Here is a 117367-nt window from a genome sequence, read left to right on the forward strand (position 1 = left end):
GTGTACGTGGAGTAATAAATGTGTATTTTTAACGTTGCCAAGTATTTGCCATTTCTAGGTTACTGATGGGGGGGGGGGGGGGAGCAGAAATTGTATCTGGAAAAAAGTGGATGTTATAATTACATTTCTTATTTACACATCGCAGGCTGGAGTTGTTCAACATCCCAGTTACACCAGCCTGCAGCGTGCCACAGCTCCCAGCCCAGCCCCAGCGGCAGGCGCAGCTCCTGCCCACCAGCTGGCCATGCCCGCTGCTTTCCGTCTGCTGCATCTGCATGGGGCAGCGTGGGGCTGGCACTGGCAGCTGGTGGCTGTGAAGGCACCAACCACGAAAGCATTAGAATGGTGAAAGCTTGCCAAAGCCCAGCTGGACCCCCCGAGCCAGTGGGATGCTCAGTGCTAGTGTGCAGCCAGGGGTGGGATGAGAGCAATAGGAATGGGTGGGATGAGAGCAGTAGGAATGCGGCCATGATGCTGCTTGAAAGCTATAAAATGAGTGTTAAAAAGGGGAAAAGATGAATCCAGGCATTTATAGTGTCCCACTTTCTGGTGTCAGAAGGTATTTGTAATTCCCCAGGGAGAGTTATATCTTTATAGCAGTGGGACTGGGGGGCCCTTTCGACGCCGGGTTTGGGGACTCAGTGAGGATGAGGAGTGTTCCAGGCATGGTCACCAGCCTGGGTTGCCCCTGCTCATACCGGTCCCAGCCTGGGGGTACCCGCACCACAGCTGGGACTGAGCCAGGAGAGCGGGATGGGGGGGGGGGGGTGTGGGAACAGCAGGATGGGGCTGGGTGCACGTGGAGGGCGGTGGGGGTGGGTGGCAGGGGACCCTGGCCCTGCTGTGGTGGGGGAGAGCGTGATGGCTGCGGCTTGCTGCGTTTTAGTATTTCACTGCACAACCCTGGATTTTGTATCTTAAACTCGATTAAAAACAGCCCTGGGGAGCTTCAGGAGGTCTCAGTTTTTTCTCTTTCATCCCTCATCAGTACTTGGAATTATTTATTACGGTTGTTGGCACAGTGTGCTGGCTTGCTTCATCTCAGGGTAGAAAAGCATCTACAAAAGCTCTTTCTGACTTCAAAAGAAGTGGTGAAGGAACAAGACAAGTCAATATATGAGCCTTAATGTGGCTCGCTCGGCAGAGCCCTTTGCCAGCAGTGGCAGCCCTGTGCCCAGCCACTGGTTTGATGCCTCTGCTGTGACCCCTCACAGCATCCCTGGGTGCCCCCAGAGGGCCGAGGGCACGTGGCGCACCCGGCAGGCCAGGTCGCTCCTCCTTGTGCCGACGCAACAAGGCAAAGGTAAAAGGGTGAGGACAGTTCCCCAGACACAGTCCTTAAATTACAGGGGATAAAAAAGCTGATACAGACTTAAACCACTTTGGCAGCCACAAATGCAGGCAGCTGCCTGCCCCCTGCCCATTACTGCTGTGCCTAAGCCACGGCAACCAGTGCTTGCTTGGGCTCACCCTCAGGGTGGGGTGAGCAGGGAACGGACCCCGGCTCATCGCCCGACTTTGCCTTTCTTACTGCTGCGATTTATCTGTGCTGTTTCAGATGGCTGGACCTGAAGGAAGGGCTGGTGCAAGGTGCTGGTGCTCACACAGGGTGGGCAGGGGCGAGCCTGGCTCCCCAGCAAGGTACACAGAGGCAAGGTTTGCCACACGCTGGGAAAAAAGCAGCAAAAAGCAGGGAAACACAGTGATAATTCTGTGTCTGTCTGCCAGCTGATTCACGCCCTTAGGGAAGTGTCAGGAGTGTTTTTACGCAGCAGGCATGAGCCCTGCGGCACCCCTCTGCCCCAATTTCCTCTGCTGCGGCCGTGGGACCATGCCAGGGCAGCCGCATGCCTGCAGCCCTGGGCCACCCTGGGCCACCTCCCAGAAGCCCTCAGCCGGGCTGCTCGGCTGTGGGGTGCCCTCACCCTCAATTTTAGCTCTGTGTCATTTTTCTGCTACCTTAGCTGTGCAGGCATTCCAGGCCAATACGCTGCATTGCACGTTGTTTTGGTTTGGTCTGGGCAATTGTCGTCTTCGAGTTTCACTGTTTTTCCAAAACGTGCTGCTGCTCTGCCAGGGCACAGAGGCTGGTCCCCATCCCCACCTGGGCTGGGGGGTGCGCAGGGCTCCTGCCGCGCTGCCGCAGGGCCAGGCACAGGCTCGGTCAGGGGCATAAAGCATCATCCCGGTCCCATTCGCCCCTGCGTGCCTGACCCAGAGCCTGCAGGAAAGCTGTCCGCAGAAATTAGACCAAGCAGGGTTTTGTTTCCCAGAGCTCTGGCTGCATTAGCAGGTGGCTGGCTCTGCTGGGGCTCTGCTCAGCATCTGCTGGCACCGGGACACCTGCTCTCAGCCCCGTCCCCCAACTCTGGGGGCTGGGGGGAGCGTGCAGCAGTGCCAGCTCTGCACCTTAGCTCCCTGATGGAGGAAATCAAAGCACCCCCCCCCCCCTTCAAAGAGAAAGGGGCAGTGGGGATTTGAGCCCTCAGCTGGCAAGGTGGGTGGAGGGACCAAAACCACTTCTGCAGGGTGATGCTGGGAGAGCTGACGGTGTCCCTGGCTCCTGCCTGGGCCACCACCACCCCCGCGTGCCTTTCACTAACAAGCCTGACTGTTGGAAAAGGGGTATTTCCAGCAGAGATCACAGAACTTTCCTTGCTAAGTGCTACCAAGCTGGGGGTGCTGGGGGTCACCCAGTCATCCCAGTCACCCTGTGGAGAGGTCACTGCCAGCAGACTGGAAGTTTTATCCTGCTCATTCCTTACATAGTTTCCACTGCCATCACCTTAAAAATCTGTTCAGAAAGAAAATAAATATATGTTGTTGTCTTGGTGCAATTGCAGGAAAAACCAGAATGAAATGAATGAAACCAATAAATGAAATTATGTTTTTCAAAATTAAATATAAAATATATGAACAAATGCGTTCTCATATATGCTTGATACAGAAATTAATACAGGTCATTGCATTAAGCTGTGAGATGTAGGTCAGATCGGATAATCACAAAAAACCACCAAAAAGAAAAAAAAACAAAAATCCCTTCCTGGTTTAGATTTGTGAATTCAGGCAACATGTTCATTTTTAACTCATGGGTTAGTGTATCCAGAGCTGCTGAACGGTATGATTTCAGCTTCCACTTATGGAGCAGACGCTTGCTCATGTTTCCATGACTCTTTTGTTCCCTTTCTTGTTCCCTGCTTTCAGAGCTGGAAACCAAAGCACGACATTGCCCCAGGAAAATCTGTAGCTCACAGACATGTTACAGCATCTCTTCATGCATCTGCATCTCACAGGCATCGGCAGTGGTGTTGACCTAGTGGGAAAAACCAGACCACCCTCACAGTATTTCAGCTTTATCTGCAAACTGAAGGTTTTCAGCAGGCAGGCTGGGATTCTGCATTATTCCTACACAGCTAATAAATAAATCTCTTGTCATTGTCCAAGGGAAGTACAGTAACCTACAAGTCATGAACTGCTTTTACAAACCCTCATGCATAAAAACCCTAAGGAAGAAACCACAAAAATCGACTCAGATGCATCAACTGCTACTACTGCTTTATGATTTCCAACAAACTTTATTCAAAGCAAGGGAACAGAAAAGGAATGGCAAGCCACTCTGCTGGAGGTACATGCATAGCTTTGTGGCATAGAGGTTCACCTTTACTGTACATACCTTTAAATATAATAAACAGGCTACAATAACTTTATAAAAGAGCTTGTCATATGCAACTAGCCTTCAAAGGACCCTTGTTATTGGTTTTAAGACTTACACTCAGTTCCTGAAAAACAGTATAAATAATCTTTAAAAAACAAGCCCAACTTGTTTTTTGCAGAAAGATTGCAGCCCACCGGCCCATCTGCTGCAGCACCGGGTCCCAGAGCTGTCAGCACCCTCCTACCCTGGGGTGCCCGTACCCACCCCACTGAGGCTGCCCCCACCGCAGGGCTGGCTGCACACGCTGTGGTCCCGCACAGCCCCCTGGCTCAAGGCACAGTGACAGTGGCGGCTGCAACACGGCCAAGGCTGCGCAGCACGGCGGCGTCCAGATCTGCTAGGGAATGCTGCAGACAGACGGGATGCAACAGGCTGTATTAAAACCGTAGGAGTCAGAAGCGCTCGTTGGTTAAAAGCCCTTCCAGTAGAAAGGCCGGTCGATGCTACTAGGAAGGAGCATATTCCAGCCAGAATGCACCTTCCTTTCGCCCTGCCCACGAGCCAGCCGGCGGCACGGCCGAGCATGCTGCCAAGTGTAGGTCCAGGTGCCTGCATGCACAAGGGAAGGGCTTTCCGAGTGGCTACTGAAGAAATACAGACTGGGAGAAATCAAGATGGGAGCACTACCTCCCAGGGGCGGGGGTTACTCTATTTTCTACCTACGAGAAGAAGGGGCTGGGGCAGCTGACAAACGCTTGCTTTTCCTCCTGAGTTTGAGGGGGACCCCCAGGCTGCCCCGTCAGGAGAGCGAGGTGATGTTGGACCGGCCACCTGGCGGGGCGATGATTTTCTGAGCCGTGCGTCTGATAATGTGGTCATCTGCCTGTGACCCTAGGGAAGAGGAAAGGCATGGGCTGTGCTGCTGGCACCGCGTACAAGTCCCACTGCTTTAAATGCACAGATCATAAAACATTTCCTTTGTGGGAAATACTCCTACCGTTGTTATGTATCATTCTGGGCACTGTATTATCAGAGTACTGTTGGGAATGGCTTTATTTGCCTGACCACTTTTATTTTTATCGCTTCTTTCTGGAAACCGTTCTAAATGTCTTTCATGTAAATAAACAGTTTCTATATAATAAAATGCGGGACCTTGTACATTTATTAAACACTACGTCATCCATCTGATTTCAACCAGATAGAAAACAACATTATGACAGTTATTTTATGGCAGAGTATTGGCTTTCCAAGGTCCCTAAAGCTGCTGGGCAGATTGCTGCAGGATGCTGAGCTGAACGATGCTGAATTGCTGCTGCTTATGCAGAAAGACCAAATTAATTATCTTTCTGGTTCCTGAAAATTGAGTTAATTTGGCTAATCTCTACAAACCCAACCACTTCTAACCCCTGCCTGACTCACAGGGGATGCAGTTGAAGTCCTGACCCCTCAGGACCCTCTGACAGGCATGGCAGCATCCCCATTGACCCAGGCAGGGCTGCGGTGACACCCTCACCTTCAGCCTCATCCTCCTGCCCCCCCCACCATCGCAGCCTCCACCCCTCGTGGAGCCTGTGCTCACAGGCACCCCGCAGCCCCCCACCAAGCATTGTGATATACGTTCATCAGTGCATTTACACAGATACCGTAAAACACCCTAGAGATGTGTGCTGCACTGAGTCACTAGGCTGCGGCAACAGTAAGAACTGCTTTTTACTGAGCAAAAATTCAGTTCCTATTCCTCAGCTTTGCCCTGCCACTCGCACAAACCCAGGACTTTGTGCCACCCATGCAACTAGCCCCCCGCCACCTGCAGCCCCCCACCTTCCAGGGGACCCCCGCCCTACCAGACAAGCTGAATCCTGACTGATGGAGGTTGCGCACAGGAGGAGCCTGGGCTTTGCCTGCGCAGGGTGCGATCCTGGATGTTGCCGTGGGGGCCATGGCTCTGGCACTTGCGAGGACATCGTGGACCGGCCCGTCGTACAGCCCTCTGGGGACACCGTGGACTTCGGCCAGCTACGAGGTTGGGAGCAAGCAGAGGTGTCAGGCATGTCTTTAAGCGAAGGCGAACAAGAACCAGGCCCAACATATGCGTCCTGATTTCTTGTCCTTCCGTCTGTGCTTAACCCCTTGCTGAGGGTTTTTGCAGAGACTGCACTCCCCAACAGACCTGAGGTGGATTAGGTCCCTGAGCAAAAGCAATCCCATGAATGAGTTTGCCTGAGGCAGGAATGACCCAGCCTCTTTTCCCAAGCATATTTTTAAGATGCGCTACAGGAACCTTATTCCCTTCTACAGTATGTAAAAGCTTTGACTGGGCATGGCCAGCTCAGGGACTGGCTGGGCATCTGTCAGCGGGTGGTGAGCGACAATACTGGGCATCACTTGGGTTCTTCCTCTTTCCCTTTGGATTTTACTCCTCTCCCTTTCTCCCTCCTTTTCATTACAATTGTTACCGTGGTGGTTATTGTTACTGGTTTTATTAAATTTTACTTTATTTCAATTAATGAATTGTTCTTATCTCAACCCTCGAGTTTTACCTTTTTCCCAATTCTCTTCCCCATCCACTGGGAGCGGTGTGGGGGCGAGCAAGTGGCTGCGTGTGCTTAGCTGCTGGCTGGGGTTAAACCATGACAGATGCCCCCTCAGGGAGCAGGGAGCAGGCAGCCCCGGCAGGACTGGCAGCCGGGCACTTCCCACCCTCAAAGCCAAGCAGAGGATGCTGCCCAGACCCCGCGGGCACAGGTCCTGTCCCCCTGAGAAAAGGGACTCTTGAGAGGTAGCCAGGGTGCCTGCCGTGCAAGGGGATGTGCTCCCCACAGCAATGTCCCACAGGCGGGAGCCCTAACCAGTGCCACCCGGTGTGACCATCACGTTCTCCTGCAGGGAGGATGAGCTCAGCCCCGGGTGCTTGTAGCTGCTGGGGGAGCCAAAGCGTTAGCAACATCGACATTGTTACCAGCATTTCATCACAGCTTTGCTTAAGGCTGTTTCTCCTCCCAAGTGAAGCTGTGACAGCTCTTTGACAACTACAGAGCCAGAAGGGGCTTGTTTTGAAGACAAAAACTGCTGGGTTTCAAATTAAAAAGGCATGAACTGATAGGTTATCAAGACGTATATAACGTTTTCTGTAGAAATTTTTCTCTGACATGACCTTTGTCTTCATCATGCTGCATATCTTGTGAAGAAAATACCCTTCTCAATGTTTTCCAGCAATCTCCTTGACTGCAGCTTTTATTAAGTTGAGGACGGGGAGCTGGCATGGGCAGGCTGCCGGGTTGTTTGCAAAGAGCCAAATGTGTCTGCCGGAACCTGTTAGCCGAAGCCCTCACGCCTGGGCTGGCACTGGATGGCACCCCGCTGGAGCAGGGACTTCAGCTCACTGCCATCGAGGTTTGTGTTCAGCAAACTCCAGCCTTTATGTTAAAAAACATATGGGCACAGGGTGTCCATTTCCACAACAGACAGAGATGCAGCTCCACTGCTAACAAGGAGCCCAGGGACCCTCTGCCCCAGCCGATGGGACCAGCCAGCCCATCCTGCCGCTTCTCTGCGTGTGCAGGGGCATACAGGATGTGCCAGGGAAATGGAGACCACCAGCAGTACTGTCAGAGCCAGCGCCGGGCAGGAGGTTAACCGACACTCTGCCAGCCAGGCTGGGGATGGCTGCCCACCGCTGGGCAGTGCCGCAGGGGAGACCTGGCCTCCCACAGGGACCTAGCAGGGCCCTACCCATCCCCCGCAGACCTGCCATGGTCCTATGCCCATCCCACAGGAACCTGCCAGGGTCCTGTCCCCATCCCACAGGGACCTGCCAGGGTCCCATCTCCATCCCACAGGGACCTGCCAGGGTCCTATCCCGCAGGAACCTGTCAGGGTCCCATCCCCATCCTGCAGGAACCTACCAGGGTCCCATCCCGCCCTGACTCCAGAAGGCACCCCAGGAGGCACACCCAGGCACCCTAGGAAACACCCCCAGGTACCCCCAGTCATCCTAGGAAGCAACCCCTGGCACCCCAAGGCAACCTCAGGCACCGTGAGCCACCCCCAGGCACCCAAGAGCCAGGCGTTCTGACCACAGCTGCCAGCATCACTCTGCAGGTAATCTGCGGTTAACGGTTTCTGCTCTACCGTCACCTACAATGCATAATGAAAATGCCTAAAATAATACATTGAAAAGAGGAGGAAGGCAGAGCTGTTAAGAAGCTTTTTATATATTTTCACGTCTTCCTATCTTCCTAAGAAGCTGTGCTAGCACACCGCAGGGGCTATCCCACTGTTCATCCAGTAACCACCCAACGTTACAGCCACTGCCCGCTTGTGGATGCAGAGCAGCCACCAGTCACGCAATGGTGGAAACTTTTCGAATACGGGTAGGAGAGGAATCCCTCCCCTCTACCTCAATACACACCACGCAAAACTGGATTTGCTGGAAGCCGTATTTTTGCTTTCTGACTTTATAGTAGGCAAATAATATTAATAATACTACCACTATTAGCTGTATTAGCTATTAGCTGCCAAGCCACACAGCAAAGCCCAGGACATTACAAATATCCAAGGCCTAGAAGGAAATAACATTCATAATATTCTTGTTTCTGTTGCCTATTCCATCAGCAGGCTTGCTGTAGCGACTGCAATACAACAACGCAAAGAGATTGCAAAGAAAACACAGGATTATAGCAAATAAAATTCTCCTTACCCTGTTTCTTGCCTTTATCCTTTTATAAACAAAATCAGGGAATGTCTTTCTAGGAATGAAGCGACCTGACCCCTGGGTGACACACAGGTTTCCATCTTCAAGAACTACTTTTCCCTGACTTATGACCACAGTAGGAACCCCATGGCACTCTGTGCCTTCAAATATGTTGTATTCCACGTTCTGGAAAAAACAAACCAAGATATTCAATACAGTTAATGAGAAGAGAAGGTGATAGTTTAACTACTATACACACACACATCCCCATTTTTGTACACTGTTCCTTACATGTTTCAAATAATATTTGAAACGTATTTATGTATTTCCTTCATATTTCAAACTAAACTTGAACTAAAGCAAATGGGGATGGAGAAACTAAATCCCCGAAGCACAGCACTGGCGCAGAAGACGGGCAGCACTCCCGCAGCAAACCAGCCTGTCACTGCAGCAAATAAGCCATTCTTGCTAAGCCCCAGAAGAGCCCTGGTTTAGTTCTCCATCCCAAGTTCCTGTCATTTCTTCCAAGTCACTGCAAGTCTCCTACCAGAACAGGTCTGGGAAGTCAGGTCTGTTTCGTGGGAAATGCAAAACTGCCGCTTTCTTCAAACGCTCCTGTTACTATCACTAACAACCCCCCCAAATCCCAGAGTTTACAGTGAAAAAATGCGGCGTTATAAAAATGCAAAAATTAATTTTCTGGACCAAAAGAAAACCCATTTCTATTTTTTAAAGAGAACAATGGAATTTTTCAATCACAGTGATAATATTCTTTAATAAAAAACATTTTGGTGAAAAACCCACAAGTCATAATGTTTCTGCATTAACTTCAATCAGCTCTATCACCAACATTCCTCGCAACACCTCACCCTCCTCTCTCTTTTCACTGCAGCTTTCTGTCTGAGGGTCACAGTGGAAATTACCCTGGGGACATCCACAGCCTGGAAAACCCTGGCTGAAATGCCACCAAGATGCACCCGAATCTCTCCAGACTGAGTGACCCCTACGGACAGGCAGTGCTCATGGAGCCTGCGCAGGAACGGGTCTGGCTCTTTGGAAACGGTGCTGATGTATTAAACTATATTAGTAGTTTAATATGTAAAACAAGTTCAGCACCTACATTTTTATAGTCCACAGTAAATACATCCATCTTAAAATTTCTGTACTGGATGCAGACTGTCTCAGAGTCGTCGCTGCCACTCAGTTACAATACTATGCTTTGCAATCACCAAAGGATATTTTCATTTGCTTGTATTTTTAAAAGCAAATGCAAGGTCATTCATCACTTCATCCGCACAAACATCTCTCTTCCTGAATGATCTCATCTTTCCAACCTGAAAAATATATTGCTTTACTGGTCTCTTCTGACTCTAAAACCCAGCTCAAGAAAATAATTCTGTATTTACCGAATTGTGGGTTTTTGCTGAGATGATTTTAGTAGCCTTGGGGTTCCACAAAACCAAATCGGCGTCAGTGCCCACAGCAATGCGCCCCTTCCTGGGGTAGCAGTTGAAGATCTTGGCAGCGTTGGTACTGGTCACCGCTACAAACTCATTCTCGTCCATCTTCCCGGAGACCTGGGAGAGAGCCGTGCAGCGTGAGGATCCACACTGCGACCGGGCTGCAGTTACGGGGGCGCAGGGAGACCTGGCGGGGGGAGCTGAGCCTCATCCCTGTGGGCTCAGTACTACAATAGACGGGTTTTACTTTGCCCAGACTGACATTTTAGGTCTCTGAAAAACAAGACCTTCACTGGTAGGCTCTAACTCCCCGTACATGCATCTCAAGTTCACTAAAGATGGTTAAGGGTATTTGAAGACTGGAAGTGAACCTCAATAGTGCTTTTTATCATTTTTATTTATTAGCTTAAGATAAATTCTGTTTCTTTTTGAACAAAGCCCACCTAAGGCAGATGCTGCAGGGTGGCTTGGTTCCCAAGCTCCTGGAAGTCCAGAGAGAGGTGTCTGCTCAGTGGGATGCAGGCTACAGCCTCCCAGGGATGCTCCTTGGGAGGGCAGGGTGCACTGGTGTGCAGGGACATGGGACTCGATCCCACTGGCCAGACGTCCGTGTGCCGCAGCTCTCCCCCTACAGCAGGGCTCACTGCCCGGCACACAGAGGGGCTGTGGACCCTGTCCCCACCTCTGAGGCTTGGGGTTACAGGCAGCTGGCAGGCATGGCCACCAAGGGGTAGATGTCCCACCCCCAATCACCTCCCCAGGCCTCCCACGAGCACCAGGGAAGAGGAACGCTGCGTCTTACCCTTAGGAAAACGTGTTGGAGACACTTTCTCTTGTGACTGTGAGTGGGGGGTGGATGATCCCCATACTGGAGCCTTTGAAGACACTTTGAAGGCATTCGAGTGCCACATTTCCTCTCATTAGCAAGCTCCTCTGAAGTAGCAGTCTAGACAATGTCACACCTCCTGGCTCGTTTGAATTAACGAGGATGCCAACATCCCCCTAGCACTGCTCACGTGCACTTGCATCCATAGCCTTGCCAGAAATCAGCGTCTTTTTGGTACCTACCACACACTTTTCCCAAATTACTGACATCCGCTCTTCGATGCCGTTGGTTCCCTCGGGGATGAGGGTGAAGTTGTCCTTCCCCACTGCCTTCTGCGCGGTGGTGAAGGTGCAGTGAGCGCTGCCCGCAACCTGCAGGTCCCCGCTAGGCGAAGCAGAGCGGAGGAGGTCAGAGGAGGTACCCAACGGCGTGAACAGCCTCCTAGGCACTAACGCCACCTCCCCGGCCCCGCAACCCCACTGCCCTTGGCGGGCAAAAGCCACCCTCACCTGGAAGGCCACGAGTGGCACTAATGGCTGGCAGCCTTCGTGCTCGGTCTGTTTGGTACAGATGTATTTTGCCCACAAAAACAGTAAAGACAGGTGACATGATCCGTAAACGCCAATGTAAGTCAAGAGGCAATTTTTACAGGTCAGCAGAGGCATCTCACTCTATTTATATAGGAATTAAGCACTGGAATCATCTAAGAAATGTAAACAGCAGTCTCATAGGCATTATTTATATTCTCTCCTAAACTGGCCATTATTTTTACTAATTAAGACAATGTTTTAATCTTTCTACCATCCTTTTAAACCTCTGATTATTTTAGGAAATGGTTCTCCAAGCAAGGCTGCTTTTAGAGCAAGGTTCTTTTAAAGCAAGGATACGATTAAATAAAACGTTTGGGACAAACCCAAACGTTACGTACTACCATGTACTACAGGTGAAGGAACTGGATCCATGCTGGCAGGCAGGGCACAGCCGGGCAACAAGAGAACTGAGCATGATGGTTGGACTTGATCATCTGAAATCAACCTAAATGATGCTGTGATTGTATAGGCAGCTGGACGAGCCTGGGAGCACACCTCCAGACTTGGGTCAAAGCTGTGCTAAACTGAACTGTGCTTGTAATTTACTGCTTCTTCTAAGAACATACTAAATGCACTGAGGTATCTTTATGTACTATGTAAGATATACTAACATGACACACTTTTCTCTTGCTAACAACTGTTTATCCTTCCAGGAAAAAGATCATGTTTCAGGGAATTCTAAGAAATGTTTATTTCTTCTTTAAAATATATATTGTGTGCGATTTTTTTTTTTTACTACTATCTGGATCCATAAACATCTCTCGTCCCATTTCAAAAATTCCTCATGCATTACCTCTGGAGCTGATTTTTCTAACTCTACCCGCACCAAACTGTGTTTAATGCCAGAGGGAGCTCTACTGGCTGGTGCCACTCCGCGGGCTGTGCGGCTGCGAATGGAGAAGATTCCCGGGCTGAGCTGCAGGCACCTGGAGGCAAACCCTCCACTGTGAATGAATCACCACCTCTACAGATTGCCTTTCGCAAGGCGGCAGTGACAAACATGGATTTGCTGTGACACGTAAAACCCTGGCCCGTGGCAAAGCTCCAGCTGTGATTAACAGCTTGGCGGCTGTGTCCCTGGCTACAGCCCCAGCGCATGGGCATCTGTATTACCCTGCCTGTATTCCGGGTTCCCGGCGCCCACCTGGTCCCTGCACAGCACCAGGGATGCTCCTGCCAGTCCCCAGGGCTTTGCTGCGTAACTCAAGCCACTGAAACAACTCTGCACGAGGATGTGCCCTAAAAGCTTATGTTTCACACATTTTAAAATCTTGCAAATGCCCAATACTGCTTTCAATAAAATCCTTCCTTTTGCTTTAATGCTAAAGCAGTGCAGGAGGCTTTCCCTGGGACACAGTGAGACGGAGTGGCAGTGGCCACCATCCCTCCTGCGCTGGCCATCCTGCGGGATGCTGTGCCTTCCCTGAACCAGTTCTGAAGGAGGAACTGGGCAGCATGAGCCTGTTTTTAATAGGAAAAATCTGATAACTATTACGTGGTTTCATCACAGCAGAATTTAAACTCTTTTTGAAAGAGTCACCTGGCTCCTTGCTCAAAGATCACCCAAAGATTTATTCTTTTGACATGGAGAAGTGCAACAGCTGATAGACTATTTTTCCTACTCTGACAACAATAATCTAGCGGAAAGCTGAACTGTGTGCAAGCCTCTGCTGTGCTGCCCAGGTATGGGAGAGGAGGGGGCTGCCCCCAGGAACAGGGAGGCTGTTACCCACCGGCAGAAGGCGAGGGGGCCAAGCCAGGGCGGCCAGGGCTGCGATGTCCCAGCCAGCCCCCAGCTTGGCATGTGATGCTATTACTGCACGGGGCATTATGACGAGTGCAGGTGGGACGCAATCAGGGATGCAGTCACGGCAGCTGCGCTCAGGCACCCCTGCTGACACAGAACTCACCAGGACAAGAGAGAGGTGAGATGATCCGGTGTGGTGGGGTCTGGGCTGATGGGAGGAGACGTGACGAAGGCTGCAGCTTTAGCCCAGTTTTTACTCCAGTAGTGCGAGCCATTGGTGCCCAGGCTGGCGGTAATGGGCTCTCCATACACAACCGTGCCTGCCAAACAATCCAATTAATGAGTTCCAAAGCGCTGCATGTCCTGCAGCCTCTTTTCACGCAGTGTGGACAAATACTGTGGTTAACGATACAAGTCTTCCCAGTATTTCAGTTTTCTAAATTCACGTTAATCCTTTAAATTATCTCAGATGACTGGGAAAGGCTGTCGAAATAAGTTTTGAATCCATCTGTTTTCTCCTTAGACCAAACATGCATTCGTACCTACAAACCATCACGCCCTCCTACAAACCAAACCAGGGTCTCTCTGGCAGAGTCTCCCAGCTGGGGCAGAGGTGGCTCTGGACCCCCCACGGGCCTTCCACCCCGTTCTCTTGGATTGCGTCCCACTTTACCCACTCTTTATGAAACACCCCAGTTTCAATCTGGAGCTGGCTTCAGATCTTTTTCATTTAGTTCACCACAAATGCTTGCAAATAAATTATTTCCCTTTTTTCAGCTGCGTCTACTGAGATTCAGGTGTCACAAGTTTCAAGCACATCTCCCCACATCTTTCCAGTTCAGAGCAATTAGCACTGACACACTCTACGAAGAAAAGCCAGCCCTAAGTTTTAGCGCCCTTAGAATGTGAGAAAATTTGGGCTATAATGAATTCTTAAACTTTGCAACTAAAATGACACTTCCCAGACATATTGAAATAGGCTCAGTTCGCACGCAGCTATGAAAATAGTGCTTTACCTTTTCTCTTTGCTTGGGCCAGGACATCTGCTGCACCTCCGCTCATTATTTTGGTGATGTACAAGGGGCAGTTGGCTTGTTTCGCAATGGTAATTGCACGGTACACCGCCTCCGCTTCCACCTGCGCACACACAAACAGAGGCGCGAAACGTTTCAGGCACCTCGGCTACAGCTACACCCTGCGCAGGGCTGCCCAAGGGCTGCACCTTACCTCCTCGGGGCGGCTGAGGACATGCCCTTCTGGCCCTGTAATCCCCAGTTCCAGCAGCCTCTTTTGCTCCTAGATGGATGAAGATGAACGGGAAAGCAGTCAGTGATACAAACAGCCTGTCCAAAGCATCACAGGACACAAACTACTTGGTTCAGAAGTTCCTGAAAGCTGATGGAAACTCATGAATATGACAAGGGGATACCACTGACAACCTGTGATGCTCCACAAGCCACTGCAGCTACTTCCTAGGACACCCACCTTGTGCTGTGGAAACATTTCTGGAGTAAGAACTGTATGCCAGTAGCACCTTTGGAGCTTCCCCACTCCAAGCCCAGCTACAGTTCTGGAGGACAGAGGATTTTAACCCTATCGCTGCTTAATCGAAGGCTGTGCTAGATGTGATGCATGGCTCCAGGAAAGGAATGGATGTTTCCCCCGGACCTGAGGCTGCCTGAAGCTGCTCAGAGGAAGGAATGAAGGAGGATGGAGGAAGCAGAGACAGGTGCAAGGCACATGAGGCTGTCAGCAGGGAGCAGCAAGTGCCACCTCTCCAGAGCTTCACCTGGGAAGTCACATGCCCCATCCCTGGTGCACGTCGCCCCGCCGCCACGGGATGTGGCTCAGACCAAAGGCTCACTCCCTCGCAGTTCTGGGGGGAGGCAGCAGCAGGAGGGCAGTTTTGCACAGCAGCATGCCCCAGCACAGGGGCTGAAGCCGTGCAGCCCCACCTGCCTGCACCCACATCCTCTCCTACCTGGCTCTGGCTCCCCCACACAGCCACACACTCGTCCCACTGCCACAGCCTTGCGTCACGAGGGGCAGGAACCAAGTCCCTGTGTGACCCGATGTTAGCTGGGAACCCATGGTGACAAGCTGGGATGAACATGGGGCTGCACCTATGTTATTCACAGGGTGCTTGAAAGCAGATGCCCAGCACACACCTCACCCCGTTTCCTTCTGTGATGTTCTGTATTACGCAGTGCACCCACACAGCTGGCGTTAGATGCAAGGACGTTATCCAACACTACAGACCAGTTCTCACAGGCTTTAAAGGATCCTGCTCTTAGAGGTTGTTTATTTCTCTGTATTCCCATTGCAGATATCCTCCGACTTTGTCCCCAGGGCTTGACCGTCATCATGCTGACATTTCGTGAAGAAATACTTTTGAAGATACTGAACTGCTCGGGATCACATTATGTTTCACAAACAGCTGAAGAAAAGGTTTCTCAGACAAAATCCCAGGGAGGTGGGAATTAGCCTTTATCTTGTTTGTTCAAATAAGCCCGTTTCAAGGATTGGGATTCTGCTTTCATTTTAAAACCTTCACCCACATCAGACTGAACACTTGCGTGGCCATAAGCTAAGAGAACTGCAAGTCTACTCCTATCTTGTGTCATCCAATTGCAGTATGTATCTAAGATTTTATCTTCTAAAGGTAAAAAGGAAAAGTAATGAATGTGAGAAAAGTCTGTCATATTAAGGAAACTCCTGAGTGCCATTTGTGGGGATAAATATTTCCAAGTGTACCGCAACTTCAAGTTGCAAGTGATGCAAACCTCCTTCTTTTCTCAAATTCTCAAGACTTTTAAACAAGATCGATAACATGATAAGGTATCGCTGAAGGCAGTCACTCAGCCTTCAAGAAGACCCAAAACACACCGGTTGGGAATCAGTGAACAGTCCTTGTATAATTTCTGTGATGAAACCCAAGTGTGTGTGAGGATCTGGGGGGAGGATGCTGATTTTAGCAGGAGCCCCTGATCCTCCTGCATGTTCTCCTGCCTGCACACGCTGCCATCGCAGGGTCCCCTACTGGCCCTTTCCTTCCGAGGCATGGGTAACCGGGATGCTGGAGCAGTGTTTCTGCACTCCCCTGGCTGCATGAGGCTCGGTGCCCACACACATGGACCCACCACCAGGGCTGCTCTGCTCCAAGGCCACGAGCTCAGCTCAGTTCAGCTCTCGCCGGAGATCTTAGAGGGGAGCGACCGGGTTGAAACCCTGCTGACAGCAGGCACTGAAAAGTGCATGCTGGTCCTCTCCCCGAAGCAACCCGGTGTCACAACAGGCTGCTCCTCCCTCTCTCATCTGGACCAAGTTCTACTGAATTTGCAGTGCCAACTGAAGGCTAAAAGCATGCTGGCACAGCTCCACCTTCCACTAGACCCTACAGCCCATCTGTTCAAGTCAGCACTTTGCCGTAAACCCAAATACTCCGGTCAACCTTTAATTTAAATGAATATAAATACTGTACCTCATCGATGATATCTCCATTCTCAGCATGCACTTGGGCAATGGCCCCCAGGTCTCGAATAATGCAGAATATTTCATACATCTGCCAAGAGACAGTGGGTTGCCCAACATCAGATAAATCACCGCTTACGCTCGCAGTAGGGGTGATGACTGGTCCTGGACACTGGCTGGCTGTATTACCTGGGCATCAGTGCACTGAAGCTTGTCTTTGTAAGCCATAAAAACAAGGAAGGAGTTCACACCTTGAGAAAACAAAAAAGCACGCGAGTTTATTGCCCAGCTGAGAACTTGGTGACCCGGCACAGGCTAAGCAGGGCGCGTTCAAACCAGGGGGGGCTGTGCCAGCAAGGGTTAGACTGGAAGCAATCAGGGTAAGGGCTGAAATGGGAAATTTCCCTGCAAGAACTGAACCCCAGGAGCCATGACAGATAATACACCCCCATGCACTTGAACCAAAAGAACACCCCGCAGGCTGTTCCTGATTGTCGGTACTCTCTGGAACTTGCTCCAAATGCACAGAACCTAAGGCATTGCCCCCAGGCTGAGCTTTCCCTCCAGTGGTGGTTTCAATTTATGGTTTATCCTCGACTTCTTTCTTATAACTGTCTGTAAATTAATGTATTAGTGCTAAGATTAAATTGCAGCAAAGATGAGATGCTCTCATATTAGAGCACTGTTACTTAGTGCGCTTCTGTTTGGCTAGTGAAATGGATGGGCAGTGCTTTGCTCACAGCTTTGTGTGCAATCCTCATTTCTGTCATTTCTAGCTAAAGTAAAGGATGGTTCATGAAGCACCGGGTCAAAGCCAGAGAATTGCTGCTGCATTTTATATGGACAGAGGCAACAACTAACCCCAAACTACAATCAAATTACAAATAAACTGTATTTCATGTGAATATACATATGAAAAACACCCGGTATAAACCTGAAATAGCTACATTACTTCAGCCGCTCCACATTTTAATAGGAAATTCACTGCAATTTCTGTGTTAATTGACCAATTAAGCCCTTGCTTGCAAGACTGCAAATTACAATGAAGTCACTTAGCTCTACATTAGCATATCTGAAAGCAAAAAGTATTTTTTCCAAACACAGAAATAAGTATTAATGAAATGCATGAATTCCTGCTGCACTGCCTGCTTTCCAGTAAGCTGTGTCCAGTGGATGCTTCAGGATGTGCAGGAATTACAGGCACAAATGAAATCTCTATGGAAAGCCTAAAGCTTAGTTTTATTCTATAAGCCCCATCTTGAATGTTTTTATATACTTCAGATATACTTTATATTTCATACACTTTTTATGTAGATCAGGCAGCCTGAGCCAGGGTGCCCGGTGCCATTTAGTTTCCAAAATCGATTCTCATGACTGGGCTGTAAATCGCCCAGAGGTGAGAGCATACGACTCAGATATTATGGCATGAATCTGGTGTCTGTGCCCCCGCCCGCACCCTTCTCCGAGATGGCGGAGGACAGGAAGCCCACCCTGGACAGGGGAGGAGCACGGTCACCCCCCTGTACCCCGTTTATCGCGGGGTAAGCGGCGCACAGCAGCAACCACCACAGCCCACCCTGTGGCAACCTGCCTATGTGCCAGTGGTTATGATGGGGGTGGGGGGTTTGTGGCGTTATTGCCAGCATACTGCTCTTTCTGTCCTTACCCTTGTCCTTCACCAGGGCTTCCAGTTCCTCCTTCAGGCTTTCGTGCCAGCGAGGGATGTCGATGTGCAGCGAGTAGTCGCAGCAGGCCAGGCTATCGGCGCTCGCACGGCACCGCTCGTAGGCAGCCAGGAGGCTGGTCCCCGGCTCCGCACAGACATGGTCAACTGAGGAGACACTGCACAGCGTTAGCACGTGGGCCAGGGAAAGGGCCACTGAAACACATGGGGGGTGCAGCAGCCACCAATATTCTTGTGCGAGACTTTACTGCTGTGAAAATGAGACATCCTAATATTCATTTTTTATAGCATTCATTAAAGATGAACATTAATAAATTTCCCAGATAAAGTGAAGCAAGCAGAACCAACTCCAAGTTACAGCTACTATTACACCTGTTTTTCACACAGCCTACCTAGCACATCTGAGAGAAGCCGGTGACCAAAGCATGTCCTTGCACACTTTTGCACAATTCCCCCGGGCATTTTCCACGTGCAGTCACCCACAGCCCATCAGTCATGGCCCTTCTCTTATCTGTGCTCCTACCCCCTGCAGTACTGGCTATGAGATCAGTCTGGAGCTATGCCACACTTGCTGAGACTCGTCCTTCAGCCACACACTACAGTGGGCCTTGGGACCAGAACAGGAACAAAACAGGAATTAAAGTTCTCTTACATTAACACAAAAACAGAACCCATGCTCACAGAGCTGAAAAACTCTTATTAAAACACACTTGCAAAGCTATTAAAAGCATATTAAAAGGTGTTTAAAGTTTTCTTCTATTTTATTGTCTTATGAGGTGAAGCAGGAGCAGCTATATATTTTTAATATACACGTGTAGCAATGGCAGGAGGTTCCGAAAGGTACATAATTAGTTTTGTAACGCTTAAGAGTTCTGCACCAAAAATGAACCTTTCTCTGCTATGAGGGTAAATCACAGAATAGTTTGGGTTGAAAGGGACCTTAGAGACCACCCAGTCCCACCCCCTGCCCTGGGCAGGGCCCCCTCCCCCCAGCCCAGGCTGCTCCCAGCCCCATCCAGCCTGGCCTTGAGCACTGCCAGGGATGGGGCACCCACAGCTGCTCTGGGCAGCCTGGGCCAGCGCCTCGCCGCCCTCACGGGGAACAATTTCTTCCTAACATTTAGTTTAAATCTACCTCCTTTCAGTTTAAAGCCATTCACTCTTGTCCTATCACTGCAATGACAAAAGGCACGATGTACTTTGCTAAACAATGTTCTACTTAGAAGTCCGTTCAAATGCTGCTCCGTCTTACTGATCATTGTGGTGCCTCCTGCCAGGGCTGCTTTCGTGCCTTGGTAGAAGTCATCAGCAGAAGTCATCCCCCTGATGGGCATCTGCAGTCTGGTATGGACATCTATCCCCCCTGGCATCACAATCTGGCTGTAGGCATCAATTGTCTTTACCCCACCAGGAACAACCAGGTTTTCTCCAATTTGTCTGAAAAAGACATTAAGATCTCCTGTTCATTGGCAACAACTTTTAAGTGAAGATGCAAAAAACAACTTCTTCCCAGTACTGCTCTCAGGCGTTCACCCACGGGCAAGCACATGTGCACTGCCCAGGCCTCCTCGCACACTGGGAGAAGCAGCTGCACGCTGGGAGCCCCTTGAGCTCCGTCAGGTCTGGGACCGGAGCCAGGGTCTGCTGGAGAGCCCCACGGGTCCCACCCTGCCAACTCAGCAGCACCCATCCCATCCCATCCCATCCCATCCCATCCCATCCCATCCCATCCCATCCCATCCCATCCCATCCCATCCCATCCCATCCCATCCCATCCCATCCCATCCCATCCCCACTGGCTCCGGCTCTCGTTAGCAGCATGGGACCCATCAGGCTGTCACCTGAGGGACCCCACTCAGAGCAGAGGAGCTGCTGAGGTCTCTGTGCTGGGCTCCGCACCCGACTTCTCATGTGCCTTTGCAGCGCTTAACCTGGCTCCTCACTTGATCCCTGCACACCTTACGACAGAGCACAAACTGCCAGCACTGCGTGTGTCTTTCCAGCTGCAAAACTACATCAATGTAGCTCTTTCTTGATGCTATTCCACACAGCTATCCTTGTTTATCAAAAAGGGAACGTATTTCCAAGAGAAAAATGACAGAAAGGAACGTTGTTCCAATTCCAGGCACTGTATCATGGCTGGAAATTACATTACCAAATATAAATTTTTAACTTACTTTATCAAACCGTCTTCCACATAAATGTCTGCATAAAATGACTGATCATCGTTGACAATTTTTCCTCCTTTGATTAGAAGCTGGTCACTCTAGCAGAAAAAAAAACACACTTTTTTTAAGACTTCTTTATTTAGATGCTACTTCACTCATTCTGAGCTTTCATTAAGTCTAGGACTTAGTATCTTGCCCTTCAATCACACCAGTTTAGTGACTATCCAAACTACTCTACACCAAAGCCCAGCTGCATTTCGCAAAGGGAACGGTACAAAACTGTCAGCTGAGAGGAGCACAGATCTGCTACGAAGCACGGCACAAGCCGGGGGTCCCGAGGCAGCTCAGGCGAGCCCGCAGCTTGAGGTACCAGAAAAGCCCATGTCAGGGGGCTGAGGCATGCACCTCTGAGTGGAGCTGGCTGAAGGGAGTGTGCTCCAGCCCTTGCTCTACTGGCCTGCCTTGCTGGGAGCACCCCCCCCCCCGAGGGCCCACCACGGGCTCCTTCAGAGCAGGGTCAGAGACCGATCGATCGAGGCTCTCAGCAGTTTTCAAAGGTTTGCAAGGCAACATCCTGCAGCTCAGCCATGTACCTGCCTCCTCCATCAGCTCCTGCTACCAAGACTTCTAAGTGCATCTTATTAACCTGGTAATTTATTGACATTCATTAGTTTTCACAGCCTCATCGGAGGCAGATCATGCCTCAAGGACCTTACTCATTTCAAAGCAAGACACTGGTACATTTGTCAGAGTTGCAGGATCTTTAAACAGAAAAACTAGAAAGCACTGGCATTTAAGTAAATGTGGAACTGCAGCCTAAATTAAGAGGATCCTTTTCCTGCTCTCTGGTGTTGCTAGAAAAATTATTACCAAGGCTAAAATGGACAACACAAAGAGCATGACCTCAGCGCAACAACAACTGAGCGATGTAAAAGCACGTGACAATACAGCCCGGGAGACGACTTACAATACAGCAATGCGTGCTGATGCAAAACAGCCTGCAAAACGTTTTGGAGTCTTGTTTTAAAGAGCATCGCTGGCATATGAAAGAACTGTATTGTGTTTTCAAACATCGAGGCTTTTACTCCTTCCTTATTGTCTTCCCTTGTCCCATAAAATCGATCAAAAGAAGCCTCTGTGCTGGCTGCCCCACGGGAGAGCCCTACGGCCCCTTTGCAGGGCCCATCCTCATCCTCACCCTTACCCCATCCCTATTCTCACCCCACACCCATCCTCACCCCTTCCTCACCCCAGCCCAGCCCACCCCCACCCCCGCCACCCCACCTCCGGCCCCGCCCGCCCAGAGACCCGCTCCCGCAGCACGGGAACGCCGCTCGTCCTGGCTCACGCACCCACGGGATGCTTTCACGGGAACTGGGCCCCGAGCCAGCAACACGGGGAGGGGAAGCATCGCTGTCTAGAGATTTTTTCTTGCTCCCGCTGCGGAGCCCTGGCACCGGGCGACAGGACTCCCCCCGCAGCAGCCCGGCCGAAAGCGGCAGCCCGGGCAGGCGAGCGGCCCCGCCGGCAGGACGCCACCGGCCCCGCCGGGGGAGCGAACAAGGCCGGCAGATGCTCCCCAACCCCCGCCAAGCCCGTTCCCCGGAAAAAGCCTTTTCCAAACACGTTCCCAAGCCCCAACGGCCGGAGGGAAGTTAGGGAAGCGCGGGGCAGCCCCGCTGCCGCGGTGAGGGTCGCGCCTGCCTTTGTCCCCGGCGGGGCGGCCCGGCAGCGGCAGACAAAGCGCCGGGGCCGCCGGGCTCGGGCCAGTCCGCGGCCAACAAAGGGAACGGCGGGGTCCGGGGGGCTGCACCGCCTGCGTCCCGCTGCTCGGGGGGGCGGGGGGCGGCTGCGCTGGCAGCGGGGGCCGTCGGGCTCCCGACCCCCCGGTACCGGGAAGCGCCCCGGTAGCGCTCCCAGGGGTGTCCGGCGCCTCGGGCGGCCCCGCTCCACCGCCGCCGGCTGGGAGCGACCCGCCAGCCCCGGCCCCGCCGGACCGGGCTCGCTGTACCCGGGGGTGCCGCCCGCCCCCGCCCCTGCGGCGCACAGGGGAGCCCCTCACCGTGATGCGGGGGATGCTTTTCTTGCCCTGGTGCGACATCTTCCCGCCGCGCTCCGCCGGTGCGTGTGTGTGCGTGCGTGTCCCCGCGTGTGTCCCCGCGTGTGTGCGTGTGTCCGTGCCCATGTGTGCACGTCCCTGCGTGCGTGCGCGCGCCCCCCGCCCGCCGCCGGCCCGGAGCCGCGCTGCCGGCCCCGCAGACAAAGCGGGCCCGGCCGGCTGCGGAGCGGAGCGAAGTTGCCCGGGTCGGTCCCGCAGCCCCGGCCGCCCCACGGACCCGGCGGCGGGACGGGGCGCGCAGCCCCTGTCCGGTCCCGCTGCCGCCGAGAAAGGCCGGGGGCCGGGGGTCGTGGGTCGTGGCGCCCGGTGAAAGTTGCGTCCCCCCGAAGGAGAAACGGCCGCTCACCGCCCCTCCCCCACCGTCCCCTGACAGCAGCCGGTCCTGGCCCCCGGTGCTCTCACCGGGCCGGCGGGGTTGGGACCGGGACGGGATGGGAACGGATGGGACGGGGCACCCCGCTCGCCCTCCCGGCGGGGTCTCGGCCCCGACGGCTCCCCACCCCGCGGCGGAGAAGGGGCGGGGGCCGCTGCCGCCCCACGGAGGGGCTCGCTGCCTGCCCCGGGGCCGCTTCGGCGCGAGCTGGGGGGGAAAGCGGCCCGGCCCCGGCCCGTGCCCTGCGCAGCCCTCCCTTACCTGCGGGCAGCCGTCGGGCAGCTCTGCGGGGGGGGCGGCCCCGCAGCCGGGGCCCGGGGTGGGAGCGCGGCGGGGCTCGCCGGGGGCGGTCCCGGGGCCGTGGGCGCCGAGCGAGGCGAAGTCCAGCGTCTTGTTGTCGAAGGCGTCCGCCACGCTGCAGAACATGCCGCCCCGCTTCTGCCGCGGCCGCGGGCTGCCGGCGCCCAGCCCCGCGAAGCAGGCGGGCAGCGCCGCCGCCTCCTGCCGCCGCCCCGACATGGGCCTGGGCCGCCCCCGCTGCCCGCCGCGCTGCCGCGGCCGCCTGGCCCGGGCGACGAGCAAAGCGCGTTAAAAGCAGCGCAGGGACCAGCCGCCGCCCCCCGCCCGCCCCGCCCGGCGGCCGCGACCATCCACACGTGGCACCGCCGCGACCGTCCACCCGTGACACGGCCGCGACCGTGCACCCGTGGCAGGGCCACACCGATGGCTGGCAGCCTTCCCGGGGCGGGGTTGGGGGTGGGGGGCAGCCCCCAGCCGTGGGGGAGCCGCTCCCGGTTCGGGAACGGCAGAGGCAGCACCTGGCAGGGGGTCACAGGCTCCCGCTGCCGCCGGCACAGCTTCGGCCACTGGTCCCGACCAGGTGGGCATGATCCCACCCGCAATCCAGCGATGCGGAAACGAGCAAATTTCCCATTCAGCTCAGTAGGAGGTAAGTTGTGTTGCTGCAAGAATATTTTTTTAAGTTCATGATTTAATCAATCTTTCAGGTAGAACTAAAAAAATGGTTAAAAACCTGCTGCACGGTATTAAAAAAAAAAAGAGCCAAGTTTCTGGACTAATCAAAGCCCTATGTTTTGCAACCGGGGAAAAGAACCAAAGCCATCGATCTGATTTGAAGGTTTAAAACAGATCTTTTTATTAAAAGTTTACAATAATTTATGTATTTTACAAATGAATAGAAAGTCTCTTGATATATATCATATGAATCACAATACAAAAATATGTGTAAAATTCTGGAATTGATCAATCCAGCCCTATTTTAGGCCTGTCAATTACTGTTTCAGCACTGAACCAAACATGATGTTTTTAGGATGTGGTGGCTGGGATTGTATTAGAGAACATAGGTCACGGCACACTGGCCATGGGGGAAAAATAACCAAACCCCCAAACATTTTCTCTGGTTCTCATTTTGCATAAGTTTACAGTAGTTCCTTTGTATAAAATGTACAATATGTAAGTACAGGGTTTCATACACATATTCACAATATGATTTCCTGAGTCTAAACTAAATTCGTTCCCGTGCTAATGCACGCTGCCCATCGCGAGGTGGTGGCGGTGGCATTGGGGACGCAAAGGGAGCTGGCACCGGCCCCCCCAGGAACTGTCGGGCATGTTTATCACTTCACAGTCCAGCGTTTTGTTCGCAAGCCGCATAAGGCACTCAAGGATACACCGAAGGCTACGGATACTACTAGAGCAGAGTACTTCACAGGTCAGCCACAGTCCTCCGCCAGCGTGACAAGGAGCATGGGCCTGTGATGCCCCACGTGGGGCTGGTGACCGCGCAAGCTGCGGTTCCGATGGATTTCGGATTAGATGCGCCTCGGCACAGGTGGCAGCCGGCCCGTGCCAGGCCTGGGCACCCAGGCAGGCAGCGTGCGAGCCACTCCGGTGCTCCTGCAGAGACTGCCTGCCGCAGCTAACGTATACATCAGCGATGCACCTGGTGAGATGCTCAGTTTATCTGGCCCTCTTCTCTTGCTGTTATTTGAAGGACATCTGGGGGTTTTATAAAAGGTGCTTATGGATGAGAAACTGGAGTGGTTGGCAGCCCCTGCCTTGCGACCGCTTGCCTCAGAAGCCTGCTCGCCAGCCAGAGAACAGCTGAGGATCCCTCCCCGGGCTGCAAACTCCACCTTTCTGCTGCTGTTCTGCACCAAGACTGAGGGTCTGCAGGAAAAAGCCCTGGATTAGGGTAATGCACCCCCCTGCCATGGTCCTGTGGCTCTGAGACCATGTTTTTAAAAGATGCGCAAAACCCGTAGGCGAGACGACAGCAAACGAGATCTCTGACAGAGCTCATCTCAGGGATGGAGAGGGTGGCGCGTCTCAGGAGTGGCTCCATGCCACGGTCAAGGACTCACTGCACAAAGTCATCGTACAAAACCCCAGTGGGATCAAATGCAGAGTGACTGAAAATTGAGTGAAAACCCTTATGCTAAAATTAAGGAACACATCTATGTAAATTTCCTGTCTGCATTTATAAGAAAGGAACAGTATTGAAAACATTACTTGAACCATTTTTTTCTTTCCTATGTACATATCTTTTTACATATAAATATTAACATATATATAAGCATAATCCTTTATTTACACATATACCTGTCCTGTACAGTTGGCTTTTTAATTAAAAAAAGAAAAAAAAGCATGATGAAGAAAGTCTAAGTAATGGGAAAATGGACCTGAAATTCTAGACACATGTGCATGACATGCAAAAGCACAGCCTGAGTAAGCAGCGATGAAATGGAGCCAGGCCACTGCCCAACGCATGGGCTGCCCCTGTTGCCAGCCCCGGCAGCGCACCCTGAGCAGCTGCCGTGCCCCCGCAACCCTGGGCAGCAGCGCTGCACCCCCCCGCCTGCCAGGGAAGGTGCCCTGCGAGGGGCCGGCACGTCACCTCCCTGCGGAGCTCCGCAGTGCCTTGGGCTGCGGGCAGGTGCCTCAACCACTGCTTGCAGCTCTTTGAAGTACAAAAAACATTCTAAGACATTAAGGAGAACTCAGAGTGGACACATGTTTGAAGCATGAAATGCAGAAGTAAAAATGGGGCTTATCAATGTAACCACAGCACTGGTATTTGTATCTGGTAGAACTGGAATTTGTTAAATTGCTTTTGTAATATACACTGACATCAAAATCCACAACCTTTGACTTAAAATGTCGTATTACTTCAGTACAAATATAACACTTTTCTGAACAATTCATTTTCTTACATTTTTGTAGTTTAGCTCCCTTTGCTGTTTACACTGTCTGGTTTAAAACAGGTGATTGATGTACAAGTATCCGGAGAGTTTCTAGAATTTCGGTATCAAGGGATTTTCTTCATAGCTTTATAAACTCAACACAAGTTTTGGAAGCGGTGCAGGTACCTACAGAATAAAATAAATATAAGGATCAATCACAGCTGGGTTCTCTTTCCAACACACGATTTTTAGTCTCAAGCACTGCAACATTTCCATTTCACGGGCTTTGCTACGTTGGGTTAAGTAGCTCTCAGTGAAGTTTGCAGTTGGAGCAGGCTTATCCAATTGCTGGTTTTTCTCAGGAAAAAAAAAAAAGATAATTTATTAAATGTTAAACATACTGTTTTCTATAGGCTGTATCACAGATTGTGTTATTCATTTTTCTTAAGCAATACTCCCCTAGTAGTTTTCAGGTAACACTCAGAACATGATGATGATGATGATGATGATCATGATGAATGATGAATTTAAAGTTTGCCCTGTCTAGCTTCACACAGATTCTGAGGTTGTCTTTCCTGAACACCACCTCCCCCTGCATCCACATCCCTCCTCTTTGGAGCGTCCTGTGGGAGCAAGTGAATTCCCGGGACGTGTGAAGTGCTGTGGATCGGGATGCTGAAAAAGAGCAAGAGTGTGAGCAGTGACCGGCAGCGTGCTGAGACACTGCCACTTCTGCATTAAAGTCAGTAAATAGCAATCAGAGCAATGAGATGATTTGTTTGATAATTATCATTTACAAGGAGTGGTACAGATTATTCTCCTATCAGAAATCAAAGGAAAGAAAGGCTTAAGACAAGTCTAGCTGATTTTCTGAGCTGACAGCGTGCTGGGAAAGAGCTGGTGAAGGCTGCCTAAGCTGGGGGCAGGACATGCCCTCCAAGCAGAAACGAATCCCCGCCACCCCCACCCCCCCGGCACCCCCCTCCCCTGCTTTCCAAACCCGGGACTCAGTGGCCATCCTGTATGGGTACACATCTTTGCAGGGCGCCAGGACAGCAGCAGATGACATCAGAGAGATACCACAGCAGTGTAAGCTACTTCAGCAACAGTTGGTACCTACTGATAGTAGTACGTCGGTATAATGGACAGAAGAAGGAGCTGTGTCATGGAGAGGACATGACATTAATAACCCGCGGAGCTAAATTCGACCTCCCCAAGTGAGGAGAGATGGCACAAGAGGCCATCGTGCCCTAAGGTGGGACGGGCGGCTGCCTGCGCAGCTCTGCCCCTCCGTGCGCTCCATCCTCGGACATTCCTCATCACTTTTGAGAACGTTCCTCATTGCTTTCTGTTTCACATGCGGACATGGCCAGCAGGAGTTTCTGGGGCAAATGCATGGAAAGCAGAATAGTTCAGCCAATGCCTAGAGGAAGAGGCAACCCCATCCCCTGTCCCTTCTCCCCCCAAAGCTCAGCAGTAGGTGCACTGAAGCCCCCTCCCCAGCACAGCCCCCCTGCACTGTGCGCCCCAGCGGCCTCGAGACAGGGGCTACACTGTCTCGAGTGGGAGATGAAACCTCAAGAATTTGAATAAGTGATTCCTAAAAAGCCATGGAACTCAGAGAAATCAAGAGTAAGTGACACCGAATTTTAAAGACGCCACTTCATTTTACGTGTATGTCACTTCAAGCAGCAGCCAGGTAGGCAGCGCCGGGGCAGGGCTGGGAAGTCACAATGAGTTTCCGTGAAGGCAAACGGTGGTGCTATGCACTCGCTGGGGATCATGTCCACTGCCATTTCAAATGTCACTTAAATACTGTCTGGAGGACTGACATTTGCTTATTTTAAAAGGGACACAGTTAAAATTGTCTCACCATGCAGTCTTCTGCCAAAGAGGTTTTTTTTGTGGGTTTGTGTTTTTGTTTTGTTTTTTTTTCCCCCAGAAAGCTGTAAGAATGGGACAAATGAAGCATTTAGAAAATGGTAATGGATGGAGCTGTAATATTTGTGCACCTGAGCGTTCACTGCTTGTGAAAAACTGCAGCTTCACTGACACAGAGCAATCCAGAAATGCAATTCATCAAAGATTATGGATAAAAGCTCATGTGGAGGAGGAATGATTGTCTTCATTTGCCTGTTACTATTACGCACAGCCTCTTTCCAAGGCTGCAATGCAAGGAGATATATAAGTTTATAGTGCTAAGGGGATTTGCTGGGAGTTTGCTTAAAACACACCACCCTGAGCTGTAAATCCTATTTCACATGCTCTTGCCTGTCACATGCCCCTGGTAGGAAGCGAGGAGGCTGCTGGTTACGGATGAGACCATTGCCAGTGATGCTCAGCAGATGGGCCATCTGCCCTCGCGGCCAACACTGACCCACGCATTAGCAGCACGAGCGACCATACGGCTGAGGGAGACAGGCAGTGTTAGCCTGGGACACGCATCTCTCACGATTGCTGGGGGAAATATAAGAAATGTTCTGGGAATAACAAAAAGGCAACTAAAACACAAAGGCAGCAATTGAATTTGCTAAGTTAATACTTTGCAACATATCACTCTCCATACATTAAGCAGAGTTAATAATCAGTTGAAACACGGCTGCAAGTTTTAGATTAGCTGAAAATGTGAAATATTTGCTTAAGCACCCTAACAAAGTACAGTGAATGTCACCAGGAGGTGTGCTTCACAGCGTGCCCACTATCCCAGCTGGTCACCTTGGTGGCTTTCTTGCTGTAAAGGCTGCAGACACAGCGAATTTGGGGACTGAAATAGTCCTGTCCAGCTGAGAGGTGTTCTGCTTCAGGCTGAATTGCCAGGAATTAGAAGGGTGAATGCGAGATGGTGGCTTCAGTCCCCAGCACCTCTCTGCTGAATGCCTTTTGTGAGCCTGGGCTCATCCTGGTGCTTGCCCCAGCACTGCTGGTCCTTTGGGCACCCTGGGCACTGTGGGGAGGGCAAAGGATGCTGGAGGGATCTGTGGGCCGGATCCCCTCCTCACCCGGGAAACCACAGGCTTTGTCACTTGTATGTGCAAATGCAAATTCTCTCCTGTCTTCTCACTTATCATCCATGCTGAGAATGAAAAGGTGCAATTTCATTTCCGTGTTAAGAAAAATGGGCTAGGCTTGGCTTCCTCTTTATTTCCCCCTTCCTCACCCACTTGGATCCACATGCGTGAATTTATGGCATATTCAACCCCTCTTCTTATAAATGCAGATAACCCATTGCCATTTACTGCGTGGGGGGGAGGAGGTCATAGAAAACAGGAAAATGAGAAATCATGAGCAGAATGAAATATAGAAGGGTTTATTTAACCATTTCATATACGAGGGGAAAAAAAGTGGCCATTTAGTTCAAACAGGTTCCACAGAAAGGTAACTTTTTGTGTCAGGGAAGAGGATGGGGCAGGTCCCTGGTGAAGAAGAAGGGAGGACCTCTCTTTTTTCTTTTCCTTTTTTTTCTTCTTTTTCTGGTGAGAAAGAGGGAACTGTCTGCTAGTTGCAATTAAGTTACGGTGATTTGCAGTAGCTAAAGATCAGGCTAATAATACTTATGGATCTTTCAATACTTACACAAATTACAGCTGCAACTACAACTTGGAAAGGAGTGCGCCTTATTTTTTAAGACATCATTTTTTGCTAATACCTGACTGTGTGAGCCAGATGAGCAGCCAAAGACCACTTCTGCAATTTCCCTACGTTAATTCTCTACTGAGTGAAAAGTCTGCAAAAATTCAGAGGCTTCTACAGGAAGAAATACAAACTCCATTGTACCGTTTGCCCACACTGTCCACCCATGAGCGCAGCAGCTCCTGTGAGTAACCAGCACTCACAGCTTCCACATTCTCCCTTTATGTCAAAGCTTGATCTGATGCTGCCTGACTCCTGCAGAGCCCAAGAGAGCCTGATCCTAACCTGCTGGGCCCCCGGAGCCCCCGCTCCCCCCGTCCTGTCCCTGCCCAGGCCCTTTGCCCCCCGGCCAGCTGCCAGCCCAGCCGTGCACACCAGGCAGTAGGTCTGACTGCACTTACAACCACTTTCAAATGGCTTTTGAGGAGCGAGTATCAGTTACTAGCTCTAAGAATCTCAGTAATCAGCAGTCATTTACTGTCTGCTTAATTTGTTACTAAATTCTGAATTTTTACTTTGATTTTGGCATTTAAGAATTAACAGCACTTTTTTTACAAGGCATCCCAGTGACTGTACCTATGGTGTATTTTGTTCCTGACCGTACTGATTTGGAAACTTCTAGGCTTTTACCCCGCCCCCTCTAAAATAGTAAAATATACCAACTGAAGGAAAATTACTCAACATTATCCATTGATGTTGATAAATCTTGTGAACATACGCTGTGCAGAAGAACTATTCATGAGCATGAAAGCACTTCACTTCATAAATATTTATAGGCCTGGGATCTGAAATACTGCTCCTGGGGCCCCAGGGCCCCTGAGGCTTTTCAGCTGGGAGCGGGCGCAGGGCTGGGGTGGGCCAGGGGTTTCAGGCGCTGCCTCTCCAACACGAGCTGCCCGCCGAGCCCGGGCCTAGGTGGGAGCGTGGAGCCTTCCCCTCCCACCACCGCTCTGCTGGGAACCTGGCTAACCAGGGTAACAGCCAGCACGTCGGATTTTTAAGAGTTTCTGTACACTTTTCTTCACAGTTTTATACTGTAAAGGGACCGACGTGTTGGGCAAAGCTGGGTTTCTGGCATCAGCATCGCGGGAGGTGGAAGCGCAGAATGGCCTTAATGGAGACAGGGGGAAACCTGGCACAGGTACACTATAAAGTACCTCTGCTACAGGACAAAATAGCGCTGATCCTTTGATGCTTAATAGCATGGTTTTAAGAAGCTGTTTCCTTCCATTACAAACTATTTATTAGTGATAACATCTTTTGGAAATAAACTAGATACTACTAATTTTACACACACACACACATCTACTTATGCATATAGAAGAAGTCCAGCATTTTCTTTACCTTTGCAGCAGTGTGTAACAGAGAACGAGAAGAAGATTTATAATTAAAACTATCTGATGACATCTCTAGTTGATGATCTCCTAAGAAAAAAATTAACTCTATCCTAGCCGAAACCAGGACAGACTCCTGTACCATCCAAAAAGCAGCATGTGACAGCATGGTCTGGGCTCTCATGCTCCCACCAGAGCAGGTGGCTTTAGAACAACAGCTGATTCTGCACCAAACCCTATTTGTTTTGCCCTTTAGAAACCCGGTTTACCTTAATTGCTGGTATCACCCCCTAACTATTGAGGGTAAATCGTGCGTATGAGTGAATTTATAATACACTTACATATACTTTGCATGTAATCGATAAGTGATGCTAGAATGCTTTTTAAAAAGACAGATCTATTAGAAGACAGTCATTATGGTATCAGAAAATATGGTACAGTACCTATAAAATGTATTTGCATGTTGTGTTATATATAAAATACTGAATTGTATTGCTATTTGTTACATACCCAGAAAACATAAATAGCATCAATATTTTTACCAACTAAAGAAAATAATTTAAAATAATTGTCTTCTATATTTGCAATAATGTGGATTTTAAAAACCTTGTTAGCACTTAACCCTTACAGAAACCTCTATTTGTAATGTATAAGCAGTAAGTTTATGGCTGGAATCCCTTATGTGGCACATGCATCTACCTGTGCCGCGAAAGGGCTGAAGGTGCCCATGAGGAAATAAAGCCCTTAGCTGGGAGTGTCTCCACAGGAAGCTGGGGATTGGGAATTTAAGATTTGGGGGACTCCTGTGACAACTGCAGACAATGAAGCCATTCAGCTCTACTCAGCCCAGGCAAATAGTAAGGGATTTTTTGTACTTTCAAAATTAATCTGCAAAAAATGGAGCCTTTTGATGGGAGAAATAGGCAATGGCAGAGTTAAGTGCACCAACCACGGCAGCTGGGGCAGGGCACAGCCCAGGCCTGGGGCTCAGTTCAAGCATCCATCCCCATCCGGACCCCTGCACAAGCAGGTATGGCAGTGGTCCCTTCTGCTGTGTTAGAAAAACATGCCCCACTGCTAAATTCATGGCCAAGTCTTCTGTAGTGTTTGAAAATCATTATTACACAACACAGTAGGGAATAAACCCATCCTGGTTCACCTATTCTATACCACCTCAGCTCTGAAGGGCAATGGAAACAAGTAATTGAAACAGCTCTGAAAGACAGAAAGGTAATAAAACATTACAATCTGTCAAGAACCTGGTTACTCACAAACATTTATTTCTTGCTGCAGATCACCAGGTTACAGATAAGAGATCATCAGCAGCATTAATACGTGACATTTAAAAAGGAAGGGCTTCAAAGCAGTGGGGAACCCAGTCAAGCTGTAAATGCGGTGCTAATGCAGAAAATGCAGGCTGACACCCTGACTGTAACTCGGGCTGCTCCTGAGGGAAAGGCAGCCCAAGGGTGAGAGTTCAGGGCAAGACGTCAGACCCGATCTCAGCCCTGACGAGGAACTCGTAGGTCCTCCGGGTTGAAGGCAGCTGCTAAATCGTACTGAAACATCCATTGGTCCCTTTCCTAGATGACCTTTTCAAGGCATTTTTTAGGAAACATAGCTACAATTAACACTCTTAGAAATCTGTTAAATTATAAATTTACAGCCTTTAGGATTCTACAGTCACTCTCTTGATACAATTAGAATAGGCTGGAAAGGTTGATTTGATTTGACGATGTGTGAGTATTTTACAGTCCCCTTACCTTCAAGATCATCACAGCATTGCTAACACATGCTGGTATTTCCTTGACAGCCGTTCTGACACTCATTTCATCAATTTATTGTATCCCTAGAGTGTGTTCTTGTTTATAACATGAAGGAAACTGGCCATTGTGGAAATCTGTCTTTAGAAAAAGCCATTGACAGAACAAAATTTCCTACATCTGCCTCTACAGATCTGCATAAGGCCATTAAGCTGTTAGTTCCTTGGATGCCTACTCCTTTCCTGGGGGAGGTTTATCTGGGATTTCCAATGACCTAGAAGTCATTGGTGTGTATCAGCCCCACTGCATACATGTGCTGAAGACCACCTGCACGCATGCAGCAGATGCAGTGGGCTTGGGATGCGCAGGACTGGAGGCATGCTCGTAGGTACTCTGCGGGGATTAGGGCTGGCCTTGCAAGCTGGACACAACATGCATGTGAAGGGCGCCCTCACACTTGTGCCACTGTGGAGCAGATGAGAGATGCAAGGAGACATCCTGCTCCCCTGGATTCAGCAGAAAAATTCTGTTTGATTTTAGTGGTGCACAGGAACACCGAAACCCTACAAACAGCAGGAGGATACAGAGCGCAATCCCACGTACACGCAGCCACCCCTACATTAAGCTCTCCAGCACGGCCAGTCTGAAGCTATCCCATGCCTGATCCACCGTCAGGCCAGCACCCCGAGAACCCCAAATCCGCAGGCAGTGGAATTAGCCACTGCAAGGTTTTCCACCCAGGAGTCAGTCTGACCTACAAAATCTGTCTTACACTTGTATTACATTCGGACAGTGTCTCCAGAAGAGCACACCAGGACCTGCAGCTCGATTAACGAAGGCAGGTTGTCCATTACGCTTTTCTGTGTGTGTTCTCTTGTGACTGTTCATATTGCTGACCTCCCGCTGCCACCTGCCCAGCACAGCCGAATCTCTGTCTCTCCCAGCCACTTGCCTCTTCTCTTACCATCTGTAGGAATTAGTAACGTAATGGGAATTTGACATAATTACTTGGTTTGGGGCTGGGCAGGCAGGCACATTGTGTTTCGGTGTCCTTATGACACCAGATTCAAACCAGAAAAATAGAAGTTTAAGACTTGATGACACAACATCCTAGTAGCTAGTAATGCTGAATAAATCAAATATTCATTATTCTCACCTTATCTAACCATAAATCTTCAGAATTGTGACTCTTCCCAATACATCTCAAAACAAAATCTTCACAATAGATTTTTATGCTTCTATACATGCATATTAAAATAGCATTGGAAAGGATACATAACATCCATGATATCAGAGAATCACAGAATATTTCCAGTTGGAAGGAACCCGTAAGGATCAGGCTTGTTACCTGAAATCTTACGAATAAAGAGCATGAATTTACAAAAAATTGTACCTCAGCATTGTGAACTAGTCATAAAAAATTAAGTCTGATCTAGCTTTAAGTGGTTTGTTGTGCATCTTGGCTCTCTATGAGAAGTGAAAGGCTGAGGTCCCTGACAGGGACCAAGAAAAGGTTTCTGATAATTGATGCTAGAGTATGCTCAAAAACATTCTTTTTCTTCCTTTGCTATTACATATTAGTATAACAACTTCTCCAAAGGTTTTGACTGCTGCAAGCCTTGCAAATTAATGCTATGTGTATAAAAACGTATTTGTATATATATGTAGGGCTTGTGTACACAAACATATTAATTTACAAATATACTACATTTTTTTTAAAAAAAGTTTGCTTTCTAATAGATTTTGCAGCTAATTAATTCTTCAGGCTAATACTGAGTTTGGTACATTACAAAAACATGTGTCCTTATTATTTACAAGAACTCAGCAAGAATAAAATTAAGGGGAAGAACACTTCAGACTTAATGACAACTGAACCTGCTATGCCTGGGAATACTTTGGAATATTAATGACTAATGAATGATTATCTTTAAAAACAGCTCTGTGGACCAGACTTTTACAGTTCTGCACCGAGTTGTGCTGAATATGTATTTTGATTATAATTACTGATTTGTTGTTTTTACGGAAGAAAAACCCTGCATTGCTGGTAAGATACAAACGTGAAACAACCGGTCACTGTGGCACGTGTCTGGCCTGTGAGGCATGCCTGGAAATGGTCGGTTTACACAGAAAGGTCTCGGTGGGGATTTCCTCCAAACTCTGGGCTCTGCTGGGAGCATGCCTGCAGTTTTCTTTGAGACAGACGTGGGGTGGGAGCTCCTGAGGGCGAAGCTGGCAGGACACAGAATTGCTGCGGCTGCTGTGCACAAATCTACAGGATGTTTACACTCTGAGAAAGCTCTTTGACACCTGTATGAATTATGCTGTGTGTCAGATACCCCTACAACAAAACAGGAACCTGGGCTTCTTGATTGTAGAGAGGATAAAGAATTATCCCAGGTACTAACCTGTCTGGGAAGCACAATGGAAACTTACTGCCATAATAAAACAGATGGTCTGCTTAGAAGGGAAATCTCAGCAGGTCTCCTTCCAATTGTTTTCCTACTCTGATTTTCTATTCCTACTAGTAAAAAAGTAAATAGCAGCCTCTTCATAAACTGAGACCTCTCCATGATGAAAGAGCTTTCCCAGATGTGCCTCAGACCTGCACTGCGCTGAGACTGTCCTTAAGCACCAGCGCTGCTGTTATTCCTGCCTGAGGACCTCCATCTCACCTCATCTCATCTGTAAATTCAGACTGACGTTGTCATTCCTATGCACTTCAGTTTGTAACAAGCCCTGAAATGTTAAAGCAGAAATACTGTGCAACGAGACGACCTATGCTTTTGTATCAATAGACAATTATTCATCTGCCAGAAATCCCCTTATTATTACTGAGCCAAATTCTACTATTTAATGAAATCAAGAAAGTTTCACAAAATTTATAGCGTAGTAAAAATGAGCAGGCTTTGAGTAATTTCCTCTGTAACTTCCCAGGAATGCTGTTTGCTCAATTGGATCTTCCTGATGGCTTGAATTTCCCCCACGCAGTTCACTTTAAACAAAATGTTTTGGGTTACCCTGCACAGCAAAGATGTGCCAATTAGTATTCTAATAATGTAGCTCATTAGCCTTATCTCTGTACCCCTGTGAAGAAAGCCATTTACAGCCCCTTTCAAAATGCAAGAATATATATATACACAGAAGGCAGCTGATGAAACATTGCAGGGAAATTCAAGCTCCAGTAAACTCATCATCTCCCCCATGGATCATTTCTGCTGATCTTAAAAAAAACCCCAACCTCTTCTGACAACTAAAATACACCAATAAAAAAGAAGAACTTGATTGTGGAATCAATATGCAAAGTAATTGAAAGAAAGGTAATTATCTACCAAACAAACAGGTTCCCATGGGCAGATCCAGCACTAGTGCAGAATAAGTGTCCCCACTGGGAGCTTGGCAGGCATTCCCTGGGGGAAGTGCCACCCGCCCTACGGCATCGCACACTCACACATACTATCCACAGCAAAATAAAATATAAAGCTCTGAACATTTGAAACTGGTATTTCTAATTGCTGCCTACAGTAGGAAATACATTGCATGTTCTTAATTGAAAATGTTAAGGCCACTTCTAAAAAGAATTTGCGCTGATGTAAGAAACACAAGGGCTGGAGGATCTGAAAATAGATGGGTTACTGTCCGAGCTGCTTGTCCGTGATGGTCAGCACCACTGACCGTTCTGGGGGGAGAGGCATCTCCCCACGCTCCTGGAGCACATGCCGCTCCGCAGGCGCCAGTCAAACACAGTAACCCTCTTTTAGACAAAGGTCTTCTCTTCACCCTTCTATTGGTGAAAAAAATGTAAATAAACCTCTTTTAATATTAATATTTTCAATGCTTTCATTAAGATTGAAGCAATTAAGATTGTAATTATAGTACTATCTTCGATTACCAACAGGAAACCTTTACAGTCACGAATCAAACTGGATCACCACCCAGATGTGATCCTTCTTCACGGAGGGAATATTTCTTTGTAGGGGTGAGCACAGCACCTGTTTCGGTCATTCTAATTTTACCTGTGTCAGTCTTCAGTCCAGGATCACATGAGTTAATACCTCATGTGTATTTACCAGAAGGAATTTAGTCACAAAAGATATTGTGTGATAGTGATGGCCAACTACTCCTTTTCCTCAGATGTGCACATTTACGGACTCCTTCAGGGACCAGTCTCCAAATTCTCCATTTTACGTATGTGTACACACATGCACACACACACAGAGTATATAATATTTGAAAAATTTTTTAGCTATAACGAGAATAATTGCATCGATACACTGGAAACCACTATCTAACAGCCTGCTGTGTCTGGGACAGTTTTTCTTACTAGAACTGCTATTTCCAGCAAGAGCAGAGGGATTATGGCCCACACCGCACAACCCCTGCTAATTTCTGCTACAAAGCGCTGCCCACCCTGACGACGGAGAAACGCAGTCTGTGACACCCTGGGGCTTGGTAGAGTTGGCTGTGGGCAACAGTGTTGTGCTGAAGCTCTTCCTTCGTGTTTATTTAAGTTCCAGGCAGGGCCCAGGGTGAACAGGGCTTTGGGTCTGTTTGTTTCTCTGTCCCCCCAAAGCAAAGGCACTGCAGGAGGCACACGGAAGGACCAAAATTCCCTCTTTCAGGGGCATGGTTCCCTGCCGGGTTGGGGAAGCAGGACACATCCCCATGACTTCCCATGCTGCAGTTCCCTCTCCCCAGCGCTGCACCAGTGGCCCCAGGGGCCTTTGGGACCATTGTGGCGTCTCCCGAGAGATCGGGGGAATGGTATGGTCAGTAGCCATCTCCTGGGGCAGTGGGTGGGATGGGGCCATGGGTCAGAGGGGTGTGCACACCTCGTGGGGGTGAGGTGAGCAGGACAGGAAGATGGTAGACAGGAAAAAAACAGAGAACAGGGAAAATTATCTTCTGAAACCCAATAGCATCATGTCCTGAACAATTCCAACCTGAGGGACAGGTTTCCTTCTGATGATATTCGGGACTTGCACCTGAAGCCCGAAGGCCTTTTGGCCAGACCTATGAAATGTGAGTCTAATGCTGGGATGTAATTCCCAACATTCATTTAGGATTTGACAGAATGTATGCTTAGACACGTGCCGCTGAATTCCTAAAGTCTGTGCGTTTCAAGTCCAAGCTTCTGCATCAAGGACAGGTTTTCCTTACGCAAACCTGGGCTTCAGTACGTTTCAAATGTTATTTCTTTTGAATAAGCAAATATTAAATAGAGTTATAATAAATGTTGGGGTTTTAATTAAATTAAGATAATTGGGGAAAAATTTTTGGATGCTTAAGCCTCTTGTATAAATCAGGAAAAATTTCTCTTAGTTTAATTGACAGCTTATTTGGAAATACACAAGCGCTATCCCTGGGAGTCTCCAATCTCTGGTATAACTCAAACACGCACTAAAAACTAACGAAGATAACTGCCTACAACTTCCTAACACTGCTTAAAACCACAAAATCATACAATCATAGAGGGGTTTGGGCTGGGAAGGACCTTAAAGATCATCTAGCTGCAGCCCAGCAGCTGGACCCTTTAGTTTCCCTTTGCCTGCAGCACCCTCCAGTGGGGACCCTACCGCTCCGCTCCCCCGCGGCCCGACCCACCCGGACCCCGGGCCCCCGGACCCCCTCCCCGCCCAGCGCGGCGACCCCCGCTCCGGCTGCCCTGGGCTCCAGCTGCCCTGGGCTCCAGCTGCCCTGGGCTCCAGCCCGACGGCAGCGCTTGATCCTGCAGGGCATAAATTACACTTTCATGAAACACTTGAAACGGCAGCTTTCTGTGTGCCTGCAGGTCCACGTGTATTTATACAAACATACAACTTTTTAAATAATATATTGTATTATTAAAATTATTTTTAAAAATTTATTAAATTTTATTTATGGGGTTGTCAAACCTAGAGAGTCTGTTTTTCTTAAAAAAATAATAAAATATTAAAGTTATATAAATTATAATAAAATAATAATCAAAATGTTATTACAGGTATGCTGAAAAATTAAGCAGCTGTAAACTAAGAAAAGCTGGACAAAGGCACCTACTGAGCCTCTGGCCTCCTGTGCCAGTGTTGCCTCCTGCCCTCGCTGCCCCAGCACCCTGTGTCGCTTGCAGCCTGTGTCTCTTGCTGAACACTTCTCCGTTCCTCTCCCATTGCCCCAGAGCATGTCCCAGCACGTGCTGGACTGCACCGAGCATCCTGCTGGGAAAGGCTGGGGCTGCTCCGCACCAGCTCCCACCCACCGCATCAGCCCTCTGCGGTAGCTGGGATATCGTGCCATGCTGCGATTCCCCCTGCGCTTGAGTCCTGCTGAAACACAGACCTGTAGGCATGTTAAAGGGTATAATGATGGTGTTACCCTGAATGCCTCTAATAATAAGCTCACATTAAGATATATAAACTCAAACTCTATAGGTTTGCCAACTCCATGCGTGAGCACGTTATTTTTACTTTATCAAGTGTTTGAAATGCTTCCATGAAGCCAGGTGGAACAGGCTGAGAGCCAGCGCCAATCACCCTCCTGCTGGCGCTCCCAAATGCCTCCCGTGGTGCACAGCCATCAAGCCATGACACGCAGCCACGCAGACGAGCCATGACGTGCAGCCACGCTGGTGAGCCATGACATGCAGCCTCACCGAGCTGCACACTGTGCCCCGCAGCCCAGGCTTGGGGCTCTCCCACCCACCTCTTCAAAGCCACCCAGCTGGTGCATGCGGGGCTCTGGCTGGAGGCAAAACTCCCTGTTGGGTCACTATTTGACCTGCTCAGGAACAGGCTGGGGTGCCGGAGGAAGCTGGCAGTGGTGCTGTGGCCTGGAAGGCCATGGGATCTCCTCATTTTTCACTTAATGGAGATCAATGTTTCTTGTTAAAAGCACATTCTTAGTGAGAAACCCAACATTTACTTGAAATCTAACTTCCTGTTGAGAAGTTGTTGTTTCAACAGACATTTCGGAAAGCCCTAATCACAATCCAAAGCATTTTTATTTCCCTTTTGACTGCATTAAGGTTCTTTTTTGGGTTACTAAATGCATAGATCTCATTGATCTTACCACCCAGGAAACGCCAGCCCCTTGGGGACACTGTGACACTGACAGGCAAAAAGGGTTTGAGCCACTCTCTGAAAACTAGAGCACTGAGCTGCACAACTGCCAGTTCTGGGGAAGAGCATGCATCGCCGAACCGAACCCTGAGCATGGTTACCTCGGTGAGCACCACGTCAGACACATAATTTCCAAGGCTTCCTGTGTGCATCCCTCTCTACCTAAACATCCTGTGTCCAATTGCTTTTAAAAGCAGTAATCTTATCTGGAGCAGCAAATCAATAACCTGCAGCCAAACACCGTAACATCCGAGAGGTGCTCTAGACGTTCTGCTTAGAAAAAGCATTTGGGGCAGGGGAAGGAAAACTGATAGGATGAAGTACAGAGAGCCAATTCCTCCTCTGAATCCTTTGAAGCAGAAACAAGTCCTGCGAGAAGCATTAGCCATAAGGGGTATAACAAGTTACATACAAGTTAAAAAGTACTGGGACAGCCCCAACAAAATAAAAAAAAGAAATGGACTCCATATTATATAATAGTGCTCCAATTTGGCCATTTCCTGACTTATTTTATTCCCAAGCGTTTCCACAGGACTGACTGAATTACAGGCTGTTATTTTTGAAAGATGTGAGTATTTCCCCTCATTTTGGGAGAGAATTATGTCAAGCGAGCATGGGTCTTTCTGGGCATGACAGACTCCCCCAGGCTGTGGCAGAAGTGACCTGTCACCACTGTCCAGCTGGGTTCTGGTCCCTGTCTAACATCCCTGTATTCTTCAGCATTCTTAAAAAAAGGCAGCTTCAGGCAGTGCTAGGCTGGCCGCTGCTACTGTCCCCATCCTTTGGAGTTTACCAACCAAGTAACTCATCACCAGCATGAATTAGAAAAAAAGTAAGTGGAATTGTGAATTAAAATACTTTTGTGAATACTATTTGGCTTTTCAATCCAAAATTAAAAGTATTTTCATCTACTGCATTTAAATTATATATTTTTTTAAAAGTATCACGGTTGTTTGCTCTTCATACAAATTTGACAGCATATTTCATTAATTCCCTAGTATTTTTTTGTTAAGTGACCACTGATCTAAAAACACAAAGTTAGCATTTGTGATTATATCATACTGAAATTCGATATCTAAATTACTAAAGTAAACCAGAGATAAATAGCGTTTACATAAAGACTTCGTCCAGATTTTTTCTGTGTTATCATCAGAAGCATTTTAACCTGAGCAAGAGAGACTAACAGCTGTGTCAAGGAAGTTACGTAGTATATATAACTGTATAATGGGTTTCTGTTGATCAGTCCATCTTACCTGCCAGGAGCTCTGGTTTCGCTTCCCGCCCGGTGCCTCCGAGGGTGGGCTGCTCCTCCACTGCATCCTGCGCCTCGGGCACCCTGGCTACACCGCACTCCAGGACAGCTGTGGGTGGGAGCTTGTTCTTGGCCTTACCCAACAGCCCCAGGCTTGTGCACTTGTCTGCAGCTCCCATAGAGTGAATCGGACTGAGGGAATTCTTCTGGATTTTCCATCCTTCACCTGTTTTTCTAGAGCGTCCATTTTCCTTCCCGGCTCCTGTACCAGCCTCCTGGGCTCAGGCTCTGCAGTACTTGTGCTCCCTTGCCCCAAGGGGACAAAATCTTCTGTTCCCTCTTGCCGGCTCCCCCAGCCCAGAGCATGTGGATCAGGGATAACGTGTTTTACATTCACTCTTTTCCAGGTCAAACTTTTTGCTGGGACAATACTAAGCATTTTGTCACCATTCAGGGACAGCAAATTATAAATTATCGTGCCATTTTTCTCATCATGCTGCAGGCCACGGTCTACTGAAAACTCCCCCCAAAATTACAGCTTGATTTCCTGAACATAGCTTCACATTTTCCCCTAAAACTGGGCTTGCGGGATATTCAACAAACCATCAGACATACCCTGTGTTATGAAGAAATACTTTGGAACAAAACATGTCCATTTTCATTCACATTTATCTTTTCATGAGTTACTCCTCTGGAACTCTTTCTAAAATCTTCTTTCAAGACAGATTTTTAAATAACTATGAATAACAAATATAAATGTGTGACATATAAAACAGGACACTGTCACTTCTACAGAGAAGCAATTTACTGCCTGCTTAGCAGGGAACCAAAATATATTCAGTTTATCTGAATTAGTATTCCGCTCCTTACGTAAAGCTGAGAGCTATTTCAAGCAGCAGAGCCAGGACTTCCGCTGAAAGTTAGTTCAAGCAGCAGAGCCAGTACTCCGGGAAGGAGCCTGTGGCTGTAGGAGAGGGAGGGGGTTTTTGGCTTTTTTCTTTGTCAGCTTAGTTCTAGCTTTCAAAATGCTCAGTCAGAGATTTCAGTGGTGCAGACGTCACCTGTGCAGAAATTTCCACGTACCCTAGTTCTGCTTCAGTCTGAAATGGTCAGAAAGATTGCATCTTCCATCGCCAGTAGCAAAATACAAGAGAGACTTGGGTTTTTTTGAAATGGCAATGTCTCTTTTTCTGTCTTGGTAATCAGTGCTGTCTTCCTGTTAATAACGGTAGAAGCAATTGTAGCTTCCTCAGTAGAGTGAAACTAGAAAAAAAAATTAAAACATGGGTCAAATAAAAGTGTATCTGGGCAAAAAAACCAGGCATGAAATTTCTGCAAGGGTTATATTTATAATTATCTGTTTGTATTGTACAACTGCTAAAAAAGGATTTGTGTTATATTCTATTGACATTGATGACTAGTAGGGAATATTCCCCTCAACACCATCTCAACGCCAGCGTGGTAATTTCTGCCATCTCTGGAAGCACAAACGGATTGGGAATTCACCTCCTATTGATGGGGGAGAAGGCGGGATTTAGGCAACGTGTAGGGCCTTTTGGCGTGATGCTTGGTGAAATATACATTTAGAAATGACGTGTTTACCCCCAAACCATTCTGGTTGCTTAGTCTGAAGGCAGGGCAAGCTAATGCAGGAGGTTCAGCCCGGCTGTAAGCATGGAGACCCCAGCCATGCGGGGAGAAAGGGCAGTGGATTTCCCTGGATTTCCAGCAAGGATCAGCAGGAGCAACCCTGATATGGTCAGAGGAATAAGCACAGACTGGGCATTTACCCTGGTTTGCTAGAAGTTTCTTGCTTTTAAGCCTGCTGCATTTTTCTCTTTCCTTGTCCTTCCCTCCAAAGAAGGAAATTCTGTTTGACAAGTTTTTAGCCTGCTGTGCCTAGGTTTCGCTTTTTTTTTCAAGGCTTTAGAGATTTCTATTTTCGGGTTATCTGGGCGCCCAGGAGACCACCCCCAATACTGCCAAAGCAGCCTGAGCAGCAAGGGGAAGGCTCTGATGCTTTACAAGAAAAGGGGAGACCAGAGGTGGTCTGAGGGCTTACCTTTTGCATGTGGCCTGAAGGACTATGACCAAAGAATGAAAGCTAAAGAGAAAAATAAAAACAAAAATAAAAACTGAAAAGGGGAGGGAAGAGAGGAGAAAATGGAAGAGAAGAAAGAGATTAAGAGTTTACAGTGTGTTTAGCTGAGAAACATGCTGTGGTTACAGAGCGCAACAAAACTCTCAGTTGAAAAGAAATATAAAGTGTGAAGTAAGCTCGGAGGGCTCAGCTCGGCACAGCCAGCGCCCCGAGTCCCTCAGACTGATGAGAGTCACCTCCTGCCCCTGCAGAGCCCAGCCCAGTCACAGCCCAGGGCTCAGAAGGAGTGGGGAGGAAAATAATTAGCTGAATTCCTCTGATACCTCAAAAAAAACCCCAAAACTAACACTGCTAAGGTTTGGGTTTAATTTCAGGTGAAAGTGCAGTTCAGCCCCTGTTGTATGTGAATAAGTTCTCCCACGGCAATTTCATGAGAAATAGATGGTTTCAGATGAGGGTAATTTGAGGGTGAAATTTAACAGTTATGGCTTGACTGGAGGAAGGTCGATGGCATTAACCCTAGTCACAGTGATGGCTGCAGGCAAGGAGAGGAAGGAGAGCCTCCTCATTCCTTCTGGGGAAGGCAGCCCAGTGGCCGCACGTGCCAATGCTGGGGACGGAGGGAGCGAGAAGAGGTCCCTGGCTCCTTCCCAGAGCAGGCCTTGGCCCCAGCCCTCCATCACTGCCTCCCCAGGGCAGACAGAGCCCCACGACCCTGCCGAGTCCTGTGTTTCAGACTTTTCTGGAGGACAACAGAAGGAAAGACTCAGTTCAAGCTGGTAGCCTTTTCTTCTCAGAGGGACGAATGCAAATGCCAAGCGGTTTCCTGGAGTGCTACACACCAGCTCACTGCACTAACAAACACAAACCTTTTACAAGATTGTTTCCTCAGCCAAGGTGAAATGAATATGTGGTCATGTGCACATTCAATAACTGTTTCATCTGCATTACCTTACCTTTTCCTCTAACTCTTTTATTTGTCTTTTTTGGCCTTCAATTCTTTCTTCTAGCTCTTTAATTCTCTGTCAGATTTCAAATAAAAAAATATTTATTAACCAACCAAATACAAATGTACCCAGAAGATGCATTATTTTTGGAGATATAAATCATGTGTGTTGTGCTTCTAAAAAAATAGATTGGGGGTTAAGCTGTAGATGAGTCTTCTGGGAACGTCACTATGCATGACAAATTGATTAAAATCAAAATGCTCTCTTTGCAGGGATTATCGAAGGCAAATCAAACTCTGGTCACAGGACCAGCCATTTCTGGTACAGGTCTATGAGGAAAGGCTGGTGCTCACAAGTTCATTACATTTCCATCTGAGGGATCATCCCACCCCAAATCTCGCCGTGCCCATGCACCAGCACCTACCTGCTGTGCGTGTTGAATGAGCTCCATCCTTTCTCGCAGGATTTGGGCGTCTCTTTCCCGGAGCTCGCTCATCACCTGCCGCTTCCATTGCTCTACAGCACTCTTCAGTTTCTCTTTCTCCTCTTCTGAAAGAAGTTCGGAAATTTTGGCTCCAGCTTCTTGCTGCAGGGCATCATAGAGCATGGCTTCTAATTCCAGAATTTGCTGATCAAAAACAATATAAGGCTGTCAGCTTGACCTTGTCTCTGGTCGGATGAGGATTTTGTGAGGAACAGAAAATCCTACCCCAGTAAGGCAACACAAATGGTAGAGGGTTTTTGTGCTGAGCCTCCCACACAGGACAGTGCAGAAAACAGTCCAGGGGGAAAATACTTCAGGCTGCTTTTATCCCGTGGGGCTCTGAGCAGCACTGGAGCTGGGATGGCTCCTGGGCCAGCCTTGTCTGCCTCTCAAAGATATATGGGTGCCAACTTCTCCTTTCTGGTGATGGGGAGAAAAAGAAGGGCCATGAAGAAGGGCCATCACTTTCTGAGTTACAGATATTTTTTAAGTGTAATGTTCAGTCTCTCAGTTCACCTTCCCCAGCTATTCAGTTCGCAGCAGCAGAGGATACGGCAGCACCTGTTCATACTCCTGCAGGAAAGGAATGACTCCCTTCATGTGCCTGCAGCATTTTGTACCAGCTAGCTTAAAATGCCTGCCATGAAGGCATTTCCAGCTCTTCCTCTGGCAGAGCTGTCAGCTCCAAGAGGCTTTTTGCTCAAAAAAAAAAAATCTATTTGGTAGCTGGGCTCTGTTCCTGCAGTCACAGGCTGCAGAGGCTTTAATGCATTAGGAAATGTCTCTTGCACACAGACGGATGTACCCTCCGGATTTACTGAGACATAGGAGCGTGTAGGAAATGGACTGGCAGTGTTTCCCCGGGGCTGGCACCTTCCTAGGGCAGGTGAGCTTGCCAGACAATGTCTTCTGTTTTAAAGTCCAAGATAAATGCTATTCCTTCACGCAAGCCAAAAGCAAGCCGAAATCTTTTGAGCATGTTTGATACAGAGCAAGAGACAAAGCAGCAATTGATGGCACCTTTGCACACCTTCTCCAAAGCTGGTGGCACTTTGCAAAGCTCTCTGTGGCCTCAGAACATGATTGCAATAGTGCAGTGTGAGCCTTGCAGAGCTCTCCGTGAGGTCAGGAGAACAGGACTGCCGAAACAAGTGCGGCTTGAACCTCTAGGCAGGCTGTTTGAAAACACCGTGGATGTCTGTCGTGATAATACAGCTCAATTCAAAATCATCAGGTTTTTCCACCCAAGCCTGCTGCTGGTGTTTTCTTACTGTTTTAGCAGAGTCAGGATGGAAGAACACAAGCATTTACAAGAACAGTAACATCGTGGCAGGCGTTATGGATACTGATGATAACTGAAAGACAGCAACCACGGTACCTCTGTGGGGAAGATCAGATCAGATCTGCGAAGAAGATTCTGCTTTCACTTTCAAAAATAACACCAGCATCTTAGCTAACACCATAGATGTCTCAACAAAATGCTGTTACTTGAAACACGGATTTCTGTTGGGCTCTAAATCTATAGTTATCCCTCTCTGATTATATTGACCTGTGAAGAAAGGACAGCATGGGGAAATTCACGGCCTCCAGAGCAGCAGTGTCAGGAGTCTGTGTGAGCCAAGTGCATCTTGGAGCAAAATCCCCTGCCAGCAACCAAAGGGAGTGAAAACCATGCAAAAAGCTTAGTGGTTACAGCTGTAATCTTGTTGGCTGTAGTTAGAAGGCAAGATTAGTGGCTCCTCATCTCAAGGGGCACAAAGGAAACACAGAAGTGAAACAAATTACACAAATCAAAAGAGCTTTTGCCACTTGAATCTGAGGGTAGAAAAAAGTTTTCTTTGCTGCTTTTCAGGCTGCATTTGTGCCCAGGAATAAAGCCCATCGCTTTGCCTGGCGATGCTTGGGTGATGCCTTTAAAGAATACATTATTTTATTTAACGTATTCTATATTAAGTAACAGAATTTAAAGAAAATGCAAATAACCCTCAGCTGCTTCTGCATGAGCTGCAACACATTCGTTACGCTTGTTCCTTCTCCATGAGCAGTACAGCTAAGGAGCTTGTGGTTGTTGGACTCTCTGGTAAACTTGGGAACCTGGAGCTGGAGATCCATCTCATGGATGGAGAGCAAGCGGCTGGCTGTGAGCAGCAGGGGTGCCGGGTAATGCCCTAATTGACAGCACAGCTCATGTCTGAGCTCTCCTGCAGGCTCCGTGTCATTACCAGGAATTTCAAGCTATGCCATATGATTTTTCCCACTCTGCTGCTGTTGCAAATTTCTGCACACCCAAGTGTGCAGATCTTTTTGGATCTGTTTCAAAACTCACACAAATTCTGGGGCTTATCTCAGGGCTTATCACTGAAGATGAATCCTACCAGTTCAGCCTTCGGCTGCACCAAACTGCTGCTCAGAACAGCTCAAGGCTGCAGGAGATAACCTGGCGTTAGGGCTGAGACCACAGGTAAGGTGGGGGGGCTTGTGTAATTTCCAGGGTTTCCACTGTGCATAGATATTGGTTCCAGATATAGCTCAGCATTTGGCAAAATCAGTCTTAAAAATCATCCTTACAGGACAAAAAGTGTATTGAGTAAAAGCTCCCCCAAATGGTTCGAGATACAAATAGATAATAGGCATCCAGAAAGAGAGGCATAAATACTCACTGCTTCTCAGAAACTGTAACTGTGCTCAATATTTAAATGGAACAGAAAGAATGAGATAAATTGATATGAAAATTTATGTCTTTCATGAGCATGTATTAAACTTTTATTTAACTGAAGGAAACAGGCACCTCTTGACTGAAGAGATGGCTGAAATGGCTTAGGATCAGCTCATCATGAACCTGACCTAAAAGCAGTTTCATTCCAGATTTACAGAATCACATCATACCTCCAGCTGGTTTGGTTACAGAGGCTGTAATCTAAGATCTGAGGAAATGTCTAGGCTAAAATCTCTATTGGAAGGAAAAGAAGTTACCGGAAACATCATTTTCTTATCAGTCATTTACTGAAACCTCTGCTAAATTAAAACTTGCGTTTAATAAAGTAATGTTCCAGTCCTAATCCTGCAAGGACGACCCAGACACTAGGAACACTGTCCATACAGAACTCATTGCTAGTGCAGGGTACAGAGGATTTGTTTAACGTTCAGACTGTTTAGTCCCCAGGTGACTCCACAAGCAGTACTGTCCACAGCCCAGAGGTTTTCTATAGGGAACAGACTGTACATATTACATAAGGTAAGTTAATCAAGATGTCGTAAGATACTCAAGACCAATTGTCCTCACCTTGTGAGCTTGGTCCAAGGACTGTTTCCTGAAGTCGAGCTCATCATCCAGGTAGCCCTTTTGCTTGCTGAACAGCTCCTGGGGATGGAAGGAAGAAGCCGTCAGTGCAGCAGCCGCAGTCCTAATGTGACAGCCCTGCCTGCTGCCTGCCCCATCTCTCAGTACCTTTTCATTCTCAAGGTCCAGCATCTTCTGCTGCAGCGCAGACTCCGTCACTTCTATCTGCTGTAGCCACTACGCACAAAACAGAAAGCGGGTGCTTAAGCCCAAAGAGCAGCAGCAGCACGCCTGCGCAATCAGTTGTCACTGTGACTTTAGGCTGTGGCAGCACACGCTGCAAGTACTTATTTAAATTCACTAAGTAAAAGAGGAAAAATTAACTATATTATTACATTTAAAAAAATATATATTGGTGAATGGAAAAAAGCATTGTAAAAGCCTAGCCATTTACCTTCTAATATAATATTGTTAATTAAGTAGCATTTTAAAATAAGCATTGTCTGTATTGCCTGATTTGCCTATTATTTTGATGAAAACTAGTGTAAGTGTAAATCCAGATAAAGAATCATGGCATTTTGTGATTAAACTATCATCTACATCACCAGTGCCCTCAAGTGAGCTATTTTGAGAGGGTCAGATGCTTTCATGACATGTGTTTACTGATGAGTGTTGAGGTTGTTATTACCTTTTCAGCCAATGTGAGAACTGTCCTGGCTTGTATGACAACTACTTGCTCTTCATTGGTCAGATTCTGCACCAAAAGCAGAATATAATTACAACAAATCCCAGTGTCTTGTTATTAATCCACTACTTGGGCCACTGCTGTATTAAATAAATATGAAATTAAATATGTTCGAGGAACAATAAACTAAGGTAAAGAAAATTAGTATTGTAATGTAACATCATTGTAAAAACAATTGTAACTATTCATGCTGAATTCTTACCATATGTACAGTCAATTCTTTTAAAAGTCTCACATTTAACAAAAAAAAGGTGACACTGGATCTATTTTTACTCAACAGGGAATAAACACACATTTACACAAGACAAGATCAAGCTTAGCACAACGTGCCATTGAGCAAAGAGATGCAGTCTGAAGTCCTCAAGTTCATTATATGCACAGTATTTTAATACACAATCTGTATTTTGCACGGCCAAGTCATGATTTTGGAAAATATTTGTTAAGTAGTTAGCTATTCAATTCATGTCTTGTTGCTTTTAAAAAAAACTAGAATACTGAAACTATATTTTGCATTTCATCCCAAAATTTGGTCTTACTCTGACTGCATCTACAGCAGGAGATATGACTCCTCCTAGTTTGGGACCCACGTTGGTTCAGGTCCAGAGAGCCATGAGCTCTCATTCCCACAGGGTAATTACGAAGTTGATAAGAAGGATGACTACGGTGAACTCAGTTAACACACAAGGCTGGGGACGGTGAAAGTGCTGTCCAGCAGGGACGAGAGGAGACTTTTCCTGAAAATTGTCTCTTCCATAAATGTAAGTAATTTTTTTTAAAAAAACAAGTTATGTCACATTAAAAATGAACCATTCACGCAGCATATTAATGACGTCCTTTCCTCTTCTGTGAGTTACCCCTAACCTGACTGCCCTGTCTGTGGGGCAGAGGAGGGCACCGCTGCTCCTCAGCCCTCTTTCTGTGCCTGATCCCACTGACCTCATAGCCTAGAGGTGATTAACTGCATCCCTCTGACTTGAATCTTGCTCTACTCCTAGAGGTACTCTCTCACAGGTTTGCCCTACTCAAAGCAATATTTAATTCATGACAGTTAAGTGGGAAGCAGGTAGGAGCTGCTAGGGGGGCTCTGCAGAAATGCAGTTGAGAAAATGCACGGAAAAGGATGGAATCACTTGCACAGAGGCGGGACATGGGTTTGCTTTCCTGGACTCCCCAACAGCCAGCCGGATTGGTGGCACAGTCTGTGATGTTAAACATGTGAAAACAAGAAAAAAACCCCAAGTAATAACAACAGTCTGCAGTTGGCATAAAGCTATCTGAGTTGAGAACTCAGAACTTCCCCTCGTGTCACATCTGGAAATTAGTTGTTGTATGCAGTAGGGAAAAAAAAAAGTCAGGAGGAAATACTATTGTAGACTAGAGATCATTCATATAAATAAAGAAGCCAAAGGGAAACAAATGGGAATAGAGAATGTTAAGAAAAGCTATCACTTTTTCTGCCCCTGTTTGTCTCCACGTTGCCTGTTTGGAATGCTGTTCCAAAACACTGCATGGGACTAATCTGACCTTAATAATTCCACTGAAAACAACATTACTACAGGGATTAACACATTAATGGGTATTATCTTTCTACACATTAGCAGGGTCAGTCTTAGCTCCTTGGTGATTAAACTTATATGTGTGTTTTTGTTACACACAAAAGATTTTAGGATTCTTCATATTTCTGCCAATATCATTAATCAATATCATAAATATCATTAACTGCAGCAGTGGTGAAGATTATTAATTACTTCAATGTGTTTCAGGTCCTCCACTAACTCCTGGCTTGATTTTGTGGGGCAGAGTGTGTAGATATCTATGTAGACTGTAGACAGTGGAGACACGATGGCCCAACTGGCCATCTTATTATTTGCTACTTCTTTTCATGAAGCTGTTGAAACTTTTTGTTGAATATCCTGATTACTATCAAAGGTTTATGGGTTATTAGACAAAATTAAAACACACAGCTGCTAAAATGAAAAGCAAAGCAAATGCAGAGTAAGCAAATAAAGAACTCATGTGAGTAGTGGCCAGGAAAAAAAACAAACACCAAAGTTTCAAAATATTTTCCAAATCATTGAAAAATTAAAGGGAATATTGTGACACCAAAATCCTGCACGGCACTCATCAGAAGGCTGTTAACAAAATCTTAAAATAGCCAGAAAATGCTTAGCTTGTAGCACAGAACTTTGACCACAGGGAGGACAGGCTGTGCAGTAGCAAACCAAGAGAGCTTTGCTAACTTAATGTGAGCACAAATATTTACCAAAGCATGCACAATTTATTAAAGGAACATACACTTACGGCGTTATCCCCTAAAATGTCCAACTTTTTCATCAGCTCTGCTACTACTATGTCCTAACAAGAGAGAAATGGAAAAGCAGGAGTCAGAACAGAGCTTCTGATTTTATTTAGGGAAAGGAAAATACGAAACGAGAATCTCTTACTGTTACACCTTCTGCCTCGCAGTAGACTTGGAGAGGGCTTTTCCCCTCTGTAAAGGGACCATGATGGAAGTTGATGGCAGGTGATCGTCTTTCTCGCTCCTGAAATGACAACACTGGCTTGGTTACCCACTACAGCATGTCACAAACAACAGCTTCACCAAGACCTTGATAAATATGGTTTGAGAAAGGCCCACTCTAACTGAACACACTGCAAAGCAGGACAGATATACATATTAACAGCATTAATATGTTCCCACCATGCTTCTTCATTGGGCACTGATCATAAACACTTACATATTATCTTGAGTACATAATATATTTAAACAAAACTATACACATATACCTAGTATAACATAGATAGCATTTAAAGTTTTCTTATGAGTGGCTGCTTTGTTAATCTCTCTTTGGAGACTTTAAAAAAACAGTTTCTGAGTTTATAGATACTGTTTATACAGGTAATAATACAGAAAACAGGAGGCTCAGTGGAATAACTACAGCAGTCTGGGCCACATAGAATTGTTTAGGTTGAGAAATACTTTTAAGATCATCAAGTCCAACCATTAACCCAGCACTGCCAAGCCTCTCTGCAGGTTTAGCAAGAGGGGAAACACAGTAATGACTCTTGGCAATAAAAAAACCCAAACCCTTTTCCTTTTTTTCCCCACGTATGATCCATTCTGGTTCTATCTCTTTATATTTTCAGGATACACAGAGCATAGTAAAATGTGTATCTACATCATGAGCCAATCTTCTGGATCTTGAAGTTACTTACGTAGTAAGATTGCCAGAATACCCTATCAAGAATATCAGTATTAATCCCTTGGTGTTTGGGGTTTTTTCCCCTCTCTTATTAGCAGTTTGTACCAAATCATTTGGTCTCCTTTGGTGCAATGTGATGTTTGTACCAAAGGTGGGCAAGTTCCCAAAGCTGCGATGCCCCTGGCCATGGCTCACACAGCCCAGGGCAGGTGGCAGGACCGTGGCTGCAACATGTACTCACCTCAAGCTCCAAGATCCTGAACTCCAGGAGCTCGTTTTGATCCTTAACATCCTGGACATCATGTTTTAAGCGGGCTTCCTCAGCTTCCATTTGTTTTATCTGCAAAACAAAGCAACACATTGTTAGCACTGTTGGCAACATCGCTGGGCATCTGTCACGCGCTGGCAATGCCAGGGAGACACTGGGGTCAGCATGAGTGCCGAGGGTCTGAGCCACCCCCTGGGGTCTGCGCCAGCAGGGACACGTAGCACCAGTGACAGGGGAACGCGGGGCTATTCCCAGAGCCGCTGTCCTGGTGCAACCTCACGCCAGGACATGGTATGGGGCAGCAGGGAATGCTGAATGCCAGAAACCTACTTTTTCTGGCAGGTTTAGAAGGATCATGTTACTATATGTTAATTATTTCCAGTACAGCTGTGTGCTACAGGTTGAAAGATTGCACCTTCTGCGTTCCTTAAGCTACAAATGTTATTTAAATAACACAAATGGAAACATTGAACACCTTTTCTACCAGTTCTTGATTTCTTCTATACAACGCTTGCTTCTCCTCAATCCACTTCATGTCCTTAAAAAAGAAATGACCAACATCGCAGGTGAAGCTGGCAAAGTTTAGCACAAACAAGGTAGCAAGTACTTTATTAAATCATGCATAAAGGGAAGAGGGACAGAACAATATTGCATATGAAATTATAATTCCATTATTTCCTAAAATAATTTCATAAGCTAAGCTTTTCAATCTTCTTTTAACAGCATCTGTAGTATACAGATGGAGTAGAAACACTCTGATGATTAAAAAACTCGGATAAAAAATTGATATGCTTAAAAGAGATATTTCTAGCTATGTATCTACTATTAAATTTATATTACACTGAATACAAATTACATATTTCTGAACATTAGGCAAAATAAACCTTATTTTGAAACTAATTTCTTCGTTTGATGAATACATTAAACCCACAAACCCCAGCATATTATGTATCAGCAAAGTTAACAATAATAAGAGGTTAAGCCAGAAAGGGAATGATCAGATGATTTAATATTATTTTAAAGTTCTCAAAAACCATTTTGGTTCTTTTCTCTCCCCTCCCCCCCTTTATTTTTTCTTGTCTGGAAAACTAAACCGCAAGCTGAAATCAGCCTGGAAACGTTTCTTGTGTATCCCTAGTCCGGCTGTGTTGTATGAAATAAACCAGCTATTGAAAAGCCGCATCAGGATTATTCTTTACATTCACGAACAGTGAGTAGCACCCGCAGCGTTACATGGCAGTGTGACCAGACGTGTCCCCGAGCCCCCTCCCGCCGCGGCACAGGCTGAGGAAGGGCCGTGGCATTACCTGCCCCTGCTCAGCAAGGGCCCTCTCCAGGTCCTCGATCTGAGCCTGAGCACGGTGTATCTCCGCTTGGAGCTGCTCACGTGTCTGTAGGATGTGACGGAAAAAAGAAAGAAAAAAAATTATCAAACTTTCTCTAAAAGACAAAAGCTAACACAGGTACAGAAAATACTTAAAACATCAAATACTTTTACAAAAGTTATTTTTGAAGTTCTTTGGCAGGATAAATTTGCAGCTAAGCACGCAGCATTAGTCACTAATCATAAAAAGAAGTCCGTAAGATAGGACAATAGTTTTGACACGTAAGTCAAGATTCATATAAACGGCATCCCACTGGGCAGATAGCAGGACCGCAAAATATAAACAGCTTTTTACAGCTGGTTATGGCAGTCTGCAGTGAGCAGCCTTCCCTGCTCGAGGAGAAAGTGTTTTAAAAAGCCAGTGTAATACAAAGATTCTCCACAAAAACAATCAAACATTATTATACCAGGATTCTGGGCACACCTGTATCCTTTGAATGTTTGATACGTTAAAAAGCTCAGGAGAGACCGTACACGTAAGGCTGCAAACTGGCAAACGGTGCTGGCCTTTATGTATCTAGTACCCTGTCTCATGGTCTTACTGTATTGTGTGTAGTTTTTTACTACACTTGTAGCTTCAAGCTTATTTAAATATACACCACCTTCCTACACATGTTTTCTGGAGAATAAATGTAATTATTATTAGTTGTTTTATTTCTTAAATATTGGCTTTTAGAACATTTTCTTCCCTCAAAGCATTGATCTTCTATTAATCTTGTTATTTACAATGAAAATGACCTTATTTGTTTGTATTAATTATTCTCTCTTTTTGTCTCACTATGGATAAAGTAAAATCAAGTCACTTTTCAAGCTGGGCATGTCTGGTTTCATTACAATTTTCTTTACATGTACAATCCTTAACACCTCAGAGCAGAATTCTTGCTTCTGGGAATGTTAGTTTTAATGCATTTGGGGCGTTCAGAGAGAGTGAGATGATTTACAGTTGCCAAACAGGGAGGTCGCTGGGAGACAAGGGATGCTGCTGAATCTGGGTGGCTGAGAGGTACTCACCAGCGGAGAGAGTGGTGAAATTACCGGTTAATTCTTTGAATTAGTCCGTGGAAGAAAACCAGACTAGTTATATAGCTAGGAAAGCCAAAATATTGTTGTGAAGATAGAATTCAGCTAGAAGAATCTGGCTGTTTGGTTTATGCCTAACTGGAGCCGGGGAAGTGCCCGAGGTTGGCACAGTCGCAGCTCGGTGGTGTGTGGTGCTGTGCCACAGCTGCCGGAGGTGTCCCCACCAGAGGACCAGACAGGGTGATGTGGGTGTCTCCCACCACTGTCATCCTCACCCTGAACTACTGCAAGTGCTCCTGGATAACATGTTCGCAGAATAGATACAGAGCCAAATTAAGACTTTGTAGTTACATTTCTCCTATTAAACTTCAAACTGTTAGAACAGAATTTGTCCCCTTATTTACTGTGCTCACTCTTGCCTTCTGTGCATGATAGGTCCCGCCAGCTCCCCGTAATATACAACTTAATCATAATATAGGTAATCGTTTATGCCAGATGTTTGAAGCCACATAGGCTGTGAGAGCAGATAGGCAGGCAAGAATAGCATAGGACACTTTCCAATTTAATTAAGAAAAAGAATCTCAGCTATAAACCTTCTAAACATGTTATAAGGAATCCTGTGATCACACAGAACCCAGAAGGAATTAAATACCAATAATATTTAAGGCTATTTGTCCTAGATTTTTATAGAAAAAGAGCTTAACTTTAAGCATTTTCCATAAAAGTTCTCTGAATTTCTTAAAAAAAAAAAAAAAAAAAAAGAGGTGAAAAGACTAAACTGTAGCCATGGTGGTTCCTCCAGCAAACCAGAACTTTGTGGAGAGGCTAGCCAGGCCAGCTGGAGTTAGAGACCCCAGCGCCCACCCGTGCAGCCAGGTCCCCGGCCTGCACTCAGCCGGCAGAGTGCTGGGGGGCTGGCTGAGCCCAGGTCAGCTTGAGAGCAACTGAAGCAAGTACAACTGGAATCCCCCATACAATTACAATCCTTTATTTTCATGTAATATAAGCCATTTAGACCTTAACTTCTCGTTCTGCATCCAATGTTCCTCCGACCTGTTCTTGCAATAGGGCGTATGCTCGTTGCAGAGCCTGGTACTCCATTGTCAGCTGCCGAAACCGCAGTTCTGTCTCTTCCTTGGCCATGCCCTGGAATTAAAAACAAAGACGTATTGCACCAGTTGCCTTTTTTCTGCAATGAAACTAATAAATATTATAAGAGTAGATTATTTTCACTTTCTCTAAAAAATGCCAGAATTATTATTTTCAAAACACAATTTGAGAAGCACAGTACTAAGGATCTTGTTTATGTGCCCTTGGACTATTTCTCTTTTCTCCCCTAGACATCTCTTCCACACACTTACTTCAAGAAAACACAATTTAGAACAGAAAAAAAAAAAAAAAAAAAAGATAATTCCCCCTACCTTGGAAAGATAAAAACTTGCCATCCATATAACATACTAATGACTGAATCTCCCTTTATTACTGTAACAGGCAAAGTCATCACATTTAAAGGTGAAAATTCAACTTTCTTGAAAGAACAAAAGATTTCCCATCTGGGGAATAAGCCAATCCTGACAGTCTCACTCAATTATTAAAACACTAATCTAGAGTTAATACTTGTAGAAATGGTGACATCAACATGAAAAGAACCCTTCATCTTCTTCACTCTCCTTACAATATCCAGACTGAATGCTTTCATGTCAGGTTGATCAGAATATTTCATTTGATCTGAAATGAAATTATACTGCTGGTTGCATGCATAAACTTCGTACTATCAGAAAAGGAAAAAAAAATGTCAACACAGGAATGAAAAATAAATAGGCTCATACATATAAAAATACATTCGGATTTCCTGCAGTGCAGCACACACCTGGTAACCAGTCCTGTACTGTTTACAATGCAAATAGCAATTCTTCAGGTTCCCCTTTTAACAGATCTAATTACAACCCATGAAACAGAAGAAATGGCAGATGAAAAATTGCAGCCAACATAGGATAAAAAGACTGCAAGTCATTATTAGCAATTTTTTGTTTATTACAAGAGTCATGTTAAACCCAGAAACGTGTAGTGGTACATTGATCTGACACACACATGGGAATACATTTGTAGGGAAGCCCTGCAAAACGCCAGGAATAACTATTATTATTTGTATTACCAGCCTTGTTGTGTACTCTGCGTTCAGAGACTCCAGAAAAGTCATGACCTCAATATACTGGCGAGGGGACAGCCTGTCCTCTGGGGCTGGTGCTTTGTGGGGTTGCTAGCTTCCCCTTCCAGAAACACATACCTTATCGCTTAAGGCTCTGCTCTGTGCCGAGGTCAAAATGACAAATAGAAGGACCTGAAGGAAACTATAGGTGTGCAAACCTGCAGTAAATCTCAGTGTGAACACAGCTTCCTAGGGCTGCCCAGCTTCTCAGCCTTTTTAGACCTCTAACCTGTCAGCTCATTATAAATCTAATATTCTTAGGATATAATATTTCCAGCTTGTCTGGAAGTTGTGAAATTCCTGAAGACTTGCAATCCAGAGATATTAACCAACACACACAAGAATTAAATTGAACACAATATTTTAAATTTTCTAGCTAGAGGTGACAGATGACAGACGTAACAGACCAGGAATTTCATTAAAAAATAGTAGCAAGGGTTCAAAACAAAGTAACACATTTTTAATGAATACCTCTTCCAAGTCATCTTCAGGCGTGCAAGGGGTTTGATCCGTGCGGTCGGTTTGGTATGAGATAGAGGAACCATCAGACTCCAGGGAAGCTTCTTCATCGTAGCCAAAAAACGTCTCCACAACTGGCTTCTGACAGAGACAAGGTGTCAGCGAGTGTGGCCGCGCCATGCGGCAGCAGCGCCATCGGCTGTGCCAGGACACGCGGCTGAACTCTGCACCTCTGTAGGATTTGGACTTTCAGAAGAACCTCAATTCCAGATTACTGGTAATTCTCACTCTATTGCTTTTTAAAAAAATTATTCAGTTCTTTGCATGTGTACATGCACAAAGTTTTTTCACCCCATGATATTGCTCTAACGATAGCTAAAACCATTCAAATCACTGAATTGCTGTATTTGTTATTCAGTATCACAGTGTGCAACCTCAAAGCCCTTTTCTCCCCTTTTTTTTTTTAATGTATTTTCTTCCTGATTTTTCTAGCTAAGGCAGAGCTTTTACTTCTTTGTGTGTTCATCTCAGTGTGAGATGGGAGTTGCATACTGAAACGTTTTTGTTAAGACATCGTCATCACCATGATGTCCCTCCTGTCATTAACACAACTGTCACATGAAAAGTTAGATTTTCAAGAAATATACTTCTTGGAAATTTGAAGTTAATCACCACAGCAATTTTTTTACAGTTTGAAGAAAATCACTTTTCCACTCAAAGTGGTTTTGTGTTTAAAAGAATGAGGGTAGTGGTGGTAAAGAAAGATTTACTGTTAAATCTTTAAATGCTTGAAAGCCAAAGACGACATTTCAAAAGCAGTTCTAAAGTTATTTAATTGTTGATTTACAAACACACTTTTGGAACTTGGCTTTTTGTTTCAGTTTGCTGGGATAAGTTTCCAAGGAGACAAAACCTAATTCTCAATGCCTGGATGCCATTTGTGGGATGACTGGAGTTACGGAGTTATCTGACATCGACCGCAACTTGTTATTTATAGATTCATTAGCTCCAGCGCCACCCGAATTCTTCATATATAGAACACAGCTTGCTCTCAGTTCCTGACATTATACCTTACGATGTCATTACAGTGTTAATATTTATATTAACATCCTGCCGAATATTCATCAACTAACATTTTCTTTTTCCCTGAGCTCTAACCGTTCCTTCTTGTAACCAGCAATTTTTGCATGTTACTAAACTCCATAATGAATTATTTACAACTTACATATGTTTTCAGGCAGTGCCATTAAAAGATCATTTTGAGATGTGTTAATTCATAAAATCTGTCTCATCTTAAGACAAGCACATACCACTGAAGTCCCACAGGATTGCTGGAGGTGAACGCAGAGCATGCAAACGCTCGCAATGAGCAATGTGAACGGTTCCCCCTACCCTACCTGGTCTTTCCTGAATATCCCAATACAGTCTATGAATGTCCTTGAACTACATGACCCAGATTTAAGATTAGGAAGCGTTTGCAGACCCTAGAGGAGAACGTTCCCCCACATGGCTCCAAGGTGCACCGAGCACCCTGCCAAGCCCGCATGCCCATCAGCACACCACAATACAAGCATGTTTTTTTTACCTTAGGAATTCTTGTCATTTTTTTCCTTTGTTTCCTATACCTTAATAGCTTATCACGTTCCTGAAAGAATCAGATACATGTGTTAACTATTATCAGAGAGCTGTTGTTTAAATTAACTGTGTCAGTACTAGCAGTCATTGGGCAATCAACAAATAGTAACGTCAATGCCGGCCACTGCCTCAAAATGAAATAATCATGCCTTCATCAGCCAGAATGTTAGTTTTACTCCAACATCTTCAAAGTCTGCCATATGGAGGCAGCAATTGCTCTTTATGTTCCTGAAAATGAAAAGAGCCGACGCTTTCAGGCTCCGTTGACTTTTCTAAGGAGCTCCAGGTTCCCAGTCCCACTGAAAAAAGGTTTCAGCGTTTATGGCTGCCAGGAAATTTTTCTGTCAGTGGAAATTATAATGCTTTTCATCATTTTGGCGATTTTTTATTTATTTACTGGGGAAAAAAAAAGTCTTTATTCTGGATTGAAAATATAGGCAAAGTCCAGGACTGCAGAAAGTAAAGTTCTAAAGGGAAACCCCTCATAATCCTCCATGTTAACCATTTGGTAAAAGGATGCAAAGACATTGTGGGACACTGATAATGTGCCACTACCATCAGCCCAACGGCAAACTCTAACAGCAGCAGCAGTGACAGAAGAAAATCAAAGGCTCGTTTTGCTCGGCCGCCCAAGCTTTGCTGCACAGTTGGCAATGAAGAACAAAACAGTACACATTTCATCAATACCTATTAGTGGCTTAACTTCACAAAATCTCTACTGAGAATAACAAATGGATGAGTCAGGCAAGGGCAGTGACTGAGAACATGCCAGCATGGGTGAGACAAAGCCAGTAGTAATCAGACTCTAAAAAAAATAATGCAATTCCTACGTGGCAGAGCTGTCCCAGGGATAGGGGGCGCTCGCTACAGGCCGTCGGGACAGGGTGGCCACAGATGCCTCTGAGGTCATCCCAATGGTGAAAAAAAAGCTTTCCTCTCTCACCAGGGCTTTCTGCCCCACTATCACTACATTTTCCTCCAGTGAACAACTTCTGCTGATACGGTCTTTGACAACATCTACGCTGAGAAAACCAGTGTGTTAGCTTGCTGCCTGAACGGAGATGTGAGCATAAATATTATTATACCCTGCATGCTTTTTGTCAATAGCAACTTAAAGCATACAAAGATGAGGATGAAGTTAACATCATTCTTACCATGACACTCTTCACATAGCCAGCAGTTTCCAGTGTCTAATAGAAAAAGAATGAAATAATGTCAGTAAGTGTACAGTTATTTTTTTTTTTAAAAAAGGTATTTTCTCAAGGAGTATTATGATTTCACTTTTTTCTGTTTCCAAAGAGTAAGAACATGTTAACAAAGAAGCAAAACCCCAAACACAACATTGCAGACAGCCCCCTTGTACTCAGCAATCTTTAGCCCTGATGCTGTCTCCAGCTAAAGGAGCTCTGGCATTTTCTCTCACAGGTGCAGGATCTGGCCACCAGCATATCTACTGGATGTCCTGCAATGGTTCTGTCATGCAAGTGCAATGTAGATTGAAAGGGTTTTTCCAAACACTATACCACAGATAACTTATATTCAATTCAGATACTAGCCATCCTATAAATGCCTACCATGTTCCACTGCTGTGAGCTGTGCCCATTCACTCACAGAGCGCCCAGGCACCCCTTGCTTAGCCTTCCTGCTCTTCTGCTATGGCCTTAGTTGGCCTCGTGTGAGCGCGGCAGCATCATCTCACCTTGGACAGTTCGTCAATGATGTTTTGCTGTTCAATAACTTGTAGTCTCAGGAAATCAACTTCTCTTTCTTCCTGGCTGTGGTCAAGGTCATTTAAAGAGCTTGGTCTCCTTATTGTTCCAGCTCTTTGCCTCTAACAAAAAACCAAACACACACACACGCAGAAGAAACGATCAGAAGGCTTTGCCAAAGAACAGCATATAACCCTCCCCTGCACAGCTAGTGATGCATCTAACCTAATGGCTGTTCTGGCAGCTACCCTGCTTCCCTTTTGCTGAGCGTTACATCTCTGCTGCAAACACGCCAGTTAGTCCTGCTCCTCAGACTGCTGTGTGAAGCTCGTGGTCACTGGAGAGGGCAGTGGGCATGCAGGGCCATTGCACCCGCCTGTTTGCCTGACCAAGATGGGGGCTAGCAGCGGCTCAGCTGCATGGGCTCTTCAGTCCTGCCAGGAGCCGTGTGGCTTTCTCCTGCAGGAGAAGGGATTGTGACAGCTCGCTCTGGGTTGCCCTCATCCATTTTGACCTGCAGCAGCCTCAGAGCTGCAGCACCCATGGGGATGGCCTCAGCCCTCCCACATTCACGTGATGTCAACATCTACTTGCTAACCACTATCACTCACTAACAACATTCACCTGGGAAAAAAGGAAGGGTCACAAGTCCAGATTTCCTATGGATTATGAGGGGATTCTGGTACAAAAGTCAAAGGTGAAGAGGGCTGCCCACGTGGAAGCTGAGCAGCTGGTGACTGAGCCATCACCTGGTCAAAATGTGCAAAGTTCATGCAATTTCTTTTCTTCAGAACTATTGGTTTTTAAAGCTAAATTAAAACATTTTGTGCAAAACAAAGCATGTTCAAGCCACAAACTGCTCAGCAGCACACCACAGAACACCACAGCAAGCACTGGGAAGGGGAAAGTTTCCTATCGAACTTGCAAGTTTAGGATGATGCCTGACTTCATCAGCCCTGTGAGTACTATATTACAAGTTCTTCCCAGAGCACACGGAGACTTACCATTGCTATATTTTCTTGTGTTACAAATTTTAATTTATTTTCCATTCGACGTAAGGCATGTGACAGTTCTTCATTCTTTCTACTAAGGCGTTTATTTTTGTCCAAAATGGGCTTGTACTGACTTTCAGCCTCTCTAAGACGTTTCAACTGGAAGATAAAGAGAGAATTAACACCTCGGGAGCTGTCATTTTTCATCAAATATATTAATAATTTTCTTTAACTCTCACATGAGCAGTATTTTCTCCTAATGCAAAGCAGAATTGATCAAAAACTCTTGGTATTTTCCATTGGGAAGCAGACTGTTCCTCCTTCATGAGATATTCAATCTGTGCGACAAGTGTACCATGTGGGGAATGTATTTATTTTAAAAAAATCAATAATTCCAGATAATGCCATCTTAAAATGTCATTGTTATATGAGCAAAGATGAGTGTGGTATGCCTACCACCAAACACAGAGTGTAAGGAGGAAACAGCTACTCCTGAATGATTTCCAAACAGTCCAGGAGAAAACATCTTGACATCCTGGGGGCAAGGCACAACCATGGCAGCACGTTCACCAGCAACCATTGCTGCACTCACCAGCTCGTTCCTCTCCTCTGACAACAGAGCGTTCCGGTCCTCCAGCTTCCTAATGATGGCACTCAGTTCAGCGATTTTAAGTTGGAAACGCCGGGCATCCTTTTCATCCAACTGCTGTTCCTAAAACAAAGATCAACTGCAAATAACTGTTCATAAGCGTACACGCAATATCAATATTTTCTAAAGTTCAAACTTTTCCTTATCCCAAATCCAAACATTTCCAAACATTACACGGCAGAGTGTAACCTATGCAACCTAACTGACCACTGAAAGCTGCAGGATGAGACCAACAGAAAGTTAGGAGTGAAAATGTAACAAAGTATGCAAATGCAGAAGTATGTGTATGCAAATACAAAGTCATGAATGGTAAACTTGGAAATAGAAAAGAAAATATCAAAAATTAAGGCAATGCTTCCAAAGTATGCCGCTGTTGAACTGAGTGCTTCAGACACATCATCCACTCTGAGGACTTTATTGTAAGAAAATGATTATTAAAAATACTGCAGTACAGATGGGGAAAATTCATGCAATTATACCATTGCATAAGCTCTTCTTCCACAAAGCTTTGGCCCTTGTTGGGTTCTAAAGGGTCACTAGTGAGGCCAAAGGGGTAGTACTTTATCTGAGTGAAAATGCTTAAATCAAATTATAAATGAGTAGAAATATAGGTAGACATGTACTTGTTCAGAATCAGAGAGAAGTTACATCTATTTACAAATGTGACAGACGTTTCCCCCTTCTCTAGGACTTGTTCTGGTGTCTGGCAGAAGTTGAGTACGAATTGAAACAAGCAAATTAGTGTCCGTAGTGCTGGTGGCACTTTTGGGAGGTCTAGGGTTCCTCATTCAACAGGTGCAGGAGAGGCTTGGGACAAAGAATAAAATAGTTTGGTTTGCTCATGTGTAAGTATTTACACTTCTACTGAGAAAATTAAGGCTGTTGCAAAAGAAATCTTGATGAGAATCAGCAATGAAGAAAATTTGCGTACGTCAGATATATGAGGTCAGTTAGCTGAGGATATTTTAATATTAGCAAATTAAGGCAAAAGCAGAAAGGTGCCATAATTATATTAAGAAAGCCATTGTGAAAGGGTGACTAAAATTTAATGTTCTGGATATTGCATTGTAGAAAAGAAATAGGAGAGAATAGGTTAGCAGGTATTTCATTCACTGTCTGGTTCACTGAAAGTGAGAGCACTTAGCAGCACAAAAACCTGAGTTAGCAGTGGTGTTCCAGGAGAAGTGCAGGATTTTCCCATGCTTTCATGCACCAATTACTTTCCCCTGTTTCTCTTTGTAAACTGGCATTGTCTATCTGCTCACAAAATCCATTGTTAGCAGTTCCAAAAGCTAGCACACATACATTACTTGGTTAGAAACGCATTTGCATCATTTGTTGGCAAAATTGTGTCAAACTGTCAAAATTAAGGCAGGTGGCAGAAGTATGGTACAGTGAGGAAAAGGAAGAGAAAAAGAACAGAAAAATTTCACCCTGCTAACAAAACCAAACCAAACAAACCAGAAAACAAAACGACAAAAAAGCAAAAGCTCTCCCATAACAAGGTTTCATTTTAAATCGTAAAGGTTTGGCTAACAAACGAGAGGAAGAAATTGGTGCCTCAGGCTTTCCCCTGCACGGCTATGGGAAAGCTGTTGCTCAAGGGTGCACTCATCAAGATTCTGTCACTTTGTGCCATTTTGTCACTCTGTCTGCTCGTTCGTTTAGGTGAAACCACGTGAAAGTGCTTACGGGGCTTCCCGAATGATCTGAAGCGTCTCCTGCACCACTTGCATAAGGAAGTTCCCGCTTGGGGCTGCTCAGATGCCGATCAGACTCTTTGATCTGGGAAAGTTGTTCATCTAAAGCCTCCTTTTGGAGCTGCAGTCTCTGAGCATGCCCGGCTTGAACCCCTAACTCTCTCTCCAGCACGTAGACTGCTCTGTCTTTAAACTTAATCTCCTCCATCTACAAGGAGAACAGAACACAATCACACAGGCAGGCAGTGGCTTGATGACAACAGAGCATCTTATGACCCCAAGCGTGGCCAGAGAACAGTTGCACAGAGCCAAGACCCCTCAACATGGAAAATACAACAACACTCTCTTGGAATTAGAACAGCAACGAATATTTGACAGTGAACATATAAATTTAATTACTCAACCAACTTAGGAACATTGCTCTTCTTCTGCGGGCCACCCAGAATAAAATCTCTGTTCAGCAGGAATTTTTTCATTAAAATGACTGGGAAATATCCGTATTCTTAGTACCATATCAGAATAGCTTAAAAAAAAAAAAAAAAATCAAAGCCTAACAGTCCTATTACAATTTGGATCAGTTCACTCAAAATATTGTAATGATTTTTGCAGCATTTAGCTTGGACATCACCTTTTGAAAATCTGGATTCATAATTTTAAAAGAAAAATATTAAAACCTGAATACCCTCTTAATTTTCAAAACACAGGAGTGTGAATTTTCAAAATTCTTTTTCCAAGTGTCTCCCATGTGAGCAATTTGTTTAATTATCTCCTTTCCATAAGAGGTTTTGCTCATGCATAATAAACATTATGCAAAATCATTAAGTGCTCAAAGGACAAATGTCCAGCCATCTCTAAATCTCTTCTTTCCTATTTGCCTGCACTGTTCTCGCTGAGTTCAGAGCGCCATGCCCATCACCACTGGCTTGGGCACCGTCAGTTTGCAGGTGCTCATGGAATATTTCCCGAGGGACAGTGTACTTGGATTTTTTCTGAATGCTAATGTGGGATGAAACGCTCCCTCTCCACGAAGCTGAGCCAGGTTCCCAGCATGGAGCGATTTGCCCCAAGGTGTGGGGTGGAGGGGTGGGTCGCAGTGTGGGCTGGGGGCACGTGCCATGGCTTACCCCTCAGAGTCTAGAGTTCAGGTAAGGGTGGCCTGTGCCCTGCCTAATAATGAAAAATTACAGAGCACAGCCCAAAACCTTCTTCTGTGTCTGCAGTGATGTACGACACCACAGCAGAATCTCAGGCTCTTCCCAGCTGGATTGCATACATCTACATTATACATGAACATAAAGTATTAATTACACTCACATGCCACAGGGCTGCCAAATGTGCTTACAGATAATGATTCTATGGAAAGAATGAAATCATATACATCCCCTAAAATGTCTGTCGATCTGGTTTTGGACATCATAAATGCATAAGATTTTTAGCATAAGTTTTTGAGACTTTACAAATTTAATTTAAAAGATCAGTTTTAAAAGGTGGCCTGATTGACACAAGAACATCTTGCCTTGTGAGAACTGAGTTTGATACCTTTATCTTTGCTAGCTTTGCCTGTAAACCTGGGAAAAAATTACATTTTGAATTAACAGATCACTCCAAGTACTTTCTTTCCAATAACTGCCAACACGGCCCACTGAGGGAAAAAGGAAGCGATAGTGATGGCAGTTTACACACCCCCAGTAATGGTGGTGGGAAATTACTTCCATTAGGTGTTTGGGTGGATGGGTTGATTACAGCTTAAATTCCACAGGAGAGGACACAGTTGGCTGGGGCACAATGACCCTCCATTGCACAGCACGGAGGCTGCATCCAGACCCCCAGAGCACTGCCCCACGACCCCCCCAACCCCACACCCCACACCCCATGGGGGAAGCACCGCAGCCCCAGCCCCAGGCGAGAGCCCAGGCGTTCCCGAGGGGCTGCGCTGCCCAGGTGGTCATCCCCTGCGGTAGCCATAGGAAGGAAGAACCTAGCCACAAGCCCACAGAGATCCCACACTGCCCTGAGGAAACAGCGAGCCTTTGCCAAAAGACAGCACAAACCTCATAAATACCTGTGTGGAAACAGCGTTTCAAGGTTAAGCACAATTTAGGGTCTTTTAGTAAAATGGAACAAATCAATTGCCCTCTGGGTACCATTTTTTTAAAGGTGCTTTCCGCAATTTCCATTAAGAAAACAGTCTAGTAACTTTGAATGAAACAAAGAAATGCCTCCTGAGGTCTCACTGCTAAATACCTCATCAGGCAGAAATCTAAATGGAGGTATAGATGAAAAGGTAACACACCATCAAATGATTATTTGTTTAAGATAAGCAGAATATTGGGTAGTTGATCCCTATTTATATGAAAACAAAGACATGTTACAACATAGAATCATAGAATTGTTTAGGTTAGAAATGACATTTAAGATCTTCGAGTCCAACTGTTAACCTAGCCCCACCATAGGTAGCACTTTAAATTAGGAGGAACAAAGAAACTGGAGAAAAACACAAAATATTTCACGCTATTTCACAAATGGTTTGTTTTCCAGAAAAAAACTCTAAACATAACCTTCACAAACAACAAAGGAAATACCAGCATTCACATTTTCCTTCATATGATTAAATTCACATTCATGAAATATACATAACAATTTGACGTTCGCAGCCTATTGTTAAACAGAAATGTTGTAGAAATAGTACAAATCGAAGGAATCATGTTACTGAAAAATATTATTTAGCACATTTCTTCCTAGTGTTAGTAACATTAAGAAAATGTAAAGACAAGAAACAACTTGCAACTCACTGGAAGAGGTGCTGGTCCCCAGGCGCGCACCCCGCCAGGCTGTTGCACACCCCAGCCTCATTCTGCGATGGGTGCGGGACCGGTGGGTGCAGGACCAGTGGGACTCCTCCTCCCACCCCTGTGTCTGATGGCTTAAGACACCAGCAGCGCTTGGGAAAGGGCGTTAGCATGTAGGAGCACAGCATCCAACCACCTGAGAGGATGCCCTGTGCTGTGCTGTGGGTATTCCTGCTTTCGTTCTAGCGGGCTGCCTCGACGTGGGATGAATGTTGATGTGAGAGTGCTAATTAACAACCAGCCCATGAGCACAGCTGATGCTAATTATGCAAACATAATCCCATGCAAAGTTAAATTTGTTAATCCCTCCTTGTGCTACCCAGACCTAACACGGTCTGACATGCAGCTGCTTTTAAGTCACATTTTTTTCTAAATGTAGTATTTCCATCATGGTTGTAAACCCAACATGTAGGTTCCCTGGTTGGGAAATTTCTACTTGCAATGTTCCTGGGGCCTTTGCCGCTTTGCAAATTCACAGAGGCCATCAGGAGCATGGCTACACACCCCAGAAATCTGCCTTTGAAGCTGGATAAAAGCCAGTTGTTTGCATGCAGCAGCTTTAAATGCAAAGGAGAAGCCCCCGTCCAGCTGGGGCTGTTCCATGACCAACATTTCCCCACGGGCACGGTGTTAGCCAGCAATTAGGACAGGCGAGGAGACCTGCCCCGAGCCTCAGGAGCAGAGGGGGCTGAGCTGCCAGGCCCCCCAGCCAGGCTGATGGCAGATGACAGGAGATGGGGTTGCCCTCCGGCATTACACCCCCCGAGAGACAGGGTGCACATGCAGGCTGGCAGAAGAGGGTGCAGGTCCTGCACGCTGCGGCGCGTGCCTTCACCTCCCCTCTCCAGAAATAAATGCAATTGCCTCTTTGTCCTGGTGATAATGTCACTCAGCAACAGCCAGCTAGATGAAGTTCACCAGTTTTTGCCAAATACTCTACAAGGATAACTCTGGTCAGTGTCCTGATACTGCACATTTATATCAACCGCTCTGCTTTGTTTTGCAGACAGCTTGGGAGGTGGTGGGACCATACCTGCAGTGTGATACTGCTGACTAGTTAACGTACCTAATTTGAGGCATTGTAAACCTGCTAATATTCCTACTGCACCTTTAAGTCAGGCTGTCACACAACACAGTTGTGTGATTCCCACCACTGCAAACAATGGCAACACAACCAATACAATACAGGAGCAAGCTGAAATGTCTTTTTTTTTTCTTTTTTTTTTCTTTTTTTTACCAACGAAAATTCTCCATATTTCAGTACAGATGAGAAACAAATGCAGTGTCATCACCTCTCACACTACTGTAACATTATAATATACATTACTATGTATATTGCAATAATAAGCTGCACATTGCAAAGTACATGATGTTATTTTTAGAAGAGCAAAATGCTCCTTACAGGCATCTCTGCCATTCTCACATCCCACATCCACACTGCGGCTCCCAGGAACACCCCAGCCCATTTTACTGAGCCTCTTGGCAGCACGGGGCTGCAAACTGATGCATCTCTTTCATTGTTGAGGGAGGAAATGAAAGCTGAGAACGTTTCATGCTGACTTTGCTGCTAGAGGCATTGCAATGAGCTCCTCCTGAAGATAATTTCTCATTGCATTATAGCCATGAGGCAAGAGTAACCCCCCATCAGAAGAGCTGATCCCACAGCCTGCCTCTCCTTCCCAAATCCTATGCCATTGCTAGGTCATACCATAGAAGAACTTGGCTCATCACATTGATCCACGGGAAAACTGTCCTATTTCACATCCATGGCTGATTTTCTGCCAAGGCAGCTTACTGGACTGGCTCACTCTGCGTCTGTGGCCCGGTGCAGGAGAGGAGGGGTGGGCACACTGGGGGCTCTGGTAGCCTCATGTGCTCAGCTTGACTCAGCTGTGAGGTGAAAATACCCACTCTAGTCTCTGAATTTCCTGAATCTCACAGGTTGCATGGGTTTTAAGAATCATCATTTGTTGACATTAGAAAAAAAGTGGTGGCTATCCCATTGCTTCTTCTGAAGCAACTAAGAAACCCTTAAGAAACAATCAAGACATTAAGAAATCCTTGAGAAAACCTTAAGAAACTGGTTTCCAGCCATCACCTGTGCCTGGAAGCTGTTGGGCAGAGCCTAGCACTGCTGTCCCACGGGACAGCAGTAGCTGTGGTTCATGGGCTGTGCAAAGGTACCTCCCAGGAAACTTCTCCTCTCACATCTTCTTCCAGAATTAATCCTCATCAAAAGGTGATCGCTGTCTGCATTGCATGACCATTGTTCCAATAACCTTGCCAAATCGTCAGACATGAGAGGAGACGATACATCATCTGTTCTCAGTTAAACAAGGACACATGCAATATTTATTACCAAAATCTTCATTCTGCAGTGTGGTTCTGCTCCAACTTTGGCCAAAGAATGATGCTATTTCAGATGGATTAAATCCCAGTTATACTTAACCAGACAGAAAGTATTTATGGCCCACCCAGTAAATGTAATATGCTCATTTCCAAACAGCATGCTATGGCAACTGTTACACACAGTCAGGTACTACCTGGGAGCTGGTGACATGGCAAACTGGTCCTCCAGCAGAGCGGCCCATGGGGGGCGGGGGTGGTGCTGACGACATGGCTCCCCCGGGATCACACCAGCTCCCAGTGCTTACCTGGGAACAGGCACCCGGACACGAGCACTGCCGCTGCCTTGCTGGCAATGTCACCAGCTGAAACGACTGACACAGACAGGCAGCGTTTGGACCCTTACTACCAACCTGCAAAGCACCAGAATGCCACTGGAATCACTGGAATGATGCGGAGGGAGATGTGGTAAGCTGTTAAGCACAGGAAGGTTAAGTGGTGCAAGTGGAATTGTAATTTGCTGCCCATTCAGGCTATAAATAATGAAAAAATGTCCTTTGCTAGGTAACTAAAGCCTTTTGTTTCTGAAAACTGGTTCCTTTTGGAGTTTGAGGTGTGAGTTGAAGTACACAGTATTGGTAGTGTTCTATGGAAAGCTACTCATATCAAATTGCTAGATACTTGTGGACTTATATTAAGATATATTGAAAAAAAGACTAATCAGAGTAGATTTTTCAATGAATAATAACTTGCACAGTTTGTAACAAAAATTCTAACAGAATTGAATGCAATACTATACTTGAGTAAAGTACATTGGATGGGAGAAATAACTGTGCATAAAGAAAGATTCAAAGATTTTTCCCACCTGACCTATTTTGCATTCTCCTCTTTTGCTCTGCCTTCAAATACACATACTTTCCTCACGCTCAGGACATGCTCAGCACAGCAGAATTATTCAGTGCCACTGGTAAATGCCATAAAATGGAGTGTGCGGTGTCTCAGACCTGCACTGCTGGAAGCAGAAACCTCACAACCAGTCCCAACAGCTTCAAAGTGCTTCCAGACGTACAGGAGCCCCAAGCCCCATGTCAGGTGTGTTGTAGCACAACAACTACGCAGTTACAGCACAGAAGAGAGTAGACTTCTTGGTTAGGACCCTCCAAAATGCAGAAGTAACCTTGCATAGCTTTTCATGTACAACAAAACTCTTCAGTAGTCCAGGTTTAGTTGGAATAAATATTGTTGTAAACGAGGTTCAAACCACAAATGATGAAAAAAATAAAAATCCACATTTGCAAGAAGGAATTATTCACTTTGAATAATTTGTCTACCTTTCAGTATAGGGGGACTACTGAGATACCCATATAATACCAAATATGGTAATTTTTCACCACATAAGGGAATAAAAAGGAGAAGATAAAAACTGAATCAGTCACTAATAAAATGAATATTTAAAAATTCAGCTTCCTACACTTTTCATCTGATACTGTCCTTTAAATCAGACATCTTCACTAATTTACCACTGCCTAACAGAGAAATCTCAAGGAAGTGCCTGTAAATCCCTGCTGTATGGGATTAGTCCAAAACCATCAGTACCAATGAGTAATTACCCTTTATCCATGAGTAGTTACCCTGGCACCTGAAAAATAACTAGAATAAATAGCTAGAATTTTTATTTGGTAAATATGAAGTGGCAACTGTTTCTAAAGAGAGATTACACCTTGTTAGCTGTTACAATCTGCAAGCCTCTGCGGGCCTGTAGTGCAAAACTACCAAAATTACCATTTGCAAATATTACCCCTGCTTCCTGTGTATGTAGGGTCCGCTGAAAACATTTCCTGGCACAGCAGCGCAAGCTGGGGGGGACCCAGCTTGCAGTTGCATTTGGAAGTCTTCTGTTGACCACAGTTATATTTTGGATTTACTTTTACTGCTGGAGATGAGTATAACACACAGGCAGGCGCATCTGGTGTGGTAGGCTGCAGTCAGCTATGCCCTCACCAAGGTCTTTTCTGGAGGAGGGTAGAAAGGCAGGAATTCCCCTCAGGAACTCGGCCAGGACAAAGTTCATGCACTGGCACTGGGTTTGGCTTGATGCAACAATTTAACTTCATTCAAAGTTGTAGTAAGTCAACAAACTGAAAAGGTTCATAGTAGAGCTGGTTATTTTGAAAACCTGAGCACATATATATATATATATATATATACACACACACACACATATATATATTTCATGCATCTCCCTTGGCAAAATCTGACAAGAGAGGATGATGCTGAAGACCAAAATAAACTCCAATTTGCACAAAGTAAACTTGATGGCTGTACAATTTCTTTTTGCATAATGCTGCATCTTCATACCACACCAGCCTGGGCTGGTGGGAGGGGTCCCTGTCCGTGGCAAGGGGTTGGAACTGGGTGATCTTTGAGGTCTCTTCCAACCCAAACCATTCCATGATTCCATGATCTGTTACTTTAAAGGACAGACAAAATTTTTCCAAAAGTCTAAAGTGAGACAACAACAAATGTATTCTTGTCTGTCCTACAAAAAAAAAAAAAACCCAACCAAAAAAAACCCCAACCCAAACTACTTTTAATTTGAAAGGAGAATAATGGGTTAGTGCTGGCTCAGCTTTTTAAAACAATCTCCCTCTGACTATGTATTGAAGTATTTTCCCTAAGCTAAGTCTCCATAGATATACTTGACTTGGAAATGCAAAACGATACCTATCGGAGATAAATACCTTTAAAAAATTACTTCACTTAAAGGGCTTCACATCATTGCAAAGCTAAACATGAATGAGTACAACTTGTCTTTATTCTGACTGAACAAAAAAAGCAGTATTTTTCTAGGGATGAAATTACAATTTACTCCAAGGTTACTTCCCCCTTTGATTAAAATGACTAAATAATGCATCGTACGTGAATCACAGAGCTTTTCAAATCCTGATGTGAGTCTTTTAACAATTCTGTGTGCGATATCTGCCACAGCGGGTCCCTAAAGGTGCCATGGGGGATGGCTGCCACAGCGGGTCCCCGAAGGTGCCATGCCATCACTGCGCTGGGCGGGCAGACTGACCCGCTCCCAGTGGGCTGTCCCGTGTTCCTCTCCATCTCACTGCAAACCCAGTGAGGCTCAATGACTGTACTTTATTGATGGACCCTATCTTAAAAGGGGCAAAAAGCACTGGTTTTCAGTAATTGTTTAAGTGTTTTGAGAATTGCCTCATTTTCACAGAGAGGAGAGCTTTTATCATGTGATGTGGCACAAGCCCTTCCCCCGAACCATCTGGGCCTTCCCCTGCAAGGTGCCAGGAGCCAACAGCTCCCATTGAAATCAATTATGGTTGAGTCAATGGAGCTGAAAGTACTTAAAGCCACTCAGGAAGTACTCAGGGCTTGGTAAAATGATGGCATCATGTAATTTAATTAGTACAGTTAGATAATCTGATTCTTTCAAGCAGGAATTAAAAAAATGTTTGATTTTCAAAGGCAATTTAGAAAACATAACATCAAATCATTCTATTCCTTATAACTAAGAACATATTTATTTTATAGCTTCTACATTAGAGGCTATTAGCGTGGACTTTTCATGTAATGCAGCAGGTTTATTTAGGATAGACATTAGCCATCCTTTCATTCTGATGTATTAAATCATTGCATCTAGTAATGTACAATTTGGAAAGACTTACACTGCAGGATATTTGAACAGTATCAATAGATCAGTTTGTTATAAATTATTTTAATATCCTCTTCATAAAAATAATCTGGGGGGGACGGGGACTTAACATCCTAAAGTCTGAGAGAACGGGTGGCTAAATAAAGGGTACGTAACACTGCTGTGTGCTGGAGCAGCGCAGGGAGGGTCAGTCACTGGGTTGTGAGGACACAGGAGATGCTGTACTAGCCCTGAGGTAGGGAGGTTCTGCCCGGTGTTCGCTGAAGCATGGCTGCGCTGCCATACTCTGAGTGGGCCAGTCTGCAAGCTGATTGTGCATTTAAAATTTTTTTTTAGGATTTAGGTAATAGTCAAGGGATAGTGACTTAGAAGAGGCATGAATGAGTTTATACTGAGACACTGAATGCTATAAGAAAGCATGGCAAACACAAAAAGATAGTGACATCAAATAAATACTGAGAATAAGACCCAAAATATGCGTCATGAAGGTAGGGGTGTTACATTTGTTCCCATGTCCTTGGGAAAGGCAGCAACAGTTAAGGGATACAGTCCTGCAAATCAGCTGCGTGCTCCCAGGACTCCACGGACTGTTAAGGCAAGCATCTGAGATGGCAGTGGAGAACAAAACATCCTAAAACCCAGAAAGTGTTGGTGACCTGCCAGCCTCTCATACAAAGACTTCCCATTTGGAGGGAGCTCCCTCCTGCAGGGAGTTCTCCTGTTTTACCAACAACATGATCCATTTTAACTTCTCCAACAAGTTTCCAAACACACTGGAGGAGTACTCGTAAGCCGTAAGTATGTAGCTAGCACCTTCAAGACTCACACTGTTGCAACTGAGACCCAGGTGGTTCAGTTTGGTGACGGGAGGCTGATCAGCACACGTGAAGATCCGGTGAGGATCAGATGAGCAATGACAGGTGAGGAACCCCAGTGGCCTCTTGAAGGTGGGAGCCTGCCGGGTTGCTGCTTGTAGAGCTACCAAAGGAGGAGCACCAGCGCCTGTCCTGGGGTCACAGAGAGGAACACCTTCCCCACCGCCCTGCAGAGCCAAGGGGGTCATTGCCTACAGGGTATAGGACTCACTATGGGATGCAGAAGAGCGAGCATTTTGGGATTGCGTAAAGCTCATTATGGGATTTTTATGGGAACTAGCAAAGGAAAGGGAGGGACCAAGGTAGATCAGCAAGGAAGAAGTGGTGGGGTAATAGAGGCATGGGCCAAGAAACATAACGGTTTTGTAGAATTGCCCAAACCAGTTAGTAACCCAAGAGGTTCTTGATATCTGAAATGTGAACAATATTAATAGGCACTGACATGGATAAAAGAAGTTCCTTACAAAACATCCTAATAGTTATTAAAAAACATTTTGACATCTCTACTAGTACATGTAAAACAGATTTGAAGCAAGCTTTGGAAGTTTGAATGTCTGTCGTTACCCACTCCTTTGGGTCCAGCACTGAACTTTCATTTACTTACTATCAATAACGTAAGTGTTAGGAAAAACATAGAATCAAATAGCAACACGTACCAGTCTACGAATTTCTCTCTCACACTCCCTCTTAATTCTGCTGATTTCCTCTTGATGCAGGTGATATACACTCCTTATCTCCGCTGCTTTAATTTTGTCAGCTTGGATGACCATAGTTAAAGCCTCTTCCACCTGTTTCTTAGCACCCTTCAGCTCTGAAATTTCTTGCTGCATTTTGATTTTCTCGACTTCAAACCCCTTCTTGGCCTCCTCCTTTGCCTCCGTAAGCAGCACTGTTTTCACCTTGTCAGGAGCCCCATCACGTACAGCATTGAGAAGGGTCTGTAGTCTCTGGATTTCATTATCTTTAATTTTTATTACTCTAAGTAGTTCAGCTTCATGTTGTCTCAAAAGTGCTTCTCGAACAGCTTGGAGCTCCTTCATTTTCTCTTCATGAAGTTTGACTTTGAGCTCTGTTACCACTACTGTACTTTTATGCTGTTCGTGCTCCTTGATCTGCTTAACTTCCTGATTTTTCTCCCTTTCCAACTTGCTGACCTACAAAGAAAATAATAATAAAAAAGTACAGTATTTTCGATCAACAAAATTATCAATAAAAATCATAATATTATTTAAAAGTGGGATGGATCACTTTATAGTATTAACTTTAATCTTTTGTGTCTGTGCCTCAGAATGAAAGCCGAACCTCTTGAGTTACTATCACCACACACAGACCTACACATTTGGCATTTTGTTCATTCTTTACAACCTAATACCTTATTGCATATTAAACATCGCTTTTTAAAGGAGGATCCAGGTAAACCCAGGGTCACTGAGCTCTGCCACACGGCCTTCATGCTGTAGACTTACGAAAGAGCAATTCCTCTCTTGACACTTTTTATGTGAAGAAAATACAAATTTTACAGGCATTACAAATCTCTGTAAAACATTTACACAGGGAAAAGTTTTTCTATAATTTATGGCAAATACCTTCAACACACTGTCACGGAGTGACTGGACTCGAGGTCCAGCAGGTGCCTGTGTGGATCTCCAGTAACGCAGTCAGCAACGCAGTCAGGAGGACTCGGGGCTGTAGAAGTGATTCTAAACCTACCACAAATACTCCAGAAGTACCAGCGAGTGTTCACCTTGTCACTGATACAGCCACTGCAGCTCCACATAATCAAGATCAACAGCAGCAATGACTAAGAGCCTTAAGGTACAACCTACCCTCTGGGTTGTGATTGCTATGAACCACCACGCTTAGCTAGGCACCAGCGTAAAGCTCACCGTCTGTAATTCCATCCATTGCACTGGTACTGTGCATCCTGGCTCAGGAGTTATGTGTGCGTATACACACCACAGAAGAGCAGACAGAGCTGTCAGGCAGTCATGAGTGATTTTCTGGGCTACAAATGAGAATCACGTGTCTTAGGGGAAAAAAGGATGCACCTCAGCTTTTTATTGAAGTGGTTGGTGCATAAGGGCAGGCATCACACTAGAAGCTATTCCCAGCATGTATTTGCAGTGGCTTTTGCAGTGTTTGCATAGCTGACCCTCTCCTTTGGGCAGATTTATTCAGAGGCAGCGAGTTCATGTCTGTTTGCTCTGTCTTTTCTGCACTATAATGTTTAACAGAACAGCCTGTGCACACATTTAAATGCTAAAATTAAGAAGTGGATATTCACTATGTTGTGTTTAATTACTGAAGTGTTTATTGGGAAAAATGTTCCAGCCAATTCTGTTCAGTAAAGATCCATTTTTCTTCCTCAGCAGACACCATCAGGTTTCCTTGCTGAGAATATGCCTAAGCCCGCCTCACAAATGAGAACACTGCAGAACCAAACTGTGAGGGTGTAAAGAAAAAAAAGTGACATTACAGAGAACTTTGAGAATTCTTCGAAGGAAAACAGTAACTTGCGAATATAGAAAAAGAACCCTGACAAATTCATAGAAAAGACCTTTCTTTCACTAGAAACCAGCATAAGCAGAAATATCTGCACATTTAGAAAAAGAGAAACAAAAATGTATCATAATTTTGAAAATTATGGATATTGAGGGTGAAAGTCTAGGCACCAATACTGATTTTAGCATCCTATTCTCTTTTCATAATTAAGTAATAATTCCTTGCAATCTTATGGACTTTTTAATTTGCCCAGTTCCGTGCCCTAAAAAGCATGAGTTAACACAATAGAAATAAGCATCATAAAGTTACGCAAGAAGCACAAAACCCAGGTGAACTAACCATCCATAGCCGAACACTACAGCAAATGTATGCTCAGAAATGGCTAAAGTGTGTGCAATACGTGCTAGAAAGACTAATGTTTAAGGTAACACACATTTAGGAATTAGCCAGTGTCTTGCAGAGTAAGTCTGAGTCATTCCTTTATTTTTTGGCTGGATAGCTGCAGAAGCTCTCTCATCACATTCCCAGGAGAATACATGAGAGATCAGACACCGAGCCGTTATTTTGGCACACTCAGGCACACAAATCCAAACCGCACTATGTGCAGATGCATATGCAAGACACAAAAAGCTCTGTGCAAGCTACCGTGAAGGCCCAAACAATTGCATTTTATCAGATGCTTTTTAAGGAATTAATTATTCAGTACAAACAACTAACTATATCTGACCACAGAAGAGTCAAATGACATTTCAATTTAAAACCATACCATGCACTCAAAAGAAGCCATGATGAGAACTGGCTGGGGAGAACAGGGAAAAGGAAAACAGGGTCCTTGGTCTTAAAACTGCAAATGCTGCTTCACAACAGAAAGATTAATAGGTGTCCTGCTTATATATATATATATAAGCACCCACCCACCCTTAGAAGCTTCTTCAAAAATCAGATTCATAGCCTACAATGTCTAATAAAGATGCAAATCAATGGAAAAAATGCACAATGTCATTCTGTCCCTGCATGGCAATCCATGTCTCTATAAACATTCTGGAACTGAAAAAAAAAAAAAAAAAAGTTTATCAGTAGAAATTAATTTGCAGGACTAGGCAAAAGCAAATAAATTTTTCATGCCCTCACTGAGAAGCAGTCTGAAGGGTATAGCTGAAAGCTCTGAAAGCCAAGGCTCAGGCTGCAGCAGCCGCTGCTCTCCCAAAGGCTCAGGGTGAAACTGTGGTCCTTAAACTTTGGCATTCAGAGTGGGAGGGGGAGCTGAGGCCTATTACCATACATCTGGTAATTGTAAGCCAGTTTGAAGGATTTTGAGCATAAAACCCAAATGAAATTAGTGTAAATGTGAAACAGAAGAACAAGCCAAGAGAATTTCTGAATAACATAAAATTGTATTCAAAACCCTCAACATAGCCACCCTCACAAATAGGTAAATATTTACTGGAAAGGGTTGTAGCGAGAGAAACAAAGGATGTGGACAGCTTTCGGCCTGCCGCTACGATTATGCCATCTGTTTTGAACGGGTGTTTGTTTTTCCAGATCTTTTGCTGGCATTTAGCTATGCAGTTTTCCAACTTCTTCCTGGATGGTGGGAGCAAACATGCTGCCTGCAGCCGAGTCCTGCCTGCCCAGGGGCTGTCCAGTCCTCACTGCTTGGCTTTCCCACCGAGAGCCATACCACCAAAGCACCCAGGCTTTCAGAGTTCTTTTGTACTGTACGCAGGTTATAGATACAAGGAGAACAGTCTTTAAATCTGCAATAAAGGGGTTGGCCTCTCGCTTCCCACAGAAGGCTAGCTCCAGGGTCATGCGCTCTGATTTATTGTCAAAGTTGTGTGCAAGTCAGCTTGAGTGGGGCAAAAAGTGGTTAGCGGTCAGAAACAGACTATCTTTACTTTAATTAACGGGGGAAGGAAAGGAAAAGATGCACACCTTACTCTTTTCTTGCTGGAGCTCTATCTGGATGTCGGTGAGCTTGGCCCTGAGCTCTTCATTGGCAGCCTGCAAGGCGGCCAAGGCGTCCGGCTTTTCCCCCCTACCTCGGCTGCTGGTGCCCTTCTTGGACATGGTGAAGCCGCGTGACAGGGAGGGGAGTCCTGCCTGGAGGCACTTGTCCCAGCACTTGCTTGGGGCTTCTTGTCCTTGCCTCCGTCCCACTACATTTTCTTACTTGCCTGGAAGGAGGGAAATCAGATAAACACTGTCAGAGGCAACGCAATACCCACCAAACACACCGTGAGATACAAGACATTCCTAGAAGGCACGAGGTACATGTCAACCAGCCAAAGTGGCTCTTCCCTGGATCAAGTTGGAGCTAGATACATTCAGGTGTAATAATATTTTGTATTATACCTGTATAGATCAAAACGTTTAGATCACAAACTATAAATGTTTTCTGTCACTTCATTTGCACTGGAGTTCACACAGTGCAGAAGGATGCAGATGTTCAGGAGGGATGTCCAAGCACCAGCCCCTGGAACCATCCTGATTTGGAGACAGCAATGGCTGTATTTTCAGTATAGGATACCTTAACATTCTTTAAAAAGCAAAGTCTTAAGAAAAACAATGCTTGGTTTCCTACAAAAACTTTTCAGATATTCATGATGCAAATAATGAAAGTTGTCTTTTTTTTAAAAAAAAAAAGTAAGAAGCTACAGAAGCAAGCAGAGATTACCCAAAGACAACATAAGTTTTCTATACAGGAGTGTGCAGTATATCATCTAAACAGCAATTCAGATCTATATAGGTTTATATAAGTCTGCTAACAATGTAGGAGTTTTATTCGCACTAAGAGGTTTTGCGTCAAATCTAAGCAAATGAAACCGAGACAGGCAAGTTCATTCTATTAAACAGTGGAGAACTGGGCAAATGTGGACCCAGCTTCACAGAATTCATATATTGATATAGTTTGCACCCTATGCCTACCCATTAATCCCAACATATTCATAAATTATACAACATACACAATTTATAGTGATAACTTCAGATTTGTCAACAAAACATACAATATTAAGTACAGTGATAAAAGCTATATGCATTTTTGATTTTTACTTCAAAATTCTCCAACAGAGACTTTGCCCCAGAATAAACAGCAGCATTCTGGAATGGGTAAGCATTACAGTCTGCAGAGAGTGTGCCAAATTTAGAAAATCATATTGTCAATGAAACTCAAAGGTCCTTTATAATCAATACTATTAAGGAAATAGTTATTGAAAATTCATATCCTTGTAAAAAACATATTCTAGCTTAGTATAACTGCTGGGCATAGGAAGTCTAAGAGCAAGATGCAAACTCACTCCAAAGAATTTGCAGTCTGAGACAAAGACAAATAAACATAGGGCGAAAGACGGTATTTTTTGTCTGTTAATGCCATTTTTATGCTGCATCCATCCCATGGTTCAGAAAACTGTATCAGAATTCTAAGTAAAAATAAATAATTAACCTGTTCATCAAATCAAGTTAAATCCCTGTGATATGTGAGCTCCCTGCACAGAAGTGGATTGACGGACAGCATCACAGTTTATCCTTCATTTGATTCATTTATTAGAGCTGTTGAGGCAGACAGACAGTCCATTAATGTTATGCACTTGATCACTCTGTGCTGAACAAGTCAGCAGGCGAGCGTTCAGGTTACTGTCAATTCTTCCTCTGATCAGTATTTAACTCAGTGCTCATCAATAGCATGAACAGGTTTAATTTAATAGAAACCTGAAGATTGCAAGAAATTCTGGGCAAAATGCTGTGTTGCGGAGGCTTTGTTCAGCTCTGCAGCACTGGAACATAGTTACTGTCTGCACTATTCCCAAAATATGGATGCTCCCACAAGGTTTCTTTTTCTTTCACACTTTCCACACTTTCTGAAGGATCTTCTCGTAAAACATTGCTTTGTCAGAGCAATAGGGAAGAAGAATCCCTATGCTGCTGCAGAAGCTCCTTGATAATTATCCTGTACAATTTTTTGATCTGTGGACATCGACTATGGCTGTGAAAACCCAGTTCATTCCTATTTAAATGATAAACAGCAACACATGTAAAGAAACAGTGGCCTCTACTTCTGTAGATAAAGCTGACTCACTATCAAGGTTTATTTTAAAATAGTCTATGAAAAAATTAATGGGAGTGAAATCATGAATGAAATGCCTAGAGTACCAGCTAACAAGCTCACACACAAAATGCGTGCTCATGGTAACACAAAATGGGGAAACACCATCCGTGAGGAGAAGGGTTCAAAATAGTATTCAGAGAACTGGATGATCCTAAAAATTGCAGTAACAGAGGAGGTATGAGACCCAGTGGTATAAAGGCTCTGTCTTTCAACAAAGTTCTCAGGCAAGACTTGGGCCAACTTCCGACCCAAGGATGGGGATGACATAGTTATGTTGTTTCGGAGCAAACAGCAGAATGGATCAGAAATTTAACAATAACATGTAAATTTACAGAAGAATGTAAAATCTAATGAAAAAGTGTTTCGCTGGAAAACTCTGACTTGCTTAATAAAACTCTATCCTGAACAGATCACATTTATTTCTCAGTTAAAAAAACCTCACTGGGATTTGTTTTTGACTTGTTACATTTCTAGTTTGAAGTAAATCCTTGTTTCAAAGATCTATTTAAGTTATAGCACAGAAATACAGAAAAAAAGCTCAAATTTGGAAAAATATTTCCAACCTTGTTAATACTAACCCTGTTAATGTGGATAACAATCTTTTTGGATGATGACCTTCAATGCATTGGTTTATACATCATGACTCATAGTCAAAACCACAACAGAGCAGCACTATTCTCTGTCTAAGCACGAGTAGAGGCTTAACAGTTCAAGGCAGCTGTAATGATAAAATAACAATAAATAACAATAGTAAATAACAATATAGTAATAACAGTAAAATAAGAGTGTAATAGTAATAATAACGAAACAGCCTGATTTGAATTCTAAGAGCAAAAATCCACATCCATTAGGGAGAAAAGAGCAGAGGGAGGCGGCTGCCATGGGGGATATATAGATGGGATATGAAGCCGAGAGAGAGCTGAGAGCATCCAGGAGAAGTGGCTGGAGTTTGGGAGTAACTGGGCAAAGATGCTGAAAGCTGGGGAAATCAAGCATGACAAGCAGTCACTGCAGATCTACACCGGGATGGAGTGAGAGTGGGGAGGCTGAGACACAGAGAAAGAAGCAGGGGGAGGAAATTAAGTTCCTGATACTAGTTGATTAAAACAAGGTGCTATAAACTGTTTAAATTCTGTTGTTTCTCAGTCTAGTGTTTAACTTTGTAGCCTTGAAGTTTCTATAAAAAGAAACATGTTTGGTTGGTTAAAGAAATAGAAACAAATGAGATTTTAGAGATACTGCCTGCAAAACCTATAAGCAGGAGCAGATGTTCTTCACATTTAAGACTCTTGCTTCTTTGTGTAAGAAGACACGATACATCAGTGATCTACAATGGAGTCTTAAAAACCTTCTTTCTTCATAGGTAAAAAAATGGGGCAGCCTATAGCCACAGGCACTGAATTCCACCTACTGTGATGAAAGTAGCATTTGTGCATATACAGTTATTTTCTTAAATGATATAACGATCGATGCAGTAGGTGATGCCAGGTTATTTCACAACCTGAGGAAATGAGAAGCAGCGTAACGCAAGCTTTTATCTGCTTACATTTGAATGCCAGGCAAATAATAATTTGAGCGATACAGGGATTTGTAAGAATAATTTCAGTCAGAAGGATTATTTTTGACAGACAAGGGCTACAAGAATTTTTGTTTGTTTTCTTACAGAAAATAAAACTAAGGAACTAATGCAAGTAAACTGAAAGGCAGAGATGTTATTAGAGGCTTGCTGGGAGCAGCGCAAGCCCTGCAGCTGACTTTCTGGAAACAGCGCGTGGTAACAGCGCAGAGTAGCCAGACAGCCTGGGCACACACTGCCCAGGGAATCTGAGCAGCAGAAGATCAACTGTTTTGCCACCACGTGCTGGTATTGTCTCAGCGAACCCCTCAGGAGCATCATACAGAGAGATGAGCACACCATTCCGGGACCGTCCCTGTAGCACCAGGGACCTGATGGCTGCTAACCACAGTTTGCTTGCTGGGAATTCTGGCTGAGGATGATTTGTAGCACCATGTGTCCTTATACTTCCAGTGTTTAACCTTTTAAATTTTAAAACAGGTTTTATATATATATATATATATACACACAAACAATTAAAAGGTTTAATTGTATGAGTTAACATGTTTCATGACAACCATCTGCCTAGATCTGCTTTTTCTCTACTAAAAAGTAAAATTTACAATTGGTTAGCTTATTTCAAGAAAGAAAAGCTTGTATTGCAATGTTTACTTTGAGCAGGTCCCCAAAACTTTTGAAGATCTGAAATACTATCATGCAAGGTGTCACGAGAGCAGCCCAAGCGCGGTAAGCTGGAGGCTGCGGTTGCCCACCCTCAGCCAAGGTTTGCTGAGGCTTCACTAGCCAAAGTCACTGCCTGCAGCTGGCACCTGTGCCCCAAAACCAGCGCCAGGAGACTTTCTCCTCTGCAAGCTCTGCTGTGGCTCATGCCTACATGTCCCACAGTAAGTTTCAGGTGACAAAGGGGAAGGAACTGACTTTCAGATCCTACAGGCTCCCATCGGTGCAGTGTGGGCAAAGGGGCTGACATTGGAAACATCTTCCAGACTGGAATGCTGAAGCCTTAATGAGATTTTTCCAAAGAATAATCAGCTCCCTTGCCAGTACTTAGAGTAATAAGCCTGCTTCAAAAAGGACTACACAGAAATTAGCTGAGGACCCTTTCAATTAAATCTTTAAGGATGAAAAGGGACATAATGATAAAACTTGAACGTAGCCATGAATAACATCCAAGGATTAAGAGATCCAGGTAATAGGAATTTGATCAGCCTTGGTAATGGTCTGTCTGCACGAAAGGTCACAGCAACAAGACCTGCAGAACAACAGAAAACTGTTCTGCACACCACTCTTCCCCGCACAAAAACCTGGGGGGGTGGAACCGGGAAGGTTTCTTAGAGGAAGACCTGCGAGAAAGGGGTACGTTTCTCCTTTCTCATGCTAAGAAAGGGCTACGTTCATTGTAGATTTGCTCATACAGAGTGGAAAGGAGCCTGTGGAAGTGGTGGTTGTGGCAGCCTTCCCACATGCATTCAGAAGCCAGCGGGGATGTACATGCTGGTCAAGAAGCGGCAGTGCCCATCAGTGATGCTATGACTGGGTTTGTTCCTGGGTGCATCAAAGGTCAGGCACTGCTGGCAGCTGCCCCACCAAGCAGAGACATCCTGCACATCCCTCCTGAGCTGGAAAAGGCACACACTCGAGAATGATGGAAAAGGAGGTGCCCGCCCTGCCCTGCCCTTGCTGGGGTCTCTGTGGAGGCCCAGGAGACTCCCGCTTCCCCTCCCAGCAGAAGCAAGATCAAATGCCTCTGGGCTTGTGGATGCAACCCTGTCCTTCCCTGGGCAGGAGACGAAAGTCAGCCTAGGACCTAGGAGTACCAGTGTTACCCAAGTGCTCGCTTCAATGGTTTAACTGTAATGGTTACTTACAGTGCTCACTTTAATGGTTTAAAATTTACTTTATTCTATGCAAATTAATGAATGATTAGTATGTCTGAATGTCTTTAGATAATCTGCATTCATGAAATTCCATTGGTTTCAAAGACATTATGAAAACAGACCAATGAAGCCTGCAGGCTCTTGGACTTCTGAGTATGGAAAGATTAAATGCAGTGTGAGCAGCATATATTATTATTGACCAGCTTGATTTATCTCTAGTAAACCAAAAATATAATCAAGACTGCTGTTCACCTGCAAGCACAATGATTTTGAAGGCAAAACCAGCAAAAAGCAACCATCGTTGGAATATACAAGAGACTTCATGTCAGAGACTAAAAGCTTCAGTGAACACATTATGTGCACCATTCACTTATCACTATTTTCTTCCACGCTCAAGGAAGCTGCAGGAAGGATAAACAAAAGAAACGCAGGTAGCAGGCAGGTACTCACTCACTCGTGGTCTGACACACGACCTGTGATTTAGTCCCTGGAAACAGATGACTCCTGGTGAGATAATTCCTCTGCAGCTCTGCCTTTCCTCGGGAGGTCTCAGCCCTCTGCACCGAGTGCTTTGCCTGTGTCCCCCTGCCTGGCTCCTACCAGGCAGCATTAGTTTCTGGTTTGGGGGTGAGACACCGGTGCAAGGGGACATGGGGGCACAGGAGCCCTTTCTCCCCCGGCATCCCTGCATGACACAGAGCGCTGTGGCTTCCCCCTCCTCAAATGGCACATCTCTTTCAGAGCTGGGTGTCACAGAGAGTGAAAATACCACTAAGGATGGGCACCAGCTAGAGAGACGGGAATCCCAGCTCCCTTCTCCCCCCCGCAGACATACCTCTGGCTGCAGGTATGCATTGCACAGACACGGGCTGCAGCAGCCCACCAGGGGAAATTACTGCAGAATCATTGTGGGCCAGGGCTCCTGACCAAATTTTCCTCCAACAGCCAGGCTGCTCTACGGATTTTAGGGAAAAACCCGAAAGCAATGGTTTTGTTTTCAAGAACTGGTGACACACACAGAGGTCCCCTCCTGTATTCATTGTCCTGCAGACCACAAAGGAATTTACAGAGTTTGAAGTCATCAGTCCAACTGGGATATGATGGGTTGTTATTCCCAGGAATATTAATGGGAAATCAGACTGCAGAGAGTAAGGCAGCTTTCTGGTGACAACCAAGAGCTTCTGTGTATGCGATGGGACAAGCATCATTGTTAGGAACTATGAAAGTAGTTATATAAATAAAAGCGCTGGTCTTGTAACACAGAGACAGCGGTGTCTGCTGGTGCATGCCTGTGCACAGAAAAGCCATCTGGGGACTGGTGGACAAATGCCAGTCTTAAAAGAATATTTCTCCCAAATACTGTGAGAAAACAAAACAACAAAAACTTTCCACAAAAATGTTTCCAAGCCAACATCATTGTGCTGATACCAAATGCAGCAAAGGGATGGTTTATCATGCTGGTGATGGAACGCAAACCTGCCATTGCCCAGTTGCTCAGTGCTCTGCTCCGACAGCTGCCTGACAAGCACTAAGCGAAGGAGGTGCCAAAACCGAGCGCAGACCCTCAGAAAGCCCAGTCCTTACAGCTGGCGGACCAGCTCAGTGGGCAGCACCACCATAGTGCCGGGCAGCAGTGGGGCAGAGAAGGTGCTTCCTATAAAACCAGTTACGTTGCCATCGGTTTTTTGTTGTTTGTTTTGAGGTTTTTTTGTATTTTCATAATGAGTTATGTAGAGGGATGCATCTGTAAGACACATCATCTTAACAGAACAGAAAGGTCTTCATATTTTTGATTCTGGGAGAATATATTATGCATATGATTCCTGGCATGTTTGATATTGAAAATAGCATTAATAATGTATCATAAGCTGCCTTTAGCGGGGCTCATAATTCTTTTTACCTCCTGACTTGGAATTCAGACATCAAGGCTAATTGGCAAATGTGTTTTCTAGATAGTTTCTGAAATCAATGTTTCACTGCATTTAAAAATAAATGAATAAATCCCTACCTAGAGTACCAATATTTTAAGTAAAACAGCTTAAGCAAAACACTATTCTTACAAATAACAAAAATTTCAAATGTATGACACAGCCTTGTGAACACTATTGTTTTCTATTTTTGAGAATTTTTTATAATTAATTAGTTTGGACAAACCTTTTCAAGTCTCTGGTGCATCTCAAAATATTGTAATATAAAGAAAATGTAATGTTGTCTATGGCTGAGTTCCCACTTCCTCATATGGGGAAGCTCTTCTTGAGTATCTCAATTTTTCATTTAGCATATCAACAGTCTAAGGGTCTGAATGGAAGAAAATGAATATACCACTGAGAAGGTATTTCATGCTAAGCCAAAGCGCTCTGCCAATGTAATCACATCATGTGCTGGTTGCTCGAAACTAGCAGAAGACACAGGCATAAAAGCGAAGCCTGGGTACACAGGGCACTCATTCAGGACGCGAAAGGCTTGTATTCAGGGCCCTGCTTTTAATCCAGTGCCATGCTCACTGGGAAATAGTGTCTTGTCTTGAAGGTTTCCACTCTAAATAGAACTACCACGCACACCATATGCTGAGCAAATCCCTCATGGACTCCCCATATTGCAGCGTTAATGGGCTCCCTTACCAGCAGTTGGCTGGGTTAGAGCAAATCTCAGTTTCCATACGGGAAAAAAACAGCCAACCAACCAATGTTTCCCAGTGCAAAATATAATTTTTAATTTAAATCAGATATTATTTCATCAAAGATAAGTTTCAGAACTTAAACACCCCCTCCCCCAACATACAATAATGAGTCTCTGCAGATGGAAGTCTTAGTCAAAGTTTTGCTTAGGATTAGATCAATTCCAGCAACAGCTTTAACAGACACATGTCAAATCCTGACTGACCTGAATTTTTCCTCAAAGATTAATCCTTCAACTGTAGTTGGTTTTAACTCTTTGATGGGTGGACCATGTTTACAAACCCAGGCAAAATCTTGCACCTTGTAAGCTACACATATGTAGTTTACACAGATTCCTATTCGCAGATTTACCGTGTATGGATAGTTACCTGTTTGCATCACACACATACATATCTAAATCCCATCCATTGATTTTTCATAAGTTTTACACAGTTTGTGGGTTTTTTAAAATGCAAAACATAGCTGGGTGTCAATTAGGTGAACAGTTAATGTTCTATAGTAAAACAGAAACGATTAATAGAATTTCAGTACTGGAAGACATAATTGCAGCTAAATCTCAACATGTGTATTTTAAAGCATGCCACCCATTTAATTTTTACATCTCTTATAGTAAATTGCAGAAAGTGAAATAATTAATTAGAAACAGTGGCTATTATGTAGGAAGCTAATTTTTCCTTTTCCTCAGATGCTCCATAACATTTAAAGTACAAAAATCCACTGGAGTTATTGCAGTCATATTACAATGGTACACCTATCCAAATTCTCAGTTAAACTGGAGCAACTCAGAATAATTCCACTGATTTGTGGAGGATTATTAGAGAGGAATGCATTTCAGACTTAATTCTGTCAGCTTAATATTGTGTCATTCCATTATTTTGATCACAAACAAACTGTTTGAGTAATGCCATCTATTTTTCCAAGGAATTCATGCCTGTATAATTAACTACAATCAACTGTAACACAGATGGCATCCTGTGATCCAAAAGCACTTTATGGAGACATTTTAAGCATGTTATTAACATCCCTAAATAACTATTTAACACTAACTCTCCAAGCCTCTTCTGCATGAACATGCAACACAGCTGGATTTGAGAGTGGAAAAGGGAGTATTTAATGCAACACTGTTATAAAAGAGTTTCAGTTCTTGGATTTATTCAATTTATAAAGAGCTTGAAAATAACAGACTACTGTAGTAACAAAAACACTGCATTTTACATTACAGAATTAAGACTAATTTCCAGAATGACTCATGCTCATTAAACTCAGCTTTGAGGAACCAGGCAGTGTGGAAAGACACTGATGGGAGGAAGAAACTTTCTTTAGGCTGACCACATTTATCCCCCAAAAATATTTCTATTTGACAGTTTGTTTTATTTCTCAGTAGATGTGTGCCCCGTTCTCAACTAAGATGAAAATTTACCTCCAACAGCAACAGACAAGAATTTGAATGGAAATTTAAAATCTCCTAAATGAAAACAGTTGCAAGTTGTTAGATGCCCCTCAAGCTCTAATGAAAAGCTGCTCCTTCAGCCTGAAAAAAACCCTGAGGGTCAGGTTATGTCAAATCTGTTTATTCATTACTAAATACACTTGTTTAAATAACTTTCTCCTGACAGTCACTGAGACTCCCCTCCCTAATTTCACCCCATCTCTGCCCATTTATTTAATAGAGAGCACGTCCCTTGGCTCATAGAAAGAAAGCAAAACTATGATCAAACTAACAGATTTGTTGGAGATTTATTGTGATGATGCTTTAGGGGGGTGGGCTGCAGTACTCACCGAAGGTGACAGCGCTGGGGTTTAACACCATTCCTCTCCCACAAACATCTGCTTAATGAGGGCAGTCCTGCCAGGAGCTGGAGGTCCAAATTCTCATGGAATCAAGCGTAATTCTCCAGCATGATCTCAGATGGGAAGATGGTCCCTGGGAAAGACCAAAAGCGCTTTAGATAAATTCCAGTGAAAGGGAGCTCTTTTGCATTACAGTAACCAAAGAAAAAACATTCTCCTTTTCACACCATGCAGGCTTCTGGCAAGAACACTGCTAGAGAAGATAAAGATGAGAGAGAGACCCAGTTCAGAGATGACAAACGAGTTCAGAAAAGAGAAGCTGTTCAAATCTCGCATTACCATCACTTAAGATTTAGTGCTCAGCCTCACACAATGGGATTTCTTAACATTTGAAGTGGGCAGCATTAAGTGAATACTCTGTGTGAGAACTGGAACTAGGGTGGGACAACCATAATAAATGTAACAGCTACTTATATGTATTGTCAAACAATTAGCTGGAATTATTTTAGGTACACAGATTTCTACCACATGATAACATCGTAGCATGCGGAAGGGAAATAAAAAAACGGTTCTGGAAATTATTCTGTGCTCTGGGGGTTATTAATTCAGCCTTATATTCCTTCCTGAAGGAAGCTGGCAATTCAATATATCAGAGCTCTACAGGATTCAGTGAAAGCAATGCTTTTTAATTATTGGTGTTTGTCCATGTACTTGTACAATCTCTTATAACAAATTGGGAGATGAGACAAGCATAAGATTTTATCTTAAGGAAAGAGCTACAGACACACACATCTAAGAGGTCTAAGTTATACACATGTACAAAAGACAAAACAAGAGTGTTATTACTGCCAGGTTTAGTTGAAAAGCCAAGGTTTTCACGAGTCAGAGCAGCAGTTCTAAGCTGGAGTAGCACGAACTTCAGCAACAGCAACTAATCACTGTTCCCCTGTAGAGCTGGGGCTTCCCATGGCCCTGCGGCAGCCACAGCTGGAGCATTTACTGAGTATTAAGTTATGCGAATAGCTTGGGTCACACTGGAAATAACCTTGGCATGGGACAGGCCAGGTGTCACCCCTGAAGTCAGGCAGAGGTTTGATGACAGCTAGAAACTGCTCCCAGCTAAGGGTCAGCAGCTCAACCCGACAAGGTTTCCCTCTACCGCACCTCTGCCTCTCACCTGTGCGTTCTGGGCAAATTCTATTAAAAATTACCAATGGAGACATGAAGAAAAAGAAACAAACCTTCATTTGTTTGTAAATCTTGCTCAGGAGCTCAGAACATGTATGTAGCTGATACACCTGGCTACAAAACAACAGATTTTTTTTTTTGTTCTCCCTCCTGCCCCATCAGAAAAGCTACTATTTTTAATTGTTTTAATTTTTATTATTATTTTTTATTTATCTATTAATATAATTTTTTTTATTTATTTATTTACCACTAGTACTCTAAGGGACACCAGACCACTGTTTAATACAAACTGCTGCATATCTAATTATTTTGAACGTTTTCACAGATTTCACGATTCACTCAATAATCAGCATGTCAGCAGTGTCTTCACAGCTAAAAAACATCACGAAGAAACAAGAAATCAAAATACCCAGCTCACTGATATTGCACATTTTAAGTTAAGCAGTGAATAAAATACCTGTTAAGAGAAAATACAGAAATATTTAGCAAGAAGAAAAGGATTTTAAAAAAAAAAAAAAATATCGCTAGCCAACTTCATACCAGGGCTCCAATAAAATTTCAGAATGAATGCATCTCTGCAAGGAACAGGGACACTAGGAAAGAATGATGCAAGCTGGGAACAGCCGTAGCCCCTTGCAGCCTCCCCCACGGCCCGCTGAAACCAGGCTCTTCCCCCCTGTCCTGCTGGGTTACAAATGGGGCGCTGGAGCAAGCTCACCTCGGTCTGCAGGAAACTTTCTGTAACGGTTCAGTCATTGATACACTCGGACGTCAAAAATAAGTGCCTAAAAGCCACTTCTCCAGAGCTTCAATTTCAAAGCAAAATATTCTCTCTTTGGTCCATTCAGAGATGGACCAAACCCTTGGTGGTGTAAAAGGATGGAGAGGAGGAGGTGTCAGCGAGGGGCTGGCCAGGCGAGGCAAGAGGTGGCCTTGCCCGGAGGGTGGGCAGCGCCTGGGAACACCTGCTGGTCCTCCTTTGTCCCTGGGTCCCCTTGTGCCACTGGGAGGCACAGGAATGAGACAGGTGGTTCAGGGTAAATGCTAGAGAACAAACAAGCTATTATTTAGCCTCAGAGCCAGAAACAGGATGATTTACTGAAGCCAGCCTTACCAAGGTTGCTCATTTTTCCTAGGAATCTCTTCCAGTTTCCAAGGCCAGAGGGATGACACCCCTGAGCCGCACATAGACACAAGTCACAGGGGCCTCCCCTTGCCCCCTCACCCCCAGGACAAGAGCAGTGGAGATGTCAGGATAAAACAGGAAGGTAGTCAAGGAAAACAAGGACAGAAGAGTTGGTCAAGTGCTTTGAAGTTTTAAGTATAATATTTAGTTCTTATAATAGCAAGATTAGTTTGTTTTTCCAGATGACTGTGAGAAATATTGCCACCTTGAAAAAATTTTATATGTGAAAGCAAAATCATATTTATCCATGGTTGCACCAAATACAAGCAAATTAACCTCCTTTCCCACCACCCCCCCACCCCCCACCCCCCTCTCATTTGCTTCTGGTACATATAGGGTCCATTCTGATTCACCACTTTTCAGTAAATAGGCTGTCAGCTTGGAGAGCTGCACTCAGATGTGTGCGAATCACAGCCTGACCCAGGCACTGAGGTCCATAGGGATGGACCCTGTTGACACTTGTGCTGTGAAGTCATGAACCATGCAGCCTAAAATCCATAGTAAGTATTGAAGCAGTCAGCATTTACATAGGAAGGGAGAAATACTACAGTTTTACCTGGCTAAGTACATATTTCCAACTAGGAAAAAAGGAAAAGATCCTTTTTAAAAAAGATTTTAAAACAAGAACAGTCCAGCCCCTGGAAAATGACTGAATAAAACCCAAAAAGCAAAACACCCTCCCAGATAATTGAACAGAAATGCTAGCGAACCTTGCAGTAACAAAGCCCATGTTTCTCAAAGGAGAGGCAAAGCAACAAGTAGGAAGGAAAACACTGAAGGCACATAGGAAAGCAAGCACTGCAGAGTGAGAAACTCTGCTGTGACATGGAACAAACCCTCTTGTCTGTGAGGCCAATAATCGAGTCACTGCCACGCTGAGGATACGCAGATGCAGTGGTGTTTCACTGCTGCTGACCTTGTCAAGGTGATTTCTGTTAGTAGGTGGCTGTGCATTAACCAGATGTACGTAGCTGAGAGTTTTTAAGCCATAATCTGATTTTTTAAAGCTGATTTGATTTGAGATGCTGCATCAACCATTCTAGACAATTCACTTGGCATGCAGATACCCATTTCTCTGTAGTTTCACAGAACAGATTGGTAAGAGGGTTTAAGACTTCCCTGCACTATGGCAAAACCAGACCCATTCTGAAATATTTCAGGCTTTTAAGGGAAATAAAAGGGTAAGGTTTGTTTCAACCTGATATTTGAAGTCAAAGGATCCATTCCTCTGGGAAAATCTTGTTTTCAATACAAGAGTTCTATAACCTTTTTTAAGCAAGACTAACAACCAGAAGGCAGGCTGCCTTCCATGGAAAACCTCATTCAGTCTGTGTATGTGATTATATTCAAGACAGAATTCCACTTACCAACAAGCATAACATAAATTGACCCTCCTAACACTACACTAAACGTAATAAGCATTACATTGAATATGAGGACAAGTGGATAGTGTTTTGAACTGTAAAAATAATCAGAACGAGCAACTCGGGAAGCGGACCATCCAAACTCTGTGTGTGTGTCTATGTGATAAAGTTAATAAAAGTTACACCGTGTTACAGAACCTCCTGCTACCAGGACCAAGAACGATAAACATACACAGAGGATTAAATCTCCAATGGCACCATGTGGCCTCTACCTGCCTAGAAAAGACACCCAGGGACCAATATACAAATCCTTAAAAAACCCTGCAAAACCCCCTACCACAACAGCAACTGCATAACTGCTGTCGTAAGAATTTCACATGACTTGACTAAAACTGAACAGCAGCTTTGAAAGCTTCCTGATCTTTGCTGCTCACCAGCTGTGAGATTGAAGGACAAGGTGCTCCTGGGTAGCACACTGGCACCAATATTAGCTTGAAGTTCAGGTCAGTTTGCTGGTTCTGCTAATGGATAAAACTGGGGCAACCTCAGGATACATAAATGTAAAAATAGAAAGGTAAAAGGGGGAGCCTCTGCAGCTGCTTCTGCTCATGCTCTCTGTTGAGTTGCTAGAATTTACTTGCTGGCATTCACTTCTGTGGCCAAGCCACGCATTCCTGAATGGCATCTCCCGGCAGCAGTGCCTGCTCATGTCTTACCTTGGGAGAACCTCCTCCCATGCAGACGTCACCCTCTCCAAAACTTGTTCAGATGACTGAAAACTGCTAGCTTTGTTTTCCGCTATGTAGAAGAACCAGGGAAACATCCTCACAAACATTTCTGTTTACAGATGGGAAAAGGCTCTAGAGGAGCTCTTTCCTAGCTATTTCTTTAGTGTGGCATCTGGGTAATCTGGGATTGGAATTTAGGATTTTCCAATCTTTTAGCCTTCTGCACTTACTCCTTCAGAGGAAGTTCCTTCTCACATGGGTTGCACTGTACTTATCTTTAGCTAAAAGGATGTGATGTGTCCATCTGGCTTCTGACTTTCTAGCTGATCATTGCTCTTAACAGTGGGGAGCAGCCAGCACTGGCAGTGGAGACAGTGGATCCTCCTGGGAGAGGCCAGACAGGGTGCCTGAGGGCACAAGAAGTGCTGCCTGCTGGGGTCTGTGTCCCTGCCCACTGCTGCCATCACAGCCAGGCAAGTTCTCCAGCGGCAGTGAGGGTGGAACTACACATCTGCAAAGCTCCGGGAGACTGGAGATGGGCAACATTATGCATAGCAATAGCTGTGGCTGCTCTGCTCCAGGGTAACCTGGATTTGTTAATGTTTTAACAAAAAATATATAAGAACCGTGCAAATACATATGAATCATTAAAGCCATGAGAGAAGTCCATGCCCAAGCAGCCATGCTGATGCTCCTGTGACTGCCTGCACAGATAGCTACTTGCCAGCAGGCAAAGGGTTTCAGAACCAGAAACGTGAGCTGCATTGGGGCTAGGAGGCATGACCTCCAGGAAACCTTGCCAGTAAATGCTAGTAAAGGATGTGAGAATGTAAACGTGAATCTCAATTTCACAGTCTACACTGAAGGACTGGACACATGTAATTAACTGCTTAAGAAGATTTAGTAACGTGATTTGTAAGAAACTCTAGTCATGGATGGAGGATAGAAACAAAGGAGGAATTACTACTGAAATAAGGAGACACAGCTGTGAGCTCCAAAGACCAGAGCTAGGGCTGGCAGTGTTTGATATTCTGCTGGTGACCTGTGGGGGGAAAAAAAAAAAAAAAATAGTAAAGCACGGGATATAAAAATCTGCTGATAATAGAGGATTATTTAGGTCAATCAAGATGAGAGATGAATATAAAGGAAGAAAAAGGATGGAAAAATAAAACAATAAACTAAAACTAGAAAATTAGGTAACTAAGCAACATGAAATTCAATATGGGAAAGTACAAGATAATCTATATTTAAAAATACAATTTGACACATCCTGCACGTAGAGATTTAGAAGGAAAGATCAAGTCATCACTAAGGACATCTGTTGTGTATGCAGCTAGGTAAATAAGATATTAGATTATAACAGCAGGAGGTGGGAAATAAGATGAAAAGTATTATAATGTTGCAGAAAGAAGTGGTAAGTACTCATTATTGAACTCGTATTCATCTAAAAGGAACATAATAGGTAATGAAAGAATTGGAATCGGTGATGTTTTTGAAAAGACATTAAACAAGCAGTTATAAAATGACTGATACTGTGTAGGCGAAAAGGACGTTTCATTTACTTTTTCACACTAATGCAAGAACAAGAAGCCACCCTACGGGGCTTTGGCAGGAGGTGATAGTTCTACGATTTTTTTCCAGTGGAAAGATGAATCTTCTATTTTGTATCGCACACCACAAACCCTGGCAACAGTCCCCCCTTGTTCTGCTGCTCCTGGGGTCAATGGGGGAGAAAATGCAAATACAATGGGGGAGAAAAACGCTGCCGCTCAGAGTCACAAGGTGCAGGGTGGCAGCAGCAGAACTGGCAGCATCCAGCCTCAACCTCTCACAGCTCTTACAAAAGGTACAACAGCAACTCTGCTAGTAGTCTCCTTGGGTTTAGTTTCAGTAAACTAAAGCAGCAGCGCAACAGGTTTAGCTGCCAATGCCTCCCAAGTATTGTCAAAAGCAGAATCATATTGCTCCAAAACCCTTGCTTTGAGTATACTTTGCATAAATGTGTTCTAAACAACAATACAAAGCATTCCCTGGGCTGGCATGGAGTTAGCAATGGGGCCTCTGCTGCACTAATCAGGTAACATCTGCAACACAAACTCTGAGGTGACCTGCCAGAAAGAGCAAAGCAACCTGTGGAAGAGACAACTGTTTTAATTTGCAGGTATAGTATCTACATCAGCCCTAGAAGGCTAAGGTAAAGCATTAGGAGATCCTTACTTCTCCTGTCTGTTCCAGCTTTTATGTACTCTGACTGTGGAAGGATGCTAGAAGAAATAAAAGATCATTAAAATTATATAGCCTGTCTTGTATTGCACAGGGTTTGGTGGTGGTCGTGTGGTGTTTGTTCGGGTGTTTGTTTTTTTAATTATTTAAGAGGCTTACAGTAAAAATGACTGCAGTTTCACTTACTTTTCAGCCACATAACTAGTAAAATCAAGCTTCTTTTCTCAAAGTTCGCTATCGTTTCTACACAGTTCTGGACATAAAATTAGAGTTCCACATTGCTTCACTTCTTTAAAGCATTATCCGTACATAACTGAGAGTTCTCCAGAAAATAACTCTGAACACAAAATCCACCAAGGTGCTCCATCCGCAGCCTTCCCCACTATTTCAACCAGGATTATGATTTTGCTCTTAGTTGTGCTTGTCACCCACCACGGATGAAGCACGACCACTCCCCATTCAGCTCCTGTGTGCACGGATGGATGATTGCCCCTCTGACCCAAGCTGACTCTGTCTGTCGAGCCTTTGCAGGGTAATATTCTGTTTTATTATGGTCTATAAATAGGACGGTGGAGCCTCACAGTCTGACACGGCACAATGAGGAGGACGGTGAGATTGTCCTCATTTCTGGTAATGCCTCACCTTAAGCCCAGCTCACTTCAAGTGCACATAAGAGAGCCAGCATGTCTCTACATCTGTTTATAAACTTGTATTCAATTAAATCAGCCAACAGTAAAAACATCTTACATCATCTTCGTGTTGACCAGCAGCACAGGAGCATCCCAGCTGCAGCTGGGTTGGATCCATTGCTTTTCTGGCCTCCAACCAGCACCAACATCACCTCAGAGTTCCCCGTCCAGATTCAAACAAGCATCAACACTCAGTATAGCATTTCAAAATGGTTGTACTAAAATCTCAGTGTTGGATCCAAGTATAAGCTGGATGCACATTTCACTTTTGGGCCACGGAACTCCATGATGGAGGGGAGAATGTAAATATGAACACAGTTTATGTGTATTTTAAGCCCATTTTGTTTTGACAGGCTGACAGAAAGGAGCACTGTGTGCACGCGATCAGGCTCAGTTTACCTCAACGTTACCCTGAATCAGGGTACAATTAGGAAAGAATTAAAATATTTAGATGGTCATAAAAAACACATACACTATGTCCAAAACCATATTTTTCCCTTGACAACTGTTTGCTACTGCACTGTAATTAATATCATGATCCTGTTCCTACTGAAGTCAAATTTTCCCCCCTCAGTGGGCACAATAAAAGAAATAACGTTGTATTACGTACACAACAGCCCCACGGATCGGCAAGGAGAGCACACCCCCATGACACAGACCCTGCCAGACTGTGCAGACCCATCCACCCGAGCTCCACGTGCCCTTCCCAAAACATTGTTCTCAGCTGCTCTGGTGGTGGGCAGCTTCAGCTCTGCCTTTGCTGAAATTGATCAGCTGTTTAAAAAAAACAACAAACAAACACCAAAGAACCAAAACCAAACAACAAAAAACCACCACCACTCCCCCCCCCCAAAAAAAAAAACCAAAACAAAACAAAACCCACCAACCTAGGAAATGCATTTTAGCAGCAAAATATACCAAAAATAAAAATCTGTCTTCAATAAACTTTCAGAGAAGGTTGTGGTTCCCAGTACAAAGCAGTGTGCAACCTCCACCCCACACTGCAGCACCACATTCCCATTTAGATTTGGATTTCCTTGCTCAAACTGTATCAGGCAGGGTGAGGCCAGTTGTTAGGACTGAAATAAGGTGGTTTGGCCCTTCTATTTAATGAGAATATTTGCCCTTCTGAGTTACTTTTTTTTTTTTTTTAATTATTCCCATATTGAAATCACAGTTTCTTCTTTTATCCTGCTTTGTGTAAGAGCCAGTGGAACAGGACAGATGTTCTGGTAAAACAGCCTGGGAGTGGACCTGCCTAGGCAAGGAGGAGAGGAGAAGGAGCCCAGGGGCTCAGGAATGAGGAGAGGCAGCAGCAGTAGCAGGGCAGCACCAACTCAGCAGCAGGGAGCAGGCACAAGCCAGGGGATGCTGATGGGCAGGTGCAGGAGATGCACTGCGTCCCACCGAGATCGATTTGGGAGGCCAGGCAGAAACCTAGTTGGGGAATACAAGTGCAGCTGACAGGACAAAACTGCAGGTTATGCAGAAGAAAGAGTAGAGGTGCAGGTTTCCATGGTGCAGCAGCCACAGCAAAGTTTGCTTTTCCAAACACTTGCTCTGGACCTGGATGGGTTACAGCCGCCTGGCTGCTCTTCTGCCTGCAGAACACAGGAGCCCAGCGTGTCTCTGCCCGCTGCTCTGCCGATGCACAAACAAGATGGCAACTCCTGCTCCTGCCCTTGGGGACGTCAGCTCATGCTACAGCATCCTGCATAGCGGATAGGAAGTTTGAGCTGGGCTGATCGCCCATGCAGCAGCAAAATCATAGCCCCTAAAGATACTGTTGAGCTTTGTGTCTACTTTGTAAAAAACCTATTAAAAAGTACATGGAAAAGATATATTCGGTTGTAGCATCTGAAGTTTAATATTTGCATTTGAAATGTTATACAAATCTGCAATTTACAAGTGACCACAAATTATGTGTCCACATATATATTTGAATTAATGGCCAAAGAGTATTTTTCTGTCTAGATAGTACATATCTTAGCAGCCTTTCAACAAAACCAAAATTACTTTCAAATGTCAAGTGGTACATTTCAATGATGATTAGTGAATGTTCCTGTGTCCCTGTACTACCTGCAGCTTCTCTGTTGTAAGGAAACCTAGTTGGCTTTCCTTTAAGAATTGTACCTCCTCTACATATAAACTTGTTCTCTGGATTTGACATCCAGGTCCGTAGACTTAAGAAGATGAAAAAGGTTTAGAACAATCTTTGCACGTGCATCTGAACCACCAAAACGTAGCATAGAAGCAAGTATAAATAAAGCTGCTACAACTCCAGCAAATAAACAGTACAAAGCCTAGAAAAGCACCAGGCCTTAGCTACAGAAGAATTTACAAAGGCGAGGAACACAGAGTAGAAGTCATTAGCTGCTTTACTGCAAGGTATATGTATAAGCAGCAGAGGAAGCAACGCACCTGGCTACCTACTACCTCACCATGCAATCTGCAAGAAGAAAACAAACAGAATTTCCCTTTCCATCATGAAGAACACTTTCCAGATGTGCTGGCCACTTCCTTCCCAACAGAGCCACTCTGCATGATGCTGCCCCTCCTGTTCCCCACACCGGCAGGTATTGGCTTCCCTGACTTGTGCTATCACCCATGTTAGGGGACACAGGAAGGTGCAGCGCTGCATCCAGACCAAGTCCCTACCAGTGCAGTGACAGCCAAGCCCATTGCTGGATGCAGGACTCCACCTGCAGAGAGGGAAAGGGCCAGCACCGTGATTCGTCCAGCATTTGCCTTAGAAGAGCCACACAACCCCACACCCCGCAATACAGGAATGTAACTACACTTTTACAGACTGAATTAAACTTACAATATACTTTAATGAGATTTAAAAATCAATTCAGGCAATAAATGCACTTGAAAAGGATTCTGGACAGCCTTTCCTCACCTCTGCTTCAACTCCAGCAGCGCAGCATCTCCCTGCTTGCCACAGCTCCAGCTCCGAGGGGGCTGTGACTCAGCAAAGGGAGCAGCTTTTTATTTTTCAGATGGAACTTACCAAACCGTGCCAGCATTACGGGGAGGATCTGCTTCCTGGATCCGATTCTCTGCCAGGCTCTCCTGAGGTATTTCCACTGAACCCTCCCCATCTGGTTTCGTTATGACAACAGGAAACAGTTTCTTTGGGGGGGGAAAAAAAAAAAATCAGATGCAAGCCTGCACAGGAATAAGGCTGACTGAGAAAGAAAAAATTCCCAACCTCTGTCTACACTGTATTTAAAAGAAAATGTGGCGTCTTATTATTAGCCTAGGAGTCATACTGCTCCCAGTCAGCCATCCTCAGAGCTGCAAGCACCTGCGACGTGACTGAGGCTTGGCGGCAGAACAGCCTCCTGCCCGAGAAGCTCCTGGACAGGCTGGCAGAGGTGGGGAGTGCCCAGGAACGAGGAGCTGCCCCCGTTCCTGCCCTGTCACCCCTGCTTGCTGGGAGCATCCCTCTGGCCCTTCCACAGACACAGATCAGCGATCCCCTTATACCCTGGGGCTGGGGCACCCAGCAGGGCAGCAGGGTGCATGAGGAAAGAGCTCTTCACCCCAGCCACAGCCCCTGCTTGTGGGCAGGGCCTCTCTCTGCTCTGCACCACCAAAGCCACAGAGAAACTGTAAGTGGAAATGTCTGCACAGGATTTCAGGCGAGCTGTGCAGCCTGAGCATACTACGCAAGGCGGCCGTACCTTGGTGGTGCTGCAGGTACAGGGTGGACTGTCCCGACCATGCAACCTGCCACTCCCACTGTTAAGAAACTGAACTCCAACAGCTCAGGAACAGAAAAGCTAATCAACATGTGAACATCCCTGAACTCAATCTCTTACACTAACCTAAGCAGCCTAGCCTGTCATTAGACAACACACGGCAAGAGGTATTCAGGGATGGTGAACTGTCTCCAGAAACACTGAACATCCACAACTCCAGGCCAGCTCCAGTGCCAGCCATTCACCAGGTCTGAAACACAAACCCAATAACCATCCACCTCATACCTGTTTTCCTCTCCCTCCATGGACTCTGCCAAGAGGATGCTGCTGTATGGGGTGCACAGGGCTCTGCTGAGCCCCATGAACCCATGGCAGGTCCTGGGCAGGATTTGGGGAGCTCCCAGTGCCACTGTATTGATTCTACAAGATTATTTTCCTTATCCAAGGTGTCCCAGTTTCCCCTTACAACAGATAATAGAGAACTGACTTTTTTTTCCCTCCCAGGGTTATTTTAAATTTTTTTTTTTTTTACTATCGAACTTTAAAACAAAGATAAGAAAGATGTCACTGCCACAATAAACTATTTACTAATAATTCCCAAAAGCAAGCTCAAGGGAGAAAGCAAAGACTTCAGGTCAGCTGTGTTCAGCTCTGGGTGCTGCAGGCAGGGGGTCACCACCAGGTTTCATCAAGGATGCTCGGTACAATGAGATTGGGAAGTGCTCACGGGGCAGCCCCAGCCTGGATTCCACTGCTACCTGGGGGGACCCTCCCTCTGTCCACTCCCTGAAACCTGGGCCTTGGCATTTAAAACCATGAGTAAGCCATTTGTAAAAATTGTTCAGATGCATGATTAGCCTGTTACTGTGGGGAATGAAAGCTGAAAGTTTACCTCCAGAAGTATCTAACCAAGAATTTTTTGAGTTCAGCCTGTGACAATTTAGCAAACATGTACCTTAATTTCAGAAAATCTTTCCCTTCGATTTTTCAGTTAGAAGCAAAATGCAGATGTCATTTACATACAAGGATTTTTTTTGTTTTTCTTCTGCTGCTAGCACAACTGAATCCCAATCACACCCTGCAAATCTTGATGGATTTCATAGTCCTCAGGGTTACAAAACTTTTGACCATCAGGCTTTTGATGTACAGAGTATCCAACACAAGCCAAAAATTGGTGCAGAAAAGATACGTATACAATTTTTATGTCTCTCTGCAGCCATAAATCTGTTTAAATCATGAAAATATTAGAAATCATCATCCATAGTTTGACAGGTGTTTACCAGTGAGTGCTTCAAATATTTCTTCTAATAAATGGCCTTTATTCTGTACATACCATCCATAGTTGAGGGATGTGGGATAAAAAGCAGCAACGAAGAAAACTTCCCAACCCTTCTGATACCTGTGGATTTCCAAAAACCTCCTGCTGCTGCCCTAGGACCAGGCCCTGCCCACCACTGGGAGTATTTCCAAAGTTGGCACTTTCTGCCCATGACCCACATCAGCACTGTGACAGACCAGTGCCACTGGGCATGAAGATGGACAAGGTGGGCAGCAGGAAGCTGTTGAGAAGCATCCGTCCACACCAGCACACTATCACAATACAGGGAACACCAAAAGCCATGAAGAGCTGCACCGCCACCAGTCTCGTACTTAGAAGGATCATTACACCTATAGATCTAAACAACTGTGCAGACAGAAACACTGGCCCAGAGCTGATGCAGCCACTAGTGTAAAATGAGAAATAAAAGGTATAGTTGAGAGTTTTAGAATGGATTAAATGAGTGAATGAGTAAGAAAACAGAAGAATAAAATTTTCATGGTATGCAGGAGACCATAAGGTGAACACTTGAATAAAAACATTTAAAAAAAAAATCAATATTAGCCTGAAGCACTGTAGAATCACAATTCAAAATAGCAAGACTTGAAACCCTCAAGGTGACTGCATGAGCTCTCTAGGCAGCCTGCTCCGCCTGCTTTACTGTCCTCCTACTGCAAAAGTTGCTGCTCTCAGCTGGTCAATACACCGGCCCTTCTGCAAAGTGCTGGGCGGCACAGCCTGAATCCCCCCACGAGCAGAGGATCCCACCAGATTCCCCCTAATTATACACTAGTTACAGTAACATCTCTGAAAGCAGGGGAAAAGAAAGACAGGTGGAAAGTCTCTAACATCTCTATTTCTTCCCCACTGATTTTTTTAAGCAGCCTGGCTCTTGATTTCCACTGCTTTGTTCTTCTTATAATATCCTTAAAATGGAGATAAAATGTCCTGTTTTGAGCTAAATACACATCTTCTGTGATCAAAGTTTGCATTGTCTCACTTTTCTTCCCTTCCTTCTTCTTTTTATAACACAGGTTAAGGTGAAAAAAAAATATTTTGTTTTGGCCCACACTTGACAGCTTTTTAGTATACAGCCACATCAAAGGAAAAGAAAACAAGTTTTCTCATGGGTCTCTAAAAACACAAGTATTTGCACCTCTACTGCCAGTTGGGAATTTCTATTCCTTCCCTCCCTGCCTCATACTTCAGACCCCAAGATGCCAACAGACTCCATCCTTCCCCGCCAGACACAGAGCTGTCGCATCCGCCATGCGCCTCCCCAGCAGAATTATTTGGAAGACGCAGCCTGGCTGATGCGCCCTGCGGGGGCTGAGCAAGCTCCCCCAGCCCATTCGCAGTGGGATCATCACTCTCGCTAACTGCATTTAAAGAACAGATGATTATTTTTTTTCCAATGGCAAACAGGCTTGTAGCCAGAAAGATTTTGAAAACAAATATATACTCAGGAACAACTTGCCCACGCAGCGGCTTTAAAAAAAACTGCCGAAGCCAGCAGAACGCTCGAGTCCCTCTGGATGGAGCAGCCACAGTTGCTATGGAGCCCAGGCTGCCCGCACAACCTGCCCTCGATGTGCCATGCTTTATTTCAGATGTCTTCTGCCCATCTTGTAGCAGGATACAACTGCATCCCTGCCCTGTACTTTTTCTCCTCATATTCTGTCTCTTAATTTTTAAACAGAAGGGCAGCAACTCTGCTGCAGATCACTAAATTATATTTACGGTAAGATCTCAAAGGGCCACAGGCAAAAGACAGTATCTGAAGCACACGGCTACTGCGATGAACGTTGCTGACCGATGAATTTTTATGATGGATTTATTTCTTAATCAGTTTAGTCAAAATATTAAGATAAAAAAGTTATCTATATCTATCTCTTTATGTAATCAAAAGATTAAGATAAAAATGTGATGTTGATGTCAAAGACTAAACTAAAATGTTTTAGAATGATATCAAATTTTTAGAATTGTTTACGCTGAATTAAGAGCAAGAGTTCAAAAGCCTTATTCTAAAGCAGTTTCTTCCAAGAAGAACGCATTTGTGCCAAGTGATAAGTTTGTATTCCATCTGGGAGGGACTTGAAGGGAGAAAGAAGTTTCCCAACTAATGAAAACATTTCTGAGATGTTTCACCCAGGCTAGTGCATGACCTAAGCCTGTAGATTTCATTGACCCTATGGAAAACCAAAATCACAGAGGGATCTTGACAAAAAATCCAACCTGCTCCCAGCAAGTCTGCAAGGTCAGCTGGATGCTGGTGCTGCCAGGGACACAGAGCAGCAGAGGCACTGGCACAGCACCACGCCAACAGTGCTATCCTGCGCGGCAGCAGCTTGTGTCCAAGGAGCTCGAGGTTAGGAGCAAATCCACAAAGCACTGAACAGTCTACATGCAATTTGCACTTTACTTCTTTTTCAAAGAAATACAAAAAATTCAACAGTTGCCTGAAACTCAGTCAGGATGAGGAACGGATCTCTTCCTGCTCTAACCTAGTCGGTTCCAGCTCGCTGATTCAGGATGGGTTTGGACAAAAAGTGTCTTCCTCAACCAGGAAGCAGGATGGGTTTTTTCCTGCTGTTGCCAAAGAGAAGGGGCCTATAAATTCTGTTCTTACTTGTTCTTTATCATCTCTGATGACTTAACAACAAATGCTAAAAATAAATTGTCATGCTTCATCTTCAAAGTAGATGTGGTACAATGTTTTAAAAAAACCAAACAAAACCCCAAACCGGTATCCCAGACAGCGTATTATTTCACAATCCAAATTAAAACTTCATGAAGAGATACTGTAAGCCTGCCAAATGTGATATTTTACACAAGCTTTGGCTCTATAATCGCCTTTCTAGTCCTCTTCTCATGAATCAGACAGCAATTAAGATAGTCACACGTTTCTGAAAAGCAGTCTAACGAAGTGCTTATGATTTACTGCACAAAGGCATTTTTGGAAAACAATGACCTAAAACTGTTACAAGTTGTAGAAGAAATGAAGCAATATTCTAATCTCCAGAGCAGTTTGGGCCATTCAGGTTTTCACTTTCTTCATATTTCTGATGTTTAATACATACTTCATCGACAGGCAGGAGGCAGGACACAATCCAAATCCAGAAATTTCTGTGTGAAAACACAACACTAATGAAATAACTACATTTTGGTAATTCTAACTCCACCTGCATGACTGACGGCCTAAATTTAGATGTAATAAAACTGATTTTGGCTGTAAATAACATGAAATGATGTCTCAAAATTTTGACTCAAAGTGAGTCAAGCTAGTGCATGGAATCCAAAACACCAAGGAAACTTGAGGGACCTAAGTTTGCACTTATGTTACTTTAAATAGATGAGTCACATTAAGATGAAATAAGCATGCATGAAGTGATGTTCATAATCACAACCTTGAGCTAGCAAACCACAGCAAAGTTTTATGAAAAGTTACTGATAAACAAAAGTTGCCTTTTTTTAAAATAGCATCCAAGGTTCAGTATGCTCCTATGTTCCTGAAGTGCTCGCCTCAGGGCAGAGCTCTGTTACCTTTCTCCATGTGAGGAAACATCTCCATTTACATTAGTGAACATAACTGATGTGCACATCTAGGTCTTTAGGGTAAAATATTAATTATTGCTCTTAACGAGATAAAACATTTTAAGTCCTTAGGGTTGATCATAGCGGGGAAAACAGCCATTAGTGAGAGAAAAAGCAGTTTCTCTTTTGTACAGTTTGACTTCCCTTTTCCTAATGAGTTAATACTCTTCATAGAGAGCCTTATAGATATCTATGTGTATATATATCTATGTGTATGCATTCATATATAAAAATAATATATTAAAACAATTGTATGGCATTACTTAATAAATAAATTACAGCAATTTGAATCGTATGGATCATACCCAGTACTAAACACCTTAGCATATTATCCAAGCACTAAAGACTATTTTAAAGAAGCTGAAATAGTACCCCAGGGTGTTATACATTGACACTACTTTTACATTTGTTTACACATCCAGGAATGGGTTCTGATCCATAATTTTAAATATCCAGTTGCTTTGTTCAAAATTAACTCTTTAATTAGTTACGCGCTAAGCCCACACAGCTCAAAGAGCAGCATTGGGTGGCCGCAGCACCAAGACAAGTCTGAGAGAGTAAAACTGTCAGAACTAGATCAATCGACGGTTCATATTGCTAGTAACTATGTTAAACCTGCAATGCAGGTGCATGTTCAGCAGTGGTCTTCATGCTGCAAGTCACTTCATGCTGCAAGGCACTAACTAAGTTCATGCAAGCGGCAATGAACAAGAGCTGAGAGGCCAATGCTGAACAATGCTAAACAATGCTCAGCAGCTGCAGCGTGAAGTTGCTCGGCGAGTCCCTGTCACTGCTGAAAGAGGCAAAGCCTAACGTGGGGGTGGCTGAGCCACCCGCCTAGAAGCGTGCAGAGGCAGCCAATTCGGCACGCGCTTATGGATCCAGAGTTATTCAAGAAAGTGCTACTGAAAATGCCTGCTACACCTTTACAACTGTTATACCCATACATTACTCAATGTGTCCGGAGCTGAGAGTAGAGACACTGGAACAGCAACACAGGGGTTAAAATGATAATAAACAGGGGGAAGATACTTCCAATGCTCTTGAATCACACCCAGAATTACTACATATATTCCTAGAAACAGCGGTATTTAAAGAAGCCATAAAGAGATAATGAATGCTAAGGCAAATGAAAAGATGAGGCGTTAAGCCTGAGGGTTGGCTGGAGGCAGGAGCAATGTATTGCACAATTTTCAGGAGAGTTTTGATTAGTAACTGAATAACCTGGCTTCATTTAGTGCTGGTATACAGGAATACCTTCAAACTCTGTTCCAAAGATGCATCTGTTGTTTTAACAAATCCTTGTGTCTTTTGCTCCCTATCTTTCACTCACGATTTGGAGATTTAAGTGTACATCTATTTCTATGTAGACATTCCTTCCCAGGAGGTTCATCTGCTCTTGAGCTGACTAACACTTCTTGATACAACTGTTTGTTGATTGACATAGAAATACAAGCAGAAGAAAAAGATTCATGCATGTATAATACTCTTCAGTGTCAAATGCAGTTGTTGAGTGACTTATTTTTAAGTGACAGTAATGATATTTTTAGAAGCACCTATTTTTCTTTAGTTTCACATGTTTATCCATAACACTGAGTTAACCCACAACTTTTTCCCTCCCTCACATAACTGTTACTGCTCTTAGAGAAAAATACATCCAAACATTTCTGACAGCATCAGGGGGATGGAAAGCAGTTACTGTGTTGAAAGAGACAACTAAACTGGCCGTTACTGATGCGCAGCCCCTTACCAATAAACAGGCCCAATGCCAATGAATAAGTGTCTTCCCTGTTGGAAGCAATTTCAGGTTTTTCAAAAGCACACAGTGCTGGTGTAAGTCTGCTCCTGTTGAGTGCCTTGGCTGTCCAGCCTCTACCTTTAGCTAATGGAAGAAATTTCTTACATGTTCTTCTTCCACATGAACTCTGTACACACAGAAAATACCCAACTTCTTATCTAGGAAAGGGAATGCATCATGGGTCATGACGGTCATGTGCTTTCCACTCCTGATGCTCCTCATGAGAGGTTGCTAGAGACACTGGACAGCAAACAGCAGCCATGCTGCAAGACCAGTCTCTGTTCCCAAGGCCTACTTGATTTCCTTGCCATACATGTCTCTCTCTAGTGCCGGATATAGATGGTGATAATTGAGTGAAAACAGAAAAAGTTTAACACCTGTAGTTTCATTCTCCCTAGCAAAATCCAGACGTTTCATTGAGATTATGGAGTCTCAGCTCTCCTAGGCTGTCAATGGCAGAGGCTTTACCTGAAGAAGACATCAGCCAGCACAAACTACTTGCACCCACATCGACCAGTGTATCAGGTGCGGTATTATCTCATCCTGCCATCCCCAAGGGGTTCCTGGGTCTTTCACACAGTAAAGCAGCATTCCCAGCACAGACCACGAACAGAAGGGCAATGGAGATTCCCCAACTACAGCCTGACTTCTGGAAGGAAAAAAAAAATAATAATAAAAAATCCTCACACTGTATTTCTCATAACATAGCATTTTGCAAATAAACTAGGAGAAAAAAGATTTTTAGCTAAGAGCTTTTTCACAAATTTTTTACAAGTCTTTTGCCAAGCCTCACATTACTCAGCAGCAAAGCTCACCCCAGCTGCCTGCAGGCGTTCTGGGAGTTTTACTCATCTTCCCCCTCTCCTGTGGTTTGGACGTGCCATCTCTGTCAATACCAAATTGATTCTGGCCATCTACTACTGTCCTGCTGGTTAACAGGCACTTCTGAAGAAAGTAATTTCACACACTACCCTAGTTCAGATTTTCCCTTTGATCAAACAAAATAACAACTAAAAGAAAAAAAAAACAACACAAAACAAACTTTGAGGGGGAAAAGAGCATGATTATATTTTTCTTCTCCTGCTTTTGATGATAAGTCTGACACCCAAACTGAGTTCTCCCCATCCTCCATGCTGCCCACCTCACCTGCCTGGCCAGTTCAGACATCCTCACCCACCGCTTACTTCATGCAGGAGAACTCCAGGAGCACATCAAGCACATTCCTCTCTTCCATTCCTCTTCGAACCCATGATATATCCCATTTTCTGGGTTGCCTGCTTCTCCACTACATTTTTTATTAACTTGTGATTATAAAACCTTATCAGGACAAAACTATAAGCCCATCTTAAGTGATACATAGAAATTTTAGTAAGAGGGGAAGAAAAGAACATAAGAAACCTAAACCAAAGCAAGCAACAAAATTGCCTCTGTTTAAGAAGAGCTACCTAATGAAGTTCCCCCAAACACCCCTACCATCTTCTGCCTGAAGGTCAGCACTTGTCTGCCTGCTGGGCTAATTGACAGCATAATGAGGGGCACCTGTGAGCAAACAACTATTGTTTTTTTAACTCCTGCTAAGCCTGACTGTAGCCTAAGGGAAGTAAAACATAATGAGATTTCCCTTCCACTACATGCCTGCAAATCCGTAAAGTCCAAAGCTTTGGCAGTGATGGTTTTGTCCCTATAAGTTGCAAAAACTGGTATCAGCAATATGTGGAACTGGAATTTCTGCATGTGCAAATCTGAAAACCAGCCACATATCAAGGAGTGCTTCGGAAAAGTAGAGAAAAATAAGCCAAAATACCTCCCTTTGTTTCAAAAGCTTGTTTTGATTTTTCTCTAACTGTGCTGTTAAATGTTGCTATCTGCGATCATGGGAGATAAAAATCAGTCTTTACTATACTTTTTAAAGTGAACTAGTCTTTCTCAATACCTAACCCATGGTTATTCGAGCTGTTCAACAAAAAATGCCAAATGAAATTACAGTCTATATTATGGAGCAGGAAAAAAATAAGCCAGGAGGTGAAAAGGATGGAAGTGGAATAGTCCAGTGTCTAAAAGGGTAACAAGTGCACTGAGCCTCTCTCTGCCCCTTCACAACCTCTGTGGGCAAAGCCGGAAAGCACCTGCTAAAGTCCGGCATAAAATACTGAGGAAAAAAAGAAGAGACAAGTAAAAGGTGAAAGTGTCAAACCGTATAATGAATCCTGCAAGCAACATAAATAATAAATCATTCACCCTGGCGTGACACGATTGCTTTAGCCCTCCAGGTCCAGAACCCGCCAGCACCCACCAGAGCGAAGGGAAGTCTCCTGCGGCTCCTGGCAGCACTCAGAATTATGGCCGCTGTGAGCCAACGTCTTGGTGGAAATATCAGATGTTTGTTTACAAAAACAAAATCCATAATGCTTCCTTCAAGGAAAACTGCTAAAATAGATAGCCTATGCAGTAAAAAGTAAGTTTTTAAGTAGCCATTCAAAACACCAGAAATCTCAGCACTGCTTTGACTGGAGAGCAAAGTTTTTTAACAGCTGCATGCATTAGCTGAGAAAATATGGATTAATATTGACTGTCAAATCAGTGTAGTTTTCATTTATTTATTATTGCGAAGGTTCAAGCTAATAAATTTTCCTTTAAGACTCTTTGCATTTTTACTTTACTAACTTCATGCAAATATTTCCTTTGCCCATGGCTTCCTCTGACTTTGCTTTGAATGCAGACTAGAGATCCTGAAACTTCCAGTGATCATCACACAAGTCGCAACGGCAAGACCTGACTCACTCTCACATAACATTTACTGTCACCAAGCTTCAACATATTCAGTGTATTACCTCCATTCTCCAGACATGGAAGGGCTTTGTGGAAGGTGGGTGGAAGAGCTGAGCAATGAGTGCTGTCGCCTGTGCTGCCAGCACCTGCCTGTTCACAGCCATGTACTCTGCGTTCTGCTCATTCTCTCTTAGACATTCATGTGTACTCCAACCACTTTTTGCTGAACTGAACCATACCTAAAATCGGCCTTCCCATCCAACATTTCCCAAGGAATACTGTCAGGATAATCTGGCCTTACCTAGTATGCAAGATGTAATTACGGTACTAGACAGTAACGAAATAATGCATTGTGATTAATCATTTTATTTTGCTAATAACACAAGCAACATGTAAAGATAAAAATGCCAACAAGCATCTCATAAATCACCATGGATATTTACTGCTATGGACCAAACACTCGGTACTTGCTAGCTCCTGTCTTTGAACCAGGGCAAAATTCAGGTATCACACTGTGGTACACAAATCTCTTTAATTCTCCAAAGTGACAAAGGCTGTGGCTATAAATTACTGTCTACTTCAACATACAAACATGACGATATCACTGTATTTAGGGGACTTTTTCTTCCTATTTTTGTGAAAACCTGAAACTTAGTCTTTGAGGTAAAGAAAAATCTATGCTTTGGATGATTGTATTAGATTTCTTCCATGCCTTCAAGTTTCTCATTAACTTTCTTTGCCAATACTTCTTTTCAGATAGAGTAACAAAACATCACATACAAGAATGAACCCTGTCTCTACAAAAAGCCAACATTATGGAACATTTTGATGGAGCTTCAAAATCTAGTGTTATCCTGTGGTGTGAGCACCAGGTACTGGTTGGAAAACAACTTCTGATTTAGTTTGATCCAAAAGGAATCCAGACTGTGGATGCTGAGGCCATACCATCATGCAAACCAAAGTGCAAATGGGTATCATCAAGAGTAACACTTTAAAAGTACTGTCCTCATCCAAAGTAGACACATTCTTCTTATGTCATGGGTAGAATTCATCTGTTATGGAGGCAGCTAGAAAAGTAATGCAATGTCAAATGAATCAAATCATTATTTTAATATAGAATTAGTTAAAATGCAAAATGTAGCAAAAACTTTTCAGGAGGGCCATGGGAATATTAGTGTAAGAGGCCTAACAGAAGTTAGTGCAAATCAGTAAATCTTCAAACACTTTAGATATTTAGCAAAAGTTCTCCCTCTGGGCATATCTTGAGTCTCTGAAGTCAGTAAGGTTTCTGACATTGACTCAGTGGCATCAGAATCAGGCCTTTTGTGTGCAATTTCATTTTTAATTAAACATCATTAATATGGAATTTGTTTCTGCTTTACATTGCAGTAAAATACAGTACGTGCCAGGGGACACATCTATTATGTAACTAAGGGTCACGCAAGACAAAACAGAGCAGTCAGCAAGAGATGAGCAGTCTTTTTGGTATTAAAAGCCCAAGCTGAATCTATACTGATTTTCAAAGGGTTGAAATAGAGGAATCGGGGTTGCCACAGGCTGATGGACAGTCTGAACAGCATCTTACCCCATCGCAGTCTTACATAGCTAACAGTTTGCTCTGCAATCAGTACCAGGCTGCTTCCAGTGGAATCAATTCTGGCTATGAACTATGGCAAAATCAGCCTCACGCACTATCCAACATCATTTGGGCAGCAGCTTTCCAGACAGATGCAAGTTTCAGTTAGTCCTGGGACATGTCATCCTAGCTAGTCTGGGAAAGCTCAGGAGGCATTGCCCTCCTCCAAAATCCAGATGTGCAGCCAGCCTCACCAAGCAGCCAGGTCTCCCAGCTGTGTTATGAACTGACTCTTCTTTTCACCTGAGCTCCATGAAAAACAAGGTCCCTGTTTGCACATGACCTTGTCAAGGTCAAATGACCGTGGCACTGGTGGAATAGCCTGAAAAAGCAGAACAGGATATCCACTGGGTTTAAAGAAAAACAACATGTCACACTCTGCCACTTGCATGTGTGTTTGGGGAAAAAAATTTCATCCTGCAGACGAACTGCATCTTGCAGACGAACATCAGGCCTTTCCCAACTATTTCTCCTCAGGCACTGTGTCTGCTTTTATGGAGTACAAACAGACGGGCACGTTGGAGGAGAAAGGAAGCTACACAGATGAAAACTTACTGAACTTACATCTTGATTCTGCATTATCAGTGAATAGCAAATCCCTAATCACATTTTCCTGAATATGATGATTTGTGGATTTGCAGAGAACTGAAGAGTTTTTATAAAAAATCTACAAGGTTGTCATTCTCCATTAGAATAATTCCTGGAGAATTGTATTAAATTCCCGAGATCTTTCAGGGGTTTAGGTCTATTTGACTACAGACCACTTTGCTGTAATTGCCAATGGAAAATCAGGGAACTACCTTTCTAGGTTATACAACTGATAGAAATTGCATAGTATTTTGCCACCAGTAACAGCCAACATTTGATGCTCTAGGAACAAGTAAGCTCTCCTTTTCCTCAACATGCAGATAAATGCTACTAGCCAGTTGTGTTCAAATGCAGATAGGATCACAGGAATGATTTAATTTGGAACTCTGAAGTACTGCCAAATATTTGGCCACTTTTAGCATAACATATATTAGTACAAACGCTGTTACCTGTCTTAAAATTACTCAGTCCTGTTAGAGTCTCACAACGAGAGTAGCTGGATGGAATAGCTTTGTGTTCAAGTCCTACATCCCAGTCAATTGGTTTGTGTAAAATTTTTAGAACCTTCTTTTTTTTAATTATTTTTCTATTTAAGCTGAACTTCTGCAGTTGATTATACATGAAGAGCTGCACCACAGAAGGTGATAAACTTACAGGACAGATCTTTTAAAGGAAAGTGTTAAAAAAAGATCATTATTTAAAGGCCTTGACTTGATAACATTAATTTGCTGACACTATTTTGAATTCAAGCCATCTGCAAAAGTAGTATTTTAGAGATGTGTTTTGGGGGGGGGGGGGGGCAGGAAGTGAAGCAAAGTTTTATTCTTCATATAAATTGACAGTGCACTTGGAAACTTACTGTAATTTCACCAAGTAGGAGGTGTTGACAACTGTCACTTTCAGAGCATACAATAAGGGAAAGATTTATAGGCACACAGTTTCACAAATATGTTCAACACTAGTATTTTTCAAGACAACCAGTAGGCCTTAAGCACATTTTCTTAAAAGTCATCTTAAAATGGGGTGCTATTTTTTCCATCAGGGCCCTAGTGACAAATGCAACTTCTTCTAATCAGGGTATTTTTGACCTCATACCAGTGTCATTTGCTTTTAATTCACCACTACAAAACCTAAACTTTATACCAGTCTGGTAAGAACAAACGAGTCAGACAGCTGACAAGAGCCAATACAAAAGAGACAGAAAGTCCTCTGCAAAAGTATTAAGACAGCCTCTACAAAACTTTCCATTTCTGAGCATACTTTAAGCACCTACCATACACTTAAACATACAGAGAAAAGTGTACAAAAGGTGGTAGGTTAAGAATACTGTATGTCAGCTGAGAGCTGCAAGGCTAGACTGACAGCAGTGAATGTCTCCTGCCATTAAACTGTTATTTTACAATATAAACATTTTTCTGGAAGTATCATGACGTGAGAAATAACAGACAAAAGTCAATCTGACTCCAATGTATTTATTTTCTAATTTCTGTCTGCATTTTAAACAGTGTCAGTAGAGGCGCAGCCACATTTACTGAAAGGATAAGAAATCTTGATGAGAGAAATGACATTTAAAACCACCAAGGGAGCAAGCAGCTGGGAAAAAAAAGAACTTTTTTTCTTAATCTAACAGGTTAAACAGCACAGAATAGGAAGCAGTTCTCAAGATACGCAGTATATGCATTGGAGTTCAGAAAATAGGAAATATCCAAACCAGTTACTCAGTGAGAATAGAAAGCAGATTATTTTGTTACAGTAATTCATCATAACTTATATTACCCTGAAACACCAACATTTAGGGCTGCAGAGGAGATTTATCAGCAATTACAGGACCTGACATTTCAACTTAATCATATATGACAGAGACTCTATGAAGATCCTGACGAATAACTGGAGCAGGAGGGCGCAGCCCACTTAACCAATGAAAGGCAGAGACACTCTCCTCGATGGGCTTGCTGGCATCCTAAAGCAAAGCTGTTGCAAATCAGAGCTATGTTTATTAACCACACCAAGGAGAAACTAGGTATTAAGGGGGAAAAGAAATCCAAAACATAGAATGCAAAACAGGAAATTTGAAAATGGATTACACAAAACCTTACGTGTAACATATAGGTATATATATAGCAAACACTATGTACATACTTAGATATGCATAAACACATATAGGAACTAACCTCACAGGCATGCTCCATCATGATGCACACTGCTTGTCTGCTTTACCTGAGGATAGTACCATTCCTTGTATGCAGTGCACTTCATTTTAAAACCTGTAGGCTGCTCCTAGCAGACAGATTTAAAAGGATTTTTATGATGCACGCTGCAAAAGGCTAAAAAAAAATCCATCCCTGCTGCATAAGATTATATTTTCCATCTCTATCCTCTGAATAGTGGAATCGGATGAGAAATGATTCATCAATCAGTCCCAGGAAGCATTTAGAGGACAGAGAAGAAAAAAAAAATAAAAAAATCAACCATACAGTAAAATCTGCTCACCATGTACACACACCCAAAGTGAAGAATCAGACCAGGCTAACTGAGGAGAAGCTAAAGATGAATTTCACAAGAAGGCTGCAGTTGCTGGGTGATGCACTGTAAATCCTGCTCCCTCCGGGGAGAATGAGCTCATTGCGAAGATCCAGCAGCCGCCCCTCAGCCATTGCAGTGTCACTGCAGCTTGCAGCTGAGTGCAGGCACGTCATCACACGAGCTCCCTGAAAACTGAAAGCCCTCCCTTTCAGAAATCTAGAGTCAAGCATGCTGGTATAAAACCAGCACACCTCCAACGCAGATCGATGTCCCCTTGTACCTGGATGCTGCTAGAAGGACTTGCATTTTCAGCTTAATTATGAAGCCAAAGATTTGCATCTAGCATGGAGTGAATGTGAACTGAACTCTTCCTGAAGCAGGGGCTAAATTATGAAAAAGGTGGAGAATATTTGAAGGATATTTGGATTTAAAAACAGATAGCAGCCTTTGCACGGCTCCTAGCAAAGGAGATGAAACCAAGTTAAACAATGGTTTGGGTGGGAAGGGACCTTAAAGACCACGCAGTCGCACCCCCTGCCCTGGGCAGGGCCCCCTCCCCCCAGCCCAGGCTGCTCCCAGCCCCATCCAGCCTGGCCTTGAGCACTGCCAGGGATGGGGCACCCACAGCTGCTCTGGGCAGCCTGGGCCAGCGCCTCGCCGCCCTCACGGGGAACAATTTCTGCCTCACAGCTCATCTGCATCTCCCCTCTCTCAGCTTAAGGCCATTCCCCCTTGGCCTGTCACCACGTGCCCACGTACAAAGCCCCCTCTCCAGCTTCTTGCCGGCCCCTGTAGGTGCTGGGAGCTGCTCTAAGGTCTCCCCGGAGCCTTCTCCTCCCCAGGCTGAGCAGCCCCAGCTCTCCCAGCCCGGCTCCGTAGCAGAGGGGCTCCAGCCCCCTGACCATCTTCGTGGCCTCCTCTGAGCTCGCTCCAACAGGTCTGTGTTATATGGACATCCTTACATGTGTAAATGCAGGGTCCGGCACTGGAGCTTCTCTCTTTAAGTAACATCATTATTGAATAGCCCCATTCTCTGAATTTACATGGAAATGGTAATATGGTGGAAAAAAGGCAGGTATCTTTACAAACTCCTGTAAGGTATGATGATTTGAGAATTAAAGCACAGCAGATATGAAAACCATGTCTTTAACTCCTAGCTTGCTGTCCGTCACTACTTTTCATAACTGAAAAATTATTGATTTTCAATATTCATACTCACCACACTGAAAATTCCCCTTTACATCAGAACTGAATAACAAATACTGATAAAATGAATGTGTTTGGTTACAAGATACTCATAATAGCCCCACACTGCAAAATGATCTAGAAGTAAAGAGGATATGGGACCTATTTATTTGTTTTTTCTATCTTCCTGACAGTGAAGACTGGGAACCATTCCCAGTGAATGTCAGTGAACTGCTGACAGGCAAGACAGATCTCAGTACAAGACTGGAAAGCAGAAACCTACCCTGAAGCATATTCTCAATTTTTAGAAGGAGGGTGTGGGGTTCTTTCCCACTTACATAATACCTAAATATCTGAAACTTTCCATTTAAAAACCTGGTTTTCTCCAAGTCCAAAGCCCCCTATGCTGTGCAGCACCTGAATGCAAAGCCAAGAAATGTGTGCGACTTCTAAGCAGATTCCTAGAAACTTGTTCCTATTTTTGCGGTTAACCACTGTTGTATTTCTCATGCCCTCCCCCCCTGCTCTGCAGTTTAATTATCCTTTGACAAAAGTGCATGTAGAGGTATTTTGAGAAAATCACTAGAACAAAATTTCTGTTTACTGCATAGAAACAGCTAGAAAGATAAAAATATGACAAAATACCCAGTGACAGGAAACTGCAAGAACAGATTTGCTTTGCTTTTTGCTATCATAGTCATAGACTCAAACTTCTCCTCTTTTCTGTCCATCCATACCGTGCTGCATGGCATGAAACAGTCATATTACTCAGAGACACAGGCTCATTTACAGGAGTGTTTTTTCCTCAGCCCCAGTCCTGGCTGCTCATCTAAAACTTTCTGCCTCTTTGGGATCCCACCGAAGTCAGTGAGTCTCTGTGGGACAGCCTGCAAGCGACATTGCAGGATCAGTGCCTCAATCCACAAACACAGAGCTACCAAATTTAGGGTCAAACACTGGCAAAGGTGAACTACCAACTCCAGAAATCTCTGTTTTTAGCTTTAACAAAACCTCAACACTTTTCCTTGCTCCTTTATCACACAAATACTTTTTAATATAAGATCTCACTACACCTCAGCCCACTCCACAATGACCAGACCATCAAATCACACACATTCAAGCCAGTTCCCCAGTTTAACCTGGGAACTATCTCCCTCAAGGCACAAGGATTCACTGTGACTGTGACGAGAGCTGTGCAAACAATAGCTTTTAAACTGTTGGATAATTAAAAGTATTTTCTATTTTTAGAGTTGAACTGCAACATTTTGAGGGAATGTGTGAGTAAAACAAGTAATACTGAAAGCAGTGTTGTAAGTGTTATAAAGCAAGAGGCCATCGTTAGTTTACATCACTCAAAGAATCGGGTTTTGTTTTTCAGCTGGCAAGTGCTAGGGAAAAAGCATTCTTCTGGCAATTTCCATTTACTGAGCTGTATCCACTGCAGGATTGTCCAAAGCACTCCACTGCACAGTGCTTTATCATGCAGAACAAAAATGTTAATGAACTTCAAAAACCTGAAGTTAGGAAGTACATAAGAGCTGAAAAAAATTTTATGCTCCACTATTCTGATTCACACCAGAAGCAGTCACAATTTCTTCCATTTTAGAGGTGGAAAAGCAAACTAATAGAAGTCTGGGTTTTGTTGTAAACATTCTGATTTCTGCCTTTTTCAGCTATGTCGGCACACAGTTTACAACTTCTCTGTAATACAGATCAGCATGTCAGCCAGGTGATTTTACACATGGCACTCTCCGCAGCTATCTATAGAAACTGGGCATGAATCTTTTCCTCAGCCTCTTACTCAGTAATTGCTAGAGATAAACGTGAAAGACACTGTATAAAATGCACAGCAAAGCCCTGGGATTGGAGTAGTTATGACAGACGCAGCTTTTTTTCTTTGTTTCCTCTTGAAATGGAACAAAATGAAACCTTAGTAAAGAAAACACTGCAATGAGATCTTGAGGTAAAGGGTATTAGGCAATGCTTTGATAAGCGGGGACACTGCTCTGCTGAAGAATGTGCAGACTAGACAACCAGGCTCACTCCAGATCGTTCTGCTGGAGAACACTTTGCACCTCGTCCTCTGGAGCAGATGACACCTCCTGGCTACAGCCAAACAAAAGATGTCCTGAGAGAGCCCTTCTTTACTTTCAGGTAAGCTTCCATCTGCATTTCTAATGTCAAACCTGGTTCTACCAGCATCTTTTAGAAGTAAGAGAATGATCTTTCTGAGTCCTAATGGTAGTTATCCATCTGAGTATCTAAACCAAATTAAGTCCCACTTACAGTCAGTGAGTCCTGTTTCCTGCACCTGTCCAGGCTGCAAAGCCTGGATAATCCTGTAAGGAATGAATGATACTAATGATCAGATTTTTGTCTCTAGGCTGTCAGAAATTCCTGTAAGAAAGAAATAATACATAGAAAAGAGACAAGCATATGCAAGAAACAGTGATGTGCACTCATAAATTAAACTTGAAGAAATCAAATCTCACCAAAAAGTAACAAGATTTGCCTAATTAAAAGGCCCGGGCTGTTTTGCACCCAAGTTCTGGTTTTATTTCACTTGTAAAAGGATCTCATATCCTCTGTCTTCTGGTGCAAATGCCTTTTAAAACCTAACAGTAAAAATTATACAAAAGGAAACTCCTAAGTTCGTTTAGTTTCTTTCAAATCCTGATGAGACGTTATTTTACTCTTCTCTGCTTTCTTCTTTACTTGTAAGATGCATGTTTCGTTCACAGTCTTGCTG

General features: G+C 44.7%; 2 protein-coding genes across 20 annotated transcripts; both read right to left on the bottom strand.

The window, feature by feature from the left end:
- Positions 1 to 3560: 3560 nt before the first annotated feature.
- DPYSL4 (dihydropyrimidinase like 4) lies at positions 3561 to 23351 on the bottom strand. Of its 2 annotated transcripts, none has more exons than XM_055791856.1 (14): positions 23048 to 23351; positions 20304 to 20392; positions 19379 to 19563; positions 18109 to 18273; positions 16632 to 16693; positions 16453 to 16533; positions 14199 to 14267; positions 13988 to 14108; positions 13135 to 13291; positions 10877 to 11018; positions 9755 to 9925; positions 8355 to 8534; positions 5500 to 5671; positions 3561 to 4546 (listed from the first exon to the last, which is right to left on the bottom strand). In XM_055791856.1, exons 1-14 carry the CDS (start codon positions 23303 to 23305, stop codon positions 4455 to 4457), a joined length of 1944 nt encoding a protein of 647 aa, XP_055647831.1. In that variant the 5' UTR covers positions 23306 to 23351; the 3' UTR covers positions 3561 to 4454. The 2 variants fall into 2 exon arrangements, with proteins under 2 accessions (XP_055647831.1, XP_005236142.1); XM_005236085.3 differs by lacking the exon at positions 23048 to 23351 and adding an exon at positions 22357 to 22478.
- Positions 23352 to 23930: 579 nt separating this feature from the next.
- On the bottom strand, positions 23931 to 113623 carry JAKMIP3 (Janus kinase and microtubule interacting protein 3). 18 transcript variants are annotated; one of them, XM_055791772.1, is made up of 27 exons: positions 113401 to 113621; positions 88111 to 88255; positions 80779 to 80918; positions 78028 to 78269; positions 74247 to 74744; positions 63837 to 64052; positions 62088 to 62207; positions 61508 to 61654; positions 60494 to 60625; positions 59949 to 59984; positions 58745 to 58804; positions 57172 to 57300; positions 55509 to 55637; positions 53395 to 53478; positions 52563 to 52625; positions 52061 to 52159; positions 51061 to 51159; positions 50912 to 50971; positions 48560 to 48625; positions 48040 to 48108; positions 47875 to 47952; positions 44532 to 44735; positions 44117 to 44182; positions 43122 to 43163; positions 41061 to 42322; positions 26020 to 26175; positions 23931 to 24976 (listed from the first exon to the last, which is right to left on the bottom strand). In XM_055791772.1, exons 4-25 carry the CDS (start codon positions 78160 to 78162, stop codon positions 42155 to 42157), a joined length of 2700 nt encoding a protein of 899 aa, XP_055647747.1. In that variant the 5' UTR covers positions 78163 to 78269; positions 80779 to 80918; positions 88111 to 88255; positions 113401 to 113621; the 3' UTR covers positions 23931 to 24976; positions 26020 to 26175; positions 41061 to 42154. The 18 variants fall into 18 exon arrangements, with proteins under 18 accessions (XP_055647747.1, XP_055647771.1, XP_055647769.1 ...); XM_055791796.1 differs by having other exon boundaries at positions 23931 to 26175; positions 44532 to 44693; positions 50918 to 50971; positions 113401 to 113622; XM_055791794.1 differs by having other exon boundaries at positions 23931 to 26175; positions 44532 to 44693; positions 113401 to 113622.
- Between the last annotated feature and the right edge of the window lie 3744 nt (positions 113624 to 117367).

This window comes from Falco peregrinus, chromosome 1 (assembly GCF_023634155.1).
Source record: "Falco peregrinus isolate bFalPer1 chromosome 1, bFalPer1.pri, whole genome shotgun sequence".
NCBI classification, from domain to species: domain Eukaryota; kingdom Metazoa; phylum Chordata; class Aves; order Falconiformes; family Falconidae; genus Falco; species Falco peregrinus.

Bases quoted from the DNA above. Each gene is read 5' to 3' on its own strand.
- DPYSL4 (XM_055791856.1), bottom strand. From the start codon at position 23,305: ATGTCGGGGCGGCGGCAGGAGGCGGCGGCGCTGCCCGCCTGCTTCGCG. The intron at 16,534-16,631 runs GTAATACAGCCA...GTCTCTTGGCAG, and splicing joins TTCAGTGCACTGATGCCCAG to ATGTATGAAATATTCTGCAT. The intron at 13,292-13,987 runs GTAAAGCACTAT...ATTGTTTGGCAG, and splicing joins GGCCCAAGCAAAGAGAAAAG to GCACGGTTGTGTATGGAGAG.
- JAKMIP3 (XM_055791769.1), bottom strand. From the start codon at position 78,162: ATGTCCAAGAAGGGCACCAGCAGCCGAGGTAGGGGGGAAAAGCCGGAC. The intron at 55,638-57,171 runs GTATTCATTAAA...TTTTAATTCCAG, and splicing joins CTGAAGATGACTTGGAAGAG to GGCATGGCCAAGGAAGAGAC. The intron at 53,479-55,508 runs GTCTAAATGGCT...CACATCCTACAG, and splicing joins ATGCAGAACGAGAAGTTAAG to ACACGTGAGCAGCTCCAAGC.